This window comes from Oncorhynchus tshawytscha, linkage group LG08 (genome assembly GCF_018296145.1).
Source record: "Oncorhynchus tshawytscha isolate Ot180627B linkage group LG08, Otsh_v2.0, whole genome shotgun sequence".
Taxonomy (NCBI): domain Eukaryota; kingdom Metazoa; phylum Chordata; class Actinopteri; order Salmoniformes; family Salmonidae; genus Oncorhynchus; species Oncorhynchus tshawytscha.
The window spans coordinates 15030259-15174437 of record NC_056436.1 but is presented as its reverse complement, the minus strand read 5'-3'; the positions used below and the strand labels follow the sequence as shown (position 1 = coordinate 15174437).

The 144179-nt window shown below is 43.4% G+C and overlaps 2 protein-coding genes across 5 annotated transcripts; both read right to left on the bottom strand.

Annotated features, from left to right (window-relative positions):
• Nucleotides 1–33365: 33365 nt before the first annotated feature.
• Nucleotides 33366–84620, bottom strand: LOC112255783 (nesprin-3). Of its 4 annotated transcripts, none has more exons than XM_042325282.1 (19): nt 84452–84620; nt 81768–81931; nt 75646–75818; nt 73419–73557; nt 70573–70743; nt 68949–69104; nt 68234–68653; nt 66080–66216; nt 59282–59456; nt 57361–57543; nt 53414–53557; nt 52968–53102; nt 52355–52516; nt 50874–51046; nt 46702–48511; nt 46294–46452; nt 42950–43138; nt 41539–41583; nt 33366–34835 (listed from the first exon to the last, which is right to left on the bottom strand). In XM_042325282.1, exons 2-19 carry the CDS (start codon nt 81915–81917, stop codon nt 34647–34649), a joined length of 4710 nt encoding a protein of 1569 aa, XP_042181216.1. In that variant the 5' UTR covers nt 81918–81931; nt 84452–84620; the 3' UTR covers nt 33366–34646. The 4 variants fall into 4 exon arrangements, with proteins under 4 accessions (XP_042181216.1, XP_042181214.1, XP_042181215.1 ...); XM_042325280.1 differs by having other exon boundaries at nt 41539–41586; nt 84452–84619; XM_042325281.1 differs by lacking the exon at nt 84452–84620 and adding an exon at nt 83916–84019 and having other exon boundaries at nt 41539–41586.
• Nucleotides 84621–94191: 9571 nt separating this feature from the next.
• On the bottom strand, nt 94192–114171 carry LOC112257177 (gamma-aminobutyric acid receptor subunit rho-2-like). The gene is made up of 9 exons (XM_042326255.1): nt 113802–114171; nt 111939–112045; nt 99415–99482; nt 97775–97998; nt 96672–96754; nt 96184–96324; nt 95794–95946; nt 95262–95482; nt 94192–94953 (listed from the first exon to the last, which is right to left on the bottom strand). Exons 1-9 carry the CDS (start codon nt 113960–113962, stop codon nt 94603–94605), a joined length of 1509 nt encoding a protein of 502 aa, XP_042182189.1. The 5' UTR covers nt 113963–114171; the 3' UTR covers nt 94192–94602.
• Between the last annotated feature and the right edge of the window lie 30008 nt (nt 114172–144179).

Here is a 144179-nt window from a genome sequence, read left to right as displayed (position 1 = left end):
AAATGTATGACCATATTAGAGACATATATTTCCCTCAGATTACACAGATTCACAAAGAATTTGAAAACAAACCTGATTTTGATGAACTCCCATATATACTGGGTGAAATACCACAGTGTGCCATCACAGAAGCAAGGGGGAGAGCGAGAGAGGAACATAGCGAGAGGGACAGAGAGATAGAGAGAGAGAGAGATTACACAGATACACAAAGAATTCAAAAACAAACCCAATTTTGATAAACTTCCATATCTATTGGGTGAAATACCAAAGTGTGCCATCACAGCAGCAATATTTGCGACCTGTTGCCACAATAAAAGGGCAACCAGTGAAGAACACCATTGTAAATACAACCCATATCTATGTTTATTTATTTTCCCTTTGGTACTTAAACCATTTGCACATCGTTACAACACTGTACAGTACATATACATAATATGACATTTGAATGTTTTTATTCTTTTGGAACTTCTGTGAGTGTAATGTTTATTGTTAAAAATGTATATTTAGTTTATTATCTACTTCATTTGCTTTGGCAATGTTAACTGATGTTTCCCATGTCAATAAAGCCCCTTGAATTGAAGATTGAAGAGAGAGAGAGAGAGAGAGAGAGAGAGAGAGAGAGAGAGAGAGAGAGAGAGAGAGAGAGAGAGAGAGAGAGAGAGAGAGAGAGAGAGAGAGAGAGAGAGAGAGAGAGAGAGAGAGAGAGAGAGAGAGAGAGAGAGAGAGAGAGAGGGAGGGAGGGAGGGAGAGAGGAGAGAGAGAGAGAGAGAGAGAGAGAGAGGGGAGAGAATAAAGCCCCTTGAATTGAATTGATAGAGAGGGGGCAGGGTGAGAGCGAAAGAATGCAGAGAGAGGGAAAGGGTTTTATTTTTCAGAGACCCAGAGGCCTGACAGAACCAGCAGAACAGGTACCCCTCCTCACATACCTCATACTTCTTTCGCATTTAGAGGAAATGTCAAAGGCGCTGCATTTATTGTATCACTCACTCTTCATGGATATTATGCATATGTAACAGATGTATACATAACCAACCCTGTTACACATAGGCCTATAACGTGAGCAGTACACACACACACACACACACACACACACACACACACACACACACACACACACACACACACACACACACACACACACACACACACACACACACACACACAAACAACACACACACACACACACAAACAATCCAACATGTCTTGTCTATCTTATGCATTATCAGACCATTTATTAGATTGCACTAATAGGTGAATCACAGATGTTGTAGGTGATGGCTCAATCTAGCTACAGTCACAATCACTTGGCAGGCTATAGCAGCTACAGAGTGTCTGAAGTCTCATCTGTCTGGAGCTGTGTGTGTGTGTGTGTGTGTGTGTGTGTGTGTGTGTGTGTGTGTGTGTGTGTGTGTGTGTGTGTGTGTGTGTGTGTGTGTGTGTGTGTGTGTGTGTGTGTGTGTGTGTGTGTATCTATTGGGATGGACTCAGTTGATGAACTGTGAACTGTCCCCCGGAGACTGAGACAAAGCTCTCATTCTCAACACTCATTAAATCAATTATTTCCACTTTGCTGCCCAATTCTTGTTTATTCACTGTGCATAGCCTAGTTACTGCATTTCAGACTAGGCTACAGTGGGGCAGGCTACAGGACATGCTAGCGACTGCCTTGCTGGGAGAAACACTACGGGTGAACCTTCAGACGCAACATGGTTCTGAAGTGAAGCTGTAACAATGTCACATGCATCTTTGTAGCTGTAGAACTGTATAAGCAAACAGCTGTAAATTGTCAAGGAATTATTATTGTCTGGTCCCTCATTTGTTAAGACATTTGTGTTTCTTTACGTAATATGTCATTATTGTGCTGTATGTGTGTCTATAGTTTGTTCAACGTTGTGGTAGTGTTGTAAGTTGTGTTGTCTGAAACTTTGTTTCCCCTGCTGCTGTTGGAGCAGGTCTCTCTTGAAAAATGTATTTTATTTCAACGAGAAAAAACCTGCACAAATAAAAAATAAAATACAATTGAAAGTCCCATGTCTGTTACAAAAACAATGCACTGTATCCCTGTCATGGAGATGTATTTGGTGTAACCTGATGTAGCCTAGTAAGCCTTCAGATATACAATCTTCATCACCTATATCAAATGTTCCCTTTCCTTTTCAAATAGATCTACACGGTGCGAATTGATCACCGTTATATGACATGTTATGAGAGATAGATGAGATCGACCATTGATAACCGCGTTGTGCAAAAAGGCAAAACCCCAAAAAGTTCCTACTCGCTGCCGTCTGTGCATGTTACCTACATAATGTTTACTCCTTTATTTACAAAGCTGAAACTTATTCCGATAACGTTGATAATGGCTTCGATTAAATCCAACTAAAGTAGTTGACAGTAACACAAAGGGAAGGAACGCAGTGATTCCATTCTATTTCACATGGCAGCCCCTACCTAGCCCCACATACCTTGAAGATTCTGCACTCGGATGTCGCTGATCTGGCCGATAAATTCCTCCCGTTCGAACCAGTCCTTATACTCCCACTCGTGTCCAGCCATCAGGACAGTACCCTGGGGAAAGTTGCAGTCTGGACCTCAATAGAAAAACAAACAGACTAGACTAGGCTCCCTCTAGTCCCGTGTGATCTGAAGGCGATGGAGATGGCAGCCCAATGTGGCAGTCCTACTGTATCCCTCTTCTGCCCCGCTCTCTTTAGCTGGCTATTTGTGGAGGTCGCCGGACGGTGAGAGCGGTAGAATGGAAGTCTAATCTACCCGAATGCTCTCCGGTGGAGGAGATGGTTTCTGGCGGGGGAGCATTGTTTTCGCACAGTTTCTCCCTGGTGACGTAGAAAACCCCATAGCACTACTAGGGCGCAAAGCCCAGGACGGAAAATAATTCTGATGAGGGAAAATAATAGCACCTTGATAATATTCACGAGGTGGGCTGTTGTAGTTAACAGTACACGCCCACCATCCTGCACTGTAGAGACGACGAGAGAGGAGAGCCAGTCTCAGCTCAGAGAGAAATAGAAAGAGAGAGAAAGAGCGAGAAAACACTGATATGCTTCCAAGAATGTCCATGAATAGGACCATAGACCATTCCCGCTATAAACATAATTGCATTATGTTAGAATTGCACTGCACATTAATATGACTCCCCGCCCGAGATTACAAAAAACATAGGCTACTGTAACTTTACGGAAAAAAACACATGAATTTCACATGTGATCACATGTGAAGTGTTCCAAAAACACATGTTAATGCGATAACATGTAAAGAAATCAACACGTGATAACATGAAACTACACGTGAAAACATGTGGTCACATATGAAGTGTTCCAAAAAAACATTTTCACATGAATTCACGTGACATTTCTGGTGACATCATGTTATTTTCCACATGTGAAATCGTGTGTTTTTTTCCTTTAAAGGTAAATGTTACAAAACAACTGATGGTGAGGAATTCAACTCCAATCAGGGCCAGACTTAGTGATTTGGAGACCCCAGGCAGAGGCCAGTCTGAGGCACCCCCCGCCCGCCTCAAAAAAATGTGATTTATAGTAAACACATGGGATTTAACCTGTGTGGCTCAGTTGGTGGAGCATGGTGCTTGCAATGCCAAGGTTGTGGGTTTGATTCCCACGGGGGACTCATAAGAAAAAAGTATAAACTCACTGTGTGATATTAGATTGCTTCTTGTGTAAATATTTTCCGCCTGGATTTGAATGATTTGAACTAAGTTGCTCTGGATAAGAGCATAAATTTTAAAAATGTAATAGTGTATTACTTTTTAATGTGCCATGAACACAACCAGTCATTATGTTTTCATCGGATTGTCAAACAAATCACTTCAAAAGTAATAAGTCCAGCATCCGAACAGTGCACTTTGCACCCGCTAACTATCTCACTGGAGAAAGCACCAAAGCAAGCGAAACAGAGCCCCTCTGTCTTACTATATGTGGTCAATGTATCTGATGCTGTCTGGCCAAAAAGAGTATGACATGCCCTATTCTTTTTGGCCAGACAGCATCAGATGCATGGACAACACATACATGTCCTCTGCCTCTAGAGTCTAAGGACCAGGTCCTGGGTTTCTGCTAAGCTAACGTACAGAAAAGGATCATTTAGGTATTTGACTTGAAATTTTAGGACCCCTGTAAGTATAACAAATATATCCCTTTAAGTGGAAATGCCCTTCTCAATTCCATAAATTCTTAGGCCCGGTACCAGGTTACCTTCAAACGATTCTCGTGACACTTGTGGGGGTCGTAGAGCAACACAGAGAACACCATCATATTCGTGTGAGTCTCATCTTTCCATAGGGCTTGTGAGGACTTTACAGACGTTTTCAAGAGAAGACCATTTTTCGGGATGTCTCCTGGTCTGACAAACACAGCTGTAGCTACAGATATCTCTAGCTTAAACAGACAGATTATTATGAGGATGTTTCTATTATTTAATTATTCTGCCTCAAGCGGAGCATGGGGGGGCCTCAGCGGATATTATTTATTTATTTCATTTTTATGTCCAGCTCACGAGGCCCCTTCAGCTCAGTTGGTAGAGCATGGTGCTTGCAATGCTAGGGTTGTGCTAGAGTCCGATTTCCATGGGGAACCCATTTGTAAATGTATGTACTCACTAAGTCGCTTATGGCTAATGGTAAGTCTGGTCACATAAAGAGTTTAAGGACATTCTGAAATCTAAAAATAACACATTTTCTCCCCTTGAGGAAATGAAAGAGTCCACTACATTCAGTGGTCACCTGGATCAAAGACTCCTGACTCACCCTCTCCTACCATGGTCTCATTCCCAACTGGCAATCTATTTCCTGCATACTGCAGTACTTTTGACCAGGCCCCATAAGGCTCTGTTGAGATGTGATGCACTATATAGGGAATAGGGTGCCATTTGGGATGCTGATATGGCCTCTGTGGGTAGCTGACCCATACGAACAGACTCTTGTGTAGAGCTACTTCATTAGAATGGCTTTATGATGTGTGCTCTCCATGCCAGCGGATCTTATTTAAGGTACACACAGTTATTAAAGCCCTGGTAATTATTAGGTTTAACCAGGATTATGCAGTGTACTGTAAATCATGACATGTCTCGCCTCTAAGTCCAGTCCACAGGAACTCTTATAGGCCCACTTTTGCAAATAGAATGTAGATGGCTTACAGTCAATTTTCTCCAGTAGTTAACAACGATAAGAGCAAAAGAGAAAATAAAACCCAGGAAAGCCCTTCTTGAACTACTGATATGAACCTGAAGTATACTGTGAACCATGACACTTTCAAGACTCCTTCCTAACCCACAGTCCAAATGGTACACATACCACTAAGTGGTAACATTAGCACTTGTATTGGCAATTGCCTTCACCTGAATAATGCACAACCACCCCCTGGTAGTATAATGTTTTACAGTGTTTGTACCCTCTGAGTGAACAGTGAACAGCGTGCACCTGTTTAGAGTGGGTGTTGTCTTACAGTAAGGATGATTGTAAATACAATAAGTCAACCCATTACAATATATAAACCTTTAGGTCATTAAGGTACTGCATCATATTGCACAAAGATATACAGTAGCTCTCATCTAGCTCATCTGTCATCCACTCTGCAGGTAGATGCCAAGTAGTCTCTCCCCACAGCCTATAAGCGCCACCAGTCTGTTGAGACAGACTAATGCCAATCGCCTCTAGTTCCTTATACTTGGCAGTTAGTCCCTCAGCTCTGGGCCAGCTGGTGAATGCTAGCTTCTACCTGGCAGGTGGTTCTCTCACTCACACACCCACCCACCCACCCACCCACCCACCCACCCACACACACACACACACACACACACACACACACACACACACACACACACACACACACACACACACACACACACACACACACACACACACACACACACACACACACACACACACACACACACACACACACACACACACACACACACACACACACACACACCTGGCATGTGGTTCATCCATTTTAGATTAAAAACCCTTCCCTGGAGAGGAGCACAGCAGACTCCTGTTAACAACCGTCTCAGAGGCAGAGAGTTAATATGAGTCATGAGGCTGGGCATATTAATGATACTTTTATAGTAGCACTTTGGTTAGTTAAGTTAACAATTCATTACATAACCAAGTGCCCATAGTATTTATTTGAATCTCTTCTCTGTTCAAGTTTTTTTAAATGTAAATAATATGAGTAAGTCTACCTCTGATAAGCTTCCCAGTAAAGCATTAAAAACAATCAAGCAACACAGAAAAGTGCTAAAAAATAGCCCATATTAACATTTTTTATGATTTATTTATCCGTTATTTTACCAGGTAAGTTGACTGAGAACACGTTTTCATTTGCAGCAACAACCTGGGGAAGAGTTACAGGGGAGAGGAGGGGGATGAATGAGCCAATTGTAAACTGGGGATTATGAGGTGTCCATGATGGCTACACATGTAGCTTTAGAAACAAGGTCCATGAAGTCAATAGCTTGCTTGTAAAATATTAATTCTATTCTCTCTTCATTCATCTCTGAAACTCACTTATTTAATACCTTTGATGATACAGTGGTAGCAATACATGGTTATAATACCTACAGAAAAGACAGAAATGTCAACAGAGGTGGTGTTGTGGTCTATATTCAGAACCACATTCCTGTAAAGCCTAGAGACGATCTAATGTTAAATACTGTAATAGGGCTACAGGTTCATCTGCCTCACCTAAAGCCCATTTTTGTGGGAAGCTGCTATAGACCACCACGTGCTAACAGTCAGTGTCTGGATAATATGTGTGAAATGCTTGATAATGTATGTGATATCAACAGAGAAGTATATTTTCTGGGTGATTTAAATATCGACTGGCTGTCATCAAGCTGCCCACTCAGGAAAAAACGTCAAACTGTAACCAGTGCCTGTAACCTGGAACAGGTTGTCAGTCAACCTACTAGGGTAGTTACCAACAGCACATTAATTAAATCATCAACATGTATTGATCACATTTTCACTAATGCTTCAGATATTTGCTTTAAAGCAGTATCCAAATCCATAGGATCACAATATAATTGCCATATCTAGGAAAACCAAAGTTCCAAAGGCTGGGCCTAATATAGTGTATATGAGGTCATACAATAAGTTTTGTAGTGATTCATATGTTGATGATGTAAAGAATATTTGCTGGTCTGTGGTGTGTAATGAGGAGCAACCAGACACTGCTGGTCTGTGGTGTGTAATGAGGAGCAACCAGACACTGCTGGTCTGTGGTGTGTAATGAGGAGCAACCAGACACTGCAATTGATGCATTTATGAAACTACTTATTCCAGTTACTAATAAGCATGTATCCATTAAGAAAACGACTGTAAAAACTGTTAAATCCCCTTGGATTGATGAGGAAACTAAACATGTTATGGTTGAGAGGGATATTTTATTTATTTTTATTTAAGTAGGCAAGTCAGTTAAGAACAAATTCTTATTTTCAATGACGGCCTAGGAACAGTGGTTTAACTGCCTGTTCAGGGGCAGAACGACAGATTTGTACCTTGTCAGCTCCAACGCTCTAACCACTAGGCTACCCTGCCGCCCCATGAGATGAGGCAAAAGGTATGGCAATTAATTCTGGCAGCCCAAATGATTGGCAAACGTACTGCAAATTAAACAGTTATGTGACTAAACTAAATAAAAAGAAAAAGAAACTACACTATGAAACAAAGATAAATTATATAAAATATGGTCGTAAAAAGCTTTGGGGCACCTTAAATGAAATTTTTGGAAAAAAAGCCAACTCGGCTCCTTCATTTATTGAATCAGATGGCTGATTCATTACAAAGCCCACTGATATTACAAACTACTTTAATTACTTTTTCATTGGCAAGATAAGCAAACTTAGGGATGACATGCCAGCAACAAACGCTGACACTACACATCCAGGTATATCAGACCAAATTATGAAAGACAAGAATTGTACTTTTGAATTCAGTAAAGTCAGAGGTGAAAAAATGATTGTTGTCTATCAACAATGACAAGCCACCGGGGTCTGACATTCTGGATGGAAAATTACTGAGGATAATAGCAGACAATATTGTCACTCCTATTTGCCACATCTTCAATTTAAGCCTCCTAGAGAGCGTGTGCCCTCAGGCCTGGAGGGAAGCTAAAGTCATTCCGCTACCCAAGAATAGTAAAGCCCCCTTTACTGGCTCAAATAGCCGACCAATCAGCCTGTTACCAACCCTTAGTAAACTTCTGGAAAAAATTGTGTTTGACCAGATACAATGCTATTTCAGAGTAAACAAATTGACAACTGAATTTCAGCATGCTTATAGGGAAGGACACTCAACAAGCACAGCACTGAAACAAATGACTGATGATTGGCTGGGAGAAATGAATGATACAATGATTGTCGAGGCTGTCATGTTAGACTTCAGTGCAGCTTTTGACATTATCGATCATAGTCTGCTGCTGGAAAAACATATGTGTTATGGCTTTACACCCCCTGCTATAATGTGGATAAAGAGTTACTTGTCTAACAGAACACAGAGGGGGTTCTTTAACGGAAGCCTCTCCAATATAATCCAGTTAGAATCAGGAATTCCTCAGGGTAGCTAGGCCCCTTACTTTTTTAATTTTTTTTTTTTACTAATGACATGCCACTGACTTTGAGTAAAGCCAGAGTGTCTATGTATGCGGATGACTCAATGCTGTACACATCAGCTACTACAGCGACTGAAATGACTGCAACACTCAAAAAAGAGCTGCAGTTAGTTTCAGAGTGGGTGGCAAGGAATAAGTTAGCCCTAAATATTTCTAAAACTAAAAGCATTGAATTTGGAACAAAACACTCACTAAACCCTGAACCTCAACAAAATCCTGTAATAAATCAATGGAAATTGAGTAACCCTAGAGTAATTGGAGTAACCCTAGATTGTAAACTGTCATGGTCAAAACATACTGATTCAGCAGTAGCTAAAATGGGGAGAAGTCTGTCTATAATAAAGCGATGTTCTGCCTTCTTAACAACACTATCAGGCAGGTCCTATAGTCCCTAGTTTTGTCGCACCTTGACTACTGTTCAGTTGTGTGGACAGGTGCCACAAAAAAGGAAAAAGAAAATTGCAATTTGCTCAGAACAGGGCAGCACGGCTGGCACTTGGATGTACACAGAGAGCTAATATTAATAATATGCAGGTCAATCTCTCCTGGTTGAAAGTGGAGGAGTGATTGACTTCATCACTACTTTTATTTATGAGAGGTATTGACATGTTGAATGCACCGAGCTGTCTGTTTAAACGACTAGCACACAGCTCAGACACCCATGCATACCCCACAAGACATGCCACAAGAGGTCTCTTCACAGTCCCCAAGTCCAGAACAGACTATGGGAGGCACACAGTACTACATAGAGCCATGACTACATGGAACTCTATTCCACATCAAGTAACTCACGCAAGCAGTAAAATTAGATTTAAATAACAGATTAAAAACATCTTATAGAACAGCGGGGACTGTGAAGCAACACAAACATTGGCACAGACACATGCATACACACACACACACGATAACATACGCATGGATTTAGTACTGTAGATATCTGGTAGTGGTGGAGTAGGGACCTGAGGGCACACAGTATGTTGTGAAATCTGTGAATGTCTTGTAATGCTTTTAAAATTGTATAAACTGCCTTAATTTTGCTGGACCCCAGGAAGAGTAGCTGCTGCTTTGGCAGCATCTAATGGGGATCCATAATAAATACAAATACAAATGATATTAACAGGCAACCTTTGTCGGCTGTGGATATCCAATCCTGCTCCTCTTCTTCCAGGACTGAAGTCATGAAACCTTAGCTGTGGTGTGCTGTCTGGCCTCACAGTACTGTGCCGTGCTGTCTGGCCTCACAGTACTGTGCCGTGCTGTCTGGCCTCACAGTACTGTGCCGTGCTGTCTGGCCTCACAATACTGTGACGTGCTGTCTGGCCTCACAGTACTGTGCCGTGCTGTCTGGCCTCACAGTACTGTGCCGTGCTGTCTGGCCTCACAGTACTGTGCCGTGCTGTCTGGCCTCACAGTACTGTGCCGTGCTGTCTGGCCTCACAGTACTGTGCCGTGCTGTCTGGCCTCACAGTACTGTGCCGTGCTGTCTGGCCTCACAGTACTGTGACGTGCTGTCTGGCCTCACAGTACTGTGCCGTGCTGTGTCTGGTCTCACAGTACTGTGCCGTGCTGTCTGGCCTCACAGTACTGTGCCGTGCTGTCTGGCCTCACAGTACTGTGCCGTGCTGTCTGGCCTCACAGTACTGTGCCGTGCTGTCTGGCCTCACAGTACTGTGCCGTGCTGTCTGGCCTCACAGTACTGTGCCGTGCTGTCTGGCCTCACAGTACTGTGCCGTGCTGTCTGGTCTCACAGTACTGTGCTGAGTTTGAAAAGACAACTTGAGTGCGCAGGGAGCTTATAATCATGAGTTCGCCTTGACTGACAGCTCTTTGAAACACCTTTGTCAAGCAACTTGGATGCAGATAGCAGTGTTGCAGTAAAATCATCACAAGCAAATGTAGTGACACACAAAGCAACTCTAACAACATTGAAATTGTGTTTAGGATATGTACATCTCCCATTTGGCATGACTTTTGTTGACTTGACAACTGCGTCAGAGTTTTGAATGCCCCCATTTTGTTCCATGCTGGCCGAAGACCTAGCTAGCCAGTAACTAGCTAACACCAGACACAGATGAAGACCTAGCTAGCCAGTAACTAGACACAGATGAAGACCTAGCTAGCCAGTAACTAGACACAGATGAAGACCTAGCTAGCCAGTAACTAGACACAGATGAAGACCTAGCTAGCCAGTAACTAGACACAGATGAAGACCTAGCTAGCCAGTAACTAGCTAACACCAGACACAGATGAAGACCTAGCTAGCCAGTAACTAGACACAGATGAAGACCTAGCTAGCCAGTAACTAGACACAGATGAAGACCTAGCTAGCCAGTAACTAGCTAACACCAGACACAGATGAAGACCTAGCTAGCCAGTAACTAGACACAGATGAAGACCTAGCTAGCCAGTAACTAGACACAGATGAAGACCTAGCTAGCCAGTAACTAGCTAACACCAGACACAGATGAAGACCTAGCTAGCCAGTAACTAGACACAGATGAAGACCTAGCTAGCCAGTAACTAGACACAGATGAAGACCTAGCTAGCCAGTAACTAGACACAGATGAAGACCTAGCTAGCCAGTAACTAGACACAGATGAAGACCTAGCTAGCCAGTAACTAGCTAACACCAGACACAAATGAAGACCTAGCTAGCCAGTAACTAGACACAGATGAAAGGGGAAACAACAGTATCTTTGGCACAGATGAATAGGGTCAACTTTGAATGATATTTGTTGACACCCTACAGTCACATTTTGGCACCAGTAGAGTAGTTATCTAGCTATATAAACCACTCCCCTCTGCAAACACGCCTTCCACGATGTTGGTTGCAAGGCGGTACATATTTAAATTAGGTAAGAGAATATCATGTTACCACTGGTGTATTAAGGTGAGAGTTAAGGTGATGTCACCTTGTCCCCTTAATAATTCATCAAAGTGTTTGACATGGGGGAGGGGACCAGTAACTTTATGATCAAACTTGATCAATGTAGAAGCATCCGTCGTTTTTCATATTTTGGTCTTCATACTTTGATCTGGTTTCCTTCAAATATCATAACATTTCATGAAAAACATGATTTTGACTGTTCATGACTTTTAAGGCAGGGCATCAGCTGCTGCTGGTTCGAAGGAGGCACACAGAGAGGGCAGACAAGCAATCAGACAGATGCATAGAGAAGAGTTGAGAAGACAGACAGTGTAAAGGAAAGTGAGCAAGACAAATAGGACAACAAAGTCAAAAGCACAGAAACACATAGCAACCCAGACCTCAACTGTAGTATAGAATGTCTGGTAGAATGAAGCATCTGTCACATCTTCAGAGAACCCTATAGTCTGTCTCTCTATCTCTCTTTTATTAAGACAAAGAAGAGAAAGAGAGAGCATTTTTATTTTTCTCAGAGCTGTAGTTAAGAGAGCCTCTCTCTCTCAGGGTTTGCTCTGCAGAGCAGTATAGTAATCTGTATAAAGCGATGGGTCGTTGCTCCCCAGCCCACTCTGAGTACCATGCAGAGGCAGCTGTTATATAACACAACACAGAGATGAACGTTTTGGAGAAAGACAATTAATAAGTACTTTATTCAACCCTAAATCAACTCCATCACTTTGGATCCACATACATAGTGCTCTACAGGGCTTCATAATCCAGTACATAATCCCTTTAAATTGAACATAACATTTTCGTTGACACCATCTGGATGTTTACTCTACTAGAACATTCAAAACAAATTATTAGGACCGTCAGTTTAGGATTCGTGTTGATAAGAAAACATGCAGTGCATGATTAATATCTTATATTATGTGGAGAATTTTCACAACATTTTGCAGCAAATCATAGCAGAATAAGCACTCTGCTGTTAAATGAGTTTTAAATTGAAACTGGGTTAAAAGCACTGAGCCAGTGTTTATGTTCTGTGGCCTGAACTTGTGTCAACGTATCATGCTGCAGTTCTATCCACCCTGTGGGTACAAAGCCTTCTCTGTTGTTGCATTACACCAATGGACATTTATTCATTCATCACTGCTACAGTTGTTATGATATTGTTGTTTATTACCATTTTCATTATTTTATTTCATTTAGTACTGCATGTTGGAGCTCGGAGCCTATCATTTTCACGATACCCTGCAATCACACCTGCAACCCTGACTATTTAACACTCTGACCGTGATCAGTCTTGTAATTGGTGTTAGCCTTTTACTGCAGTGGGCTAAATCAGGGTCACACAGAGTGATTCTTGGTAGTCTTAAACAAATCTACTTTGAAACAAAAGTATACACCTCAGACACATGGTTGTGGACTTTAAAAAAAGAAGACACCTGTACCATGTCAGATATAGAATTAAAATGTATTCAATTTGGAGTTTCCATTCCAGAATTAGACTTTATATACATGACAGAAGACTGACATATAACAAAACCGTTTGACATAGAAACACCAGATTTTCTGCATAGTTTTTAATTATTAATATTAATTAATGAATTATGGAAAATATTAATATTATTCCACCCATGAGGCCACTAGGTACTTTGACTGCAGGAAACGGAATGTCAGGCATTCTACTGCTCAGTGGAACTCATTTCTGGAGCCTTAGATCCTATTCGAACTGTCAGAAGGAGAGAGAGAGAGAGTGAGAGAGACAGAGAGAGAGAGAGGAGGGTGAGAGAAATTGTCACCATGCTAGTGTATGATCGTAATCATCACACACAGGGGTTTGTGTTTAGATGCCCTTCTCATCATGAACTGATGCTTGAGGTTCTCCCTGTTGGTCTAGGGTCTCCCTGATGATTGAGGGTCTCTCTGTTGGCCGAGGGTCTCCCTGATGCTTGAGGGTCTCCCTGATGCTTGAGGGTCTCTCTGTTGGTCTAGGGTCTCCCTGATGCTTGAGGGTCTCTCTGTTGGTCTAGGGTCTCCCTGATGCTTGAGGTTCTCCCTGTTGGCCGAGGGTCTCCCTGATGCTTGAGGTTCTCCCTGTTGGTCTAGGGTCTCCCTGATGCTTGAGGGTCTCTCTGTTGGTCTAGGGTCTCCCTGATGCTTGAGGGTCTCTCTGTTGGCCGAGGGTCTCCCTGATGCTTGAGGGTCTCCTTGATGCTTAAGGGTCTCCTTGACGGTCCAGGGTCTCCCTGATGATTGAGGGTCTCCCTGATTCTTGAGGGTCTCCCTGACGCTTGAGGGTCTCACTGATGCTCAAGGGTCTCCCTGATTCTTGAGGGACTCCTTGACGCTCCAGGGGCTCCTTGATGCTCCAGGGTCTCCCTGATGAGTGAGGGTCTCCCTGATGCTTGAAGGTCTCCCTGATGCTTGAGGGTATCCCTGTTAGTCAAGGGTCTCCCTGATGCTTGAGGGTCTCCTTGTTGTTCCAGGGTCTCCCTGATATTTGAGGGTCTCCCTGATGCTTGACGGTCTCCTTGATGCTTGAGGGTCTCCTTGATGCTCCAGGGTCTCCTTGACGCTCCAGGATCTCCCTGATGCTTGAGGGGCTCCTTGATGCTTGAGGGGCTCCCTGATGCTTGAGGCTATCCCTGATGCTTGAAGGTCTCCTTGATGCTTGAGAGTCTCCCTGATGCTTGAGGGTCTTCTTGATGCTTGAGGGTCTTCTTGGTGCTTCAGGGTCTCCCTGACGCTTGAGGGTCTCTTTGATGCTTGAGGGTCTCCCTGATGCTTGAGGGTCTCCCTGATGCTTGAGGGTCTCCCGCTTTGGCAATTTGGTTATTAGCTTTATTCCATTAGTCTGATTTACCTGATGCAACATTTTCAAAGATTGCCATGGCACTGGTTCATTTTCTTCTAATATATTGCGTGGGTTAAGAATATTTTTACATAGTTGGAGCTGTGACACCTTCAAGATGACTTATTGTATCTTAGCTTGTCCCACGCGCAGGTGTATGTGGATAATGTTTGGTCTGAATAATCATAGTGTTGCCATGGAGAGCTGTGTGATCCTTGTTGTGCTGGCTGAGAAAGGGGCTGGTGGGCTGAGTACTGAAAGAAACTTAGCAGACGCTCTTATCCAGAACGGCTTACAATTAGTGCATTGATCTTAAGATAGCTAGGTGAGACAACTACATATCACAGTCATAGCAAATCCATCTTCCCTCAATAAAGTCAGTAAGTCAGTTAAGAACAAATTCTTATTTACAATGACTGCCTACCCAAATCCAAACCCGGACAATGCTGGGCCAATTGTGGGCTGCCCTATGGGACTACCAAACATGACCGGTTGTTTATACTGCCTGGAATCGAATCAGGGTCTGTGGTGATGTCTCTAGCACTGAGATGCAGTGCCTTAGACCTCAGTGCCACTCAGGAGCCAAAGCTAAATTAGTCCATCTATCTATCAGCAAGGGTTTGATGTTTCTGGACACAGATGAGAAGTGGTGGCAGCTCGTCTATAATTAAACTGTGTTAGTGTCTTCGTACCCAAATGGTACCCTATATAGTGTGCTTCTTTTGACCAGGACCCTCAAAAGTAGTGCACTATATGTATTTGGTATTTTATTAGCATCCCCACTAGCTATTGCAAAAGCAGCAGCTACTCTTCCTGGGGTCCACACAAAACATGAAACATGACATAATACAGAACGTTAATAGACATGAACAGCTGGGGTAAGGGTCTGTGTCAGAGCTGTGTGTAAGTTGACTATGCAAACAATTTGGGATTTTCAACACATTAATGTTTCTTATAAAAAGAAGAAGTGATGCAGTCAGTCTCTCCTCAACTCTTAGCCAAGAGAGACTGGCATAGTATTTATGTCAGCCCTCTGATTACAATGAAAAGCATGACTTGCCACTCTGTTCAGGGCCAGCTGCAGCTTAACTAGGTCTTTCCTTGCAGCACCTGACCACACAACTGGACAATAATCAAGATTAGATCAAACTAGGGCCTGCAGAACTTGCTTGTGTGGTGTCAAAAAAGCAGAGCATCTCTTTATTACAGATACTTGTTCAACAGCCACACCATTCATTACCAGATTCAGCTGAGGTCTAGAACTTAGGCAATGATTTGTACCGAATACAATGCTCTTAGTTTTAGAGATGGTCAGGACAAGTTTACTACTGACCACCCATTCCAAAACAGACTGCAACTCTTTGTTAAAGGTTTCAGTGACTTCATTAGCTGTGGTTGCTGATGCGTATTTGGTTGACTCATCAGCACATAAGGACACACATGTTTTGTTTAAAGCCAGTGGCAGGTCATTGGTAAAAATAGAAAATAGAGGGCCTAGAGAGCTGCCCTGCGGTACACCACACTTTACATGTTTGACATTAGAGAAGCTTCCATTAAAGAATACACTTTGAGTTCTATAAGATAGATAGCTCTGAATCCATGATATGGCAGAGGTTGAAAAGCCATAACACAGAAGTTTTTTCAACAACAAGTTATGGTCAATAATATCAAAGGCTACACTGAAATCAAAACAGTACAGCTCCCACAATCTTCTTAGTATCCATTTCTTTCAACCAATCATCAGTCATTTGTGTCAGTGCAGTACATGTTGAGTGCCCTTCTCTATAAGCATGCCGAAAGTCTATTGTTAATTTGTAAACAGAGAAATAGCATTGTATTTGGTCAAACACCATTTTTCCCAACAGTTTGGTAAGAGCTGGCAGCAAGCTGATAGGTCTGCTGTTAGAACCAGTAAAGGCCACTTTACCACTCTTGGGTAGCGGAATGACTTTGGCTTCCCTCCAGGCCTGAGGACAAAGTCTTTCCTCTAGACTCAGATTAAAGATATGACAGATAGGAGTGGTTATAGAGTCAGCTACCATCCTCAGTAGCTTTCCATCTAAGTTGTCAATGCCAGGAGGTTTGTCATTATTGATCGATAACAGTCATCTTTCCACCTCTCCCACACTGATTTGACAAAATTCAAACTTGCAATGGTTTTCTTTCATTATTTGTTTTTTTATGCATGAATACGAGGGCTCACTGTTCGTTGTTGGCATTTCCTGCCTAAGATTTCCCACTTTGCCAATGAAGTAATCATTAAAATAATTGGCAACATCAAATGGTTTTGTGATGAATAAGCCATCTGATTCAATAAAAGATGGAGTTGAATTTGTCTTTCTGCCCATCATTTGATTTAAAATTCTCCAAAGTTTATTTTCCATCATTCTTTATATCATTGATCTTGCCTTCATAATACAGTTTCTTCTTTTTGTTGAGTTTAGTCAAATCATTTCTCAATTTGCAGTAAGCCAGCCAGTCAAATGTGCAGCCAGAATTATTCACCACTAAAATTTCCTTATCTCTTTCAACCATACAATTTTTAAATTCCTCTTCAATCCATGGAGCCTTAACAGTTCTAACAGTCAGTTTCTTAACAGGTGCATGTTGATCAATAATTGGAAGAAGCAATTTCATAAATTCATAAAGTGCACCGTCTGGATGCTCCTCATTAATCACATCAGACCAACAAATATTTGTTAATATCATCCACATAAGAGTCACAGCAAGAGTCACAGCATCTTTTGTATAATCTCTTATACACTATTTTAGTCCCAGCTGTTGGAACTTTGGCTTTCCTGGATATAGCCACAATATTGTGATCACTGTATTGTGATCATTGTACTCCAATGGGTACAGATACAGCTTTAGAACAAAGTTCTACAGTATTCGTAAAAATGTGATCGATACAAGTGGATGATCTTGTTCCTGTAGTGTTTGTAAACACCCTGGTAGATTGATTAATAACCTGAACCAGATTACAGGCACTGGTTACAGACAGCTTGATGAAAACCAGTCAATATTCAGGTCCCCAAGAAAGTAGACCTCTCTGTTAACATCACATACACTATCAAGCATTCCACACATATTATTTAGATACTGACTGTTCACACTTGGTGGCCTATAGCAACACCCCAAAAGAAAAGGCGTTAGATGTGCCAAGTGAACCTGCTACCACAACACATCAATAACACAAGACATAAGATCTTTTCTAAAGCATTACAGAGATATGGGTCTGAATATATACAGCAACACCTCACCCATAAGCATTTATGTCTCTTCTATAGATGTTATATCTTACTGCTGTATCATCAAATGAATTATCTAAGTGAGTCTCAGAAATGGCTAATATAAGAATGTTGTCTGATGTTAGTTACTGATTACTGATTTCATGACCCTTATTTCTAAGGCTACATATATTAATATGGGCTATTTTCAGCCCTTTCCTGGGTAACTAATCAGAGATAGACATAATAGCGAAAAGAGCAGACAAAGCAATATCTTTTTTTTAATCAATTGGTGTGTGTGTAAGTGTGTTCTGCGGGGTTGAAGCTATGAACCCATAAGCTTGGCTCTCTCATCTCCCCCAGGCTTCTGGGAGGGTGGGTGGACAATGAACCTGTCATAGCAGATGTAAGCCAAGTCCCCACGCACTCTGGCAGCTTTCATGGGTGAGATCAGTTCTTTCCTCTTCTGGCGCACAGCTTCAGGATAGTCCTCATTGAAGAAGATAATCTTTCCTCTCAAGTTCTTGGCTTTTTCCAGAACAGCTACCTTGTCCTTGAACCTCAGGAACTTGACCACTGTCGGCCTGGGCCTGTCAACAGGCATGTGGTGGGTTTTCCAGTCCTGTGGGCGCACTCGACTTCAATCTTCCTGTGGTCCATCTTCAATTTCTCAGAGATCATTTCCCTTACTTTGTCCTCAGACTCCGTCCAGGTCTCATGTGGAGATTCTGTAATTCCGTCCACGACCATGTTGTCAGTGTCACTTAATTGTCACTTGATTGTCCCTTGAAATCCTTAGATCAGAGAAAGCCTGCAGGTCCTGATCTTTTGGATCCCTGCTTTTTAAATCTGGCAGCTGATTTAATAGCTGAACCACTTACATCTCTGTTCAATCTAACCCTGGAATGTAAGGAAATTCCAAAGATCTGGAAATCAGCATTTGTCCTACCACTTTTAAAAGGGGGATATCCAACTCTTTTAAATAATTATAGGCCAATCTCAAAGCTGTCACCCCTGGTGGAAATACTTGAAACCCTTGTAAGTGAACAGCTAAAAGAGTTTTTATTTACTAACTCTCTTTTATCAATGTACCAATCAGGCTTCAGGAAGAAGCATAGCACAATTACAGCAGCCATGAAAGTTTTAAATGATATCACTGAAGCCATTGACAAAAAACAGCACTGTGTCTCACTTTTTATTGATCTCTCTAAGGCTTTTGATACAGTTGATCATGCTATACTAAGGCAGAGATTGTTGAGTGTAGGTCTTTCAGAGCATGCAGTTGCATGGTTTGCTAACTATCTGTCTGATAGAACTCAGTGCACTCAATTTGATGGGCTTATGTCTGTTAAATTGTCTGTCTTGAATGGTGTGCCCCAAGGCTCTGTACTTTGTCCTCTCTTATTCACTATTTATATAAATTATTTAGACAAAAATGTCCAAAATGCACAACTTCATTTTTATGCTGATGATACTGTTATTTACTGTTGTGCCTCATCTCTTACAAAAGCTTTCCAGAACATGCAAACTGCTTTTTATACTGTTCAACATACTTTGTGTCAATTGAAGCTTATCCTCAATACTGAGAAAACTAATGGTGTTTTCTAATGCAAGAAATAGACCTCTGAACCTTTCACCTATTACTACCTGTCAGGGCAAGGAGATTGAGGTTGTAACCTCATATAAATACCTTGGAATTTTAATTGATGACGGCCTCTCTTTTAAATTGCATATTCAACAACTTACAAAAAAATTTAAGCTGAAATTGGGATTTTATTTTAGGAATAAGGCCTGTTTTTCTTTTGAAGCCAGAAGGAGGCTAGTATCAGCTACATTTATGCCTTTACTAGACTATGGGGATATTTTATATATGAATGCTTCCGCTCCGTGTTTGAGATCAATTGACAATTAGTTTTCTCAGTATTGAGGATAAGCTTCAATTGACACAAAGTATGTTGAACAGTATAAAAAGCAGTTTCAAATGTCCGAACTGAATTTGGTAGAAGGGCTTTTATGTACTGTGCGCCATTGTCTTGGAACACCTTACAAAATACTTTTAAACTGGAAGAACTTGTCCCGATTGGTGTTTTTAAATCACTGATGAAGGATTTTGAGGCTGATTCCCTGACCTGTCAATGTTTTTCATTTACTGTTTTATACTCTTGTGAATTTAATGGTTTTTACTAGATTACTTGTAGTTTTTCATGTTGTCTGTCTGTATTTTTTTTGTAATGTTGGCCAGGGCGCTCTTGAAAAATAGATTTTAATCTCAATGAGCCCTTCCTGGTTAAATAAAGGTTAAATAAAATAAAATAAAATGTATCTGATTTATCCATCATTGTTATCATGGATTCACATACAGAACTGATGTCCTCTCTCAATTTTTTATTTTATTTTTATTTATTTTACCTTTATTTAACCAGGTAGGCAAGTTGAGAACAAGTTCTCATTTACAATTGCGACCTGGCCAAGATAAAGCAAAGCAGTTCGACAGATACAACAACACAGAGTTACACATGGAGTAAAACAAACATACAGTCAATAATACAGTATAAACAAGTCTATATACAATGTGAGCAAATGCGGTGAGAAGGGAGGTAAAGGCAAAAAGGCCATGGTGGCAAAGTAAATACAATATAGCAAGTAAAACACTGGAATGGTAGTTTTGCAATGGAAGAATGTGCAAAGTAGAAATAAAAATAATGGGGTGCAAAGGAGCAAAATAAATAAATAAATTAAATACAGTTGGGAAAGAGGTAGTTGTTTGGGCTAAATTATAGGTGGGCTATGTACAGGTGCAGTAATCTGTGAGCTGCTCTGACAGTTGGTGCTTAAAGCTAGTGAGGGAGATAAGTGTTTCCAGTTTCAGAGATTTTTGTAGTTCGTTCCAGTCATTGGCAGCAGAGAACTGGAAGGAGAGGCGGCCAAAGAAAGAATTGGTTTTGGGGGTGACTAGAGAGATATACCTGCTGGAGCGTGTGTTACAGGTGGGAGATGCTATGGTGACCAGCGAGCTGAGATAAGGGGGGACTTTACCTAGCAGGGTCTTGTAGATGACATGGAGCCAGTGGGTTTGGCGACGAGTATGAAGCGAGGGCCAGCCAACGAGAGCGTACAGGTCGCAATGGTGGGTAGTATATGGGGCTTAATGACTTACAGATTGCTGTCAACTTGCCGTTCTCTGGTTTCAACTCATCGAGCTGACCCTGGAAGAACTGCAAACTGTTCAGATCCTGTACCGCTCTGGTCAGGTCATCCATTCTTTTATTAGTTGACTCCACCAGTATTTGGACAAAACACTTTAAGCTATTTTCTTGTTGTTGTAACAACTGCTTGTGGAACTAATTTTGTTTGTTTAAAAGATCCTTCATGTGTGATAGAGAGACACCACTGTCCTCAAAGGTACTCCCACTGGCTTTGGTCTTAGTCATGGTAGCTAGCAAAGTAGGTTATAGTAGTTGGTGAACCAGGCGAGGTAGTCATTTGAGAAACCAAGAATGTTGAGTCTGCTGATTAGGATGTGGTGATTGACAGAGTCTAAATCCTTGGCCAGGTCGATGAATCTCTTATTGATGGCGGTTATGATATCGTTTAGGACCTTGAGCGTGGCTGAGGTGCACCCATGACAGCTCGGAAACCAGATTGCATAGCGGAGAAGGTACGGTGGGATTCGAAATGGTCGGTGATCTGTTTGTTAACTTGGCTTTCGAAGAACTTAGAAAGGCAGGGTAGGATAGATATAGGTCTGTAGCAGTTCGGGTCTAGAGTGTCTCCCCCTTTGAAGAGGGGGATGACCGCGGCAGCTTTCCAATCTTTGGGGATCTCAGACGATACAAAAGAGAGGTTGAACAGGCTATTAATAGGGGTTGCGGTAATTTAGGCTGATAATTTTAGAAAGAGAGGGTCCAGATTGTCTAGCCCTTCTGATTTGTAGGGGGTCAAGATTTTGCAGCTCTTTCAGAACATCAGCTATCTGGATTTGGGTGATGGAAAAATGGGGAGGCTGGTGAAAGTTGCTGTGGGGGGTGCAGGGCTGTTGACCAGTGTAGGGGTGGCCAGGTGGAAAGTATGGCCAGCCGTAGGAAAATGCTTATTGAAATTCTCAATTATTGTGAATTTATCGGTGCCGACAGTGTTTCCTAGCCTCAGTGTAGTGGGCAGCTGGGAGGAGGTGCTCTTATTCTCCATGGACTTTACAGTGTCCCAGAACATTTTGGAGTTTGTGCTGCAGGATGCAAATTTCTGTGTGAAAAAGCTAGCTTTTGCTTTCCTAACTGCCTGTGTATATTGGTTCCTAACGTCCCTGAAAAGTTGCATATCGCGGGGTGCTAATGCCGTACGCCACAGGATGTTTTTGTGCTGGTCAAGGGCAGTCAGGTCTGGAGTGAACAACGGGACAAATCTGTTCCTGGTTCTACATTTTTTGAATGGGGCATGCTCATTTAAGATTGTGAGGAAAGCACTTTTAAAGAATAACCAGGCATTTTCTACTGACGGAATTAGGGACAGGATACCTGGGCCAGATTGATTAGAAAGGCCTGCTCGCTGAAGTGTTTTAAGGAGCGTTTGACAGTGGTGAGGGGTGGTCGTTTGATCGCTGACCATTACGTACGCAAGCAATGAGGCAGTGATCGCTGAGATCCTAGTTGAAGACAGCAGAGGTGTATTTGGAGGGCCGGTTGGTTAGGATGATATCGATGAGGTTGCCTGTGTTTACGGATTTGCGAGCCGTCCGTCACGCCGGCGCTGCCAGAATCGCCCTTCACTCCGGAGCTGCCGGAGTCTCCCGTCCGTCCGGTGCTGTCCATTCGGGAGCTAGGGGCTAGGGTCCCCAGTCCAAGGTCGGCGGCGAGGGTCGCCGTTTTTAAGAGGCCATGGAGGTGGATAAAGTGGCAGAGAAAAACTATGGTGAAGTGAGGTCCACGTCCCGCGCCAGAGCCGCCACCGCGGACAGACGCCCACCCAGACCCTCCCCTATAGGTTCAGGTTTTGCGGCCGGAGTCCGCACCTTTGGGGGGTGGGGGGAGGGGGGGTACTGTCACATTCTGTCCTTAGTTCCTTTGTTTTGTCTTTGTTTTAGTTTGGTCAGGGCGTGAGTTGGGGTGAGCCGTCTATGTTTGTTTTTCTATGTTGTATTTTGCGTTTGGCCTGGTATGGTTCTCAATCAGAGGCAGGTGTCGTTAGTTGTCTCTGATTGAGAATCATACCTAGGTAGCCTTTTCCCACCAGTGTTTCGTGGTGTTTATTTTCTGTTCTGTGTTTTGTATTTCACCGTTCAGGACTGTTTCGTTCTCGTTGTTTTTGTTTTGTGTTCATATAATTAATACAATATGGACACTTACCACGCTGCGCACTGGTCCTCCGATCCTTCTTACTACTCCTCCTCAGAAGAGGAGGACGAAAATAGTTACACATGCTGATAATATAAATATCAGGTAGAATGGCAGTCACTAGTTCAGGAAGAGTCAGTGTCACTTGTGACAAGCTCCCAAACGGAAACAAATAAAAAACTCCTCCCACCCATCCTCACACACACCCCCTGCCCCAACCCTCCACTCACTACCAGAGCTCAGCGTCCATCTCTTCGTCCATCTGTCGGCCTGATTGGCTAGATATGAAGCTTGGAGGTCAGAGGCAGGGCAGCCTTTTAACAAAACACACACTGTACATGCGTCAACCACACCGTGTGTGTCAGTACACAGACACTATCCTGGTCTACATACAGTCTTAAGGATAAGTCCAGCTGACACACACAGTCTCTAATATATTACAGCAGCTGGGGTAAAATACATGATAATAATACATTATGAATGGAGGTGTCAGGTGTTAAAACATCCTCTACCACTTCCACCCTGATTTGTTATTTTGACATAATTTCACCACCATAGAGACTTAGTTCTCTAGACCATTACTAGGTACCAGGTACTAGGAACCTGGGGTACTTGGTAAATCCATAGGTGGTACTTGAGAAGACTCATGAGACCATAGGTAAAATGCACATGAGGGATGTACTTCAGGGGTACTCGGGCAGAGCAAAAATCATTTGGTGGTACACTAACCTAAAAGGGTTGGGAACCACTACCCTAGACGTATTTCCCCTGTGTATTGTTCTACAGTCAGCAAGAGAGTGGAAGTTGCATTTAACAGAACTGGTAATGCCTGATGAGCACACAGAAGCATGATATGCGTGACATTAACTGATGATCTGTCTGGATTAGTAATCAACAGATGTGTGCGGATTAGGAATATACAGATGTGTGTGGATTAGGAATATACAGATGTGCCATCAAGTTGGGGACAAAAAATGGTGCATTATAGCACTAAAATAAGCACTGTATTGATCATGAAACACAAAAAAGACTATCTAACTTTAACTAACTGTATCTAACTGTATCTAACTGTAAATAACTGTAACCACATACCATAACCTACAGTATAATAGTCTGTATAATAGTCACATTTCGGTGACAGCATTTTACAACCACCTGTATTATCGAGCTCTCCTAAAATCTTTCCAGCCAATCAATGTAACTCCCCCTGAGACCATCGTCACAGCCCAATACAAATAACTCCAACCACACTGACTCATCTCTTCTCCTCATAACAACAGAGACATCCATTCTGTCCCTAAACTGTCAGACCACACTGACTCGTCTCTTCTCCTCACAACAACAGAGACATCCATTCTGTCCCTAAACTGTCAGACCACACTGACTCGTCTCCTCTCCTCACAACAACAGAGACATCCATTCTGTCCCTAAACTGTCAGACCACACTGACTCATCTCTTCTCCTCATAAAAACAAAGACATCCATTCTGTCCCTAAACTGCCAGACCACACTGACTCGTCTCTTCTCCTCGTAACAACAGAGACATCCATTCTGTCCCTAAACTGTCAGACCACACTGACTCGTCTCTTCTCCTCATAACAACAAAGACATCCATTCTGTCCCTAAACTGCCAGACCACACTGACTCGTCTCTTCTCCTCATAACAACAGAGACATCCATTCTGTCCCTAAACTGTCAGACCACACTGACTCGTCTCTTCTCCTCATAACAACAGAGACATCCATTCTGTCCCTAAACTGCCAGACCACACTGACTCGTCTCTTCTCCTCATAACAACAGAGACATCCATTCTGTCCCTAAACTGTCAGACCACACTGACTCGTCTCTTCTCCTCATAACAACAGAGACATCCATTCTGTCCCTAAACTGTCAGACCACACTGACTCGTCTCCTCTCCTCATAACAACAGAGACATCCATTCTGTCCCTAAACTGTCAGACCACACTGACTCGTCTCTTCTCCTCATAACAACAGAGACATCCATTCTGTCCCTAAACTGCCAGACCACACTGACTCGTCTCTTCTCCTCATAACAACAGAGACATCCATTCTGTCCCTAAACTGCCAGACCACACTGACTCGTCTCTTCTCCTCATAACAACAGAGACATCCATTCTGTCCCTAAACTGCCAGACCACACTGACTCGTCTCTTCTCCTCATAACAACAGAGACATCCATTCTGTCCCTAAACTGCCAGACCACACTGACTCGTCTCTTCTCCTCACAACAACAAAGACATCCATTCTGTCCCTAAACTGCCAGACCACACTGACTCGTCTCTTCTCCTCACAACAACAAAGACATCCATTCTGTCCCTAAACTGTCAGACCACACTGACTCGTCTCTTCTCCTCATAACAACAGAGACATCCATTCTGTCCCTAAACTGCCAGACCACACTGACTCGTCTCTTCTCCTCACAACAACAAAGACATCCATTCTGTCCCTAAACTGTCAGACCACACTGACTCGTCTCTTCTCCTCATAACAACAGAGACATCCATTCTGTCCCTAAACTGTCAGACCACACGGACTCGTCTCTTCTCCTCATAACAACAAAGACATCCATTCTGTCCCTAAACTGTCAGAAAAAACATTAGTTACATGTTCCTTTGGAATGTAAATAGATAAGGATCAGTTACATCATCACTGCTGAACTGAGATGACTGTATAAAAGGAGTAAAACATGTTCCTGTGGGTTATGGCCGCCACTCTTTGTAATAGTATGATTCCAAAGCCTACGTCATAGGACTGTATCCCAGCCCCACCGGCCTTCCATTCTAGATTTCCCCTCTTAAAATGGCCGCCGGGCGGTGACAGTGTTGTGAAAACAATACAATCGGAGAAAGAGCTGTAAATCTATTTGGACAGATTGATGCCAGGTCACATTCCATGACAAGCCTCTGTGTGTGTGTGTGTATATATATATATATATATATATATACATACACACACACACACACACACACACACACACACACACACACACACACACACACACACACACACACACACACACACACACACACACACACACACACACACACACACACACACACACACACACAGCCTGCGGGTCAGAGACAGGACACAGCCCTGGTCTATCACCTTCAAACTGAGGTTTGTTTTCCAAACGACTGTAGCCCAAAGATAGAGAGGTCTCAACCTTTTACAATTCAGGGTTTGTGCATATTCAATGATGCAATATCCACCACAGGCACCTTAAATGGGGAGGACGGGCTCATAGTCATGTCTGGAACAAAATAACGGAATGATATCGAACACATCAAACACATGGTTTCCATATGTTTGATGCCTTTCCATTCGAGAGAGAAGAGAGAGAGAGCGAGAGAGAAGAGGAGAAGAGAGAGGTAATTCCAATTTCCAAACCTAGACTAGCATAGCTATACAGGGTCATCATGTCTAGATTGACGAGGTTATCCCCAAGGGACACCTTGTGACAGCAACGCAGCAGCTGCCATGGCAACGCAGTGAAGGATTCAATATTTACAAGGGACAGAATGGATGTCTCTGCTGTTGTGAGGAGCAGAGACGAGCCCGTGTGGGTGGTGAGGTGTCAGTCAGCCAATCAAAGTACAAAATGGTGGTGGTCCGGTCAGCAGACAGCAGTAGCTGGAGAAAAGAGCCAGGTGCAGAGACAGGGCAGAGAGGGTAACTGAGAGGTGCTTGCAGCAGGCTAAGTGATCAGGGGACTATACTGTTACTGGAGTGGATCACCTTTAAGCTGAGAGAGAGCCCTGACTGACTGTGCAAGGACTACTGACGTTAAGATGTGTTATGACAGCCTATGACTGTCTTGGTCCTGGATTGTCAAAGGTTTGTCTTAGACACACAGTCATATAAATATAGACATACTGTGCATGTCGGTCCTTGATCGTTTTTAGCCACTATGTCGGTCTTCTCTGACCCTAACCAGGACAAGAGCTCTGTCACACCAACATGTCCTCTTGGGAATAATAAAGTAATCTCTCTCTCTTTATTGATCTCCAACATAGCCTCTCCCTAAAAACCAACGATCCCCTGCCTAGAATTCCTTTCTTCCCACCTGTCGGACAGACAGAAGTTTTCCAGCTCCAGTAATGTGATAAGAGACTGTTTACATTGGTGCTGCATCTCCCCTTCACTCCCTGAATATACACTCTCTCTTCTGTTCACTCTGCAGTCTAATGAGAATTGTCTGAATCTGGTTACTGTAATAAAATCAACAGCCTACTGTTCCGGCCGGCTGGCAGGCAAGCATGTAGCTAGCTAACTATCTCCGGTCATTTGTCCAGCCCCAGTGCATGATTCTCAAATGGTACACTATTCCCTACATAGTGCACTACTTTTGAACAGAGACCTAAATGGGGAATAGAGTTCCATTTGGGACGCAGATAGTGGAGCGACTGTCAACCGCTGAGCATTTGATTACATACTCTCTGTCCTTCTTTTGTTCTTTTCGTCCTGGTATTTACAACAGCACATAGCGGAGACATTCAGAAGCCACTGACCAAGATCACAGAGAAAAGATGCAATGAAATATGTGTTTAGTGATGTCGTTTCATTGATTCACAATGGGACGCAGTCATGCGTTTTAACAGTAACTGTGTCGGTATTTGTATTTTTTAAATATTTAACCTTTATTTAACTAGACAAGTCAGTTAAATAGGAACAAATTCTTATTTACAATGACTACCTACCCCAGCCAAACCCAGACGACGCTGGGCCAATTTTGGGAATCCGAATCATAGCCGGTTGTGAAACAGCCTGGATTTGAACCAGGGTGTCTGTAGTGTTACTTCAAGCACTGAGATGCAGTGCCTTCGACCGCTGTGCCACTCAGACGCCCCCGAGGATGGGCAAAAAGTAATGGCTGGAATGGAATAAATGGAACAATATCGAACACATCAGACACGTGGTTTCCATGTGGTTGACGCAATTCCATTCACTCCATTTCATTATGAGCCGTCCTCCCCTCAGAAGCCTGGTTTCCATATTCTCTAAGGGTTACATCTCATACAGGAGTAAGAAGTATTTCTACTAGAGATTTATTTCCAGGCCAGATTGTGTCTCAGTGGTGGAGCTGAGAAAAGCAGGGTTGTGTGTGAGCGAGGATGCAGTCTGCAGAGAGTAGGTGGATGGGTAGACACACACACACTAGAGATGTATAGTATTATGTAAGAGTTTGTTAACTGTTGTGTACGTGGGTAGGAGGGAAATACATTCAAAATCCCACGAGTACAAGCACATTCACAGGCACACAGAGATTTGAGCTCCAAATTGCTTGTTGTTTGGTATTTCCATATGCAGTGAATGGGTTGGTGGTGCACTGCACACCTAGAACAGAGAGGGGAGAAGAGAACTACACCAACTGGCCAACTACACCAAGAGGGACTTCCAGTTGAATGAATTAGGCCAAACAAAGGCTACCGCACAGACCAAAGTGTGCCACTGTCGCTATCAGCATTTGCCAGGTAGGGCAGAGTCCACAAACACACCCACACCTGAGTGTTTCACCTGAGTGCTTGTCATGCACAGGTTGAGCCCCAGACGTAAATATTGTTTGTCTGCCAGGAGGGTTTGTTTGTGTGTGTGTGTGTGTGTGTAGATTTTGGAGCTCATCTCTAACAAATCAGATGTTTTGGCAGGCAGCCATATGCATTCCTCAGATGAGACGAGCTGCTCTTGCTTTCGCTGGTGGCCTAATTCACAGCCAAATGAATCTACTGAGAACGTCATACTAGAGTTTCTGCGGAGTGTACGGTACCTCAGTATAGTAAAATAAACAAATAAGCACGGTACTGTAGGCCTGAATATCATAACACTGGCTTTAGTGAGGAAATGGTTCTCTTGTTAGTGTCAAATCTAACAATATCATACTGTCAACAATGAAATAAGAGAGAAATAATGTCAGAGAGATCTGGAGAAAGCTATGAGAGAGAGAGAGAGAGAGAGAGAGAGAGAGAGAGAGAGAGAGAGCGCAGGAGAGAGAAATATATATATATATATATATAGAGAGAGAGCAAAAGAGAGAGCAAAAGAGAGAGCGCAAGAGAGAGAAATATAGAGAGAGCAGGAGCTAATGGTTCATATTTGACTGTGAGGCTGTGTGTCAGGTTTTAGGTGTCAGTGTGACTGGTGTGTGTCAGGTTTTGGGTGTCAGTGTGACTGGTGTGTGTCAGGTTTTGGGTGTCAGTGTGACTGGTGTGTGTCAGGTTTTGGGTGTCAGTGTGACTGGTGTGTGTCAGGTTTTGGGTGTCAGTGTGACTGGTGTGTATCAGGTTTTGGGTGTCAGTGTGACTGGTGTGTTCACAGTGGTCCAGCCTATCAGACACGTTCAGACCTAACCCTCTTTTCATATCACAGGAAACTAGGTGGTGAAGCAATCATCCAAGATGGCGTAGCAGTCAGACGTCTTTGTCTTCGTCTTGTCCCATGTATATATATTTTTATATTTTTTTCTTCGCATATATTTTAAAAATATTTTCTTAACCTCAACATACTCTCCAGCAATCCGCCTCACCCAATGTGGTATGGATCTGCTATTTTCTTTACTTTTGAACCGGAACCCCCAACAGGGGCTTGCCAGCTAACTAGCTACTATCTAGTAGTCAGCTAGCCACTGCTAGAGGTCATCAGCTAACCTTTAGCCCAGACAACTCCTGCCAGTCTGCACAGAACAGGCTGCTACACTTAACACCTGGTAACTCTGGCATTTTACTCCTCATGTTAAACCAGTTAGTAATTTACCCCCAACAACAGTGGCTCAACAATAGAAATAGTATCACTAGAACGGACGTAGCCCCTAAGACCACTGCAGTTTGACTGCAATCATCATGATTGAACAAATATATAAATGCAACATGTACAGTGTTGGGCCCATGTTTCAGGAGCTGAAATAAAAGATCCCAGAAATGTTGCATATGCACAAATATCATATTTCTCTCAAATTTTGTGCACAAATGTATTTACATCCCTGTTAGTGAGGAGTATTTCTGTCTGTAATAAAGCCCTTTTGTAGGGGAAAAACTCATCCTGATTGGCTGTGTCTGGCTCCCCAGTGGGTCTGTGCCCTCCCAGGCCCACCAATGGCTGCGCTCCTGCTCAGTCATGTGAAATCCATAGATTACTGACTAATGAATTTATTTAAATTGACTGATTTCCTTACATGAACTGTAAAATATTTGAAATTGTTGCATGTTGCATTTATATTTTTGATCAGTAGGCTATAGGTTCAACAATGATTGACACTGTCAGGAGGCTATAGGTTCAACAATGATTGACACTGTCAGGATGCTATAGGTTCAACAATGATTGACACTGTCAGGAGGCTATAGGTTCAACAATGATTGACACTGTAATACACATCTGTCAAATATACACATTGCATATTTATTTCCAGTTTGAGTACAATACAAAAATATTGGTTAAATAAAAAGCTCTGTGTTGAAACATTAAGTATTTTGTTCATTTCAAAATATAGTAACAAAATAGAGTATAATATTTTAATGTTTTACAAAAGCTTTGAATCTTCATTCCTGCCGGCATGTGTGTTTAAAAGCCTTTCATTTTTGTAAAGCAGATTCTAATTTTCATAACACACTATTCCAATCTAAGATAATTCCATTTTGAATACATTTAGCAGAGCACTTAGTAAAGCTACTCCTGCCCATAACGCACTGCATAGGAATCTAATTAGGGGTTGCAAAATTCTAGTAACTTTCCAAATATTCCCAGATTTTCCAGAAATCCCAGTTGGTAGATTGCCGAATCCGTAAGGAATAAGCAAGAAATCCAGAATCCTCCAAGGATTTTTGGAGAATCTGGGAAGTTTGTAAATTACCGTAACCCTAAATCTGCTACGGTACATTATAATATTCCGACCTAGCCTGTTGCCAGTGTCTGCTTAGCTAACATTCCACTCCTTGAAGGCTACTCCGTGTCAAGGAGTGTAGCTATAAAGACTAGCAACCGGGCTAACTGTGACCTTCATCACCCACCATTATCCTTCTCCTATCCTTGATTCCCAGATCCTTTCAAGAGGAGCACTTCTTTAGGTTCAAGTGAAAGTCCACATGTATGACTACAGACATACAGTTCATGGCTGGTTAGGCATTTGAACCTGTGTCCATTGTAAAAGGGTGTATCTGATTCTTACTCAATATAGCAGTGCAAAAAGCAGAGTTGGCAGGTAGGCCCACTGTAGCCATTGCTACTCAAAATAATGCAGCATATTACCCCGTGGTATAAGTATGGTGATATTTTGTGCTATATATTGTATTTAAGTTTAACATTCATTTAAAAGCCTCCTAAGAGCTAAATATGTTGGATAAGTATATTGAAGAAGCGCATTGCATAAGTTGTTTATAGATAACAGTAGACTGGTATAAATATTCAGTTCAAATCCAGCATACACTCAACTGTAATACTATGTATGCCTTCAATGCAGTTTTGTACAAGTAGGGCCGGCATGCACTTTCCTTCTATTTTTCCTTAAGAATAAAGTTGTTCAGTCATTTAACGTTCACGATGACAGACGAAGACAGCCCTCTGAGACCTTCCCAGACAGAGAACAGACACAGATTATACTTCAACATTCTGAGACGAGACAGGCTTCAGTCGAACTAACACACGCTGTCCCCCACTCCCAACAAAAGCTAACTGTTCAAATGTAATCAAATTTAAAACATCGGCAAGCTATTTGTGGGTTATAACCTCGTAAAGACGTGTGTGATAAAAGACTAATAGAATAACTGGATTTGGTCTCCATTTCCCTAGCAAACCTTAGGTCAGTAAAACACACGTACAGGGACAAATAGAAAAGTGAATGAATGACAGAAGTCCACACTGGAGAGAGAGGGAGGAGAGAGGAGGAGAGAGAGGGAGGAGAGAGAGGGAGGAGAGAGAGGGGGGAGAGAGGGGAGAGAGAGAGGGGAGGAGAGAGGGGGAGGAGGAGAGAGAGGGAGGGGGGGAGGAGGAGATGGAGGGGGAGAGGGAGATGGTAGAAAGAGAGAGAGAGGAAGAAATAGAGGGGGAGAAAGAGGGGGGAGGAGGAGGGGGAGATGGTAGAAAGAGAGAGAGCTAGGAAGAAATAGAGGGGGAGAAAGAGGGGGAGGAGGGGGGGAGATGGTAGAAAGAGAGAGAGCGAGGAAGAAATAGAGGGGGAGAAAGAGGGGGAGATGGTAGAAAGAGAGAGAGCGAGGAAGAAATAGGGGGGAGAAAGAGGGGGAGATGGTAGAAAGAGAGAGAGCGAGGAAGAAATAGAGGGGGAGAAAGAGGGGGGAGGAGGGAGATGGTAGAAAGAGAGAGAGAGGAAGAAATAGAGGGGGAGAAAGAGGGGAGGAGGAGGAGGGAGATGGTAGAACGAGAGAGGAAGAAATAGAGGGGGAGAAAGAGGGGAGGAGGAGGAGGGAGATGGTAGAAAGAGAGAGAGCGAGGAAGAAAAAGAGGGGGAGAAAGAGGGGAGGAGGAGGGAGATGGTAGAAAGAGAGAGAGAGGAAGAAATAGAGGGGAGAAAGAGGGGGAGGAGGTGGGAGATGGTAGAAAGAGAGAGAGAGGAAGAAATAGGCGGGGAGAAAGGGGGAGGAGGTGGGAGATGGTAGAAAGAGAGAGTGAGGAAGAAATAGAGGGGGAGAAAGAGGGGGAGGAGGGGGGGGGAGATGGTAGAAAGAGAGAGAGCGAGGAAGAAATAGAGGGGGAGAAAGAGGGGGAGGAGGAGGGGGAGATGGTAGAAAGAGAGAGAGCGAGGAAGAAATAGAGGGGGAGAAAGAGGGGGAGATGGTAGAAAGAGAGAGAGCGAGGAAGAAATAGAGGGGGAGAAAGAGGGGGAGGGAGATGGTAGAAAGAGAGAGAGCGAGGAAGAAATAGAGGGGGAGAAAGAGGGGGGGAGGAGGGAGATGGTAGAAAGAGAGAGAGAGGAAGAAATAGAGGGGGAAAGAGGGGAGGAGGAGGAGGGAGATGGTAGAACGAGAGAGGAAGAAATAGAGGGGAGAAAGAGGGGAGGAGGAGGAGGGAGATGGTAGAAAGAGAGAGAGCGAGAAGAAAAAGAGTGGGAGAAAGAGGGGAGGAGGAGGGAGATGGTAGAAAGAGAGAGAGAGGAAGAAATAGAGGGGGAGAAAAGAGGGGGAGATAGAAACAGAGGGGGAGAGAGAGGGGAGACAGAAACAGAGGGGGAGAGAGAGGGGAGATAAAAAGAGAGCGCGAGCGAGCAACAGAGAACGAGAGGGGGAAAAGTCAAGGTTGAGAGGTTCATTGCGTCATTTTAAGAATCTGCTCAAAAAAGGCCCCTCTCCCATAACAGCGGCTATTTCCATCTTATAATCTGAGCCCTGCTGAACTTTACGTATAAAACCCAAAGTAAATTTGGCATCTAGAACACTCTGTGGTCCAAGAAAAAGTCAGGGGCCATAGTACAAGGCTTTATAATTGCTATATTCACCAAACGGTTTAACTGTGCCAAGGGATCATTACGAAAGTGTTCAAATATAGCATAGAACCTTGAGAAAGGGAAGCATATGGTTGAAACATGTCTACAGTACAGTAAAGTACAGTACAGTAAAGTAGGATGTATATTTGGACAGTCAGAAGTGGGACATCCTGTATACCATTACTGACTGACTTGCTTAATCATCATCGGTATGTGTTAGATTTGAGTTGACTCATGATAGAACAGATATTGTGTTTCGGTGGACATCCTGCATCTAGAATGTCAACTATTCCTGATCTTTGAAGCGCTAGGCTGTCATTAACTCAGTGCTACAATTGATAAGGGTAATCTGTGCAACAGGCATCATGTACAGGTTCAAAATAAAGCTTTAAAAACATCTTACACTCATCCAAGAAGAAAAAGCATTATGTTATTTATCAGGGTTAAAGGCAGTTTAAAAAAGCATTATGTTATTTGTCAGGGTTAAAGGCAGTTTAAAAAAGCATTATGTTATTTATCATGGTTAAAGGCAGTTTAAAAAAGCATTATGTTATTTATCAGGGTTAAAGGCAGTTTAAAAAAGCATTATGTTATTTATCAGGGTTAAAGGCAGTTTAAAAAAGCATTATGTTATTTATCAGGGTTAAAGGCAGTTTAAAAAAGCATTATGTTATTTATCAGGGTTAAAGGCAGTTTAAAAAAAGCATAATGTTATTTATCAGGGTTAAAGGCAGTTTAAAAAAGCATAATGTTATTTATCATGGTTAAAGGCAGTTTAAAAAAAGCATAATGTTATTTATCAGGGTTAAAGGCAGTTTAAAAAAGTGTTATCCACACCATTCTTTAAAATGGCAGCAAACCATGATAGGTATTTTTGGTATATGACAGATCACACTCAGTTATCTAAGACCATGTAAGCATCATTTCACCCCTTAAATAAAGGCAATAAAAATCCTCCTCCTTATCCCACATCACCTCCACTCACTACTCCAACATTATGCTAAGTGTTTGGTGGCCATTAGCTACTGTAGTAGTGTGAATAGGAGTGTGGAGTGCTGTTCTCTGTGAAGTGCTGCCAGCCTGTGTGATAGAGGAGCTGAATTGGCCTGACTGTGTGAGAACTGCTGAGGTCACCCACCCACACACTGACACCTACAGCAGAAACGCATTCACACACTGACACACACTCACTGACCCAAACTGACACACACGCACAGAATGGATTGAGGGTGAAGAGCAATGGTCTTCATAATCCTATATCTCCTTTCCTATGTGGGTGGAGGTCCGTGGTAACGGAGCATGATGTTGAAGGAGCGGGCGAAGTTGTTGGACAGAGAGCAGCTGGAGGCTTCGTCCATCCAGGGCAGGAAGAAGGCAAAGAGGAGCAGAGCCAACAGCAGGAGCCAGAGGGGCAGGGCCACCCGACACACACGGTACAGCAGGCCTGGAGTCTTCTCCTGCAGGGAGTCAATATAGAGACGTTACACACACACACCTGTGTATATATACACATGGAACACACACACATACACATGCACCTAGTCAAATACACTCCCAAACAACACTAGTGTGTATAAACAAACATATTTTAATTCACGTAATTCAACCCATATATTTTTGGGGGGAGTAAACAGCTGGGCTTGAGAAAGGAAAACAGACAGAGCAAAGACGGACCATTCATGGGATCAAAGTGATAGTCCCTTTTAAAGGAGTGTATACTGTGTCACGTCAACATGGGTCACACAGTAGGGTCACACAGTAGGGTCACACAGTAGGGTCACACAGTAGGGCCACACAGTAGAGTCACACAGTAGGGTCACACAGTAGGGTCACACAGTAGGGTCACACAGTAGGGCCACACAGTAGGGTCACACAGTAGGGTCACACAGTAGGGTCACACAGTAGGGTCACACAGTAGGGTCACACAGTAGGGTCACACAGTAGGGTCACACAGTAGGGTCACACAGTAGGGTCAGTGTTAGCTAGCTAGGTAAACATAGAAAAGGCTCACAGCCCCCTCAATATAATCAGGATTGTGAACACGCACACACGCACGCACACACACACACACACACACACACACATTGAGTGTTCTTCCAAGTGAAGCGAGAAAATCCTCACCCACTCACTCATGCTCACTATCTTAACAAGACAGCTCCATCAACAGCCAAGACTTTGTGTGAGTGACACACCAGTTTCTTTCATCTGTGTCTGCTGTTATTTTTACCTTATCAACAACCTGGGGGTAAACTTAGTTAGCTATCCTCGTTATTTTTACCTTATCAACAACCTGGGGGTAAACTTAGTTAGCTATCCTCGTTATTTTTACCTTATCAACAACCTGGGGGTAAACTTAGTTAGCTATCCTCGTTATTTTTAGCCAGCCATGCACCTGCTGTGTTCACAGATCACTGATAGAGACAGAGAGACAGAGTGAGAGACAGAGAGAGAGACCATAAAGCTGTGAACGATCTGAGAGACAAGGCAAGAAGGGCATTCTATGCCATCAAAAGGAACATAAATTTCAACATACCAATTAGGATTTGGCTAAAAATACTTGAATCAGTCATAGAGCCCATTGCCCTTTATGGTTGTGAGGTCTGGGGTCCGCTCACCAACCAAGACTTCACAAAATGGGAGAAACACCAAATTGAGACTCTGCACGCAGAATTCTGCAAAAATATCCTCTGTGTACAATGTAGAACACCAAATAATGAATGCAGAGCAGAATTAGGCCGAGACCCACTAATGATCAAAATCCAGAAAAGAGCCGTTAAATTCTATAACCACTGAAAAGGAGGCGATTCCCAAACCTTCCACAACAAAGCCATCACCTACAGAGAGATGAACCTGGAGAAGAGTCCCCTAAGCAAGCTGGTCCTGGGGCTCTGTTCACAAACACAAACACACCCTACAGAGCCCCAGGACAGCAGCACAATTAGACCCAACCAAATCATGAGAAAACAAAAAGATAATTACTTGACACATTGGAAAGAATTAATAAAAAAACAGAGCAAACTAGAATGCTATTTGGCCCTACACAGAGAGTACACAGCGGCAGAATACCTGACCACTGTGACTGACCCAAAATTAAGGAAAGCTTTGACTATGTACAGACTCAGTGAGCATAGCCTTGCTATTGAGAAAGGCCGCCATAGGCAGACATGGCTCTCAAGAAAAGACAGGCTATGTGCTCACGGCCCACAAACTGAGGTGGTAACTGAGCTGCACTTCCTAACCTCCTGCCCAATGTATGACCATATTAGAGAGACATATTTCCCTCAGATTACACAGATCCACAAAGAATTCGAAAACAAATCCAATTTTGAAAAACTCCCATATCTACTGGGTGAAATTCCACAGTGTGCCATCACAGCAGCAAGATTTGTGACCTGTTGCCACGAGAAAAGGGCAACCAGTGAAGAACACACACCATTGTAAATACAACCCATATTTATGCTTATTTATTTTATCTTGTGTCCTATACCATTTGTACATTGTTAAAACACTGTATATATATAATATGACATTTGTAATGTCTTTATTGTTTTGAAACTTCTGTATGTGTAATGTTTACTGTTAATTTTTATTGTTTATTTCACTTTATATATTCACTTTATATATTATCTACCTCACTTGCGTTGGCAATGTTAACACGTTTCCCATGCCAATAAAGCCCTTGAATTGAATTGAATTGAGAGACAGAGAGAGAGAGACAGAGCAAGAGAACAAGAGAGAGAGACAGAGAGAGAGACAGACAGAGAGACAGAGAGAGACTGAGAAAGAGACAGAGACAGAAAGAGACAGAGCGAGACAGAGACAGAGAGACAGAGAGAGACAGAGAAAGAGAAAGATAGAGACCGAAAGAGACAGAGAGAGACAGAGACAAAAATAGACAGAGAGACAGAGAGAGAGAGTAAAGAGAGAGACAAAAAGAGACAGAGAGACAGAGAGAGAGAGTAAAGAGAGAGACAGAGACAGAGACAGAAAGAGAAAGAGACAGAGAGAGAGTAAAGAGAGAGACAGAGAGAGAGTAAAGAGAGACAGAGAGAGTAAAGAGAGAGACAGAGAGAGAGTAAAGAGAGACAGAGAGAGAGTAAAGAGAGAGACAGAGAGAGAGTAAAGAGAGACAGAGAGAGAGTAAAGAGAGAGACAGAGAGAGAGTAAAGAGAGACAGAGAGAAAGTAAAGAGAGAGACAGAGAGAAAGTAAAGAGAGAGACAGAGAGAGAGAGAGAGAGACAGAGAGACAGAGAGACAGAGAGACAGAGTAAAGAGAGAGACAGAGAGATTAAAGAGAGAGACAGAGAGAGAGTAAAGAGAGAGACAGCGAGAGAGTAAAGAGAGAGACAGAGAGAGTAAAGAGAGAGACAGAGAGAGAGTAAAGAGAGAGACAGAGAGAGAGTAAAGAGAGACAGAGAGTAAAGAGAGAGACAGAGAGAGAGACAGAGACAGAGTAAAGAGAGACAGAGAGAGTAGAGAGAGACAGAGAGAGAGTAAAGAGAGACAGAGAGACAGAGACAGAGTAAAGAGAGAGACAGAGAGAGATTAAAGAGAGAGACAGAGAGAGAGTAAAGAGAGAGACAGCGAGAGAGTAGAGACAGAGAGAGTAAAGAGAGAGACAGAGAGAGAGTAAAGAGAGAGACAGAGAGAGACAGAGACAGAGTAAAGAGAGACAGAGAGAGTAGAGAGAGACAGAGAGAGAGTAAAGAGAGACAGAGAGAGTAAAGAGAGAGACAGAGAGAGAGACAGAGAGAGAGAGAGACAGAGAGAGACAGAGAGTAAAGAGAGAGAGTAAAGAGAGAGACAGAGACAGAGAGAGAGACAGAAAGAGACAGAGAAAGAGTAAAGAATGCATCAATCTAGCAGTAAAAAACATCAATAATATATTCAGGCAAATGGCAAAAGAAGCACAACTGAAATTGATTTTAAAAAACTAACAAAAAAGACCACTGGTTTGATGCAGATTGTAAAATTATAAGGAAAACCACTTGCATACAAAAGTGGTGAATTACGCCTTAATTACTGTGAGACTTTAAAACCCTATAAACGTACACTCAGAAACAAAAAAAGCACAGTACAACAGCAAGCAGCTGACAATAATTGAGGAGTCCATAAACACAAACAACTTCTGTTTCAAAATTGGAAACCCCCCCCCAAAAAAATCTAGAGGAATTAGCGATACAAAATGGTGACATATGGACAGACCAGTTTAAAACACTCTACAACACTGTTCAAATTGACACATACGCAGAACAATGTCAAATTCATGAGAAGGTGAATGGATTAGAAAAAGTTATAGAGGACAATGGAAATCCATTGGACTCCCCAATTACTGACCAGGAGCTCTATAAGAAACTTCAGGCCCTCAAATTTAAAAAGCATGTGGACCTGATGGCATCCTAAATGAGATGCTCAAACTCACTAGTGCAAAATGTCAATTGGCTATATTAAAACTGTTTAATTTGATCCTGAGTGTAGGTTATTTCCCTGACATCTGGAATCAAGGACTCATAACCCCCCCAATCTTTAAGAACAAAGACTAATTTGACCCTGACAATTCCAGAGGCATTTGTGTGAACAGTAACCCAGGGAAGATTTTCTGTAGTATTATAAATGTAAGAGTTCTAAACTTCCTTAATAAGCACAATGTCTTGAGTAAAATCCTAATTGGATGTATACAAAAACATCACATGACCGATCACATTTACACCCTAATAGACATGTCCACCAAAATAATACCAACATGTATGCTTGGCAAGAAAATAACCCTGGCGGGGCCTTCGCCAGGGTTGCAATCTGGGCCCTGCATTCTTCAATATTTACATCAATGAATTGGCCACAATTCTAGAACAATCCTCAGCCCCTGGTGTTAGTCTCCACAATTCAGAGGTTAAATGCCTGATTTTCACAGATGACCTCTACATGCTGTCACCCACAGCACATGGCCTATACAGCAGAGCCTGGACCTGCTAGAGCAGTACTGCCAGACCTGGGCCCTGGAAGTAAACCCCAAAAAGACTAAAATAATGATTTTCCAGAGAAGATCCAGATCTCAGGGAATAAGACCAAAGTTCTCAATTGGTACAAAATATATAGAGTACTGCACAGACTACTATTATTTAGGTTTAAAAATAAGCTTAACTGGACACCTTAATAAAGCAGGAAATGAACTGAGAGAAAAAGCCGGCAGGGCATTCTACGCCAATAAAAGACAAATTCAAATTCAAATAAGTAAATATTAAAATTTGGCTAAAACTAATTGAATATGTCATTGAACCAATTGCACTTCATGGCAGCGAGGTGTGGGGTCCACTTGCAAAACAAGATTTCACCCAATGGGACAAACACCCAATTGAAACATTGCATGCAGTTCTGTAAGATTCTCCTACATGTCCAGAGGAAAACTACAAACAATACATGCAGGGCAGAATTATGCCAATATCCACTAATAATACAAACTAAAAATAGAGCAATTAAGTTTCGGAAACATCTAAAATACAGTGACCCCCTCTCATATCATTACCAAGCCCTGCAATGCCAAGAGCTGAGCAAAGAAAAGAGTCCCCTCATCCAGCTGGTCCTGGAGCTGAGTTCACAAACCTGTTCTCCTAACACACTGAAGCCTCAGGACCAGAACATCCAATCAATCAGAATAAAACAAATTACAACACAGTCAAAACTACATTCCTTATTGGGAAACACAAGCACAAGCACAAAGCACAATGCAGTGCAACCTGCCCCTAAATGGACAGTACACCATGGCTAACTATTTGACCATGGTTACTGACAATACCTTAGAAAAACCTTGACAAAGTACAGGCTCAGTGAGAACAGCCTTGCCATTGAGAAGGGTAGACACAGGAGAACCTAGCTCCCTGTAGAGGAAAGGCTGCACAACCACAGCACCAGAGCAGAACCCAAGACAGAGCTGCATTTCCTGGCAACATTTTAAAATATAAATCAATTAGAGAGTTTCATTTCCCCAAACCTGAAACCCAAAATGTAATTTAAGGTGCCCCAAAGCTTTTTTACTATCATTCATTATATAATTAATCTTTGTTTCGTAGTGTAGTTTATTTTTATTTAGTTTAGTCACATGATTTGTTAATTAGCAGTACGTTTGCCAATCGGTTGGGCTGCCAGACTTAATTTCCATACCTTTAGCCTCATCCTTCTCAACCATAACATGTTTAGTTTCCTCATCAATCCAAGGGGATTTAACAGTTTTTACAGTCGTTTTCTTAATGGATACGTGCTTATTAGTAACTGGAATAAGTTGTTTCATAAATTCATCAAGTGCATCATCTGGTTGCTCCTCATTACACACCACAGACCAGCAGTGTCTGGTTGCTCCTCATTGCACACCACAGACCAGCAGTGTCTGGTTGCTCCTCATTACACACCACAGACCAGCAGTGTCTGGTTGCTCCTCATTACACACCACAGACCAGCAGTGTCTGGTTGCTCCTCATTGCACACCACAGACCAGCAGTGTCTGGTTGCTCCTCATTACACACCACAGACCAGCAGAGTCTGGTTGCTCCTCATTACACACCACAGACCAGCAGTGTCTGGTTGCTCCTCATTACACACCACAGACCAGCAAATATTCTTTACATCATCAACATATGAATCACTACAAAACCTATTGTATGACCTCTTATACACTATATTAGGCCCAGCCTTTGGAACTTTGGTTTTCCTAGATATGGCTATTATATTGTGATCACTTACATCCTATGGATTTGGATACTTCTTTAAAGCAAATATCTGAAGCATTAGTGAAAATGTGATCAATACATGTTGATGATTTAATTAATGTGCTGTTGGTAACTACCCTAGTAGGATGACTGACAACCTGATCCAGGTTGCAGGCACTGGTTACAGTTTGACGTTTTTTCCTGAGTGGGCAGCTTGATGACAGCCAGTCGATATTTAAATCACCCAGAAAATATACTTCTCTGTTGATATCACATACATTATCAAGCATTTCACACATATTATCCAGACACTGACTGTAGAGATATTTGCATTCCTCAGGCTGCAGCTGAGACCACAGGACCAGCCCAGGCCACACATTTTTTCCAGTTTGAACTACACTGAATATGAAAGAAAAGTTTGACCAAGACAAAATCATTGAGAGCGATTGTTAACTGTACCTTAGCTGTCCTGGTGTGTTCCTCTCGGCCAGCAGCACCAGCACCCTGCTGGAAATAAATCAAGAAAACATACAGGTCAATATACTGCATGTGCCTTACACAGAACAGTGCAGCCAGACCATTACCCAACGTTGATGATACACTGCTACCTTCTGGAAGACCAGGGAGGGGAATGGGGGGGAGAGGGGGTAGAATAATAGAATACACAAAGTGCAATTTCTAAATTTGGTTGTATATCAGCAGTCACTCATTTAGCCCATGTCAGCCAAAACCATTTAGATTGTTAAGTTAGTCTGGCGGCCAGCTATCTGTAGTAGGAATGGTTGAATTACAAACCGGGGTGGGAACCATTGATCATCAGTTATCATATTAAAACCTGCAAACATTTAACTCCATCCTATGGCAAAATGTGTAGAATTGCAGCAAAATAGCTGTAAAACGTCAAATTTTTCTCTCCAACTCCATAGCAAAATGGGTAAAATTGCAGGAAACAAACTTTAAAATGTACTTTCCCCCCCTCTTCAATGCCACTATAATGGAAGATGGGGGGTATGGATGTGGGTATGTAGAGCCACCCCTCATGATAAATGTTGTTGTTTTGTGGCCCCCAAAACATCAAAGTTGCCCATCCCTGTGGTAGACCAATGTATCATCTCTTTATTATAGGATATTATAGGATACTCTTTAACGCCCTCTGCTGGATGTACATTTTACACAGCACCCTATTCCTGAAATATTGCACTACTTTTGTCCAGAGCTACAGTTATATTCATGGCTTGTTTCATCACAATATTGTTTTGAACGTTCGTTCTGGACTGATGCCTATCTGAGCATTCTACACAATGCATAATCAATGAGTGCTGATGAAGATTTCATCAAAAGTGCATTACAAGAGCTTGGAAATACAATGCCCTTCAAAAGGGAGGCAAATAATTAGTAGCAAAACCTTGTGTCATCATTTTGATGTCGCCAGGTTGACTTTAGATGCAGTATAACGTTAACTACGATTGAGGGGAGGACACTGGCTTTTAGCTAGCTACCGTTAGCATTGCTGGCTATTTTGCAAAACTTTGCTAGCTAAAGACAACATTTTCATTTGTCTAAAGTAAATTTGACAACATGATAATGCTGGCAAAGTTGTTTCCTACTAAACATTTGACTACTTTAGCAACGTAATCATATTTCCAGGCAGTCGTTAGCCTCCGTCCAGAATGACTGGGCTTATCACGACTTCAGAGCACCTCTATCACACCACTGGTAGAGGGCAGCTTGAGAACGTTCATAACAATGGCATGACCGAGTGACAGAGGTACAACCTATGAATAGGTCCTAGTCAAAAATAGGGCACTATAAAAAGGGAATAGGTTGCCATTTTAGAGGCACAATACAGTATTTGCACAGTACTGTTTACCTTGACATTCAAATGGGCCTTGAGGTCTCCTACATCCTTCAGTTTGGACTTGTAGAGCATCCAGCGATAACGTATCTCCTCCATGCCCACATCCTCAGCCCCACGGTCAGCCCTGGCCCCGGCTACAGCCCAAGCCATCAGTAGTAGCTGGAACTGCTCCTGACCCCAGTCTACACTGGACCGCAAGGTCTGTCGGAGTGAGGAGAGGGAGGGGTGAGAGAGGGAGGGGTGAGAGAGGAAGAAGAAAGAGAGAGGGGGAAGAGACAGAGGGAGGGATAGAACGAGAGAGGAAGAGAGAGACAGAGGGAGGGATAGAATGAGAGCGGAAGAGAGGGAGGGGGAAGAAAGAGAGAGGGAGAGAGGGAGGGAGGGGAATAGACAGAGAGGGAGGGATAGAACGAGAGAGGAAGAGAGAGAGGGGGAAGAAAGAGAGAGGGAGAGAGAGAGGAAGGGACAGAAAGAGAGAGGGGAGAGAGAGAGGGAGGGATAGAATGAGAGAGGAAGAGAGAGAGGGGGAAGAAAGAGAGGGAGAGAGAGAGAGAGAGAGGAAGGGACAGAAAGAGAGAGGGGGAGAGAGAGAGGGAGGGATAGAACGAGAGGAAGAGAGAGAGGGGGAAAGAAAGAGGGGGGAAGAGAGGGGGAGAGAGAGAAGGAAGAAAGAGAGAGACGAGGGAGAGAGAAGGAAGAACAGAAAGAGAGAGAGGAAGAGAGAGGGCGAGAGAGAGAGAGAAGGGACAGAAAGAGAGGAGGAAGAAGAGAGAGGGGGAAAGGACAGAAAGAGAGAGGAAGAGAGAGAGGGGGAAGAGAGAGAGGGGGAGAGAGGGGGAGGGACAGAAAGAGAGAGGAAGAGAGAGAGGGGGAAGAGAGAGAGGGGGAGAGAGGGGGAGGGACAGAAAGAGAGAGGAAGAGAGAGAGGGGGAAGAGAGAGAGAGAGGGACAGGAAAGAGAGAGGAAGAGAGAGAGGGGGAAAGAGAGAGAGAGGGACAGAGAGAGAGAGAGGAAGAGAGAGAGGGGGAAGAGAGAGAGAGAGGGACAGAAAGAGAGAGGAAGAGAGAGAGGGGGAAGAGAGAGAGGAAGGGACAGAAAGAGAGAGGAGAGAGAGGGGGGGAGAGAGGGGGAGGGACAGAAAGAGAGAGGAAGAGAGAGAGGGGAAGAGAGAGAGAGGGAGGGAGAGAAAGAGAGAGGAAGAGAGAGGGGGAAGAGAGAGAGAGGGACAGAAAGAGAGAGGAAGAGAGAGGGGAGAGAGACAGAGGGAGAGACAGAAAAAGAGAGGAGAAGAAGAGAGAGGGACAGGGGGGAGAGAGAGGGGGGAGACAGAGGGACAGAAAAGAGAGGAAGAGAGTTAGGGGGAGACAGAGAGGGGGAGAGTTAGGGGGATAGAGAGAGGGAGGGACAGAAAGAGAGAGGAAGAGAGAGAGGGGGAAGAGAGAAGGGGAGAGAACAACAGGGGGACAGAGAACTGTTGCATGTGGCTGAGGGATAAGCAGGGGAATTGCTGCATCATGTAATAACAATAAGCAATGTGTCAGTGAGTAATGTCTACAGAGGATCTTTGCACAGGAGAATTCAGGCCGCAGTAAATCCTGAAGCAATAATCCTTCATATCTACTGAAACACACACACAGTATATCCCCAATCAAACATCTCCAATCCCCCGTCTGCCTTGAATCAATGTCCACTGTCTGCTGACTGAATTTGAAGCGTTCTCTGTGCTCCCATACTGACAGATACATCGTGACCACTAACATGGCCTGCTAGTGTCCCAAATGACACCCTATTCCCTTTATAGTGCACTATATTTGACCACAGCCCTATTTCAAAAGTAGTGCACTAAATAGAGAATAGGGTGCCATTTTGGTTGTGATGTAACCTGTCTGACTGTCAGGCAGCTTGTAGTTGGGATGCAACCTGTCTGACTGTCAGGCAGCTTGTGGTTGGGATGTAACCTGTCTGACTGTCAGGCAGCTTGTGGTTGGGATGTAACCTGTCTGACTGTCAGGCAGCTTGTGGTTGGGATGTAACCTGTCTGACTGTCAGGCAGCTTGTGGTTGGGATGTAACCTGTCTGACTGTCAGGCAGCTTGTGGTTCAGGGATGTAACCTGTCTGACTGTCAGGCAGCTTGTGATTGGGATGTAACCTGTCTGACTGTCAGGCAGCTTGTGGTTGGGATGTAACCTGTCTGACTGTCAGGCAGCTTGTGGTTGGGATGTAACCTGTCTGACTGTCAGGCAGCTTGTGGTTGGGATGTAACCTGTCTGACTGTCAGGCAGCTTGTGGTTGGGATGTAACCTGTCTGACTGTCAGGCAGCTTGTGATTGTGATGTAACCTGTCTGACTGTCAGGCAGCTTGTGGTTGGGATGTAACCTGTCTGACTGTCAGGCAGCTTGTGGTTGGGATGTAACCTGTCTGACTGTCAGGCAGCTTGTGGTTGGCATGTAACCTGTCTGACTGTCAGGCAGCTTGTGGTTGGGATGTAACCTGTCTGACTGTCAGGCAGCTTGTGGTTGTGATGTAACCTGTCTGACTGTCAGGCAGCTTGTGGTTGTGATGTAACCTGTCTGACTGTCAGGCAGCTTGTGATTGTGATGTAACCTGTCTGACTGTCAGGCAGCTTGTGGTTGGGATGTAACCTGTCTGACTGTCAGGCAGCTTGTGATTGTGATGTAACCTGTCTGACTGTCAGGCAGCTTGTGATTGTGATGTAACCTGTCTGACTGTCAGGCAGCTGTGTAACCTGTCTGACTGTCAGGCAGCTTGTGGTTGTGATGTAACCTGTCTGACTGTCAGGCAGCTTGTGGTTGTGATGTAACCTGTCTGACTGTCAGGCAGCCCTGTCTGACTGTCAGGCAGCTTGTGGTTGGGATGTAACCTGTCTGACTGTCAGGCAGCTTGTGGTTGGTGGTCTGACTGTCAGGATGTATGTAACCTGTCTGACTGTCAGGCAGCTTGTGGTTGGGATGTAACCTGTCTGACTGTCAGGCAGCTTGTGGTTGGGATGTAACCTGTCTGACTGTCAGGCAGCTTGTGATTGTGATGTAACTGTCTGTCAATTCAGCTGCCAAAAGTTATTTTAGTCTTCTAGAGGAAGGTCAGAAGGTTTGTGAATTTGTCAGGGCCTCGCTGTAAGGTATTTTATACCATCCTAGGGTTTTGTTTGGTGCACTCTGAACATAATGTCCTCCAGATGAAATACACGTTTTATGAAGTTATCATGTAGCATGCACATTACTAACCATAAGACACAGACCTAGAGTAACTTATCATTTTTGTGTAAATAAAAACAGGAATGGAATACTGGAAATGCAATAGTGTTAATTTCTGAGAAGAAACATCAGCACCAACCATGAGTGTGTTCTGCCTGATCTTGAGTTCTTTGGTGCTCAGCAGTCCCTCTGTGCTCAGAATCCCTGAGAGTGTATCGTTCTCCTTCTGTAGCCAGGCCTCAAACTCCCTCCTCCTGTCCTCATAGTCCCCTGCACTCAGGGATGCCCCAACATCTGCCTGAAGGACCCCAACAACAACATGATCAGCAACAACATCAACTTACTGTAGTAAATATATGTATAAAAAAAAAATCAGCTAGCTAACTTTCTTAATATTTCAGTTTATAACGGCAGTTGAATATGGGTTACAGTGTATTGAGAGACAAGTCAATTATAGCATGTCAACTTGAAGTTTACATCTTCCTTTATGAACTAGAAAATGTGATTATTATGATTGGAGGTAAAAGAATGGGTGGAGAAACCAGACCGTGGTGTGGTGACTTGAGCCCTGTAGCCTTCCAGAGGGTTTTCTAGCAGAGCCTTGCTGGAATGACAGAGTGAGACCATCCATGCCTGAATCCTCCATCCTGGTCTTGATAGGCGGGAAAAAGCCTCTGTGTCGCAGATGTCCCCCTTCACTGTGGTCTCTCATTCCACCTGTTCCCTTGTCGTAGTTACCTCTGCTGCCGTGCTCTAACCCAGAGCCTGACTCTAACCCCACATCTAACTCCATGGCCAGGGATTCAGCCATTCCTCTGGACCTCTGCCCATCCACCCACTCCTCTGTCTGCCCACTACGGCTGGACTCAGACACATCTACTACCACCACCCCGCTAACCCTGGAGCCAGAGTCCCCCACCACCCCGCTAACCCTGGAGCCAGAGTCCCCCACTACCCTGCTAACCCTGGAGCCAGAGTCCCCCACTACTCCACTAACCCTGGAGCCAGAGTCCCCTACTACCCCGCTAACCCTGGAGCCAGAGTCCCCCACCACCCCGCTAACCCTGGAGCCAGAGTCCCCCACTACTCCACTAACCCTGGAGCCAGAGTCCCCTACTACCCCGCTAACCCTGGAGCCAGAGTCCCCCACCACCCCGCTAACCCTGGAGCCAGAGTCCCCCACCACCCCGCTAACCCTGGAGCCAGAGTCCCCCACTACCCCACTAACCCTGGAGCCAGAGTCCCACACCACCCCGCTAACCCTGGAGCCAGAGTCCCCCACCACCCCGCTAACCCTGGAGCCAGAGTCCCCCACTACCCCGCTAACCCTGGAGCCAGAGTCCCCCACCACCCCGCTAACCCTGGAGCCAGAGTCCCCCACTACCCCACTAACCCTGGAGCCAGAGTCCCCCACTACCCCACTAACCCTGGAGCCAGAGTCCACCACTACCCCGCTAACCCTGGAGCCAGAGTCCCCCACCATCCCGCTAACCCTGGAGCCAGAGTCCCCCACCACCCCACTAACCCTGGAGCCAGAGTCCCCCACTACCCCGCTAACCCTGGAGCCAGAGTCCCCCACTACCCCGCTAACCCTGGAGCCAGAGTCCCCCACCACCCCGCTAACCCTGGAGCCAGAGTCCCCCACCACCCCGCTAACCCTGGAGCCAGAGTCCCCCACTACCCTGCTAACCCTGGAGCCAGAGTCCACCACCACCAATCCTCCTCCACCATGGGTGCTTCTGCCCCCTGTGTGGCCTGATGTCATCCCTGTGGTTCCCTCCTCTCCCCTCTGACCGTACCCCCCTCTCCAAACGATGGAGGAGTCCACCTCCTCTACACCCAGGCTGTGCTCACCGCCACCCCTCTCCTTCTCCCTTTCCCTGTCCCTGTCCCCACTCCCACCGCCCTGTCCCCGTCTCTGACTGCCTGCCAAGGTTAACGTCATAGGACTCAGTTGTTGACCAAGAGTCTGTCGATCCCTGCCCTGTCTCTCCCTATGTTCAGAGAGATCCATAACCTCCATACTGCCCTCAAACGCTCCCTCGACCCAAATACCCTCTTCCGCTCCAAAACTCTCCCCTCCTTCCCCTCGCTCCAACCTTCCTCCTAACCCTGTTCTTCCCCCTCTCCCAACCCCTACTCCAGAGGTCTGAGAGAGCCAGACCCCATGGCCCTCTCCTGAGGATCTCTCTGGAGCACCCTCCCTACTGCTGCTGGAGCCACTACCCTTGATCATGTCTCCTCCCTCCCCAGGAAAGAGCTCCCTGCCTGGGCCTGGCCTCTCCCCAGCCTGGCCTCTCACCCTCTCCCTCTGGGTGTCTAAGTCAGGGTCCTCAGAGCTGTGCCCATTCAGCAGCCTGGAGATCGGAACAACAGACAGTCAGTACTGAAGGCATCTCTTAAGATTGTGCAATTGGCCGCATTAAATACTTTTCACCCAGATGCAGGGACAGCATATGTAATATAATTACTTTTATGTAGAAGGGTTTTGGAGATAAATGTGCACAAGCCATAAGAGATTGTCGAGGACCTCAACTGAAATCCACTAAACTACAGATGTAGTAGTAGGACTAGTAGTAGTAGTAGTAATAGTAGGAGTAGGACTACTAGTAGTAGTAGTAGTAGTAGTAGTAGTAGGACTAGTAGTAGTAGTAGTAGGACTAGTAGTAGTAGTAGTAGGACTAGTAGTAGCAGTAGTAATAGTAGGACTAGTAGTAGTAGGACTAGTAGTATTAGTAGTAGTAGTAGTAGTAGTAGCAGTAGGACTAGTAGTAGTAGGACTAGTAGTAGCAGTAGGACTAGTAGTAGTAGGACTAGTAGTATTAGTAGTAGTAGTAGGACTAGTAGTAGTAGGACTAGTAGTAGTAGGACTAGTAGTATTAGTAGTAGTAGTATAACTAATAGTAGTAGTAGTAATAGTAGTAGGACTAGTAGTAGTAGTAGGACTAGTAGTATTAGTATTAGTAGTACCTACACGTACGCTACGGTCACAAGACGCAGGCTCCATTTTTATGGAACGGTCTGCCTACCCATGTCAGAGACGCAAACTCGGTCTCAACCTTTAAGTCTTTACTGAAGACTCATCTCTTCAGTGGGTCATATGATTGAGTGTAGTCTGGCCCAGGAGTGGGAAGGTGAACGGAAAGGCTCTGGAGCAACGAACCGCCCTTGCTGTCTCTGCCTGGCCGGTTCCCCTCTTTCCACTGGGATTCTCTGCCTCTAACCCTATTACAGGGGCTGAGTCACTGGCTTACTGGGGCTCTCTCATGCCGTCCCTGGAAGGGGTGCGTCACCTGAGTGGGTTGATTCACTGATGTGGTCATCCTGTCTGGGTTGGCGCCCCCCTTGGGTTGTGCCATGGCAGAGATCTTTGTGGGCTATACTCAGCCTTGTCTCAGGATGGTAAGTTGGTGGTTGAAGATATCCCTCTAGTGGTGTGGGGGCTGTGCTTTGGCAAAGTGGGTGGGGTTATATCCTTCCTGTTTGGCCCTGTCCGGGGTGTCCTCGGATGGGGCCACAGTGTCTCCTGACCCCTCCTGTCTCAGCCTCCAGTGTTTATGCTGCAGTAGTTTATGTGTCGGGGGGCTAGGGTCAGTTTGTTATATCTGGAGTACCTCTCCTGTCCTATTCGGTGTCCTGTGTGAATCTAAGTGTGCGTTCTCTAATTCTCACTTTCTTTCTCTCTCTCTCGGAGGACCTGAGCCCTAGGACCATGCCCCAGGACTACCTGACATGATGACTCCTTGCTGTCCCCAGTCCACCTGGCCATGCTGCTGCTCCAGTTTCAACTGTTCTGCCTTATTATTATTCGACCATGCCGGTCATTTATGAACATTTGAACATCTTGGCCATGTTCTGTTAAAATCTCCACCCGGCACAGCCAGAAGAGGACTGGCCACCCCACATAGCCTGGTTCCTCTCTAGGTTTCTTCCTAGGTTTTGGCCTTTCTAGGGAGTTTTTCCTAGCCACCATGCTTCTACACATGCATTGCTTGCTGTTTGGGGTTTTAGGCTGGGTTTCTGTACAGCACTTTGAGATATCAGCTGATGTACGAAGGGCTATATAAATAAAATAAATTTGAATTTGAATTTAGTAGTAGTAGTAGGACTAGTAGTAGTAGTAGTAGTAATAATAGGACTAGTAGTAGTAGTAGTAGTAGTAGTAGGAGGACTAGTAGTAGTAGTAATAGTAGTAGTAGTAGTAGTAGTAGTAGTAGTAGTAGTAGTAGGACTAGTAGTAGTAGGACTAGTAGTAGTAGGACTAGTAGTAGTAGGACTAGTAGTAGTAGGACTAGTAGTAGTAGTAGTAGTAGTAGTAGTAGGACTAGTAGTTAGTAGTAGTAGTAGTAGTAGTAGTAGTAGTAGGAGTAGTAGGACTAGTAGGACTAGTAGTAGTAGTACTAGGAGTAGTAGTAGTAGTAGTAGTAGTCGTAGTAATAGTAGTAGGAGTAGTAGGACTAGTAGTAGTAGTAGGACTAGTAGGAGTAGTAGTATGAGTAGTAGTAGTAGTAGTAGTAGTATTAGTAGTAGTAGTAGTAGTGGTGCTAGATTACTTCTCCCTTAGAGACCCTATCATTCACTAGAGTGGCAGATGTCATAGACCTGCATAGCTATAGAATGTGATAATGGCAGTCATCTTGGTCAGGAATAAATAACCCTTCTTGTGTTCTATATCTTATTCTATGAGTTTTGCATCCAGCCCGAATTAGTGTGGTGTACCTGAAGAGGTTGAGGCTGAGGTCATGGAGGGCCATCCAGGACTCCCTCAGGTGCTTCATGTCCCTGAGGATGTGCACCCGGCCCTCCACAGAGGTCCTCTCCAGCACCCCCTGGCCCTGAACCTCTGTCTGGTGCAGCTGCAGTTCCTTCTCTGGGAACTCACCTAGTGCCCTCTACAGAGTCGGAGGAAGAATAACAGGACAGGACGGGACTTAGGCTATGGCCACATAGAGACTTATGAAAACATATGAAAACAGCAACATATTCATCAGTGTCCGTTTTTTCAAACAAGTTGCACCAAACCAGTGTCTACATGTGAAAACAGCCAGTTTCTATGATCTGTGGTTAAAAATATATTTTTTAAAAAGCTTCTCTGACATCACAGGGTAGGATTAACAGTAACAAAACAGTGCATTTTCAAAACATGTAACAAGTTTCTAGCCAGAGGGGCATTTCTTGCTCCCCACGTCACCGCGAATCTCGTAGGTCTTTGAAAATCACTGTTAAAATGTTTTCACTTTTGATGATGTCATCGGGTAGAACTTTTTATCTTTATAGGTCTCCAAAGCACTCTCATCTTTTTATTTAACATTAATTTAACTAGGCAAGTTAGTTAAGAACAAATTCTTATTTACAATGGACGGCCTACAACAGCCAAACCCAGACGACGCTGGGGCAATTGTGCACTACTCTATGGACTCCCAATCAAAGCCGGTTGTGATACAGCCTGGATTTGAACCAAGGTGTCTGTAGTGACACCACAACCACTGAGATGCAGTGCCTTAGACCGCTGCGCCACTCGGGAGCCCAATCCTTGGCTCGCTCGTCTATTCAGTACACTGCAGCTAGCAACTGGAACGAACTGCAACAAACACTCAAACTGGACAGTTTTATCTCTTCATTTAAAGACTCAATCATGGACACTAACTGACAGTTGTGGCTGCTTTGTGTGATGTATTGTTGTCTCTACCTTCTTGCCCTTTGTACTGTTCTCTGTGCCCAACAATATTTGTATCCTGTTTTGTGCTGCTGCCATGCTGTGTTGTCATGTGTCGCTACCATGCTGTGTTGTTGTCTACGTTTCTCTTTATGTAGTGTTGTGTTGTTGTCGTGATGTGTGTTTTGTCCTATATTTTTATTACATTTATATACATTTGAATCCCAGCCCCCGCAGGAGGCTTATTGCCTTTTGGTAAGCCATCATTGTAAATAAAAATTTGTTCTTAACTGACTTGCCTAGTTAAAAATAAAAAATAAAAAAAATATATACAAAACATAACAATTTGCCGTTTTCACATATGTTGACATTGGTATTGTGCCGGAGATACTGAAAATGAAGTTGAAAAGTGGTGGCGTTGCCCTTTAAGATAACAGACCAGTACCTCAGTCTTGTGCTGTCTGTTGTCCCATCAACATACTATCCTAGACATAACATACCATACGATACAAGAACATAACAGATAAATGTGGAAAGTCAGTACCTCAGCCTCTTGCTGTCTGTTGTCCAGGCTCCACTCCCCAGTAGAACTGCGGTAGGACTCCAGCTTCTGCCTCATAATCATCAACCACTTCTCCACGTTTAGCAGGCTCACGTGGAAACTCTCGTGCCCCCCGATGCTCTCCTCACTCTCCTTCACCTTTACCTGACACAGAGAGAGACACATCCAAACATGAATGCACAAATACATGTGCCTGATTAACACTATAGTGCCAACCCTAATAGTACTGTTGACTGGGATATTTTCTTTTCACATTGTCCTTCCCAGCACGTTTCCAGAAACCATAATGATGCGTAACCCCAGAAAGCCTGGAGGCAGCGTAGCCTAGTGGTTAGAGCGTTGGACTAGTAACCGAAAGGTTGCAAGATCAAATCCCCGAGCTGACAAGGTACAAATCTGTCGCTCTGCCCCCTGTTCCTAGGCCATCATTGAAAATAGGCATTTGTTCTTAACTGACTTGCCTGGTTAAGTAAAAGGAAAATACATTTAACAAAAGCCCAGCTTGGCTCAGTAGCATGAAAAGGGTCTTTGTTAACCTTTTTCAGAACCTGTGAAGAAAGAATGGAGTTGCCGTCTCTCTCAGAGCCCTTCTTACCCTGACGGACTTGTAAAGGATTCTCCAGTCCCCGTAAAGCCTCTCAAACTGTGTCCTGTTAGCAGAGCTAGACGACACCAGAGTCTCCAGAGCTGTGATGTGGGCCTCACAGTCCTCCAAGTCCTTCTTGATCACCTGAGAGAGAGGACACAAGCAGTAGCTTATTAATAGTAAAACAAATGATCAATGCTTTATAAATGCTTTGCTTATATATGTATATGCTTCTCCTAGTACACACTGGAACTGGCTAGAGGAAACCAGTTTGAGAGACACAGGTGTAGATTACTGTGAGCACAGAATTAAATAGAACACTAGAATGGGTTTTGGTAACAAAACAGCCATCTTGGTCAGGAAAATGTTCATTCTAGAACCTGATCATATGTGGTAATATATTGTATGAAACAATGAACTTCATCATAGGATCTCCATGGCAGTGAGTGACCCACCCGTTGCTGGTCTGACTGGCTCTTCTTGGCCAGTATGTCTGGCTGGAGGCTGTCTGCTGAGGTCAGTCTCTCTCTCAGCAGGGTCAGCTTGTTCCTGATTGACTTGCAGGCGTCCCCAAAGTCCTTTGTCCTTGAGATCAAACCCTAAAAGAAAGGACATATCAGAAATTAGGGGTTGCATGTAAAATGGCACCCCAATAATGCACTACATTCAACCAGAGCCCTATTTATTTATTTATTTCACCTTTATTTAACCAGGTCGGCAAGTTGAGAACAAGTTCTCATTTACAATTGCGACCTGCCCAAGATAAAGCAAAGCAGTTCGACACATACAACAACACAGAGTTACACATGGAGTAAAACAAACATACAGTCAATAATACAGTATAAACAAGTCTATATACAATGTGAGCAAATGAGGTGAGATAAGGGAGGTAAAAGGCAAAAAAGGCCATGGTGGCGAAGTATACACAATACAGCAAGTAAAACACTGGAATGGTTGATTTGCAGTGGAAGAATGTGCAAAGTAGCGATAGAAATAATGGGGTGCAAAGGAGCAAAATAAATAAATAAATACAGTAGGGAAAGAGGTAGTTGTTTGGGCTAAATTATAGATGGGCTAAGTACAGTAGAGGTCGACCGATTATGATTTTTCAACGCCGATACCGATACCAATTATTGGAGGACCAAAAAAGCCGATACCGATTAAATCGGACAATTCTTTTGTTGTTGTAATAATGACAATTACAACAAACTGAATGAACACTTATTTTAACTTAATATAATACATCAATAAAATCAATTTAGCCTCAAGTAAATAATGAAACATGTTCAATTTGGTTTAAATAATGCAAAAACAAAGTGTTGGAGAAGAAAGTAAAAGTGCAATATGTGCTATGTAAGAAAGCTAACGTTTCAGTTCCTTGCTCAGAACATGAGAACATATGAAAGCTGGTGGTTCCTTTTAACATGAGTCTTCAATATTCCCAGGTAAGAAGTTTTAGGTTGTAGTTATTATAGGAATTATAGGACTATTTCCCTCTATACCATTTGTATTTCATTAACCTTTGACTATTAGATGTTCTTATAGGCCCTTTAGTATTGCCAGTGTAACAGTATAGCTTCCGTCCCTCTCCTCGCTCCTCCCTGGGCTCGAACCAGCAACACAACGACAACAGCCACCATCGAAGCAGCGTTACCCATGCAGAGCAAGGGGAACAACTACTAGAAGGCTCAGAGCGAGTGACGTTTGAAACGCTATTAGCGCGCGCTAACTAGCTAGCCATTTCACTTCGGTTACACCAGCCTCATCTCGGGAGTTGATAGGCTTGAAGTCATAAACAGCGCAATGCTTGACGCACAAAAGTGCTGTTTGAATGAATGTTTACACGCCTGCTTCTGCCTACCACCGCTCAGTCAGATGCTTGTATGCTCAGTCAGATTATATGCAACGCAGGACACGCTAGATAATACCTAGTAATATCATCAACCATGTGTAGTTAACTAGTGATTATGATTGATTGTTTTTTATAAGATAAGTTTAACGCTAGCTAGCAACTTACCTTGGCTTACTGCATTCGCGGAACAGGCAGTCTCCTTGTGGAGTGCAACGAGAGAGAGAAAGGTCGTTATTGCGTTGGACTAGTTAACTGTAAGGTTGCAAGATGGATCCCCCGAGCTGACAAGGTGAAAATCTGTCATTCTGCCCCTGAACGAGGCAGTTAAACCACCGTTCCTAGGCCGTCATTGAAAATAAGAATGTGTTCTTAACTGACTTGCCAAGTTAAATAAAGGTATAAAAACAAAATGTATTTATTTTTTATTTATTTTTAAATCGGCAAATAGGCGCCCAAAAATACCGATTTCCGATTGTTATGAAAACGGCCCTAATTAATCGGCCATTCCGATTAATCGGTCGACCTCTAATGTACAGGTGCAGGAATCTGTGAGCTGCTCTGACAGCTGGTGCTTAAAGCTAGTGAGGGAGATAAGTGTTTCCAGTTTCAGAGATTTTTGTAGTTCGTTCCAGTCATTGGCAGCAGAGAACTGGAAGGAGAGGCGGCCAAAGGAAGAATTGGTTTTGGGGGTGACCAGAGAGATATACCTGCTGGAGCGCGTGCTACAGTTGAGTGCTGCTATGGTGACCAGCGAGCTGAGATAAGGGGGGACTTGGCTTTCGAAGAACTTAGAAAGGCAGGGTAGGGTAGATATAGGTCTGTAGCAGTTTGTAGCAGTTTGGGTCAAGAGTGTCCCCCCCTTTGAAGAGGGGGATGACCGCAGCTGCTTTCCAATCTTTGGTAATCTCAGACGACACAAAAGAGAGGTTGAACAGGCTAGTAATAGGGGTGGCAACAATTTCGGCAGATAGTTTTAGAAAGAAAGGGTCCAGATTGTCTAGCCCGGCTGATATGAAGGGGTCCAGATTTTGCGGCACTTTCAGAACATCAGCTGACTGGATTTGGGAGAAGGAGAAATGGGGAAGGCTTGGGCGAGTTGCTGTGGGGGGGTGCAGCGCTGTTGACCGGGGTAGGGGTAGCCAGGTGGAAAGCATGGCCAGCTGTAGAAAAATGCTTATTGAAATTCTCAATTATAGTGGATTTATCGGTGGTGACAGTATTTCCTATCTTCAGTGCAGTGGGCAGCTGGGAGGAGGTGTTCTTATTCTCCATGGACTTTACAGTGTCCCAGAACTTTTTTGAGTTTGTTTTGCAGGAAGTAAATTTCTGCTTGAAGAAGCTAGCCTTGGCTTTTCAAACTGCCTGTGTGTATTGGTTTCTAGCTTCCCTGAAAAGTTGCATATCATGGGGGCTGTTCGATGCGAATGCAGAACGCCACAGGATGTTTTTATGTTGGTTAAGGGCAGTCAGGTCTGGAGAGAACCAAGGGCTATATCTGTTCCTGGTTCTAAATTTCTTGAATGGGGCATGCTTAGTTAAGATGGTGAAGAAGGCATTTAAAAAAAAACAGGCATCCTCTACTGACGGGATGAGGTCAATGTCCTTTCAGGATACCCCGGCCAGGTCGATTAGAAAGGCCTGCTCGCTGAAGTGTTTCAGGGAGCGTTTGACAGTGATGAGTGGAGGTCGTTTGACCGCTGACCCATTACGGATGCAGGCAATGAAGCAGTGATCGCTGAGATCTTGTTTGAAAACAGCAGAGGTGTATTTAGAGGGCAAGTTGGTTAGGATGATATCTATGAGGGTGCCCGTGTTTACGGCTTTGGGGTGGTACCTGGTAGGTTCATTGATAATTTGTGTGAGATTGAGGGCATCAAGCTTAGATTGTAGGATGGCTGGGGTGTTAAGCATGTTCCAGTTTAGGTCGCCTAGCAGCACGAGTTCTGAAGATAGATGGGGGGCAATCAGTTCACCAATGGTGTCCAGAGCACAGCTGGGGGCAGAGGGTGGTCTATAGCAGGTGGCAACGGTGAGAGAGATGGATTTTTAAAAGTAGAAGTTCAAATTGTTTGGGTACAGACCTGGATAGTAGGACAGAAATCTGCAGGCTCTCTGCAGTAGATTGCAACACCGCCCCCTTTGGCCGTTCTATCTTGTCTGAAAATGTGGTAGTTAGGGACGAAAATTTCAGAATTTTTGGTGGTCTTCCTAAGCCAGGATTCAGACACAGCTAGAACATCCGGGTTGGCAGAGTGTGCTAAAGCAGTGAATAAAGCAAACTTAGGGAGGAGGCTTCAATGTTAACATGCATGAAACCAAGGCTATTACGGTTACAGAAGTCATCAAAAGAGAGCGCCTGGGGAATAGGAGTGGAGCTAGGCACTGCAGGGGCCTGGATTCACCTCTACATCACCAGAGGAACAGAGGAGGAGAAGGATAAGGGTACGGCTAAAAGCTATGAGAATTGGTCTATGACAAACACACACACACACACACACACACACACACACACACACACACACACACACACACACACACCACACCACACACCTGCAGTCTTGCTTTCCTCTGCAGCAGCTGGTTGTGCAGTAACTCCCTTTTCCTCACGGTGTCATTGAGCGCTGTCATTAGACTCTCTGCGCTGTCTGAGCCGAACACTGAACACAGCAGATCTCTCTTCAACAGCATCAAACGCAACTGCTCCTGCAGCTGCAGACTGTGCTTCAGCAACCTCTGTAGGGGGAATGAGCGAAATAGGGAAAGACAGTGAGGGGAAGAAAAAAAATATATATATATATATATATATATATATATATATATAGGCAGGGGATAAATCAAGAAAAGTGTAAGTGTGTAGATGGAAGACAGTAAAAGTGGGATATTGAAAGGGGAAGGAGAGAAAAAAGGGGGAGATACAAAGAAAAATAACGTTTTAAGAGGGAACACACCATAGATGAAAGCTATGTGTAGTAGAAATATGTGCCTCTAGTAGATAGGTCACACATTTCTTGGTGTGAAAGTACAGCAAGCATATCTTCTTTTTCACAGATCAGGGATTGATTGAGCTCCCTGACCTTTGCTGTCATTACTCGCATATCTGGAGGGGAGTTTATATTAGGAGGAAGTCATTTTCTGATGGAGAAGGCTAGGACGCGTGTGAAAGAAAAAATTACATACCTGATTTGGTGGATATTAATAGTAAACTATTATATATTTAACTTAAGAGTAAGACTGGCCTGCTAATGCTGAGTTTTTTGGTGTCCCTCTAGCTTCCTGCAGCTAGTCTGGGCGTCGAGGACATGGGTTTTACTAGAGATAGCTTGAAGCTGACAATTGATTCAAGTCTTGGTGATTAAAAAAAACAAACAGACACATTCCAGTCTATCAATAGTGGTGCATGTGAGACATATGTCTCTGGTCTAACTGGGCATTCTATAGATGAGATGTGTGTGTGTCCCCGAGATAGAGATAGCCTGGAGGAATAGAACAAACATTCCATTGCTGGTTCTCATTCTTGCATCTGGGAAACATCTGGAAAATTAGCATGGAGGAGTAGAACACCCCCCCCCGTGCACAGGAACGACAGGATGAACCCAGGTTGGGTTGTGGTGCTCAATCTGCACGGGGAGGGGGAGGGGGCCATGGTTGAAGCAGTTTTAGGTTTAGGTTTTGTATATAACGACCCGGTATTCTCTGTATGATTAAGACTCTCAGTCTGACAGTCAAGACTGTTGGGTTGACAGTTTCATTATTGCAATAATTCATCGATATTAAATAAAGATGATTGTTTGAAGAAATTACCAAGTCTCTCTCAGTAATGGATTTCCACGACATGTGTCCCAAACTGCACCCTGGTCAAAAATAGTGCACCAAATAGAGAATACGGTGCTATTTGGGACGCATTCTAAGCCAATCTCTGTCCAGTTCCAGTACTGTATGTAGGGCTGATTACATTTCCCTAGCTGGCCTAATTAAGGTACCATGAATACTGAAGACCTGCTTTTCTCTTTTCATTATCATCTCCAGGCCTTAAGACCACAGTTACTACTGAGATTCAGACATTAATGTCCTCCCTTATGAACACAATCCTGGTTTAGCGGTTTGATTGACGGGAGAGACTCTTACTGTAAATATGAGTTGAACCTTTGCTCTATGCATTTTACTTTACTGTATTAAAATTATTTTGTTGTTTGTTTACGTCCTGCTACATCCTTTTTAAAGATGGGATCCGCATTAGGGCCACTGTCTGTCCATGCACCTCTGTTATTGTTTTTACTTTGTGAATGAAAGGTGAGGTGCATCCAGCAGTGTGTAAAACATAACTGCTGTACATCTTCTGCTGTTCAACAGTTTGTTGTTGTAATATCCTAAACGGACATGGCAGTTTCACCATTAAGAATTGGAGTTTTAAGCCTGGTGGAATAATAGTTGATTAAAATCAATAGCAGTCTGCAGTCTGTGCTGTTCCTACCTGGATGTTCTGCACCAGCATGGCGACGTGTGAGAACTCAGACACTTCAGCAGAAGACTCCAGCACTTGAGAGACAACCTGACTCCACTGAGAGAATCCATGCAGAGGGTCCTGCAGCACTTGTCTCAGCCCCAACTCTGACTCCACACATAGCTTCATAGCACGACACTTCACACTACACGGGGACAAAGGAAATGAGCATAAGACCGGTTAGATATGGTGCTTTTCATGCAAAGACCAAGATTGCTGAAGAGATTTTTTTTAAATATTGTCTTTCACACTGAGTCAGAGGAAAAACTCAGCTTGTACATAATTTTTTTTAGATATGTAACTTTACATGAATTAAAGAAATATGTACTAGTGTTGGGGGGTAAGCAGATTTTCATACCGTGCTATACGGTATTACAGGCAGTGAACACAAGGGGCGCTACAAAAAGAAAGAAGCTATATACAAACAATTTTGTTTTTACGCACAAAACTAATTTAGGCAGCAAGGATCTTGATCCAGGAGCTAGCCACTCCAGATTCATAGTTGGACCCGAGCTGGAGATCATTTATATCTTACATGATTAACTTATAGCAGTGGTGTAGCACACACTCCCTGAGCATTAGGGTATTGAACATCATCCCATCCGTATTTCAAAAATACCCCTGTATACGGTGTTGGGTTGTACTTTTAAATACTTGCTACACCAGAAGTGAATGGTTACATGTATGAGGAATGTACAGTACCAGTCAAAAGTTTGGACACACCTACTCATTCAAGGCTCTTTCTTTATTTTACTATTTTCTAATAATAGAGAACATATCAAAACTATGACATAACACATGGAATCATGTAGTACCCAAAAAAGTGGTAAACAAATCTAAACATATTTTATATTTGAGATTCTTCAAAGTAGCCACCCTTTGCCTTGACGACAGCTTTGCAAACTCTTGGCATTCTCTCAGCCAGCTTCATGAGGTAGTCACCTGGAATGCATTTCAAATCACTGGGGTGCCTTGTAAAAAGTTAATTTGTGGAATTTCTTTCCTTCTTAATGAGTTTGAGTCAATCAGTTGTGTTGTGACAAGGTAGGGGATAGCTCTATTTGGCAAAAGATCAAGTCCATATTATGGCAAGAACAGCTCAAATAAGCAAAGAGAAACGACAGTCCATCATTACTTTAAGACATGAAGGTCAGTAAATCTGGGAAATTTGTGCAGTCTCAAAAAATATCAAGCTCTATGATGAAACTGGCTCTCATGAGGACCGCCACAGGAAAGGAAGACCCAGAGTTACCTCTGCTGCAGAGGATAAGTTCATTAGAGTTACCAGCCTCAGAAAATGCAGCAAAAATAAATGCTTCAGAGTTCAAGTAACAGACACATCTCAACATCAACTGTTCAGAGGAGACTGTGTGAATCAGGCCTTCATGGTTGAATTGCTGCAAAGAAACCACTACTAAAAATGGCACCGGAAGAAATGGCAGCAGTTTTATGGGCGCCCAACCAATTGTGGTATTATGTGGGGGTTTTTCACGTTATTTGTAACTTATTTTATACATAATGTTTCTGCAACCGTATCTTACGGCAAAAAAAGAGCTTCTGGATATCAGGACAGCGATCACTCACCTCGGATTAGACAAAGAGCTTCTAGATATCAGGACAGCGATCACTCACCTCAGATTAGACAAAGAGCTTCTGGATATCAGGACAGCGATCACTCACCTCGGATTAGACAAAGAGCTTCTAGATATCAGGACAGCGATCACTCACCTTGGATTAGACAAAGAGCTTCTGGATATCAGGACAGCGATCACTCACCTTGGATTAGACAAAGAGCTTCTGGATATCAGGACAGCGATCACTCACCTCGGATTAGACAAAGAGCTTCTGGATATCAGGACAGCGATCACTCACCTCGGATTAGACAAAGAGCTTCTAGATATCAGGACAGCGATCACTCACCTCGGATTAGACAAAGAGCTTCTGGATATCAGGACAGCGATCACTCACCTTGGATTAGACAAAGAGCTTCTAGATATCAGGACAGCGATCACTCACCTCGGATTAGACAAAGAGCTTCTGGATATCAGGACAGCGATCACTCACCTCGGATTAGACAAAGAGCTTCTGGATATCAGGACAGCGATCACTCACCTTGGATTAGACAAAGAGCTTCTGAATATCAGGACAGCGATCACTCACCTCGGATTAGACAAAGAGCTTCTGGATATCAGGACAGCGATCACTCACCTCGGATTAGACAAAGAGCTTCTGGATATCAGGACAGCGATCACTCACCTTGGATTAGACAAAGAGCTTCTGAATATCAGGACAGCGATCACTCACCTCGGATTAAACTAAGATTTTTTTCGCACAAGACATTCTTCAAACACCCGGCAGGGCTGAGATCACCGTTATTTGCAAGAGGAAGCGACACAGGTACAGAGGACAAGAACCGGATGCCTGGTCAAGACCCGGAAAAGGCGAGTGTGAAAGCTGCCGTTACCGTCAATACTACTCGCCAACGTGCAATCATTGGACAATAAACTAGACGAGGTACGATCACGAATATCCTACCAACGAGACATCAAAAACTGAAATATCTTATGTTTCACGGAATCGTGGCTGAATGACGACATGGATAGATACACGCTGCACCAGCAAGATAGAGCAGCACACTCCAGTAAGACGAGGGGGGGCGGACTGTGCATATTTGTAAACAACAGCTGGTGCAGGAAATCTAAGGAAGTCTCTAGATTTTGAAGTAGAGTATATTGTGATAAATTGCAGGCCACACTACTTGCCTAGAGAGTTCTCAGCTATACTTTTCATGGCTGTTTATTTACCACCACAGACAGATGCTGGCACTAAGGCCGCACTCAGTCAGCTGTATAAGGAAATAAGCAAACAGGAAACCAATAACCCAGAGGTGGCGCTCCTAGTGGCCGGACACTTTAATGCAGGGAAACGTAAATCAGTTCTACCAAATTTCCATCAACATGTTAAATGTGCATCCAGAGGGAAAATAATTCTAGATCACCTGTACTCCACAGACAGAGACGCGTACAAAGCTCTCCCTCGCCCTCCATTTGGTAAATCCGACCACAACTCTATCCTCCTGATTCCTGCTTACAAGCAAAAATGAAAGCAGGAAGCACCACTCAGTCTATAAAAAAGTGGTCAGATGAAGCAGATACAAGACTGTTTTGCTATCACAGACTGGAACATGTTCCGGGATTCTTCTGATGGCATTGAGGAGTACGTCACATCAGTCACTGGCTTTATCAATAAGTCCATCGAAGACGTCGTCCCCACAGTGACTGTACGTACATACCCCAACCAGAAGCCATGGATTACAAGCAACATTTGCACTGAGCTGAAGGGTAGAGCTACCGCTTTCAAGGTGTGGGACTCTAACCCGGAAGCTTACAAGAAATCCTGCTATGCCCTGCGATGAACCATCAAACAGGCAAAGCGTCAATACAGGGCTAAGATTGAATCATACTATACTGGCTCTGATGCTCGTCAGAGGGCTTGCAAACTATTACAGACTACAAAGGGAAGCACAGCCGCGAGCTGCCCAGTGACACAAGCCTACCAGATGAGCTAAATCACTTCTATGCTCGCTTCGAGGCAAGCAACACTGAGGCATGCATGAGAGCATCAGCTGTTCTGGACGACTATGTGATCACACACTCCGTAGCCGACGTGAGTAAGACCTTTAAACAGGTCAAAATAGACAAGGCTGCGGGCCCAGACGGATTACCAGGACGTGTGCTCCAGGCATGTGCTGACCAACTGACAGGTGTCTTCACTGACATTTTCAACATGTCCCTGATTAAGTCTGTAATACCAACATGTTTCAAGCAGACCACCATAGTCCCTGTGCCCAAGAACACAAAGGCAACCTGCCTAAATGACTACAGACCCGTAGCACACACGTCCATAGCCATGAAGTGCTTTCAAAGGTTGGTAATGGCTCACATCAACACCATTATCCCAGAAACCCTAGACCCACTCCAATTTCCATACCGCCCAAACAGATTCCCAGATAATGCAATCTCTATTGCACTCTACACTGCCCTTTCCCACCTGGACAAAAGGAACACTTATGTGAGAATGCTATTAATTGACGACAGCTCAGCGTTCAACACCATCGTACCCTCAAAGTTCATCACTAAGCTAAGGATCCTGGGACTAAACACCTCCCTCTGCAACTGGATCCTGGACTGCCTGACAGGCCGCACCCAGGTTGTGAGGGTAGGTAGCAACACATTGGCCACGCTGATCCTCAACACTTGAGCTCCCCAGGGGTGCGTGCTCAGTCCCCTCCTGTACTCCCCGTTCACCCACGACTGCATGGCAGGCATGACTCCAACACCATCATTAAGTTTGCAGACGACACAACAGTGGTAGGCCTGATCACCGACAATGACGAGACAGCCTATAGGGAGGAAGTCAGAGACCTGGCTGGGTGGTGCCAGAATAACAACCTATCCCTCAACGTAACCAAGACTAAGGAGATTATTGGTGGACTACAGGAAAAGGAGGACTGAGCACGCCCCCTTTCTCATCGACGGGGCTGTAGTGGAGCAGGTTGAGAGCTTCAAGTTCCTTGGTGTCCACATCAACAACAAACAAGAATGGTCCAAACACACCAAGACAGTTGTGAAGAGGGCACGACAAAGCCTATTCCTCAGGAAACTAAAAATATTTGGCATGGGTCCTGAGATCCTCAAAAGGTTCTACAGAAGCAACATCGAGAGCATCACTGCCTGGTTGCATCACTGCCTGGTACGGCAATTGCTTGGCCTCTGACCGCAAGGCACTACAGAGGGTAGTGCGTACGGCCCAGTACATCACTGGCTTCCTGCCATCCAGAACCTCTATACCAGGCGGTGTCAGAGAAAGGCCCTAAAAATTGTCAAAGACCCCAGCCACCCATTCATAGACTGTTCTCTCTACTACCGCATGGCAAGCAGTACTGGAGTGCCAAGTCTAGGACAAAAAGGCTTCTCAACAGTTTTTACCCCCAAGCTATAAGACTCCCGAACAGGTAATCAAATGGCGACCCGGACTATTTGCATTGTGTGCCTCCCCCCAACCCCTCTTTTTACGCAGCTGCTGCTATTCTCTGTTTATCATATATGCATAGTCACTTTAACTATACATTCATGTACATACTACCTCAATTTGGCCGACCAACCAGTGCTCCCGCACAGTGGCTAACCGGGCTATCTGCATTGTGTCCCACCCACCAACCCTCTTTTACGCTACTGCTACTCTCTGTTCATCATACATGCATAGTCACTTTAACCATATCTACATGTACATACTACCTCAATCAGCCTGACTAACCGGTGTATGTATGTAGCCTCGCTACTTTTATAGCCTCGCTACTGTATATAGCCTGTCTTTTTACTGTTGTTTTTATATTTTATCTTACCTATTGTTCACCTAATACCTTTTTTTGCACTATTGGTTAGAGCCTGTAAGTCAACATTTCACTGTGAGGTGAAACTGTTGTATTCAGCACACGTGACAAATAAACTTTGATTTGATTTAAAGGACACCAATAAGAAGAAGAGACTTGCTTGGGCCAAGAAACACAAGCAATAGACATTAGACCGGTGGAAATTTGTCTGATGAGTCCAAATTTGAGATTTTGGGTTCCAACTGCCGTGTCTTTGTGAGACGCAGAGTAGGTGAACGGATGATCTCCACATGTTATGCCCTTTATTAGACCACAAAGAGGTGTTAGGATTCCTAACCGTCACATTAGTTACGACAAGTTAGAGCATGAAAAGGCATTGAACCTGATATCCTATGGAAGAATAGACAGTTGGCTTATGTAAATTCTGCTGAACCATCCCTCTGAAGGTGAATGTCAATAGTCTGAAAAAACATCTTCCTCTCCCTGTTCCTTGTCCTTCACTGAATAGAAATCACTGAACAAGAGAGAGTGAGAGCAAATGTGGCAGATGCCACCTGTCCAACTCTCTCACATTAGTTAATATGAAGTATCTTAGAGTATGGATAATGATGCATTCCCGTTATAGTTCACTACCCTTTAAAAAATGTTTCATTTAATTTGTCCTTTTTCACCCCAACTTCGTGGTATCCAATTGGTAGTTAGTCTTGTCCCATCGCTGCAACTCCCGTATGGACTTTGGAGAGGCGAAGGTCAAGAGTCATGCTCCGAAACACAACAAAGCCAAGCTGCACTGCTTCTTGACACAATACCCGCTTAACCCGGAAGCCAGCCGCACCAATGTGTCGGAGGAAACACGGTACACCTGGCGATCGTGTTGGCGTGCATTGCGCCTGGCCCGCCACAGGAGTTGCTAGAGCGCGATGGGACAAGAACATCCCTACTGGCCAAACCCACCCCTAACCCGGACATTGCTGGGCCACCCCATGGGTCTCCCGGTCGCAGTCAGCTGCGATAAAGCCTGGACTTGAACCCTGAATTTCTAGTGGCACAGCTAGGAGTGCGGTGCAGTGCCTTAGACCACTGCGCCACTCGGGAGGCGTAGTTCACTACCTTTTACCAGGGCCGATAAGGCTCTGGTCAAAATTAAGGCTGGGAATTGCCAGGGACCTCACGATACGTTATTATCACGATACTTGGAGAACAAGATATAGGATGACCAGCGCTAGCTAACACTACCTAGCAAAAAATATGCATTTTTTATTTACAGATCGATACTTGGAGTCAAAGTATCGATCCCCCCCCCATTACTAGTCAAAAGTAGTGTACTAAATAGGGAATAGGGTTGCATTTGGGACCAATCCTACATGTCAACTCACCTCTGCTGTTCCTTCACCACAGCCAGGACGTCGTCAGAGAGATGCTGGGAATCTTGGGAAAAGCGGAAGAGTTCTTTAAGCTGGGCCTTAAGGCGCTCCACCTGGGATTCCTCTGCCAATAAAGTATTCCGGATGTTCTGAGCGGAGGAATACCAACAGAGAGAAATAAGGAAAAATACACATCACAGTGCATATTACCTTTTTGAGCCCTGGTCAAAAGCATTACAAAGGGGATAGGAAACCATTTGGGACATATCCAGAAACGAGGCTAGACCACCTGGCAGCTCATTCTCTACACCCAAACAATCACACACCAACATCAACAACCAAATTGGCATGAACACCATCTTGAGTTTGAGTTCATTTTTTTTTTTTTTTTACAGGGACAGTGCACATTAATCAACGTTTCAGTAAAAGTGCCAGTTTTAGCCAGATGGTTCATTTTCAACCACAGTCTCGGGGCAGGTTATTAAAAACCATTACATTAACAATACAGACAAACAATGAGCAGTGAAAACATAGGACAAGCAACATGTAGCAAGCAGACAGAGCAATAGCACATCAACTAAACAAAATCAATAAAAGCAACACATAAATACATAAATGCAATACATAAAAAAGTGTTTACACACCTCATAACATGGAAAGCGGCAAAACACAGCTAGGGATTATGTTCACAAGTCTGATTGGCCTATAGCCATGTCTTAATGTTTTTTGTGAAGGTGTGATAGGTGGTGCAGCTGTGTGTGTCTGATGTCAGTGTATTCCAGACATGGGAAGTTCTCACAGAGAAAGCAGATTGACGAAAGGTGCTTTTCCTTGAATACAAGACATGCGTCAGTGTATTGCACAAGATTTTCCCAACTCAGGAACTCGTGATTTCTGAGGATGTAACAGTGTTGATGGATATTGAGCTTTCAATCAAGCACGTTGAGAGCCTGTTTGTAGACAGACTGAATGTTGTACAGCGAGCTTGGGCCCTACTAGTCAAGCAGTATAATAAGTGGGGGAATATCATAGCATTGAAGTACAGTTTTGCTACCTCTGTAGTCAAACAATTTCATATGAATCGGAAATTAGCTAGGTTGAATTTGGTTATTTGAGTTCCCCTTTTCAACTGCTTAAAAAAAAAAGAGGTTGGAATCAAGTATGATGCCAAGGTACTTAACATGGAATACCACCTGGAGCTTCTCCCCTGACACACAGACATCTGGCTCAGTAACATCAGTTACACACACAGACATCTGGCTCAGTAGCATCAGTTACACACAGACATCTGGCTCAGTAGCATCAGTTAAACACAGACATCTGGCTCAGTAGCATCAGTTAAACACAGACAACTGGCTCAGTAGCATCAGTTAAACACAGACATCTGGCTCAGTAGCATCAGTTAAACACAGACATCTGGCTCAGTAGCATCAGTTAAACACAGACATCTGGCTCAGTAGCATCAGTTAAACACAGACATCTGGCTCAGTAGCATCAGTTACACACAGACATCTGGCTCAGTAGCATCAGTTAAACACAGACATCTGGCTCAAAAATGTTTGCTTTTTGGTCTTAATTTAAGGTTTATCAGTTTGGTTAAGGTTAAGGTTAGGGTTAAGTCTAAAATCAGATTTTATGACATTGTGGCTGTGCCAGCTAGTGAACACTGCAGAGCTGCCTCCAGAACAAGATTCATGATGAAAAACACTAACCTACTGAACAAACAGGACAGGTGTAAGCAATGTACTGAAAGCCCATGGAGGCACTTCCTTTCATCTGTCACGATTATTCAAATCAGTGAGGATGAAGTACAATAGATAACAAAAAGAAGCTACTTTAAACTATTGATACACATAGACTGTTGGAACCTGCCCTACCACACCTTCCCACAACATGTATGTTTTTACTGTAAGGTTACAATACCAGCCCACAATCATTATCTTCTCTCTCTCATTTCCACCGCACCTCTCCCAGGCATTCAGTCAGAGGGCAATTCCTGCCAGGTAATAATAGTTAGAGCAACCACCCATGCAGTGTCAGACCCTTGTTGTAGCTCGTAACTAAAGCTGAAAACCATAGGGTTGAGGAGTGAAAGTAGCATAGAGAACTGTCAGAGAGAGAGAGAGATTATACAGGAAGTAATAGAGAGAGTAAGCCCAAACCCACCATGTATTTCCTCCACTGCCCAACCATCTGTTCCTCAATCCTGTCTCCCTCCCTGGCTGTTTCCAGGTCTCTGGTCCTGTCTCCCTCCCTGGCTGTCTCCAGATCTCCGGTCCTGTCTCCCTCCCTGGCTGTCTCCAGGTCTCTGGTCAGTCTGTGGAGCAGGCCCCGGAGCTGCCCGATGTCCTCCCCTAGACGCTGGCAGCGGCTCTGGTACTGGCTCCGAGACTCCAGGCTGATCTTCAGGCTCTCTCCGGCCTCACACAGGCTCTGTCTCAGCCTCTGCCAGTCCAGACGCAGCTCCTCTGCTTCCTCCACCACCACATCTGCCCCCCCGGGGGACGTGTTGGCCCGCACTGCCTCCGCCATGACCTCAATGTGCTGCAGCGTCCTCTCCTCACTGGCCACGTTGTCATCCAGGGTCTGACAGAGGAGAGAGGGTTAGGCTATGTCCTGATTCTCTACCCTACTGAAACTTTATCATATTCTTTCAAATCCATGACACAAAACTAAGGAAATTACAAGGAAATGTTCTTAGCATGGTATGTGTCCCTCCCAGCAGAATCAAATCAAGTCAAATCAAATCTCATTTAAAATGCAAGTCATGTGAATAGGGTGTACTTCTCTCACCTGTTCCTCCCAGAAGTCATGTGACTAGGGTGTACTTCTCTCACCTGTCCCTCCCAGAAGTCATGTGACTAGGGTGTAATTCTCTCACCTGTAGGGCTAGGAGTTTGTTCTCGGCTGTGTCCTCTGTCTCAGTGAGGGTGTTGAGCTCCTTAGTCTTGGACACCAGCCAGGCCTGGAACTTCAGGACGTCTCTCTGGTACATCTGGTGCTCTTCAGCCATCTTCTGCAGCACCGACAGCCTCTCCTGTTGACATGAAAATCTGGGATTAGTACATGTATTTTTTCACTTAAAAATGTGTGATATAGCCATTGATTGTTTCTTTTCAAATCCCAGATTGCCCCTTTAAAAGCCAAGTAACCTTTATAAAAAAAAACATTTAAACAAAAAAAACTGATTCAGTGTTTACTATTTTACGAGGATCCCCATTAGCTACTGCTGAAGCAGCAGTTAGTCTTCCTGGGGTCCACGATGCTCTATGATAATAACGGAACCAGAGAAAGAGCTAATAAAAGGAAAGGAACCCATATCAATATGGAGCAGATACATGCAAATTGCTTTGAATAAAGAAACCTCATTGGTGTTCTGGAGAATAGTAGAATAGCATCTTATTCAGAATAACATTTTATTTAACTTAGATTAGAACTAGCTGGTCCAGCTTCTTTCTAAGTGTAGGGGAAGAAATGTGCTCTATTAATAAGCAACAACTTCAATATGAAAGAGAACATCAATCATTACAATGACATTCCCCCTTGGACCAAACACACGGCTCTGCCACGAGCTAAAGGATGTTCAAATGGGCCAGGAGCACCGAAAGACCCTTTGAAAAGAGAGACAGACAGAGGAGAGGACTATGGTCAGGCTCCATCCTGTCAGATGTTTCAAAGAGCAATAAAACGCAGATAGAAACAGGAATGGCATTGTCTTGATAGTGTGAAGAAGAGAACAAAGGAACTATACAACAAAAGAAAGCTTAGCACAATTTGAAGAGTATTTACCAACAACATTCAGAGACACAGACGTAACTCTAGAAGAGTACAGTAATGTAGAGTGCAGAGTACAGTAATGTAGAGTGCAGAGTACAGTAATGTAGAGTGCAGAGTACAGTAACGTAGAGTGCAGAGTACAGTAATGTAGAGTGCAGAGTACAGTAACCCAGAGTGCAGAGTACAGTAACCCAGAGTGCAGAGTACAGTAACCCAGAATGCAGAGTACAGTAATTTAGAGTGCAGAGTACAGTAACCCAGAGTGCAGAGTACAGTAACGTAGAGTGCAGAGTACAGTAACGTAGAGTGCAGAGTACAGTAACGTAGAGTGCAGAGTACAGTAACGTAGAGTGCAGAATACAGTAACGTAGAGTGCAGAGTACAGTAGAGTGCAGAGTACAGTAATGTAGAGTGCAGAGTACAGTAACGTAGAGTGCAGAGTACAGTAATGTAGAAGTTACTGTACTCTGTAACCGTCAGCCTGTCTGTCTGCCTGCGATTGAAACGGCAACATGGTTTCAATCATTACATTATGTTTGCTATATAGTCTACCCTGACAGTAATCGTGGGGTACACATTATCTCCCTAAGGTCTATACAGGAATGCTAGCCTGGGTTTTGTGCAGAGAAATCGAGGGGATAGGTGGAAAGACTTTGAATGAGAGTCATCAGAAAGCCTCCCTTATACTACACACACACACACACACACACACACAAACACACACGCACATCAGCCTTGTCCCGTATGCTGTTATAGACCAGCTGGAGTCTCTCCTGTGCTTCCTGGTCCACACTGGGATCCTGGATGCGGTTGTTCAGCGCTGCAGCCTCGTCCACCAGCCTCTCCAGCAACAGTGCCTGGTTCTGGACGTCACTCAGCAGGACGCGCTGGTTGTCTACCTGGAACACACACACACAAACATACCACACACACGTTAGATTACATTACATTACATTTGGGTGGCTTTTGAATTGTTTATCAATAATACAACATAATACAAGTCCTTTCTACTGCAAAAAGTTATGTTTATGCATTATTTAACGTCTTTGGGCTGGGGGCAGTATTAAGTAGCTTGGATGAATAAGGTGCCCAGAGTAAACTGTCTGCTACTCAGGCCCAGTTGCTAATATATGCATATTATTAGTAGATTTGGATAGAAAACACTCTGACGTTTCTAAAACTGTTTGAATGATGTCTGTGAGTATAACAGAACTCATATGGCAGGCAAAAACCTGAGAAAAAAAATCAAAAATCTGAGGTTTGTAGTTTTTCAACTCTTGGCCTATTGAATACACAGTGTCTATGGGGTCAAATTGCACTTCCCAATGTTTCCACTAGATGTCAACAGTCTTTAGAACCTTGTTTGATGCTTCTACTGTGAAGGAGGGGCGAATGACAGGGGAATGAGTCAGAGGTCTGCCAGAGAGCCACGAGCTGGACACGCGCGTTCACGTGAGAGTTAGCTTGAGTTCCATTGCATTTCTACAGAAAAAGGAATTCTCTGGTTGGAACATTATTGAAGATTTATGTTAAAAACATCCTAAAGATTGATTATATACATCGTTTTACATGTTTCTACGGTCTGTAACGGAACTTTTTGACTTTGTCTGCTCCTAGTGATCGCGCGTCATGAATTTGGATTACTGGGCTAAACGCGCAAACAAAAAGGAGGTATTTGGACATAAATGATGGACATTATCGAACAAAACAAACATTTATTGTGGAACTGGGATTCCTGGGAGTGCATTTTGATGAAGATCATCAAAGGTAAGTGAATATTTATAAGGCTATTTCTGACTTCTGTTGACGACACAACTTGGCGGATATCTGTTTGGGTTGTTTTGGTCTCTGAGCGCCGTACTCAGATTATAGCATGGTGTGCTTTTTCCGTAAAGTTTTTTAAAAATCTGACACAGCGGCTGCATTATTTATTTTATTTCACCTTTATTTAAAGGGCTTGGGGTAAGCACATTGGCTTGTCCCAGTAGTTATGTGTAGAGTCGTAGTGACATGTTTCGGGGATTTAGAGATACACTACATGACCAAAAGTATGTGGACACCTGCGTGGTGAACATCTCATTCCAAAATCATGGGTATTAATATGGAGTTGGTCCCCCCTTTGCTGCTATAACAGCCTCCACTCTTCTGGGAAGGCTTTCCACTAAATATTGGAACATTGCTGCAGGGACTTGCTTCCATTCAGCCACAAGAGCATTAGTGAGGTTGGGCACTGATGTTGAGTCCTGGCTCACAGTTGGCATACCAATTCATCCCAATGGTGTTTGGTGGGGTTGAGGTCAGGGCAGGCCAGTCAAGTTCTTCCACACCGATCTCGACAAACTATTTCTGTATGGACCAAGTTTTGTGCATGGGGGCATTGTCAAGCTGAAACAGGAAAGGGTCTTCCCCCAAACTGTTGACACAAAGTTGGAAGCACAGAATCATCTAGAATGTCACTGTATGCTGTAACGGTAAGATTTCCCTTCACTGTAACTAAGGGGCCCAGCCTGAACCACTGAGCTCTTTAGTAAGGCCATTCTAATGCTAATGTTTGTCTATGGGGATTGCATGGCGTTGTGCTCGATTTTATTCACCAGTCAGCAACAGGTGTGGCTGAAAGAGCCAAATCCACTGATTTGAAGGGGTGTCCACATACTTCTGCATATATAGTGTATCTATTATTTTGAGTGCAATAAAGTAAACAAAGGCATTTCATCTACTGTATAGATCAGGTTTAGAGCAATACAAACACATTAGGATAATAAAATATATATTTTTTACTAGTATAACGTCTGTCCCTCAGTTTTATGTCATTGGTGTTACCACCTTGAAAATTACAAAGATATACAAGGACCTTGAGAATTCTCTCCAGTGACAAACTGTTATCGGGGTAGGGGTCTATATTAAAGAAAATTATTAGCTAGTCACACATTTGAGGATTCCGTTGATCATTTGGTGTGTTGAAATCCAAATTGTCACTTGGTGTTAGTCAATTTAAATGAAGGGAAATAACATTGTGAGCAAAATGATTAATCAAATCACTTTAGTATATTAAAGGATTGATGACCTTAGATTTGAGCCTTTCTTGCCTCCATTTCAGATAATCCTCATTTACCAAAAATGTCTCTATTTTCTACTATTACTGGTGGCACAATGTTATCTTAAATGGTACAAATGATTTAAAGTAATTAAGCTACCATATCAGTTGATTTAGAATAGGAAGATGTACCCAAATACAATTAAATAAATGGAAATGTAGAAAAATGAAGTTCATTATTTCCAAAATGTCACCGTAATTGAAGAACCATTGGATACCATTTCCAGCTGCAACTTGGTGCATCAATCAGCAAGCTAGCTCTTCTATAGGTTCAATAGGCAGCATTAGTTGGTTCAATTGATGTGGCTAGGGTTTTCAACTAGGAACTCAAAGATGTCTTCCTACAAGAAGTAGGAATCTAACAGCCTATGAACACAGTTCAAACTAGGCTACTGAAATGGTACCGGTAGTATAACCTCTCTTCCCCTGGCTAAACGTCACTATTGTTGACACCCAACACCTGGTGTGTTTGCTCACCTGCCACAATTTCTCCTTCACCCCCAGCTGCAGCTCCACCTCCGGCTCCAGACTGCGACACACGCTGACCAGCCACATCTCAAACTCCTCATAGGCCTTCAGGTACTCACTCCAGTGCAGCCACACCCACTCTATACGGCTGAGGAAAGAGGAGATGGAATGGTAGGTAAGACTTTATAATCATGAACAAGCATTTATAAACTTTTTTTTTTTTACTATTATCAATAATGATTTAATTATGAAAAATTTAAGCATTTATGAAGGCATATTCAAGGTGAGAAACAATAGACCTCAGAAACTGATATGTGTAGCTATATGGGTTAAAAATATATTTTTAAAAAACAAGGGCTTCTGCTGTGACTATGTAATTAAACAAATACAGTGCCTTGCAAAAGTATTCGGCCCCCTTGAACTTTGCGACCTTTTGCCACATTTCAGGCTTCAAACATAAAGATATAAAACTGTATTTTTTTGTGAAGAATCAACAACAAGTGGGACACAATCATGAAGTGGAATGACATTTATTGGATATTTCAAACTTTTTTAACAAATCAAAAACTGAAACAGCCCCCAGTTAATACTTTGTAGCGCCACCTTTTGCTGTGATTACAGCTGTAAGTCGCTTGGGGTATGTCTCTATCAGTTTTGCACATCGAGAGACTGAAATTTTTTCCCATTCCTCCTTGCAAAACAGCTCGAGCTCAGTGAGGTTGGATGGAGAGCATTTGTGAACAGCAGTTTTCAGTTCTTTCCACAGATTCTCGATTGGATTCAGGTCTGGACTTTGACTTGGCCATTCTAACACCTGGATATGTTTATTTTTGAACCATTCCATTGTAGATTTTGCTTTATGTTTTGGATCATTGTCTTGTTGGAAGACAAATCCCCATCCCAGTCTCAGGTCTTTTGCAGACTCCATCAGGTTTTCTTCCAGAATGGTCCTGTATTTGGCTCCATCCATCTTCCCATCAATTTTAACCATCTTCCCTGTCCCTGCTGAAGAAAAGCAGGCCCAAACCATGATGCTGCCACCACCATGTTTGACAGTGGGGATGGTGTGGTCAGGGTGATGAGCTGTGTTGCTTTTACGTCAAACATAACGTTTTGCATTGTTGCCAAAAAGTTCAATTTTGGTTTCATCTGACCAGAGCACCTTCTTCCACATGTTTGGTGTGTCTCCCAGGTGGCTTGTGGCAAACTTTAAATGACACTTTTTATGGATATCTTTAAGAAATGGCTTTCTTCTTGCCATTCTTCCATAAAGGCCAGATTTGTGCAATATACGACTGATTGTTGTCCTATGGACAGAGTCTCCCACCTCAGCTGTAGATCTCTGCAGTTCATCCAGAGTGATCATGGGCCTCTTGGCTGCATCTCTGATCAGTCTTCTCCTTGTATGAGCTGAAAGTTTAGAGGGACGGCCAGGTCTTGGTAGATTTGCAGTGGTCTGATACTCCTTCCATTTCAATATTATCGCTTGCACAGTGCTCCTTGGGATGTTTAAAGCTTGGGAAATCTTTTTGTATCCAAATCCAGCTTTAAACTTCTTCACAACAGTATCTCGGACCTGCCTGGTGTGTTCCTTGTTCTTCATGATGCTCTCTGCGCTTTTAACGGACCTCTGAGACTATCACAGTGCAGGTGCATTTATACGGAGACTTGATTACACACAGGTGGATTGTATTTATCATCATTAGTCATTTAGGTCAACATTGGATCATTCAGAGATCCTCACTGAACTTCTGGAGAGAGTTTGCTGCACTGAAAGTAAAGGGGCTGAATAATTTTGCACGCCCAATTTTTCAGTTTTTGATTTGTTAAAAAAGTTTGAAATATCCAATAAATGTCGTTCCACTTCATGATTGTGTCCCACTTGTTGTTGATTCTTCACAAAAAAATACAGTTTTATATCTTTATGTTTGAAGCCTGAAATGTGGCAAAAGGTCGCAAAGTTCAAGGGGGCCGAATACTTTTGCAAGGCACTGTATGTGTAAACTACTGGAAGTAATATATTCACTCATGCCTGTCCATGTGTTGCTAACCTATCCTGGTGTTTACATACGGACCACTCTCTTTCTAAAAGAGAAAGGATGCTTAATACTAATTGTGGTTTCTTTTTAAAGAAACATTATAGCAATTAACCTGCCATTTTCAGCTCTCATAGAAGGTCATAGGGGTCATGGAGGGGCCATGGAGGCGTTTATGGAGGAGTCATGAGTTAGCATACCTGTGGCAGTGGATGATGTAGGTGCAGGTCTCCTCCCATAATGCTTTGAGTTCTTTGAGTCTGGCATGGGTGATGTTCCTCGTCTCCTGGTTACCGTTCTGCAGTAAGACCTCTGCAGCCACAAGCACCTTGTCAAACTTCAAATGACCCTCGTGCTCCGACTGGTGGATTTTCTGACCACCAATAACACACAAGAGAGGCTTGATGAGATCATGAATTTTGTGATGACAGACAATAATGTGATCAAGCATATAGAAGCTTCCCTTGAGGGAAACAAACCTGAGAGGATGGTGGAAGCAACAAAACGAAAAATGAGAGTTGGAATTAGACTAATGTAGTGGCCGGCTCTGGATTCCCATACCAAGGTTCTACTGTATTACAGGGTTTCAAGTTGAGTGGCCAGTTGAGGACAGCCATAACCACAGCCATGCTGGAAAGGACAATGTGAAAGATGTATCCGAGCCTGACAGTATGGTTCAGGCTGGCTCAATAGTGGGAAACAGGTATTTGACCCTCGGTGAAGACATCAAAACTATTAAATAACACATATGGAATCATGTAGTACCCCAAAAAAGTGTTTAACAAATTAAAATATATTCTATATTTGAGATTCTTCAAAGTAGCCACCCTTTGCCATGATGACAGCTTTGTACACTTTTGGCATTCTCTCAACCAGCTTCATGAGGTAGTCACCAAGAAGGCATTTCAATTAAAAGGAGTGCCTTGTTAAAAGTTCATTTGTGGAATTTCTTTCCTTAATGCATTTGAGCCAATCAGTTGTGTTGTGACAAGGTAGGGGTGGTATACAGAAGATAGCCCTATTTGGTAAAAGAGCAAGTCTGTATTTTGGCAAGAACAGCTCAAAAAAGCAAAGAGAAACGACAGTCCATCATTACTTTAAGACATGAAGGTCAGTCAATCTTCTTCAAGTGCAGTCACAAAAACCATCAAGCGCTACGATGAAACTGGCTCTAATGAGGACCGCCACAGGAAAGGAAGACCCAGAGTTACCTCTGCTGCAGAGGATAAGTTCATTAGAGTTACCAGCCTCAGAAATGGCAGCCCAAATAAATGCTAGGTATCCCCCTTTCCCTTTACAGAGTTCAAGTAACAGACACATCTCAACATCAACTGTTCAGAATAGACTGCGTGAATCAGGCCTTCATGGTCGAATTGTTGCAAAGAAACAACTACTGAAGGACAACAATAATAAGAAGAGACTTGCTTGGGCTAAGAAACACGAGCAATGGACATTAGACCGGTGGAAATCTGTTCTTTGGTCTGATAAGTTTGAGATTTTTGGTTCCAACCGCTGTGTCTTTGTGAGATGCAGAGAAGGTGAATGGATGATCTCCGCATGTGTGATTCCCACCGTGAAGCATGGAGGAGGAGGTGTAATGGTGCTTTGCTGGTGACACTGTTGGGTGATTTATTTAGAATTCAAGGCACACTTAACCAGCGTGGCTACCACAGCGTTCTGCAGTGATATGCCATCCCATCTGGTTTGTGCTTAGTGGAACTATAATTTATTTTTCAACTGGACATTGACCTGAAACACACCTCCAGGCTGTGTAAGGCCTATTTGAACAAGTAGGAGAGTGATGGAGTGCTGCATCAGCTTACTTGGCCTCCACAATTACCCGACCTCAACACAATTGAGATAGGTTGGGATGAGTTGGACAGCAGAGTGAAGGAAAAGCAGCAAACAAGTGCTCAGCATGTGGGAACTTCTTCAAGACTGTTGGAAAGGCATTCCTACCTTTTATAACGGAATTTGAATGTTTGGTCTCTCTCTGTCAAAGAGGAATAGGCGAAGCATGAATGTGTTGGCTACATGAAGAAATATTTAATGTAGCCAAAGATAATAGGGTTCCCTAGGAAACACTGACCATCAGATTGGTTCTTGTCACAATAACTCCTCCCTGGCAATTTCATTCATTGTTATGTCAAACACCACTGAATTCAAAGTGCTCACTAATATTTATATTCTAACTATAGAATTAGAATGAATTTGCTATTTACAAGTTCACTCAAGTGTTTCGATCTAAATCAAAATTGCAACATTTGGTTAAAAAATGCCCATATTGTGCTACGTGGCAGAGTGAAAATGTTATCAAATGAGTGGAGGAAATGCAGAAATTGATGGAAATGCAGGAAATTTGTTTTGGTTGAAGTTGACCTGAACAGTATAAAACAAACAAAATGGAGAAAGCACCATTGAAATCACTTAGAATGTATGTCTTGCCACTGTAGGGTCACTCACTGCTAGTTAGAAATGGTATTATTCAAAAACATAAAACACCATTCAAAAATTAAATAAATGCTGTGATACATTTTGGCCATATCGCCCAGCCCTAGTAGTTAGTGTCAGTAATTACTAGTGTCAGTAGTTAGTTATGGTGAGACCCAACCCTGTCTCTCTGTGCTTGTGTCAGTAGTTACTGTCAGTAGCTAGTTAGGGTTGTGTCTCACCCTGTCTCTCTGAGCCTGTGTCAGTAGTTAGTTAGGGATGGGTCTTACTCTAACTACTGACACAGACTCAGAGAGACAGTGGGACCCAACCCTAACTAACTAATGACACTAACTACTACTGACACTAACTACTGTCACAGGCTCAGAGAGACAGGGTTTGGTCTCACTGGCTCTCTGAGTCTGTCTGTAGTTAGAGTCAGTCGTTAGTTACTTAGTTGGTGAGACCCAACCCTAACTAACTACTAATAGGCTCAGAGAGACAGTGAGACCCAACCCTAACTAACTACTGATAGGCTCAGAGAGAAAGGGTGAGACCCAACCCTAAATAACTACTGACACAGGCTCAGAGAGACAGTGAGACCCAACCCTAACTAACTACTGATAGGCTCAGAGAGACAGTGAGACCCAACCCTAACTAATTACTGACAGGCTCAGAGAGAAAGGGTGAGACCCAACCCTAAATAACTACTGACACAGGCTCAGAGAGACAGTGAGACCCAACCCTAACTAAGTACTGACAGGCTCAGAGAGACAGTGAGACCCAACCCTAACTAAGTACTGACAGGCTCAGAGAGACAGTGAGACCCAACCCTAACTAAGTGCTGACAGGCTCAGAGAGACAGTGAGACCCAACCCTAACTAAGTACTGACAGGCTCAGAGAGACAGTGAGACCCAACCCTAACTAAATACTGACAGGCTCAGAGAGACAGTGAGACCCAACCCTAACTAAGTACTGACACAGGCTCAGAGAGACAGTGAGATCCAACCCTAACTAACTACTGACACAGGCTCAGAGAGACAGTGAGACCCAACCCTAACTAACTACTGACACAGGCTCAGAGAGACAGTGAGACCCAACCCTAACTAACTACTGACACAGGCTCAGAGAGACAGTGAGACCCAACCCTAACTAAGTGCTGACAGGCTCAGAGAGACAGTGAGACCCAACCCTAACTAAGTACTGACAGGCTCAGAGAGACAGTGAGACCCAACCCTAACTAAGTACTTACAGGCTCAGAGAAACAGTGAGACCCAACCCTAACTAACTACTGACACAGGCTCAGAGAGACAGTGAGATCCAACCCTAACTAACTACTGACACAGGCTCAGAGAGACAGTGAGACCCAACCCTAACTAACTACTGACACAGGCTCAGAGAGACAGTGAGACCCAACCCTAACTAACTACTGACACAGGCTCAGAGAGACAGTGAGACCCAAACCCTAACTAACTACTGATAGGCTCAGAGAGAAAGGGTGAGACCCAACCCTAAATAACTACTGACACAGGCTCAGAGAGACAGTGAGACCCAACCCTAACTAACTACTGATAGGCTCAGAGAGACAGTGAGACCCAACCCTAACTAATTACTGACAGGCTCAGAGAGAAAGGGTGAGACCCAACCCTAAATAACTACTGACACAGGCTCAGAGAGACAGTGAGACCCAACCCTAACTAAGTACTGACAGGCTCAGAGAGACAGTGAGACCCAACCCTAACTAAGTACTGACAGGCTCAGAGAGACAGTGAGACCCAACCCTAACTAAGTGCTGACAGGCTCAGAGAGACAGTGAGACCCAACCCTAACTAAGTACTGACAGGCTCAGAGAGACAGTGAGACCCAACCCTAACTAAATACTGACAGGCTCAGAGAGACAGTGAGACCCAACCCTAACTAAGTACTGACACAGGCTCAGAGAGACAGTGAGATCCAACCCTAACTAACTACTGACACAGGCTCAGAGAGACAGTGAGACCCAACCCTAACTAACTACTGACACAGGCTCAGAGAGACAGTGAGACCCAACCCTAACTAACTACTGACACAGGCTCAGAGAGACAGTGAGACCCAACCCTAACTAAGTGCTGACAGGCTCAGAGAGACAGTGAGACCCAACCCTAACTAAGTACTGACAGGCTCAGAGAGACAGTGAGACCCAACCCTAACTAAGTACTTACAGGCTCAGAGAAACAGTGAGACCCAACCCTAACTAACTACTGACACAGGCTCAGAGAGACAGTGAGATCCAACCCTAACTAACTACTGACACAGGCTCAGAGAGACAGTGAGACCCAACCCTAACTAACTACTGACACAGGCTCAGAGAGACAGTGAGACCCAACCCTAACTAACTACTGACACAGGCTCAGAGAGACAGTGAGACCCAAACCCTAACTAACTACTGACACAGGCTCAGAGAGACAGTGAGACCCAACCCTAACTAAGTGCTGACAGGCTCAGAGAGACAGTGAGACCCAACCCTAACTAAGTACTGACAGGCTCAGAGAGACAGTGAGACCCAACCCTAACTAAGTACTGACAGGCTCAGAGAAACAGTGAGACCCAACCCTAACTAAGTACTGACAGGCTCAGAGAAACAGTGAGACCCAACCCTAACTAAGTACTGACAGGCTCAGAGAAACAGTGAGACCCAACCCTAACTAAGTACTGACAGGCTCGGAGAGACAGTGAGACCCAACCCTAACTAAGTACTGACAGGCTCAGAGAAACAGTGAGACCCAACCCTAACTAAGTACTGACAGGCTCAGAGAAACAGTGAGACCCAACCCTAACTAAGTACTGACAGGCTCAGAGAAACAGTGAGACCCAACCCTAACTAAGTACTGACAGGCTCAGAGAGACAGTGAGACCCAACCCTAACTAAGTACTGACAGGCTCAGAGAGACAGTGAGACCCAACCCTAACTAAGTACTGACAGGCTCAGAGAGACAGTGAGACCCAACCCTAACTAAGTACTGACAGGCTCAGAGAAACAGTGAGACCCAACCCTAACTAAGTACTGACAGGCTCAGAGAGACAGTGAGACCCAACCCTAACTAAGTACTGACAGGCTCAGAGAGACAGTGAGACCCAACCCTAACTAAGTACTAACAGGCTCAGAGAGACAGTGAGACCCAACCCTAACTAAGTACTTACAGGCTCAGAGAGACAGTGAGACACAACCCTAACTAAGTACTGACAGGCTCAGAGAGACAGGGTGAGACCCAACTCTGTCTCTCTGAGCCTGTGTCAGTAGTAGTTAGTAGTGTCAGGAGTAGTTAGTAGTGTCAGGAGTAGTTAGTAGTGTCAGTAGTAGTTAGTAGTGTCAGGAGTAGTTAGTAGTGTCAGGAGTAGTTAGTAGTGTCAGGAGTAGTTAGTAGTGTCAGGAGTAGTTAGTAGTGTCAGGAGTGGTTAGTAGTGTCAGGAGTGGTTAGTAGTGTCAGTGGTTGGTTGTGTCAGTGGTTGGTTGTGTCAGTGGTTGGTTGTATCAGTGGTTAGTAGTGTCAGTGGTTGGTTGTGTCAGTGGTTGGTTGTGTCAGTGGTTGGTTGTGTCAGTGGTTGGTTGTGTCAGTAGTTGGTTGTGTCAGTGGTTGGTTGTGTCAGTGGTTGGTTGTGTCAGTGGTTAGTAGTGTCAGTGGTTGGTTGTGTCAGTGGTTGGTTGTGTCAGTGGTTGGTTGTGTCAGTGGTTGGTTGTGTCAGTGGTTGGTTGTGTCAGTGGTTGGTTGTGTCAGTGGTTGGTTGTATCAGTGGTTAGTAGTGTCAGTGGTTGGTTGTGTCAGTGGTTGGTTGTGTCAGTGGTTGGTTGTGTCAGTGGTTGGTTGTGTCAGTGGTTGGTTGTGTCAGTAGTTGTTTAGGGTTGGGTCTCACCTCTGTCTCTCTGAGTCTGGCCTCCAGGGCGGCCCGGGGACCCTGGGTGTTGTCGTTGAGCCGGAGCCGCTCCTGGACGGCCTTCATCCAGGACATAGCTGCCTCCAGGCTCTCCCTAAACAGGATCTCCTGCTGCTCCTGATGAGTCATCTGGACACACCAGCCTGTGGAGGAGAGGAGAGACATTTAAACAGGCATTTGAAAAACAACAACAGCCACCCCGCCACGTGTTTTGGTAAAAAGCTGAATAATGGGGCTAAAGAAATGTAACCACTCTCAAATTCTGCCTGTGGTGAAGTACAGAGAATATATGTATTCAAAAGGAAGCATGTGTGTGTGTGTGTGTGTGTGTGTGTGTGTGTGTGTGTGTGTGTGTGTGTGTGTGTGTGTGTGTGTGTGTGTGTGTGTGTGTGTGTGTGCAGAGTCCATTAGAAACAGAAAGATTTTGTCAGATAATCAACTGGAGACCACCAACAACACAGAAGTATAGAAGTGATACTGCTGCATGTATTTTTTTCCTCATGTTGCAACCAACTGGCTCACAGCTGTAAATTATGGATGTTCAGAATAGGTATCAGTCAAAAGTTTGGACACACCTACTCATTCAAGGGTCTTTCTTTATTTTTACTACTTCTACATTGTAAAATAATAGTGAAGACATCAAAACTATGAAATAACACATATGGAATCATGTAGTAACCAATAAAGTGTTAAATCAAAATATATTTTATATTTGAGATTCTTCAAAGTAGCCACCGTTCGCCTTGATGACAGCTTTGCACACTCTTGGCATTCTCTCAACCAGCTTCATGAGGTAGTCACCAAGAAGGCATAACAATTAACAGGTGTGCCTTGTTAAAAGTTCATTTGTGGAATTTCATTCCCTCTTAACGCATTTGAGCCACTCAGTTGTGCTGTGACAAGGTAGGGGTGGTATACAGACAGAAGATAGCTCTATTTGGTAAAATACCAAGTCCATATTATGGCAAGAACAGCTCAAATTAGCAAAGAGAAATGACAGACTTGGTCATTTACCAAATAGGGCTGTCTTATGTATACCACCCCTACCTTGTCACAACACAACTGATTGGCTCATTAAAAATAAAATAAATTCCACAAATCAACACTTAACAAGGAACACCTGTTAACTGAAATGTATTCCAGGTGACTATGCATTCCAGGTGACGACCTCATGAAGCTGGTTGAGACAATGCCAAGAGTGTGCAAAGCTGTCATCAAGGCAAAGGGTGGCTACTTTGAAGAATATCCAATATAAAATATATTTAGATTTGTTTAACACTTTTTTGGTTACTACATGATTGTATATGTGTTATTTCATTGTTTTTATGTCTTCATTACTTTTCTACAACGTGGAAAATAGTACAAATAAAGAAAAACCCTTGAATGAGTTAGGTGTGTCCAAACTTTTGACTGGTGCTGTAGATACTTGAGTAAATCTACACAACATCACTAGCTAGATCTAGGCCTACTTTTCGGCTCCACGGTTTCTTCAGAGAAGACATAGCATTACTATACTTGGGAGGATCGCTCACACAGCCTACAGAACACACCTGGTCTGATCAAAGAACACACCACAAAATAAATCATTGAAGGGTGTAATCAACATACTTCCGTCAGTGCTGCACTGTTGAATCCGGCTATGAAGGAATGAGGGTGGTGCATTAAAGCATACCTATGACCAATTAGCATACTGTGGAATGTGAACTTAAAATCTACCTACCCCACCCAACAATGACGTTGTCGTGTAATGAGGTGTTATCAATGTATTTGACATGATGGTCTGTATGATTGAAAAAGACAGTACTTTCAATGTTTATACTACTCTCCCAAGGTAAGAATATATAATAAAATAATAGAATAGAATGCATTGTAGGCCTAGTCATGACAATACAATGTTAGGAAGGAAGGAATGGCGGTTTGAAGGGCACCGCAGGGAAGACACAAAATCGGGCAGAATGAGGAATTTTCCTGCATGACTCATTTTCCCCCACCACAAAATTCCCCATAATAAGCCCCAAGTTCCTCTGTCTACAGGGAATCTTCTAATATTCTCTATGAATGCCGAATAACATACAAAACCATACAATAGTAATTCATGCGATATTTTAATGGATGAACTAAACTTACCGATGTCCCAAAACCAAGAATAATCAAGTCTAATAGACAAACATAAAAAGTGTATTTTGAGAGTTTACAAGTAGGCTGCGCCCCTCCCCTCCTCGCGACATCTACTGTCTGACAGCTCGCGCTTCGCAAACGTAAATAAGCTCGCGACACGACTTCTTCAAGGCTCCATTGTATCAATCTCAGACGGCGTTATAAATATGTATTGACTGAGACAAGCTGCATTGGACCGAAGAAGTCCAAATAACTTTTATGGAAATAGTAGAATAACGACTGAAGCAGAAATCTATTTCGGGACATTTGTAAACCTTTATAGCTATAACCAAAGAGGTTTGAAATTAAAACGTTTGATATTGGGATATAACCTATATAGGGATATACATACTATTCCTAGGCTAGGCCTACTGTAGTCGGACAAAGTGATCTTGTAACGATGGAGTCCATCATTTGTCATGCTCTTTTCTGTACAAATATCCATAACACAAACTGCCCAACGATAACCGAAATAATAGTCGATATGAAATGAAGAACCGACTTACCGATACCTGTGCATCTGGTGAAAGTAGCAACTAGCGTGCCTGAACACAAATGAGCTGATATGTACTGTAAACTTATAGCATACGCAGGAAGTACAGGCAGAGGCCTCTAGTATAGCTGCATTGGCTGGCCGAACAGATTTAGCCCGAGGAGAGCAGCAAATCCGCAACTGATAATCGTGGGGCGTGAGCGTCCTACGTCAACAATTCAAACTGAAAGGCGTGCCCTGGAGAGTAGACATACTGGGCGCGTTCCTCTGCCCAGACGTTGTTGACGCCTGACAGATTTTACAAAGCCTGGAGAGGTATTTTACGTATCAGCTAACCATATGTTATAGCAATCTGACAGTCAATAATGTAGCACGCAACCATTGGTTTATGCGTCATAGGGGAACGCGAATGCGACCAGTGTGTGTGTGCGTGTGGCCTACTGTAAATCGTGTGATGAGTCGGTGTATAGTCTCTGAACAGTTGGAATTATTGCTTACACAATTGTAATTTGAAAATAATTTCAAACAGCAACATTTAGCATGAAACAGGTGTAATCAATATTTTATTACCACCAAATTATACAATAAATCCATGATTTTATTTTCATCATCACAATATCCACATGGAGTGATGCAGGAAAATATATTCCTTTACCGACTCCTCTATTCAAAATGGAATGGCAAAAGTAGTGTATAGCTTGTTAAGGTATGAAGGCTGACGGCATAGGACACCTCAGAAGTTTTGAAATTCCACACCTTCATTCCACTAACCTTCATGAAGTGCCACAGTGGCACAAAATAACATTTGTTTTTAGATGTATATACATTGTAGGCCTACATTATTTTGTACAATGGCATGTAATCCATACAATGTGACCATATTATATTATGTGAGGTATCAGAAAAAAAGAAAATGCATATCTATACATGATTTCTCAGCTTTACTTAATACATTAGTTTACGCATGAGCTTATAACTGAAGATGTTTCCCGTTTGAAATGCTCTACGTTGTTGTTGTGCTTTAAGAACTACACAGCTGTTTTAGCACCTCTGAGAAAGACCTTACCTGAACCACAAACCATTATTATATACTATATTACATACATTTCACATACTTACAGTACCAGTCAAAGGTTTAGACACACCTAAACATAAGGGTTTTTCATTATTTTTACTATTTTCTATATAGTAGAGTAACACATATGGAACAATTTAGTAACCAAAAAAGTGTTAAACAAATCAAAATATATTTTATATTTGAGATTCTTCAAAGTAGCCATCCTTTGCCTTGATGACAGCTTTGCACACTCTTGACCTTCTCTCAACCAGCTTAATGAGGTAGTCACCTGGAATGCATAACAATTAACAGGTGTGCCTTGTTAAAGTTAAAGTCAGGTCTTACCAGCGTGCTTTCCCGTCTTCCTTTTTCTGATGTTCTATTTCCTAGTTTTCCCGGTTCTGACTATTCTGCCTGCCCTGACCCGAGTCTGCCTGCCGTCCTGTAACTGCCTGACTTTGACCTAATTATGAACCTCTGCCTGCCCTGACCCCGAGCCTGCCTGCCGTCCTGTACCTGCCTGACTCAGACCTGATCACGAACCCCTGCCTGTCCTCGACCTGCCCTTTGCCTGCCCCATGTTTACAATAAATCATCTGGGAACTGTACTATCTGTCTCCTGTGTCTGCATCTGGGCCATATCCTGAGTCGTGATAGTACGAACTGGACATGACTGACCCAGCAGACTCAGACCAATTCCACAATGCTGTCTCCCAGCAAGGAGCCGCCATTGGAAGACACGAGGAGTTACTGCAATGCCTTATGGAGGGACTCCATGGCAGAACGCCATGACTAGACGTGAGCAATTCTGCATATTCCCTACTAGGCAGCAGGCCACACCAGTAATCCCAGACTCAGCAACCCCTCCAACAACGGCGTTTCTTCCCAGCCTACCCCAGTGACCTGAGAACCCCGCTCACATCCTCCGGAGCGCTACGCTGGAGAATCTGGAACCTGCCGTACCTCATAACCTAGCGTACCTCATAACGCTGGTGTCCGGGAGGGAGGAGGAGTTTGTGGCGGAAGTACGGAAGGTGTTTGATTCTCCGTTGTCCGGGAGAGAAGCTGCTCGTAAGTTGCTCCAGCTACGTCAAGACTCCTATAGTGTGGCAGACTACGCAGTGGATTTTCGCGCGTTGGTGGTTGAGAGTGCCTGAAATCCGGAAGCATTGTTCGACATGTTCCTTCACGGATTATCAGAGGTGATCAAAGATGAGCTCACAGCCTGGAAGCTGCCCATGGACCTTGTCTCCCTCATAGCCTTGACCATCTGGATCATTGGGCGGCTACGAGAACGTAGGAGGGAGAGGGAATCTGTGCCCAGTCACTCTTGCTCGCCCTCGAATCCCGGAGACCCCCGAAGTCTACATGTCCGAGTGAACCCAATGTCACCCGAGTTCTCTCGTGAATCACAGAGGGCTGCCAACTAGCCTCCTTCGGAGCCCATGCAACTGGGCTGGGCTAAATTGTCTCCGGCTGAGTGCATACACAGACTTAACACCCAGAGTTGTCTATATTGTGGAGCTACGGGACATTTCTTAGCTACCTGCCCATTAAAAACCCACGCTCATCAAGTAGGTACGAGTACGCTGGTGAGCCGTACGGTGTGTTTCCCATCCTCCATTGCTCGTACATCTCTCCATGCTACCCTGTTGTGGGGTGACCAGTCCAAATCTAACTGGGTTTTCATTGACTCTTGGGGCCGACAAGAGCTTTTTAGACGCTACCCTGGTGTTGGAGCTGGGAATCCCCACACAACCCCTCTCCATTCCCATGGACGTCAGAGCGTTGGAAGGGCACTATTGGCAGAGTCGCCCACATTACATTTCCCATTAACCAGAGAGTGTCGGAAAATCACAGTAAAAGTGTGCAGTTCCTGCCCATTGAATCCCCTCATGCACCCGTGGTTTTGGGATTCTCCTGGCTCCAGAGGCACAATCCTCTGATCGACTGGTTCTATCGTGGTTTGAGCCCGTTTTGCCATGCACATTGCCTGAAGTCGGCACTGCCTGCCCCGGGTAGTCTTCCTGTGGCTTGGGAGAAGTCCTGAACCTCTCCATCATTCCTGCGGAATACCAGGACCTCCAGGTGGTTTTCAGCAAGGCCCATGCCACCTCTCCTCTTCCGCATCGGCCATATGACTGCGCCATCGACCTTCTACTGGGTACTATACCTCCTCGCGGGCGACTTTATTCCCTGTCGGGTCCGGAGACCAACGCAACAGAAAGGTATATTGAGGACTCTCTCACTGCTGGGTTTATGCGTCCCTCTTCCTCCCCCGGTGGCGCAGGGTTCTTCTTTGTGGAGAAGAAGGACAAGACCCTGCATCCGTGTATCGACTACCGGGGTCTCAATGACATTAAGGTGGTAAGGGTAGGTAACAACACATCTGTCACACTGATCCTCAACACAGGGGCCCCTCAGGGGAGCGTGCTCAGTCCCCTCCTGTACTCCCTGTTCACTCATGACTGAACGGCCAGACACGACTCCAACACCATCGTTAAGTTTGCCGATGACACAACAGTGGTAGGCCAGATCACAGACAATGACAAGACAGCCTATAGGGAGGAGGTCAGAGACCTGACTGTGTGGTGCCAGGATAACAACATCTACCTTAACGTGATCAAGACAAAGGAGGTGATTGTGAACTACAGGAAAAAGAGAGGGCACGACAAAACCTATTCCTCCTCAGGAGACTGAAGAGATTTGGCATGGATCCTCAGATCCTCAAAAGTTCTACAGCTGCACCATCGAGAGCATCCTGCCTAGTTGCATCATTGCCTGGTATGGCAACTGCTCGGCCTCAGACTGCAAGGCACTACAGAGGGTCGTGTGTATGGCCCAGTACATCACTGGGGCCAAGCTTCCTGCCATCCAGGACCTCTATACCAGGCGGTGTCAGAGGGAGGCCCTAAAAATTGTCAAAGACTCCAGCCACCCTAGTCATAGACTGTTCTCTCTGCTACCACACGGCAAGCCAAGTCTAGGTCCAAGAGGCTTCTAAACAGCTTCTACCCCCAAGCCAAAAGACTCCTGAATATCTAATCAAATGGCTACCCAGACTATTTGCATTGCCCCCCCTTTTACACCGCTTGCCATGTGTTATCATCTATGCATAGTCACTTTAATAACTCTACCTACATGTACATATTACCTCAAATACCTCGACAAACCGGTGCCCCCGCACATTGCCTCTGTACCGGTACCTCCCTGTATATAGTCTCACTATTGTTATTTTACTGCTGCTCTTTAATTACTTGTTACTTTATTTCTTATTCTTATTCATATTTTTTAACTGGATTGTTGGTTAGGGGCTCGTAAGTAAGCATTTCACTGTAAGGTCTACACCTGTTGTATACGGCGCATGTGTCTAATACAATTTGATTTGATCTGATTTGGATACGGGAAGGGAATGAGTGGAAAACTGCTTTTAACACGGCTAGTGGGCACTACGAGAACCTGGTGATGCCTTTCGGACTGACCAACGTTCCCGCAGTGTTCCAGGCCCTGGTCATTATGTGCTCCGAGACATGTTGAACCGATTTGTGTTTTTTTCCCCTGTACGACCTCATCTATTTCCGGACAGCTCAAGAGCACATCCTCCATGTCCGACAGGTCCTCTAGCGTCTCCTGGAGAAGCAGCTGTCCATGAAGGTCGGAGAAGTGTGAGTTCCATCGCATCACCATCTCGTTCCTAGGAATCGCTGCAGGGAGTGTTCAGATGGAACCTGACTAGTTGAGAGCGGTGGTGGTTTGGCCTTAACCCACACCCAGAGTGCAACTGCAGCCTTTCCTGGGGTTTGCCAATTACTATCGTTGTTTCATTTGGGGTTACAGCACCCTTGCTTCCCCCCCTCTCTGCACTCATCTCCCCCAAGGTGCCGTTCATATGGTCTCAAGCAGCTGACCGGGCATTCTCTGACCTCAAGCAGCGATTCCCTACAGCCCCCATCTTAATCCATCCGGACCCGTCCCGTCAGTTTGTGGTGGAGGTCGACACCTCGGACGTTTGAGTGGGGGCTGTCCTCTCCCAACGCTCTGCTCAGGATCAGAAGCTGCATCCCTGCACCTTCCTTTCCCATCGCCTTAACCTAGCCGAGAGGAACTACGACGTGGGAAATCGAGAATTACTTGCTGTCAAGATGGCGTTGGAGGAGTGGAGGAACTGGTTAGAACGGGCAGAACAGCCATTTTTGATGTGGATGGACCATATGAACCTGGAATATCTCCGCAATGCCAATTGTCTCAACTCCAGGCAGGCTAACCGAGTGTTCCCAGCTAACCGAGTGTTTGTCCCGGGCCCGTGCTCCTGTTCTGGAATGGGTACATTCCTTGAGACTCACCTGTCATCCTGGCTCCCGTCGGACCAAGGACTGACAACGGTTTTGGTGGCCCACCATGGTTCCTGATGTCTCTGCATTCATTGCCACCTGTAATGTGTGTGCCTAGAACAAGACTCTGCGGCAAGCTCCGGCTGGCCTCCTTCAACCACTTCCTGTCCTTTACTGCCCCTGGTCCCATATATCCTTGGACTTCGTCACAGGCCTCTCGCCGGCTGATGGCAACACCACCATCCTTCCATTTTATTCTCCTTCCAAAGTTGCCCTCAGCTAAGGAGACGGCCCAGCTCATGGTGCAGCCCGTCTTCCAGATTCATGGACTGCTGGTCGACATGATCTCAGATCGCGGTCCCCAGTTCTCGTGCCAGTTCTGGAAGGAGTTCTGCACCCTTATTGGGTCATCAGCCAGCCTGTCCTCTGGTTTTCATACCCAGTCCAACGGCCAGTCGGAGAGAGCCAATCGGGACCTGGAGACGACTCTTGGCTGCCTCGTCTCCACTAATCCTACCACCTGTCCCGCAAACTGTCCCCCCTATTTTATCAGCCCTTACCCATCTCCAAGATCCTTAGCCCCTCTGCTGTTCATCTTCCTTTGCCCCATACACTCCGTATACATCCCACTTTTCATGTGTCCAGAATTAAACCTATATCTCACAACCCTATGTCTCCTGTTTCCTAGTTTTCCCGGTTCTGACTATTCTGCCTGCCCTGACCCCGAGCCTGCCTGCCATCCTGTACCTGCCTGACTCTGATCTAATTACGAACCTCTGCCTGACCTGACCCCGAGCCTGCCTGCCATCCTGTACCTGCCTGGCTCTAACCTAATTACAAACCTCTGCCTGCCCTGACCCCGAGCCTGCCTGCTGTCCTGTACCTGCCTGACTCAGACCTGATCACGAACCCCTGCTGGTCCTCGACCTGCCCTTTGCCTGCCCCATGTTTACAATAAATAATCTGAGAACTGTACTATCTGCCTCCTGTGTCTGCATATGGGTCATATCCTGAGTTGTGATAGTAAGGGCTATTTGACCAAGAAGGAGAGTGATGTAGTGCTGCATCAGATGAGCTGGCCTCCACAATCACCCGACCTCAACCCAATTGAGATTGTTTGGGATGAGTTGGACCGCAGAGTGAAGGCAGCCAACAAGTGCTCAGCATACAGTATGTGAGAACTCCTTCAAGTCTGTTGGAAAAGCATTCCAGGTGACTACCTCATGAAGTTGGTTGAGACAATGCTAAGCTGTCATCAAGGCAAAGGGTGGCTACTTTGAAGAGTCTAAAATCTAAAATATATTTTGATTTGTTTAACACTTTTTTGATTACTACATGATTCCATATGTGTTATTTCATAGTTTTGATGTCTTCACTATTTTTCTACAACATAGAACATAGTAAACATAAAGAAAAACCCTTGAATGAGTAGGTGTGTCCAAACTTTTGACTTGTGCTGTATGTAGCAGACGCTCTAATCCAGAGCAATTTACTGTACAGTCATCGTGTGTGTCCCTAATGGCATCATGTTCTCTATATACTGCCGTGCACTACATTTGACATTACTATTATACTCCACCACCAGGCTGAACTGGTACTTGGTCAAATAGACCTGAATGCAAAGTTAACAACATTGTAGACATACTGTACATTTGTACAAAAGACTTCTGTGGACAAAATAGTTTTTAAACAACCGCTGATACGTACTTGCAGAGCAGTCAATCACGCTGTGGAATACATTAAGAGGAATTCACAAAAGCTAGAGTGGGATGATGAAGAACATCTCTCTCTCTCTCTCTCTCATGCTTTTCTCTTGTCATCTGTGCCAAATATCCACATAGAACTCAGTCTCTGTCTCTCAGATGCTCGCCACCTCTTTCATCCTTCGTGAGTGAGTCACACTTACCGTAATATACATAGTAAGCACAGACCCATATATACTGAACAAAAATATAAATGCAACATGTAAAGTGTTGGTCCCATGTTTCATGAGCGGAAATAAAAGATCCCAGAAGTATTCCATATGCAAAAATATCATCCCTGTTTGTGAGCATTTATCCTTTGCCAAGATAATTCATCCACCTGACAGGCAAAACAAGAAGTTGATTAAACAGCATGACACTTACATAGGTGCACCTTGTGCTGGGGACTATAAAAGGCCACTCTAAAATGTGCAGTTGTCACACAACACAATACCACAGATGTCTCAAGTTTTGAGGGACCGTTCAATTGTCATGCTGACTGCAAGAATGTCCAGAGCTGTTGCCAGATAAATTAATGTTAATTTCTCTACCAGAAGCCGCCTCCACTGTCGTTCTAGAGAATTTGGCAGTACATCCAACTTGCCTCACAAACACAGACCACGTGTAACCACGCCAGCCCAAGACCTCCACATCCAACTTCTTCATCTGAGACCAGCCACCCAGGCAGCTGATGGGACTGAGGAATATTTCTATCTGAAATAAAGCCCTTTTGTGGAGAAAAACTCATTCTGATTGGCTGGGCCTGGCTCCCCAGTGGGTGTGCCTATGCCCTCCCAGGCCCACCCATGGCTGTGCCCCTGCCCAGTCATGTGAAATCCATAGATTAGGATATAAGAAATTAATTTCAATTGGTTGATTTCTGTAACTCAGTAAAATTATTGAAATTGTTGCATGTTGCATTTATATATATTTTTCAGTATAGATCAGTCTCATATAGGCCAGTGCCGCAGTCAAAAGTCCATCCTAAATATTAGCCATTAGTACCAAATGTCCATGTAAACACCAACTGCAGCCTCTCTTGTCCTTGATGAGTGTGTTAAACACATTCATTTGATGAACATAGGATGCATCCCAAATGGCACCCTATTTCCTAGATAGTGCACTACAATTGACCAGGGCCAATACTGCGCCTAAACATTAGACCCTACGCTCCTAAACAGTAGATCCTACGCTCCTATACAGTAGATCCTACGCTCCTAAACATTAGACCCTACGCTCCTAAACATTAGACCCTACGCTCCTAAACATTAGACCCTACGCTCCTAAACATTAGACCCTACGCTCCTAAACAGTAGACCCTACGCTCCTAAACATTAGACCCTACGCTCCTAAACAGTAGATCCTACGCTCCTAAACATTAGACCCTACGCTCCTAAACTGTAGATCCTACGCTCCTAAACAGTAGACCCTACGCTCCTAAACAGTAGACCCTACGCTCCTAAACATTAGACCCTACGCTCCTAAACATTAGACCCTACGCTCCTAAACATTAGACCCTACGCTCCTAAACATTAGACCCTACGCTCCTAAACAGTAGACCCTACGCTCCTAAACAGTAGACCCTACGCTCCTAAACAGTAGATCCTACGCTCCTAAACAGTAGATCCTACGCTCCTAAACAGTAGATCCTACGCTCCTAAACAGTAGATCCTACGCTCCTAAACAGTAGATCCTACGCTCCTAAACAGTAGACCCTACGCTCCTAAACATTAAACCCTACGCTCCTAAACAGTAGATCCTACGCTCCTAAACAGTAGATCCTACGCTCCTAAACAGTAGACCCTACGCTCCTAAACAGTAGATCCTACGCTCCTAAACATTAGACCCTACGCTCCTAAACATTAGACCCTACGCTCCTAAACATTAGACCCTACGCTCCTAAACAGTAGATCCTACGCTCCTAAACAGTAGATCCTACGCTCCTAAACATTAGATCCTACGCTCCTAAACATTAGATCCTACGCTCCTAAGCAGTAGATCCTACGCTCCTAAACAGTAGATCCTACGCTCCTAAACATTAGATCCTACGCTCCTAAACATTAGATCCTACGCTCCTAAACAGTAGATCCTACGCTCCTAAACAGTAGACCCTACGCTCCTAAACATTAGACCCTACGCTCCTAAACAGTAGATCCTACGCTCCTAAACAGTAGACCTACGCTCCTAAACATTAAACCCTACGCTCCTAAACATTAGACCCTACGCTCCTAAACAGTAGATCCTACGCTCCTAAACATTAAACCCTATGTTCTCCTAAACATTAGACCCTACGCTCCTAAACAGTAGACCCTACGCTCCTAAACAGTAGACCCTACGCTCCTAAACAGTAGATCCTACGCTCCTAAACAGTAGATCCTACGCTCCTAAACAGTAGACCCTACGCTCCTAAACAGTAGACCCTACGCTCCTAAACAGTAGACCCTACGCTCCTAAACATTAGACCCTACGCTCCTAAACAGTAGATCCTACGCTCCTAAACAGTAGATCCTACGCTCCTAAACAGTAGACCCTCGCTCCTAAACATTAGACCCTACGCTCCTAAACATTAGATCCTACGCTCCTAAACAGTAGATCCTACGCTCCTAAACAGTAGACCTACGCTCCTAAACAGTAGATCCTACGCTCCTAAACATTAGATCCTACGCTCCTAAACAGTAGATCCTACGCTCCTAAACAGTAGATCCTACGCTCCTAAACAGTAGATCCTACGCTCCTAAACAGTAGATCCTACGCTCCTAAACAGTAGATCCTACGCTCCTAAACAGTAGATCCTACGCTCCTAAACATTAGATCCTACGCTCCTAAACATTAGACCCTACGCTCCTATACAGTAGATCCTACGCTATTAAACAGTAGATCCTACGCTCCTAAACATTAGATCCTACGCTCCTAAACATTAGACCCTACGCTCCTATACAGTAGATCCTACGCTATTAAACAGTAGACCCTACGCTCCTAAACAGTAGATCCTACGCTCCTAAACATTAGACCCTACGCTCCTAAACATTAGACCCTACGCTCCTAAACAGTATGAACACCAGTAGATTATGTTGAATAGGATATAGGAGCCAGGGAATAACATCCTGGAGTACTTGTCGATGGTGTGTGTATTCTGTATAATATTGAGGGCCCTGATGCCTTTCTTCTTGGTTGTCGTTGACTCGCTGCTGGCAGACAGGTGGACCACTGTGTGTTCTCCAGGAGGCTGCTTCTCAGTCATCATGTCGCGGGGCATATCCATGTCCTCCTCGGGCCCCATAGTTCCTGAGGTGTAGCCGGCCAGGCTGTTAGTGTCCGCCTCGCTGTAGGTCCCGTCTAATAGCATGGTCCTGGTCTGGGACATGCCACAGGTGCAGGGCAGCGACTGCAGGTCAGGAGAGAAGGTGAGAAAGACAGAGGTTGTGCCAGGGAAAATGGAACTAAACTAACTTGAGATGCAAGCCTGTAATTTGAACTTTTGAATTCATGTCAATGAGAGATTTGACCAAAAATGAATGTGTTGGCATACGTTAGATTTGGCCATAGAAGAGACAAGGAAGTATAACGCGTCAGAAGTGTTTGTTAATCCAACCAAACTGCATGAAATGAAGAGCAAACTGTATTCTCAAGAGATCTTGCGATTTTGTCTTGGAAAAAGGAGTACTGTACAGTACTGTGGTAGCATTTTATTACCTGTGACCTGGCCCTTTCCCTCATCTCGTCTCTCATCTTGCGTTCCCTGCGGTCCTGTGCAGTGGACAGGTAGTTGACAGCAGCGTACTCCAGGACAGACAGGAAGACAAACACGAAGCTGACCCACAGGTAGATGTCCACTGCTTTGATGTAGGATACTCTGGGCATGGAGGCGTTGACTCCAGTGATGATGGTGGACATGGTGAGCACTGTAGTGATACCTGCACGGAACAGGAGAAGGAAATAACAAGAGTTCAAGACTGCTCTCTTCTGTATTCTTTTCCAAGAAGACAGTCAGACCCTGTCGAAGAATCAAACTATCTTTAAATATGTTTACTTTCATCATCCACCAGCACTTTAAAAAGGTCTGACAGAGATGGCTTTATTGTTCCAACCTCTGAAATACACTGTAATAACTGAAAAACTACAGAAAGCCTGACATCTGGCAATGAGGGGATTAAGCAGCACTAGATACAGCATTAACTGTACCACTTCTGAATATTGATCTTCCATAGTAGCGCTAGCATCTTACCCAGGGAGACACGAGCTGGGACGGCCCTGCGGTCGATCCAGAAGGACACCCAAGACAGCATAACCATGAGGGTAGCCGGGAAGTAGGTCTGAAGCAGGAAGAAGAAGATGTGTCTCCGCAGGGTGAAGTTGATGTACAGACGGTTGTACCAGCCTGTACATGAGGAGGAACACAATGGATAGGTATGGATCAATAATAATATCACTGGTAGGGTTGAAAAATGCTGGTAACTTTCCAAAAATTCCCAGGTTTTTCAGAAATTTTGGTTGAAGGATTCCAGGTTTTCTGCTTATTCCAACCAAGGATTTCTGGAAAACCAGAGAATTTTTGCAAAGTTACCAGATTTTTTCTGGGAATGTGTGATTCTCACATGGCTATGGTGATTATTACCAGTACTGCTGTAGAAGGCCAGCCGAGATGTGGTGTGGAACTTCTGGATGAGGAACTGAGACAAGGAGATACGGTCATCCGTACTCAAGGACTCATCCCCACTCTTCCAGTACAGCATCAGGTCCTCATCCGTATATGCATCTGGGGGGCACAACCAACGTTAGAGATAAAAGTGGTGCCTGTGTGGGCCAGTGGTAACAACCCCAGCAGGAAACGCACATGTACTGTATAAACCTGAGTTCTGAGTTCAATCCCTGCCTTTCTGACGTCCCCCACTGGTTTCTGACGTCCCCCACTAACCCTAACCCTACTCTTTGCCTGTCTACTCATCTAATTATTCAAAGCTTAAAAACATTTAGATATTCTCAATAATACTGTTCTGTTTGTGTATACTGTAGACAAAAAAAAATACTAAATAGTATGCCCTGACATATTTTCTAAAGGTCAATGAAGATTTTCAGTGAAACTCTGAAAGTTAGCCTACTCACAGCTCTCTAGCTCCAGGGAGCAGGACTGGGTGTCCAAAGGGAAGCGGCTGAAGTCCATGTTACAGGCTGCTGTCACTGTCACCCTGTACAGTAAGGACAACACAGATCCATGATGTGACATCGACAACTTTACGATTCCTCCATGAGCCTTACAACACATAACATTACGTTCTTGTAGATATTATAGGCTCTTTTTTGCCTTCTGAAATAAATAAATAGCATCAAAGAACTTGGAAAATGTCATTTTTTGGAGTGCGGTCTCGCTACACTGAATCACATGTTCACAACACCAAATACATTTGGTCCATGATGTTGTCCTTACTGTTCCACACACACCAATTCAAAACTTCAACACTGACTATAACTGTATGTAGTAGACGATGTGAAAAAACAGGGCCACTGTCATGAATAACAATGAGCATGTTCTCAAGCCATTGAAACACAATTTGTGCATATATTGTCTGGTGAATGACTTTGAGCAGCATAAAAGACCAAACTATCTGGCATGAAACAACAACTTAGTAGTACCTTCACATTTTGGCCTAGTTTTCAAAAGCAGATAAAAAAATAAATAAAAAAACATCACCAGCCAGAAGCACATTTCTAATTTTAACTAACAACAGGAGCAAAATGCAAATGTATCTTCTTGTCTAGGTGTCAACATACCTACATCCTGCACAGAAGCATGTTATGTTTAGTATAAAAAGTTAGGATACTATTAATATTCCAAACTGAATACATTTAAAATTCTTAAGTCAACAGCTAAGTACATCATTCCAAGTATTGACAATATGAGCAGTCAATCACTTTGGAGCAGCGTGTGTAGGTTTTTGTTTCAGCCCAACACTAGCACCAGTCAATTTAGAAAGTTAATTGAAATCTGAATTGATCCCAACCCTGCATGACAAAGAATGACCTGCACAATGTCCCCAGTAAGGTTGCAAAAATGCCTAGATTTTCCAGAAATCCTGTTTGGAGGATTCTGGATTTCCTGCTACCTCTGATTCTGGGAATCTTCCAAACAGGATTTCTTGAAAACAAGGGAATTTTGGAAAAGTGACTGGAATTTTGCAACCCTAGTCCCCAAAGCATCCCAGCTCCACCTCAGGCTGTACAGAACGTGTCCGTCGGGAAAGACCCTGAGCATGATGTTGACTGTGGTGGTGTCGTGGATGAAGGATCTCTTGGAGTGGACGAAGAACACATCGGGCACCCAGATCTTCTTGACCAGACGCCCGTCAAATGTCATGCTCTTATTGGTGGAGCTGGTGAAGGACAGACGCTCGTCCTTCCAATAGTGTCTCAGGTACAGGGTCATGGTGAAGTCCTATTGGAGGAGAGGAGGGGAAGGGTTTAATGTCTAACTAACGTGTGGATGACCGGAAAATGGAAACAGGACAGTAACTATACCCAGTGAATCATCATACTCTAGGATAGTAACTACACACAGTGAATCATCATACTCTAGGATAGTAACTATACCCAGTGAATCATCATACTCTAGGATAGTAACTATACCCAGTGAATCATCATACTCTAGGATAGTAACTATGCCCAGTGAATCATCATACTCTAGGATAGTAACTATGCCCAGTGAATCATCATACTCTAGGATAGTAACTACACCCAGTGAATCATCATACTCTAGGATAGTAACTACACCCAGTGAATCATCATACTCTAGGATAGTAACTACACCAGTGAATCATCATACTCTAGGATAGTAACTATGTCCAGTGAATCATCATACTCTAGGATAGTAACTATGTCCAGTGAATCATCATACTCTAGGATAGTAACTATGCTCAGTGAATCATCATACTCAAGCATAGTAACTACGCTACTGAGGACATTTGGGGTTGAGTTATCCAATGAGTGAATTATACCCAGAAAATAAAGCTATGAATTTGCAAAAAGTACTATATTATATAAATGCAAGTCTTAAACCCAGCTGTCAGAGCTTACAGAACTTTGGGTTCAAATCCTGTTGGGGCTGAAATTAAGTGTAGGCTGAAAGTCAACGGACAGAGCAGATAAGTCTAGATCAGTGTCTTTGATTTCTCTGCAACCTCTCACACCTCTGGGGTTGAGCTCTACTACAAAGAAACTGAAACCTCCTCCTTCTCCTCCTCCTCCTCCACTTATGCCTCCTCCTCCTCCCCTCCTACTACCCCATCTCCTCCTCCTCCACTTATGCCTCCTCCTACCCTTCCTCCTTCTCCTTCTCCCCCTCCCCTTACGTCTTCTCCTCCACTTACACCTCCTTCTCTGGTCCCCTCCTCCCCACCTCCACCCCCTCCTACTACCCCTCCTCCTCCTCCTCCACTTACGCCTCCTCCTCTGCCTCCTCTTACTCCTCCTCCCATTACGCCTTCTCCTCCTCCACTTACACCTCTTCCTCCACACCTCCACCCTCTCCTACTACCCCTCCTCCTCCTCTTCCTCTCACCCCCTCTTTCAGCCCACTCTCATTATATAATAATAGCAACAGTTGGGAGTACCCATCATTATGATGCCCATCTGCATGGTCAATAACGACTATCAATATGTTACAGTCTGTTAGATCTCAAGGGATTTAGCTAGCACAAAAATACTCCAACAAACCGTGTCAATTTGGATACAGGAAATAATGACTTAAATGTTAATGATGTGGTGATTTTACTCTCACATAATTTCCACAATGCAGAGTTGAAGCTGTTGCGTCATAACTTCAGAGTACAGAAATTGGGTAGCTTCAACCTACCATGTCTACTTCTGAGATGCTATCCAGGCTCTCCACCTGTACGTCCACTCCGACTGGGATAGCAGGGCCTGGGAAACAAAAAGAAAGAAAACACAGAAAAAATGATTTGAACAAACTACAGCATATTAATATACAGCATACAGAAACACGTATGAAGACTATGGGACAAAAAGTGTTGGTTTTAACAATGAACAAGCGTTTTGATCCACTTCCAATGTTCTCCAAGTTGCTATATTTCCTCTTCTCTTTAGTTAGCTCCTCAATTCATGCGCCTTGGTTTTGGAGCGAGGCAGCGTCTGTGTTCATTTTGCTCTAAACAAACTAAAGTATGCCAGTATCAGGTGGCTCATAGACTGCGACACCTAGTTACAGCTTCTGTACCGTATTTAAAGTATCAGGTGGCTCATAGACGGTGACACCTAGTTACAGCGGATGTACCGTATTTAAAGTATCAGGTGGCTCATAGACGGTGACACCTAGTTACAGCTTCTGTACCGTATTTAAAGTATCAGGTGGCTCATAGACGGTGACACCTAGTTACAGCTTCTGTACCGTATTTAAAGTATCAGGTGGCTCATAGACGGTGACACCTAGTTACAGCTTCTGTACCGTATTTAAAGTATCAGGTGGCTCATAGACGGTGACACCTAGTTACAGCTTCTGTACCGTATTTAAAGTATCAGGTGGCTCATAGACGGTGACACCTAGTTACAGCTTCTGTACCGTATTTAAAGTATCAGGTGGCTCATAGACGGTGACACCTAGTTACAGCTTCTGTACCGTATTTAAAGTATCAGGTGGCTCATAGACGGTGACACCTAGTTACAGCGGATGTACCGTATTTAAAGTATCAGGTGGCTCATAGACGGTGACACCTAGTTACAGCGGATGTACCGTATTTAAAGTATCAGGTGGCTCATAGACGGTGACACCTAGTTACAGCGGATGTACCGTATTTAAAGTATCAGGTGGCTCATAGACGGTGACACCTAGTTACAGCGGATGTACCGTATTTAAAGTATCAGGTGGCTCATAGACGGTGACACCTAGTTACAGCGGATGTACCGTATTTCCTTACAGGCAAATAAGTCAATGATTCAGCTTTGAACTTTACAGCGAAATTGTTGCTCGGCAATGACTCACTCGTCAAAACCTGACTCAAGTCTAGTACTGTAGACTTAAAGGGAGCGGAAACGATAGGGTTTAGAACCAATTCAGCAGTTCGGGGGCAGAGGAGCAAAGAATCAAGCCCACATTACGCAACTGAACTCTGACAACAAAAACTAGGCCAAGTTCTGGAAAAGCCTCTGTCTTCTCTGCCTTTCCATGTAATAACTGGACTTGCAGTATCCCTGTTACGCCCACAGGGGCCACCAGTAAGTACATTTTAAATCTGTGTAATTCAAAGGAGGACCATACGAGACCCACAGGGCCATATTCAATATTCATCAATGTTGCACTTCCACCTAAGACTTACCCCACACCAGCTTGTCGCCAGTGTTTAATGATAATGTGAGCTCTAGTATTATGGTGTTTCTATCAGGAGTGTGACACTAAAGACTTGTGGCAAGCAGAATGCTCTGTAAGTAAGTGTTAAAGTTCACAGTTAGCCATTGTTATGTAAATACAATCTGAAAAGTATCAATGGCTCTAAATCAGAGCAGGTCCGTTGGAGCCGTGGCCCAGTGAGACATGGGGTGCTCGCCCGCATAGATGGAAGCAGAAAAGTCTGAGCCTTTTGGGTAGAACAATGGGGTAAAATCTCAGATGGAAACTCGGCACAAGCGTCTCAGAGTAGGAGTGGTGATCTAGGATCAGTTTTGTTTTTTATATATATATTTTTAAAAATGAATGGACTGGGGGGTGCTAATCCTAGATCAGCACTCCTACTCTGAGACGCTTTAGAAATACGAGCCCAGTATGAAGAACATAGGTTACAGCACACAGTGAATGACATCTGGACTCACTTCTCTGACCCGATGCAACACGGTACGTTTCAGACAACCTATGACCTCCTGAAAATGAGTATAATATTAATCAGACCACTTCACATTGCCAGGCTGGTGCAGTATGTATAACACATGCTGTCACGCAGCAGCAAATAGTCTCCTGCATACCTCTATGTCATACACTTTATGTATCAATACAGTCTGTAATCTGATGAGATTAGAGGAGACGATAAATGCCAGATTAGAGTCAGTGCCTTCCAAAGCCATTGAGACAGCAGCAGAGGAGGGGTCTTTATGGCACTTTGGGATTACTAAAATGATAAAGGAATTATCACTGTCTGCATCTGAAATAGCATCATATTCCCTTTATAGTGTTTTGACCACAGCCATTGGAATAGGTTGACATTTGGGATCTAAACATACACTGTCTGTGAGAGGCAGAGGGGCACAAGCCCTAAATATTATCTGGATAGAATAGCATCTAATGATGTATGGAGACAGATTCACTGCAGCGAAGACATCATTACAGAAAATACAAATTACAGCTGACATTTCAGAAGAGGTTGTAAATGTGGATTTGCCTGCCAGCTGCTTTTAGATTTTATGTGGTTCAAAATCACTTAATGAGGAACGTATTCCAAGTTCTTAATGAGGAACGTATTCCAAGTGTTTTGCTTCTGAATCCGTCTTCTTCATCAATCAGGGTATATGGGCTGAGAAAGAGTGTCCCAAATGGCACCCTATTCCCTTTATAGTGCACTACTTTTGACCAGGGCTCATAGGACTCTGGTCAAAAGTAGTGTACTATTTAGGGAATAGGGTGCCATTTGGGAATTGCAGAGATGTGCCTCTCTTTCCCCTAATAAGATGCATGGTTATTAGCTTGTCTGTGGAAGCAATTATAGAACAAACCAGCTTTGCCACTACATGCGATATGATGTACATGATGCAACTTCCTATTTGTGTTTGCATCACTGGGTGAAATAAAGGCTTTCGTTAATTGGGATAACTAGCACAGACAATACTGTAACTAACCTAAGTGCTACATCCTCACTCTAAATGACATCTATTAACATCATGTGGACACATAACTATAGCCAGAGGAAAGATCTAGAACTGGAGTTGCATGGTTGTTTCACTCTGCCATAGATAGTACTGTATATTATGCAGCAACACATCCTACAACCTGTTGGTTATTTGTTTACATGTATGTACATATCTCTCCTGGGGAATCTGTGATTGGGTTAGACCCACATTCATATGACTCTGTGTTGGGTAAACCATGCTGGTACAATGTTGGAATAAACCCCCCCACTCCCCACTAGGCAAACTTTTTCATTTCCCTATGGTTTTTAACTCAGTGTGTGTGTGCGTGTGTGTATATCAGGCTTATGGATATCAGATAATCCCCCCCCCACACACACACACAGTTAGCCAATCTGCATCCTTTCACTCTGACCTTGGTTCGATTTGCCTTAAATTTGTCCCAGTTCTGACATTTGGACTAAAAGAGACCCAGGAGATCAATAGTTTCTGACTGTTTCTGCATAGTAGTCATCAATACAATGTTCTCTTTTTACAACTTGAGATAAATACATTAACAGCATGGTGATGGCTGGTACATTGAATATCTATTTCAAAACAAACATGCTGATTTAGAGTTACAGTATGTAAAAAATGATGCTAATACCATGACTTGACTGGGATGTGTGGGATTTCAAAATGTCAAAAGTTTAAAAGGATTTGAACACTCCATTTCATTTTTGTTTAGAGTTACATTATAATAAAACTCTATAGTCAAATGTATTTATTTTATTAATCTTTATGCATTACTTTACTATAAATAATAATTGCAAAAAGGGGTAATTTTAAGGAGAGTGTTACCATTCCCCTTTAAGTATGTATGGAGCCTTAGTTGAAAAAGCAAAAGCACTCCTTTGGTAGTGAAAGTTAAAAACATTTACTGTGTTGGTGACATCTCAACTCATTGAACTAAGTGGCGACTGTAATAGTGCAGCAGTCTAGACACTCTTATCAGGAGTATTACACTGTTTACACCAGGGCTCTACATTGTGTACAGACAGAAGTTGTCTGGAGTCAATTTGCATTAAAGGATGATATGAATGATTTAATAGTAGGCCTATGAATTAATGAAAAACTCATAATATTGACACTCCAACTCCACATCAGAGACGTGGCAGCATATTGCACATAAAATGTCTTTAAAGGACATAAACTGAGGGTAAAAAGACCTCCTGGAGTGACTAAATAAAAAATGCACTGATGCAAACCCCATGCACTTCTGTCCAAGGACCTCATGTTGCCATCTTTTAGTGCTTTGTGGAACAAAGTTTGGGTGAAATAGGCCTACAGACATGGGGTCTCACTTGAAAAAAAGAAAACATTTGCAAACTGGTAATGTCTTGAGGCTACATCACATTCGGTACTATATTCCTAAGCAGTGCACTATGTAGAAAATAAGATGCCATTTGGAATTCAGAAAAAGTCTCAATTTAAATATATTTATCACCCCAACAATGTTGTTCAGTAAGATGATGTCACTACTAGTGTTATGTATGTTACAGTAATACTTAGTACAACTCAGTACTGTCCGTACTGTAAATCTCAGTACTACTCAGTACTGGCCGTACTGTAAATCTCAGTACTACTCATTACTGTCCGTACTGTAAATCTCAGTACTACTCATTACTGTCCGTACTGTAAATCTCAGTACTACTCATTACTGTCCGTACTGTAAATCTCAGTACTACTCATTACTGTCCGTACTGTAAATCTCAGGACTACTCATTACTGTCCGTACTGTAAATCTCTGTACTACTCATTACTGTCCGTACTGTAAATCTCAGTACTACTCATTACTGTCCGTACTGTAAATCTCAGTACTACTCATTACTGTCCGTACTGTAAATCTCAGTACTACTCATTACTGTCCGTACTGTAAATCTCAGTACTACTCAGTACTGTCCGTACTGTAAATCTCAGTACTACTCAGTACTGTCCGTACTGTAAATCTCAGTACTACTCAGTACTGTCCGTACTGTAAATCTCAGTACTACTCAGTACTGTCCGTACTGTAAATCTCAGTACTACTCAGTACTTTTAACTGTGTCCTTTAAACTGAGCTAGGCTTGCAGCCCATTTCGTCTGTTTGTTGGGAAAGAGAGTTATGGATGGTAAACAGCTGTCGGCACAAGTCCCTGGTGCATCATGTGCTAATCCACGCGGTCAGCAGGAGAAACCCCTGCCATCTTAATCTGGTCATGATCGTTAGCATTTCCGGCAAGAGCTGGATTTACGAATGGGCACGAAGTGCATGTGCCCCGGGGCTCCGACCTAAATATATATATATATAATTTTTTGGGTTGAGGGCCATCTGTAAGTCTCAATTCTAGACATGACAAAATGTGCAGAATTGCAGGAAATTAGCTTTGAATCTGCAAAATGTTCTCTTAGCCTCATAACAAAATTTGTAGAATGGGATGATAAACTGCACATTTTTCCCTCTGCCCCAAATCCAGCCATGTTTCCGGCTAGGCTAAGCTAAACTAAGGCTAGCAGCTAGCTACAGCGGGCAATACCAATCTAGATGCTATGGGTAGGCTAGGCTAAGGCGTCAGCATGCTTCAGTTCGGCTGGTGCTCGCATACTTCCCTAAAAGACATTTCCTTGAAGAATTAGAAAAAAGCGGCAATGGTACAGTTTGTCCATCTTGAGACGCCATAGACAGAATAGTCTGAATGAATCTAAAATAACTCAAGGAGATCTTAGTCGCTCAATTTGACATCTAACTAAGAGGTTTAGCAGGTGGTGGATGGGTTAATAAAAAATAAATACTACTAATAATAATAATGTTTGGTGCAGTATTTCTCAATGAAATACTGAAAACAAGTAATCTTTCGTTGAATGACAACCAAGACTATTTTAAAGAATGTTTACCAATCACCGACGAAGAGGCATAGACTTCGGCTACAGACTTCAGCTACTGACTTTGGCTTGCCTTGAGAAAAAAATGTGTGTGCCCGAACAGCCCCCCCCCAAAAAAACTTACCGAAGTATAAAATGAACAAAAATGTCACAAAATGTAATCATAATATATGCACAAACTCTTCTGAACTATTTCAGCTGGGAAGCATGCGAACGCCTTAAGGCTATAGCAGCCACTGCAGAGCTATTTTACTGGACAGTTTTATCTAAATTTCTTCCTTCAAAGACTCAATCATGGACACTCTTACTGACAGTTGTGGCTGCTTTGCGTGATGTATTGTTGTCTCTACCTTCTTGCCCTTTGTGCTGTTGTCTGTGCCCAACAATGTTTGCACCATGTTTTGTACTGCTACCGTGTTGTGCTGCTACCATATTATTGTCATGTTGTGTCGCTACCATGCTGTGTTGTCATGTGTTGCTGCCATGCTATGTTGTTGTCTTAGGAACCTCAGGAGTTGAAGTCATAAACAGCGCTGTGACTCAAGCATTGCTAAGAGCTGCTGGCAAACACAGTGACGTTTGAATGAATGTTTACGAGCCTGCTGCTGCCTAACACCGCTCAGTCAGACTGCTCTATCAAATATCAAATTATATACTTAATTATAATATAATTATAATTATAATAATATTGATTGTTTTTTATAAGGTAAGTTTAATGCTAGCTAGCAACTTTCCTTGGCTCCTTGCTGCACTCGCGTAACAGGTGGTCAGCCTGCCACACATTTTCCTCGTGGAATGCAATGTAATCGGCGTCCAAAATGCTGATTACCAATTGTTATGAAAACTTGAAATCGGCCCTAATTAATCGGCCATGCCGGTTGACCTCTAACACACAGACGTACAGACGGACGGACAGACACAAAAACACAAATACACACACACATAAAACAGTACACACATACACGGGAGAGCACGCCACTTTGGTGGTTCAGGATTATGTTAGCGACCACTGCTGTTCATGACACTTCTGAGTTGGCAGATTCATGAATGTCACAGCAGAGCATAGCCGTATTCCAGCCATAGTGTACACAGTGGCACAGTGGCAAAAGTGTTTACAATGTGTTGGCCTCTCCTCTTCTCTCCTCTCCATTCCTCTCCTCTTCTCTCTCTCCCTTCCTCTCCTCTTCTCTCTCTTCCTCTCCTCTCAAATTCCTTCCTCTCCTCTCATCTCCCTTCCTCTCCTCTTCTCTCTCTCTCCTCTCCCTTCCTCTCCACTCCCTTCCTCTCCTCTCCTCTTCTCTCCTCTCATCTTCCTTCCTCTCCTCTCATCTCCCTTCCTCTTCTCTTCTCTCTCTCTCCTCTCCCTTCCTCTCCTCTCCTCTTCTCATCTTCCTTACTCTCCCTTCCTCTTCTCTTCTCTCCCTTCCTCTCCTCACCACTCCTCGGCTGTGAGAGGGAACTTCACTGTGTGATTTATTGTGGTGGTTAAAGAGTAGAGTGAACCTCACTGTTGACCTTGTGGACTGAGATAAATCCTTAATTCCACTAAACCAGCACATTTCTGAAAAGCATGCATACTGTGGCTTCACTTAACATCCAGTACCCATTATCATGTGAATGGTGCACAGTGCTCTCTCTCTCTCTACATGCATCACATGATACCAGACTACTCCCCTATTCATGGATAAGCAAGATTAATGCATTAATGCACTCTTTTACCCAGGATTAATAGCAATGAATCCATCCTACCAATGCACTAGATTAGACCTTTTCACTTTTGTCGGATGAAACACCTGAAATGTCAAACTATATGACTATACAGTCTAAGGGTAGAAGGGCAACAGTTTCATAATGTAAGCCTAATAACTGTATGGGTCCCAAGACATGCACACATTAGCCTTAAACTTCCTACAGCCTTTTAAAATGCAAGGAGAGGGGCTAAAATAGGCCAAGCATGTACAGGGAAAATCTCCTTTACTGGGCCATTTGCATGCAGAAAGTTACAAACCACTAGATCCTCTGTACTAGTCCTGTGTAACTCCACAGGCGTGTGTCTCTTCAAGGAGAGGAGAGGAGAGGAGAGGAGAGGAGAGGAGAGGAGAGGAGAGGAGAGGAGAGGAGAGGAGAGGAGAGGAGAGGAGAGGAGAGGAGAGGAGAGGAGAGGAGAGGAGAGGAGAGGAGAGGAGAGGAGGAGGAGGATACTGTTACTGTTTGAGCCTGGGTGAGTTTCCATATGTATCCTTGTGTGTGTGTGTGTGTGTGTGTGTGTGTGTGTGTGTGTGTGTGTGTGTGTGTGTGTGTGTGTGTGTGTGTGTGTGTGTGTGTGTGTGTGTGTGTGTGTGTGTGTGTGTGTGTGTGTGTCTGTGTGTGTGTGTGTGTGTGTGTGTGTGTGTGTGTGTGTGTGTGTGTGTGTGTGTGTGTGTGTGTGTGTGTGTGTGTGTGTGTGTGTCTGTGACCCCCTGCTGATCGATGTGCCACACATTCGTTCCCCTGCAGTAATGATCCCTGTCACAGTCGAGGAGAGGAGACAAGCCCTTCTACACCCCCCAAAACAGAAACTTTCATCAGATCGGCTCCAAACAAGAAACAAGTTGAGAAGATAACATCAAAAGGAAAGAAGACTTGCGCATGCTCTTTCTTTCTGTCCTCTCTTTTCTCTCGTTTTCAAATGCAGCATCTCCAAACATCGTTAAAAAAGCTGTCTTTGTCACAAAGAAAACAATCCTAAAGTTTGGGGTGGTAGATTTCTCGGCTGCGACGAACGAAGCAAACTTTTATGTGCATCAACACAAAGACTAGCCCTGAGCAACAGTCTCATCTGAACCCATCCAATAATACAAGTCTACTGCTTAGATTTCAAAGACTCAAAGCACTAAGAAATACTCTCTAAATTCACTTACAGTTTGAGCAGGAAATCCATGAAGCATCTCATGAACTGTTCTCAACACGCTACTGCACAAAGAACACGAGGAGTCAAGTTTGTAGGCTATAACAAGCTAAAGTTTACAGTATGTGCCAACTTAGTAGACAGCTTGAAAAATTCCTTTTCAGATGCTTTAGAGTGGGGTAGCTGGATGTCAGAAATGTAATTATTCGGAGGTAACCGAAAAAGAGGCTTAAAACCATAGAATTAAAATAGAGTAGAATAGGATAGAATCAGTGCACCCGTTATGGCATCATTGACTTGAATGGGAATGTCCGCTCTACTTACTCTAAATCTATGCTTAAAACTCAGGTCCAAGACAGCAAATCTAATTGATTACGCAACTACTGTATAATTATATTTATGGCAAAGTATTTATAGGTTCCAGACAGTAAGAACCTAACTTTGTGCTTTGCTTTTCTAACAAGCAGGAGAAGTTGCAGGTCCATTAGGATATTCTGAGTCAGTAACTTGGCATATACAGTTGAAGTCGGAAGTTTAAATACACTTAGGTTGGAGTCAATAAAACTCGTTTTTCAACCACTCCACAAATTTCTTGTTAACAAACTATAGTTTTGGCAATTCGGTTAGGACATCTACTGTGTGCATGACACAAGTAATTTTTCCAACAATTGTTTACAAACAGATTATTTCACTTATAATTCACTGTATCACAATTCCAGTGGGTCAGAAGTTTACATACAATAAGTTGACTGTGCTTTTAAACAGCTTAGAAAATTCCAGTTAATTATGTCATGACTTTAGAAGCTTCTGATAGGCTAATTAACATCATTTGAGTCAATTGGAGGTGTACCTGTGGATGTATTTCAAGGCCTACCTTCAAACTCAATCCCTCTTTGCTTGACATCATGGGAAAATCAAAATAAATCAGCCAAGACCTCAGAAAAAAAATTGTAGACCTCCATAAATCTGGTTCATTCTTGGGCGTTTCCAAATGCCTGAAGGTACCACGTTCATCTGTACAAACAATAGTACGCAAGTATAAACACCTTGGGACCACTCAGCCGTCATACCGCTCAGGACGGAGACGCGTTCTGTCTCCTAGAGATTAACGTACTTTGGTGCGAAAAGTGCAAATCAATCTCAGAACAACAGCAATGGACCTTGTGAAGATGCTGGAGGAAACAAGTACAAAAGTATCTATATCCACAGTAAAACAAGTCCTATATCGACATAACCTGAAAGGACGCTCAGCAAGGAAGAAGCCACTGCTCCAAAACTGCCATTAAAAAGCCAGACAATGGTTTGCAACTGCACATGGAGACAAAGATCATACTTTTTTGGAGAAATATCCTCTGGTCTGATGAGACAAAAATAGAACTGTTTAGCCATAATGACCATTGTTATGTTTGGAGGAAAAAGGGGGAGGCTTGCAAGCTGAAAAACACCATCCCAACCGTGAAGCATAGGGGTGGCAGCATCATGTTGTGGGGGTGCTTTGCTGCAGGAGGGACTGGTGCACTTCACAAAATAGATGGCATCATGAGAAGGGAAATTACGTGGATATATTGAAGCAACATCTCAAGACATCAGTCAGGAAGTTTAAGCTTGGTCACAAATGGGTCTTCCAAATGGACAATGACCCCAAGCATACTTCCAAAGTAGTGGAAAAATGGCTTAAGGACAACAAAGTCAAGGTATTGGAGTGGCCATCACAAAGGCCTGACCTCAATCCTATAGAACATTTGTGAGCAGAACTGAAAAAGCGTGTGCGAGCAAGGAGGCCTACAAACCTGACTCAGTTACACCAGCTCTGTCAGGAGGAATGGGCCAAAATTCACCCAACGTATTGTGGGAAGCTTCTGGAAGGCTACCCAAAATGTTTTACCCAAGTTAATCAATTTAATGGCAATGCTACCAAATACTAATTGAGTGTATGTAAACTTCTGACCCACTGGGAATGTGATGAAAGAAATAAAAGCTGAAAGAAATCATTTTCTCTACTATTATTCTGACATTTCACATTCTTAAAATAAAGTGGTGATCCTAACTGACGCAAGACAGGGAATTTTTACTCTGATTAAATGTCAGGAATTGTGAAAAACTGAGTTTAAATGTATTTGGCTAAGGTGTATGTAAACTTCCGACTTCAACTATATAAGGCGATTAGAAGTACCAGACGGGCTCATTTTTCTAACTTGATCACTAATAATCTGAATAATTTGACAATTGTCTTCTTGACCATTGATGGCCTGATAAATCCTAACCCCACAAACCTATGTGAACTTTCCTCCACATCTAAATGTGATGAGTTTGCAGCATATTTCAGAGATAAATAACCAACAATAGGCTGGGTGTCAGTCAAGCAAGACCTGATGAGAAGTTTGATGACGTGTGCCCTAACCTACCACGCAAAGGCACTATGAATTTATTTTCCCTGGTTGACACAGACATGTTCAAGATATTGATAGCACAACTTAATAAGCCTTCTACCTGCCTTCTTGATCCAATCCGCACCACCTTCTTCAAAACAGTTTTTAATTTAATATCTGAAGAAGTGTTAATCACTTCCTGTTCACAGGCAACTTCCTACCTGCACTGAAACCTGCCATGAAACCCCTTTTGAATAAAAGTCATCTAGATTCTTCAGCTCTTAGCAATTTTGGGCCAATCTCCAACCTTCCATTCTTAAACTGTATCTTTGGAAAGTTCCAATCTGGTTTTCGGGCCCACCACAGCCCAGATACAGCCTTAATTAAAGTGGTAAACGATCTTAAAGCCAACACAGATGCCAAACATTTCTCTGTCCTTGTACTCTTGGATTGAAGGTGATGCATTCGACACTGTTGACCATGATGTCCTTGACAGACTGGAGAGGTGGGTTGCACTCTCCGGTAGAGTTCTAAATTGGTTTAGGATCTATTTAACCAATCTAGTTTTTAAATCAACCCACGATTGTGCACCCCAATACATGTCAGACATGCTTTTAAGTTATGTACCCAGTAGGTCCCTCAGGTCCTCTGGCACTGGCCTTTTAACTCTCCCAAAGCCTCGGACCAAGAGGCATGGAGAGGCAGCCTTTAGTTACTATACCCCCAGCCTCTGGAGTAGCCTTCCAAGAGATCCTGAGCAGGGTAAAATGGTGGATAATTGTTTTTTTTAAATCTTGAAACACCGTTTTAGCTTTGCTTTTCCTTAGTGTGCTTTTTAATCGTTCAGTTGTTATTGTTATTCTTTAGTTTTTTATCCTCTTATGTTTGTTTTGTGGTAAATATTTCATTGTTATTTTTTATTTTTTTCCCCTGCAAAGATCATTTTGTTGCATTCCATGTCTGAAATGTGCTGTATAAATACATTTTTATTTTATGTAATTGGAGGATAAGAATTGAGCACATTCTCTCCCTTTACTGTAGGTGTGTAATTCACCTGTCATGCTGGAGAGTACTCTGAATGAACTAACAGCTAAACCATTGAAATCAGTAACTGGCATACGTGGCATCACCATTTCACATTCAGCAGATGTTATTATCCAGAGTGACTTGGAGTGAGTGCATTCAACTAAGGTAATAATACTATGAATGGGAAATACTATGAATGGGAAATCTAACAGCAGTTCCTGCATGTTGTGTTTTACATGACATCTTACATACAAATGGGGTCCCCCAAAACCATCCAATAAGAGCGTATCTGGCCTCTTCGGCCAGTGTGTGTGTATGCGTGTGCGTGTACGTGTAAGTGATCCCTACCTCCAAATGCCGGCCTCATGGTGAAATCATGATCATCTACTTTCAGAAGCTGCTCTGTCTTCAGCTTGCGATTCTTGGTCACATCTGGAGGTTTCTTTGTCAAGGAACTGGGAGATGACAAAACAAGACAACACCATATTAATGAATGATGAGTTGATAACTGGTGGAATGATTTACACAAAGGATATTCTAAATGAGCGTTATTGCGAAAGCCATTAGGAATCTGAATGTGTCTGTGTCCTAAACGGGACCCTTTTCCCTAGTGTACTACTTATGAGCATAATGCAATTAGGGCTCTGGTCGTGCACAAAAGTAGTGCACTATATAGGGAATAGGGTGCTATTTGGGAAGCCTTTGACTCCATTAAATGCACTGGTTACAAATGTGCCTATTCTTGTAAAGGGCTCCCTTGCCAAAGAGACCTTGGTCTCTATGGGAACAATAGAACTACAATAGAACTGCCTAAATAAAGGTTAAATAAAAAATGTAAATATCAAGCACAATCAAAGCTGAATGGGAAATGTTGCTTTTCAATGATAACCAGGGCCAACTCTAGCTTTTTGGGGCCCTAAGTGAGACATGTTAGTTCCCCCCCCCTCCCCCCTATTGATGGTGGAGAGAACATTTTTTATTTTAGAGTTATTTTCCTGCAATTCTACACATTTTGCCATCGGGTGTAGAGAAAATGTTCCAGTTTTAAAGCAAGTTTTCTGAAGTTCTACACATTTTGCCATGGGGCGGAGAGAAAATGTGGCAATTTTATTTATTTTTGGGGTGGAGATCATTTATTTCAGTTTTTCAAATTAATTTGAAAGCAAATTTCCTGCTATTCTACACGTTTGGCCATTACTGACTTCATGTGGTATTGGAAGCTCATAGTTCCCAGTGGGAAATTGCACTTGAACGACCCTCCAAATGTGAAACTCCGAGAAAATGATGTTCCTGGAGTAGCTAAGCTGTGATGTTTAACTACCGACCTTTCACCTTTTCAATCAAAAGATGATTACAAATCATTTTTAGACCATTAGAACTTGTCAATATGGAGAATATAGTTAGTTTGACCATATGTCAATGTTAAGCAAGCTAGCTAACGTTTTATTAGCAATGTGAGCTAGCTTATCAAGCTTCCCAGTGCTTATGTTCTTTATGCCTGGAGCTGGCCCTGATGATAACAGTAACATGTTATCTGCAGCCCGCTCCCATCTTTGACAGATAGACAAAACGTGCCTGAGAGACGTGGTCGTGCTTTGATCGTACTGGAGGCACTGGCAGCCAGCTGCTAACCTGTCATTGATGAGTAGGAACAACAAGTACCTATAGGTTCTACCCTGGCTGTCTAGTGTAAAACTTGAAACGACCACCTTCTGTCTGGGTCATGATGCATTTGTACTGCTTTCTGTCACTCTTTAACCTCATCCTCAGGCTCAATTGCTACCAGATAGAGATCTTTCTCATATATCCCTTATAATGACTGTAGTTATTGAATATTTTTTCCATGTCCAATTCTGTCTGCAGTGCACAATGAATGATTAGGCTATATTAACACTGCATTTTGATTGTCTGCGTGGATCATCACAATCACTATGTTTATAATCATCATCTTCGTCGCAATGATCATCAACATCTTATTTTTCTACTTCATCATCATCAACGTGTATCATGATGTTCCAATCTACTGCATCAAGAAAGAGTGATATCAAGTTTTGTGAAATTCAACCTTTGATGAAGAAGAATATTGTGTACCCCTCAGATGACCAGACATCATAGCAATGAACCATGTTGACAGACAGACATGGAACAGATCTTGAACCATTGCGCACCAAAAACCCACACCTGGGTGATCAATATTCGGGTACCACTTACGGGCCATGCTTTGTGGTCTCTGGTCCAAGCTTTGCCGTCTCCACGGTTTCCGTCCATCTCCGTACTCGGTGTCCAAGCCTACGGCATTCCCCGGTAACGACCAAACAGAAGAGTAAAAACAGCGGTTTAGTCAGATAAGGCATCGTGCCACGGACAAGCATAAAATTCCACAAGTGATTCCAAAAGCCCGTTCAGTCCATGACTTGTCCTACAGGTATACGGCTTTGAATACCAACGCATCTTCTCGCTCACGGACAACCAAGCGTTCTGACAGGCATTGCAAAAGGGTTTGATGATGTGTAGGTTGTGTATAAATACGGCTGCTTGGGAATCTATACTCCGAAAGATTTCCTCCGATTGTCATTGGTTAGCAACTGCACAGTTGTTTCGATGCGCGCAGCAGTCGGTCGCAACCACACTGTTGGTCATTGTAGCAGACGCAGACTCACAGCAAGCACACATGCAGGCATGGAGCACCGCGTCTACACTACTGGCATGTTAAACATGCTTGATGAAACCATGTATGAGTATGTAGTGTAACCTCAAAATAACACCAAAGTAGCCTAGAGCACAGAGGAGGCGCAGAGATTGTCCTACGACTAATCCAGCCTGGTCTCATAGACTAGATGAAAGATAGTAAATCTAATTCCGGGATAGACAAATTAGTATGCTATCAAGTCAAATGTATTGGTCATATACACTTGTTTAGCAGATGTTATTGCGGGAGCAGTGAAATGCTTGTAAGTGAAGTATATGAAATTTGGTATGGCTACATAAGAAAGAAGGTTACTTATGCCAAAAGGAAAGAAGGGTGGTTGGTTAGGGTGGATGGGTAGGCGTATAATATGAATGTCTAGCAGGTGTTCTAGTGTTCAAATCTCATCACAGACAACTTTAGCAACTTTTCAACTGCTTACTACTTTTAGCTACTTAGCATGTTAGCTAACCCAAACCTTAACCCTTAATTAACCTAAACCCCTACCCTAGCTAACATTAGCGCTAGACAGCTGGCCACAAATTGAAATTCATAACATATCATACGAAATGAAAGATGAACATCCACAAATGAATACATTCCATATGGAAGGTAACATATCATACGAAATGGTGGAGGCTGGTGGAAGGAGCTATAGGAGGACGGGCTCATTGAAATGTCTGGAAAGGAATTAATGGAATGGAGTCAAACATGTGGTTTCCATATGTTTGATACTGTTCCATTCATCCATTCCAGCCTTTACAATGAGCCCATCATCCTATAGCTCCCCCAACCAGCCTTCCCTCAGTGTCTCGGATTTAAATACAGAATAATACGAATGTTCCGAGACCATGTTGCAGCTACTAATCTTGTTCTGATGAGGTTTTGAGTGGAGATGAGATGCTGAGGGTGTGAGTAGTAAACAGTAGTTTGTAGGCTATATTATAGGGCTAGATGGAGCCGACTTTGAGATAAACTTCTTGCGCAATAAAGTTAAGATAGACTGCAATTGTACTTAGAAGAAAAACATAATAATTATGTATCACTTGTTGCAAACTGACAAAGTTCAAAGTTGCCCTCTGCAACGGTTAGCCCCTTAGTAGCCTATTCTCTCTATGATTCTTCCTTCCTCTCGAGATAAGGGCCACTCCCAGGGGAGTCCTGGGCTCCATGATGGGACCTGGCTCTCAGATCTGCAGGGGGGTTAGAGGTGCTGGGGGGTTTGAGGCACCAGAGTCCCTGGGGCACCTCTTGTCCCAGCCGCGGCGCAGCGTGGAGCAGCAGCAACATCAGCAGCAGCAGCAGATGGTGCGGCTCTTTTTTTAATGCGGTTTTGTCGTCGCCCACTCAGCTCCCAGTCTACTGCAGACCCTGAAATGCAGCTTATCCGGGATTTCAGTGCAATTCTCCCCGCCATGTACGCCCGGAGATCTCCCACTGTCATCCGAAGCAAGCCATTGCGCTGGACTCACGCCAACCTTGCTATAGGCTGCTGCACTGCTGGTTCCCAGTTATGTAATGTGAAAGTTAGTCTGCATGGCCTTTCCATATTAAAAAGGATGAATTCATTCTGTTTATTTGTCTGGATTGCCACTCTATTCCTCAAACACAGTTAATGCTCTATCAATATTTATAGAAATACAAAATTATAAATTGAATTGGTCAAAGCAAACAGATTAACATACATTAAGCATTGATTTGATGTTTGATTTAATTGAAGAGATAAGTGTGCCTCCTAAATGCCATCCTATTCCAAATGGAACCCCATTCCCTATACAGTGCACTACTTTTGACCTGAATCCTATGTGCCCTGGTCAAAAGTTGTGCACTACATAGGGAATAGGGTGTTATTTTGGACACAAATTTACTATTGTTTATGCTATTACAGGTGACATTAATCCATCTCTGTGTGAGTTCTAACAGGAAATGCTCTAGGCTTGACCTTTAGCTCGATGTGAGTGTCTCTTAGCAAAGCTTCCCACTGGCCCCAACGCCAATTCAAAGTTTATCCCACGTTGGTTCAACAAAATTTCATTGAAATGACGTGGAAACAACGTTGATTCAACCAGTGTGTGCCCAGTGGCTGGCATGTCTCAATGCTCTTATATGAGGCTTATTAGAACTCAAACATGAAAGGGCTGGATAGGATATTATTTCGATTTCTCTTATGTGGAAAAGGTGATGTGGTCATGTCAAGGAAGCTAGTGAGGACTTTTGAGGCTCAAGCCCAATCACATGTCATCCCCAAGCCCCAGACACATCTTCATGGCCCCTTTGACAACCTGAGGATAGTAACACTATAAACAATACAAAAAAAAACTTTCATCTAGCTGTCAAACTAGCCACAATTACTCTAAATGGGATTGCAGGTGTTTGTACGCCAATCCAATGGTTTTTTATCTTTTTTGCAGCTTTATTGACTTTGAATTGGGCTCCCGAGTGGCGCAGCGGTCTACGGCACTGCATCTCAGTGTTATAGGCGTCACTACAGACCCTGGTTCGATTCCAGGCTGAATCACAACCGGCCATGATTGGGAGTCCCATAGTGCGGCACACAATTGTCCCAGCGTCGTCTGGGTTTGGCCGGGGTAGGCTGTCATTGTAAATAAGAATTTGTTCTTAACTGACTTGCCTAGTCAAATAAAGGTTAAAAAAAGGACTGTCTCTATAAAGTCCCTTAGATATGCTTGGCTGGACTTTACACTCCAGTAGCAGAGGTCCTCAGATGCTCCTCATGGTTTAACCATACACTCTACACCACAGGGAATAGCATGTAACCTCCAACAGCCACACGAACAGCGGTATTGTACAAGTCATAATGCAATATCACTGAACAAGGGATAAAACCAGCCAGATGAGCATCAGTTCAGTACGGCTTGGTTCATCTTTCCTGTCCTTACATATTTCCTCTATTGTGGAAATAAACGCCTTACACAACACATTTATATTTGTTGTGTGATATCCAGTCGCATGCCTAATGAGCTTAGTTCACCTGTCGTACACCATCAGAACCCAAAAATATAAGCTTTTTTTTACTCCAATGTTAGTAAACAATGAAATTGATCTCATGGATGGTCAGTCCTTGCATAGCTCTGTCTATGAATTAGAGAGTGGTTACTTTCCACCAACCCCATCCTTCAGCTGTTTAACAAATCCCCCTTTGTTATTGTTTGAACTGCAGATGGTCGCTTTAAGCTTGATAAAGATGAAAGGCCAAGGTTCAATCTAATATCAGATTTCAAAAGACTGTGTTGCTGTGCTGTTAAGCTAGGGGTGCCCTGGTGCATCTCACACACACACACACACACACACACACACACACACACACACACACACACACACACACACACACACACACACACACACACACACACACACACCCCCCGGTGTGACCGAATGGTTTCAAACCCCATACAAGGGTTGCATCCCCAATAGTACAGTAAACTAATCCTGGCCCAAACAATGACAGAGTAAACAACAATTACATAATTACATAATGGTACATACTAGCCACTAACTAGGGATGCCCCCTAAAGAACTGGAATTATTTCCATGACAGATTTAGCAATAGTGCCATCCAGCTGCATGGGTCATTGACACAGAGCTACTAGCTGTGATCTGGTGTTAAATCACTACTCCCCCGGCCGGGGCATTACAGCTGGAGTTGGAGCAGCGTTTTGGCACAGGACGCTGTAAACCTGGGCCATACTCAGCAGGGATTAGCATTTACTATGTTGCAGAGGAAAAAGGAATGGAATCATAGTCATACAATAGACTGGTTCAGATCCATTTATGCTACCTTGCCAACTCCTTGTCACTCATTGTCACACCAAACATGACGATTCTATAATGAGTTATAGAGAGTAGAAACAGACTGGAATCCATGCAGGTCATAAAACTCTAGCAGGATGAGGAGTTATAGAGAGTAGAAACAGACTGGTATTCTCTTGTGAAATGGACACTTGAGAACTTCTGAATGTTTAATGCATTTCTATATCTACCTAAAACATTCTGAACATTGTGCCCTCATTTGTTTTCCATGTACAGTTATTCGCCCTGCATTTCTCTATCTTTCTGCACCTGGGACTTTCCCAGGTATTTCCAAGGGTCTCCTTGACAATTAATATGTCATTGTTTGTACTATGGTGATATTGTCACTGAAGAACTCCATTTATCTGCAATGGGGGCTTCTTTACTGATTATTTCCAAGGGTGCCCATGACAAAATAATATTTTATTGAAGCCTGTTTGGTTTGAATGCCCCCTGCAATTCCAGGAAATCAGCATTTATATTCATCTTCAAGATAGATGTGTGAAATTCAATATCTGCTGCTGTGAAGAAATGATGATGATGAAAGGATGCACTTCCATTCCACTATAACCAGACCCCTGGACATATCTCTTCACAAACGCTCTTGATGTTCTATCACAATCATTCCACAGTCAAGACACTCACTGGGTTATAGTGGATGTGTACTGTGTGTGCAGTATGCACAGTCAAGACACTCACTGGGTTATAGTGGATGTGTACTGTGTGTGCAGTATGCACAGTCAAGACACTCACTGGGTTATAGTGGATGTGTACTGTGTGTGCAGTATCCACAGTCAAGACACTCACTGGGTTATAGTGGATGTGTACTGTGTGTGCAGTATCCACAGTCAAGACACTCACTGGGTTATAGTGGATGTGTACTGTGTGTGCAGTATCCGGGCGTCAGAAGAGGTGAAGACTGGAGGATATAAGACATTCAGGGGCGTCATGCATCCCAAAGCAGTCTGTTTCTATCCTGGTGGTTCTTTTTTCAAAGAAACTAAATATGCTTCTCTGCATCTCTGCAAAAAATCTGGGTAAAAGATTGAAAGGAATATGAGTCATATTCAGTACATTTAGTTATTGCTTGCTTTGTAAAGTCTATCAACCTTGCCAGCAGGCATGCCAGCTAAGATAGTTAGACAAGCTAGCTACTCAAACTTGATTGATAGACTGAAATGGCTTCTTGGTAGCTACTTACGAAGTTGGGAGATTGGGAACCTATCTGGGCTAGCGAAAGCTAACTTCATAACATGTCTAGGTGGCTAGTGGTGTTTCAGAAAAACAATATATATATAAAATATATTTTTTTAACAGAACAAATCTGAGGGGACACGTGCCCCATGATATCTCTGTATCTAATAGATTACCTGAGAACTATACTCATACATAGTTAAAGAGATTGATTGGTCATAAGCACTTCCATAAAATTGTAAGATATTGTATGAATTGAAGTTGGTAGCATATTAAGCAAACTGGATGACGTTATACACAATTGTGCACAATTTTCAGGGACCCGTTTTGGCTCGTGAGCCCTACTTTCAAAACTACTGTCTGAAGTTATACAAAACCTTTATAACGCATCTTTAATGAAGCTCAGTCTTCCTGTTGACTGACAGAAAGAGTGGGTGTCTGTAGTAAAAGTCTTGCTGAAGATTTGTTCAAGACAGAGGACACTATTTCACCTGAGCCAAACCCTAATCGGGGACAGCTTGTTGGCTGAATGCCCAAAATACTGTCGACCTGAGCCCTTTATTGCAATAGAAGGCTCAGCTGTCCCCTATCAATCTCTCCCCTTTGTGCAAACCTATCTTAGATGTTATCAGCTAGTTGGTACCCACAAAGCAAATTCTGAATCAAAGCAGAATATTAAATGTAAATACAATTTCCAGTCTCTTATAATGACGACTTGCTCTTATAGTTTACTTGAAGTTTACTTAAATTTTTCTTTAATCATTTTCATTATTGCAGTGAAATGTTCCTTAAAATAATACTATTTATAAGAACAATAATAGATTGGATCTCTATCTCTCTCTCTCACAAAGGAAAAAACACATTCGTTGACACACGATATACTACTATTGTGTGACATCATTGGTAATAATGATAATAAATGCAGACGTGTGCATTCCAAATGGCATCCTGTTGCCTATACTGGGGTTCATACACATTTTGACAGATGACTTCTCCATGATGTTTAACCCTATTTCTATGACCAATCATTAGCGGCGTCTCTGTGTTCATATAAAGAAGTCAGCGTAATGTGGTATCAACACTGGGATGCTGCTCTCTAATCCCATGTACCATGTCCTGTCGTTGTGCAAGGCACTTAACCACCCACAAGGTAGAATATCTATTAGGCAACTGTATAAAACACGTGGTAAAACCTGGAGAGATACAGTGGGGCAAAAAAGTATTTAGTCAGCCACCAACTGTGCAAGTTCTCCCACTTAAAAAGATGAGAGAGGACTGTGATTTTCATCACAGGTACACTTCAACTATGACAAAATGAGAAAAAAAATCCAGAAAATCACATTGTAGCATTTTTAATGAATTTATTTGCAAATTATGGTGGAAAATAAGTATTTGGTCACCTACAAACAATCAAGATAGACCTGTAACTTCTTCTTTAAGAGGCTCCTCTGTCCTCCACTCGTTACCTGTATTAATGGCACCTGTTTGAACTTGATCTGTGGTTAAGGGCAACTCCAGTTCTACCTACTCCATATATAATACACCAGCCCCAGTGGAGGCTATAGGAACATGGAGTCCAACGTGGTTTCCATGTGTTTGATACTGTTCCATTAATTCCATTCCAGCCATTACAATGAGCCCGTCCTTCTATAGCTCCTCCCACCAGCCTTTTCTGACTAACCCCCTACTTTATATAATATATGCCCTATCGGCCCTGAATAAAAGTAGTGCACTATATAGGGAATAGGGGGTCATTTGTGACGCACTCGAGTAGGGGTACATCCCAATGGGCCCTGGTGGTCAAAAGTATTGCACTATATAGGGAAAAGGGTGCCATATGAGACGCATCTTCTAACCCACTCAGCATAGTGTAGTGTGTAGGTGGTGACCTTGGTAGTGTCACAGAGAGGGCCGAAGCACTCACTCAGGGAGCAGAACCACTTGGTTGAGTTATGTGTAAACACAGCTGCCCTCTGATAGACACCCAAAGTCAAACTGGTTTACCGTGGTTCCTCGGAGTCATAAAGCAGGAACCAGTGCTCACAGGTCATTAGTGCAGGCTGTCTGTCAGTCTGCCCTGGGCCCTGTCAACGGGCTTGGGGCAACACAGGAGTGTGTGATGTAATCCACAGTATGCAAAGATACATAACTGAAGAAAACAAGTACATGTGTGGATAATGACAGAACGATTGAACAGAAATTCATTTACACAAATATATTTTTATATTAGCATTATTGATCTGGGTAGATTATTGAGAACATATTATTTTACAATAAAGACCTGGCAAAAACATACATAAATTAGGCATAATGTAGTAGTTATCTCAGCTCTGTTGTGGACAGGTGTATAAAATACACCTGTCCACAACCTCAAACAGTCACACTCCAAACTCCACTATGGCCAAGACCAAAGAGCTGTCAAAGGACACCAGAAACAAAATTGTAGACCTGCACCAGGCTGGGAAGACTGAATCTGCAATAGGTTAGCAGCTTGGTTTGAAGAAATCAACTGTGGGAGCAATTATTAGGAAATGGAAGACATACAAGACCACTGATAATCTCCCTCGATCTGGGGCTCCACGCAAGATCTCACCTCGTGGGGTGAAAATTATCACAAGAACGGTGAGCAAAAATCCCAGAACCACACGGGGGGACCTAGTGAATGACCTACAGAGAGCTGGGACCAAAGTAACAAAGCCTACCATCAGTAACACACTACGCTGCCAAGGACTCAAATCCTGCAGTGCCAGACGTGTCCCCCTGCTTAAGCCAGTACATGTCCAGGCCCGTCTGAAGTTTGCTAGAGAGCATTTGGATGATCCAGAAGAAGATGGGGAGAATGTCATATGGTCAGATGAAACCTAAATATAACTTTTTGGGGACCCTTACCGCGGGCCCCGAATAGGAGGGAGACTCTGGTGGCGCCGGACAGGGGGAGACTCTGGCGGCTCCGGACAGGGGGAGACTCTGGCGGCTCCGGAGTGAAGGGCGGCTCCGGAGTGACGGGCAGCTCTGGCGCCTCTGGACTGACGGGCGGCTCTGGCAGCTCCGGACTGACGGGCAGCTCTGACGCCTCTGGACTGACGGGCGGCTCTGGCAGCTCCGGACTGACGGGCGGCTCTGGCAGCTCCGGACTGACGGGCGGCTCTGGCAGCTCCGGACTGACGGGCGGCTCTGACGCCTCTGGACTGACGGGCGGCTCTGGCAGCTCCGGACTGACGGGCAGTTCTGGCAGCTCCGGACTGACGGGCGGCTCTGGCAGCTCCGGACTGACGGGCGGCTCTGGCAGCTCCGGACTGACGAGCGGCTTTGGCAGCTCCGGACAGATGGTCGGCTCTGGCAGCTCCGGACAGACGGGCGGCTCTGGCAACTCCGGACAGACGGGCGGCTCTGGCAACTCCGGACAGACGGGCGGCTCTGGCAGTTCCGAACAGACGGGAGAACCTGGAGGGAGGAGACGGAGAGACAGCCTGGTGCGTGGGGCGGCGACAGGACCCACCAGGCTGGGGAGACCTACAGGAGGCCTGGTGCATGGAGGAGGCACCGGATGGACCGGGCTGTGGGGGAGCACTGGAGCTCTGGTGCACAGCCTTGGCACCACTCCTCCAGGCTGGATGACCACTTTAGCCCGGACCCTCCAGAGGGCAGGCACAGGTTGAACCGAGCTGTGGGGGAGCACTGGAGATCTGGTGCATACCACTCGCACCTCTCCCTAAGGCTCAATATCCACATTTGCCCGGCACGGGCTGAGCGCAGGCATAGGGTGAACTGCGCCCTCCCAGTGCCCCGGGAACACAGCATGTAGAGCCGGCACAGAATACCCTGGGCCCGAAACGGCGTACCGGAGACCAAACACACTGAGCTGGCACAATACGCCCTGGCTGGATGCCCACTCTCGCATGGCACTTGCGGGGGGCTGGCCTATAGCGCTCCGGGCTATGAGCGCGTACTGGCGACACTGATCAGCCACCGCTCAGCTTTAGCCGCCTCCAGTTCTTCTTTGGGGCGGCGATATTCCCCAGCCTGTGCCCAGGGTCCCTTGCCGTCCAATATCTCCTCCCAAGTCCAGGAGTCCTGAACCCTCGGCTCCCTGTTACCACGCTGCTTGGTCTGTTTGTGGTGGGTAGTTCTGTAACGATCGTTGTCCTCCTCGGAAGAGGAATAGGAAGGATCAGACCAAAACGCAGCGTGGTAAGTGTCCATGTTAATTTTAATAAATAAACTGAACACGGCAATAACCAAAAAACAACAAAGAGGTGAAGACACACAAAACAGAAAACAACTACCCACAAATACAAGTGGGAACAGGCTACCTAAGTATGGTTTTCAATCAGAGACAACGATAGACAGCTGCCTCTGATTGGGAACCATACCAGGCCAAACACAGAAATACAAAACATAGAACAAAAACATAGAATGCCAACCCCTACTCACGCCCTGACCAAACCAAAAATAGAGACATAAAAATGGAACTAAGGTCAGGATGTGACAGGTCCACCACCCAAAGGACATCCAGCCAACTTGACACAACTGTGGGAAGCATTGGAGTCAACATGGGCCAGCATCCCTGTGGAATGCTTTCGACACCTTGTAGAGTCCATCCCCTGAAGAATTGAGAATGTTCTGAGGGTGAAAGGAAAGGGTGCAACTCAATATTAGGAAGGTGTCCTTCATTTTTTGTACACTCAGTTTATATTAAAGTACAAATGGCTTTGGTAGGCTACAAATGTTTTTATTAAGCTGAAGCAAGACCACAAATTTTCTTCAGGAAATGTACCTTTTCTAATTTAGTCATGTTTATCTTAGCTACCTTGGAAGTGTTTGCAGGCTGACTAGCATCAATTCATTTGCAATCCCCATACATTGGATTCTCAAATCAACTGGAAGTATCTACAAAACACGTTTTGAAGCCAGATAATCCAAAAGAAAGGCCAAATCTAATATATTTTCCTAAAATTAAGATGTGTTTAAATGAATCAACTTTGTATGTCCTTTTTAAATGAATCAACTTTGTGTATATATATATATATATATATATATACACACACACACACATATACATATATACATAGATATATAAACACTACCGTTCAAAAGTTTAGGGTCACTTAGAAATGTTCTTGTTTTTGAAAGAAAATGAATTAGCCTTTTAAAATGAAAACCTTGGATTAGCTAACACAATTGGAACACAGGCGTGATGGTTGCTGATAATGGGCCTCTGTACGCCTATGTAGATATTCCATAACCAATCTGCCGTTTCCAACTACAATAGTCATTAACAACATTGTTATTTAATGTACAAAAAAATGTGCTTTTCTTTAAAAAACAAAGACATTTCTAGGTGTCCCCAAACTTTTGAACAGTAGTGTATATATATTACTGTACATATAGTATATTTTGTTTTATTGGTTCAAGTCTCTATTGAAACATGTTTATTCTGAGATGAGACTAACCAGAATAAAAAAAGGTTAAATCAATCAAATATTGCATTGTCGAAACCCACTCAGGAAACCCTCTCTCTCTCTCTGTGTGTAGAGCACCCTACAGAGCTCCCCACTGTGTGTGTGACAGCTAGCTATGCCTTAGAAACAGCCTGATCTACACTGACAGTCTCTGAAACACAACCTGCTAGGTACACACACGGACACGCAGACACACACGGAGACACACACAAACACACACACACACGGGGACACACACACACACACCTCCCAACCAGCAGCTGGCTACAAAGCAAAGCGCTCTCCATTTTTCTGCAACGATATAATACGTTTCAGACCGCAAACAGTTTCTGTGTATGTGTGTGTGTGTGTCTTGCTCAACTCCTATGCTGTAACAATTAGTGATGGGTGAGTGAGTGAGTGAGTGAGTGAGTGACAGGGTTGTGCTCCAGCCGGGTAGAGGCTTTTGGCCCTGTGCTGCGTGGTGGATTACAATTCAAAACATGAAATTGTCTTATGTAATACATAGTAGTGCAGACGATAACACACTGCTGACGACCAGCCATGGAGCAGCTGTTACGCAATCCATGTTTGACCTTGCCAAACACACGCACACGTACGCACGCACACACACACACACACATGGGAAGCGCACACACACATGGGAAGCGCACACACACATGGGAAGCGCACACACACATGGGAAGCGCACACACACACACACACACATGGGAAGCGCACACACACACAAACATGGGAAGCGCACACACACATGGGAAGCGCACACACACATGGGAAGCGCACACACACACACACACATGGGAAGCGCACACACACACACACATGGGAAGCGCACACACACATGGGAAGCGCACACACACACGACGTGGAAACATGTTGTGCATGCATACATTTTTTTGGAATGGTTTGTGATTAGGGTAACATTGAGATTCATCAACATAAACACATTTTTTGGAATGGTTTGTGATTAGGGTAACATTGAGATTCATCAACATAAACACATTTTTTGGAATGGTTTGTGATTAGGGTAACATTGAGATTCATCAACATAAACACATTTTTTGGAATGGTTTGTGATTAGGGTAACATTGAGATTCATCAACATAAACACATTTTTTGGAATGGTTTGTGATTAGGGTAACATTGAGATTCATCAACATAAACACATTTTTTGGAATGGTTTGTGATTAGGGTAACATTGAGATTCATCAACATAAACACATTTTTGTTGACAAATACAAAAAATGTATTACATTTTGAAACAAATAAAATGTTTCAGTAAATGAGTAATAAAATAATAAGTAATAAAATGATGAGTAAAAAGAAACAGGCTTCACGATCAAACTGCTTCCAAAGTCAAGTCAACAAGCTGCAGGTAGAACATTTTAGAATGGTGAAAATGATAGCATTGATGCCTTGACAGAACAACTGTAAGACACCACATTTGAGATAGAAACCTTTGATTGTAATTGCTAGTAATTTATATTTGGTGTTCCATTTAAAAAACGATGACAATATACAGTATATATACAATATACAGTACCTACAGTATAACCAATATACAGTACATATACAATATACAGTACATATACAGTACCTATATACAATATACAGTACATATACAGTACATATATACAATATATAGTACAAATGCAATATACAGTACACATTTGCAATATATATTACATATACAGTATACAGTACATATACAATATACAGTACAGTAAGCTCTGTCAGGTTGGATGGGGAGCGTTGCTGCACAGCTATTTTCAGGTCTCTCCAGAGATGTTCGATTGTCCGGGCTCTGGTTGGGCCACTCAAGAACATTCAGAGACTTGTCTCGAAGACACTCCTGCATCTTGGCTGTGTGCTGAAGGTCATTGTCCTGTTGGAAGGTAAACCTTCAACCCAGTCTGAGGTCCTGAGCACTCTGGAGAAGCTTTTCATCAAGGATCTCTCTATACTTTGTTCCGTTCATCTTTCCCTTGATCCTGACTAGTCTCCCAGTCCCTGTCACTGATAAACATCCCCACAGCATGATACTGACACCACCATGCTTCACCGTAGGAATGGTGCCAGGTTTCCTTCAGACGTGACGCTTGGCATTCAGGCCAAAGACTTCAATCTTGGTTTCATCAGACCAGAGAATCTTGTTTCTCATTGTCTGAGAGTCTTTAGGTGCCTTTTGGCAAACTCCAAGTGGGTTGTCATGTGCCTTTTACTGAGGAGTGGCGTCTGGTCAGTCTACCATAAAGGCCTGATTGGTGGAGTGCTGACGAGATGGTTGTCCTTCTGGAAGGTTTCCCATCTCCACAGAGGAACTCTGGAGCTCTGTCAGAGTGATCGATTTTATAAGCATCGGGTTCTTGGTCACCTCCTTGATCAAGGCCCTTCTCACCAGATTGCTCTGTTTGGCCGAGCGGCCAGCTCTAGGAAGAGTCTTGGTGGTTCCAATTTTCATCCATTAAAGAAAGATGGAGGCCACTGTGTTCTTGGGGACCTTCAATGCTGCAGAATTGTTTTGTACCCTTCCCCAGATCTGTGCCTCGATACAATCCTGTCTCGGAGCTCTACAGACAATTGCTACGACCTCATGGTTTGATTTTGTGGCTTGTTTTTCCCTTAGTTATTACGAAACTGTAAAATGTTAGCTTCCTTATTATCAACATACAGCTCAACTGTAACACATTTATTCATTTAAAATATGCAATGATATGATTGGGGCACAGATAGAGATTTCCCTTGCCAGGTCTTGTGATTAAGAATGTCTTCTGGCCCCCTAGTTACAGTGGTGGAAAAAGTAAAAGGTAAAGATACCTTAATAGAAAATGGCGCAAGTAAAAGTGAAAGTCACCAGTAAAATACTACTTGAATAAAAGTCTTAAAGTATTTGGTTTTAAATATGCTTAAGTATCAAGAGTGAAAGTAAAAGTATAAATAATTTCAAAATCCTTATATTAGGCAAACCAGACAGATAGCCAGGGGGACACTCCAACATTCAGACATAATTTACAAACTAAGCATTTTTGTTTAGTGAGTCCTCCAGGCAGTAGGGATGACGAGGCATGTTCTCTTGGTAAGTATTTGAATTGGACCATTTTCCTGTCAAAATGTAACGAGTACTTTTGGGTGTAAGTGAAAGTGTATGGAGTAAAAAGTACATTATTTTCTTTAGGAATGATGTGAAGTAAAAGTTGTCAAAAATATAAATAGTGAAGTAAAGTACAGATACCCCAAAATATGACTTAAGTAAAAATACTTTAAAGTACTTCTTAAGTACTTTATACCACTGCCTAGTTATTGGCTATAGATAGGTTATGACTGAAATTCAACCTCAAATTATTGTTGTGCACAGTTGTGTACACTTGCTAGGGTTTACAAATTCTGGAAACTGAAATTGCCAGGTTTTCCAGGCATCTTGATTGGTGGATTTCCTGATTTCCTGCTTATTCCCTCCTGATTCCAGGAATCTTCCAACCAGGATTTATGGAAAGTTACCATACTTTTACCACCTTTACACTTGCTCTTTGAGCCCAGAAGTAGAGAGGCACAAGTCTGCTCACATACCACCTACAAGTTACTGTATTAAAGATGGATGGTTGACATGTGAGGACACCAATGGGGCGGCATTCAGTGCGGGTTGCTGAGAACATCATTGGGTGTTCTCAGCCAGTTTGCTCCACCTCCTCTGACTAAGGAGCTTTCTGTTTTCCTGCATCTTCGCTTGTACATCAAACACCTCCTGAAAAGCGTTCTTGAAACAGAGGAAGTTGCAGTCTATAAGCCCTGTGGGAGACAGACGGGTAACACTTAAAGGGGGTATACATAAGGCGTTCATAACCCTTTTATGAAACCATTCACAACACCTTTATGAGTGTCATAGTCTTTTTCATAACATTTATAACACATGTATTCAGCATCATTCATGAGGAGTCTTCCAAATAAAAGTCCATTCGATGAGATCTTTGTTGTATCCACTGAAGATAGGATGAGATCATTATTCAGACGGTACGAGCAGTTACCAAAGCCAGCCATTATCATGTGAATATTGGAAATTCATTTAATTCCAATTATGAGCTAAAATACCCTAAAGAATCAGACAACTTAATTTCATAACTTAAATCTCGTGTCTTATTTACGCTTGTTAGCTTAACATTGAAAATAAAGGTTGAATTTATGTGCCAAATTATCAAAGCTATATCTAATTATTTCGATAGCGTTGCTCTGAATGTGCATATTTGACTATTGCCGTGAGAATTGAACGTCTTTTATGTCCCTGAATTTGAAGAGAAGCTAAATGTACCATTGTTGAGTGGTATTTGTCTAGAGAGTTGAAATTCTCAAAACACATAATGAAGACTTAAATATTATTTTACAACTGAAGGGAACATATTGCAGATGAAATGCATGCTTTGAAGACAATTTTTACATCCATTCTTATTGAGTTTTGGAGGGTAAAAGTTATTCGAAACTGCAGGTGAAAACAAAGCATGACGCGACCTTCAATAATACCTTGTGTATGATTTAACCTGGTGTAATACCACTGATGTTAATGAATACATTCAACATAATAATAATAATATATATTTTTTTAAATTGAAATTGTGTGACTCATTGACAAACTGTTTGCCAGATGTACAAAGCTTCCATGCTTTTGTTCTGCTGACAACATTTATTACAGCTTTGTTTGTCCATCAAAGAGACAATGGAGGGGGAAAGCAAAGCTGTCAATGCCAATGCAAATGTTAACATGTGATACATCAAAAAAGTTGAAGGCCATACTGTTGAATAGAATACACACAATACGATGATAGTACTTTGCTCCCATAGTTTGGGTGCCATACATCCACATGTAGTGTACCAAGAGAACACACCTATGAATGCCTATTAACTTGAAAGGAATGTATTTCAAAGAAATCCTTTTCTATTGTCACAAGGGGTGTGTCAGCTGTCTCCTAGCAGAGGAGCTGTCACAGACAGCCAAGGCTCAATCTAACCAGCGGGGAGGAATTCACAAGTTCACAACTTGAAAGAAAGCTTAGAGCCTTTGATCAGGGGTGCCAAGGTAACCATACTCTACTCATTATGAGAAAGAGAGAGAGAGATTCAAATATATACACCGTAATGTCTTTATTATTCTGGAATTTCTGTAAGTGTAATGTTTACTGTTAATTTGTATTGTTTATTTCACTTTTGTATATTATCTACTTCACTTGCTTTGGCAATGTTAACATATGTTTCCCATGCCAAGAAAGAGAGAGTTGGGGGAGTGAGCGAGGGAGATAGAGAGAGACACAGGGGGACAAACACCTACCTGTAAGTGACAGCATTCCCTCCCCCATATGCCCCCTAGACACAACTACGACACCATAATTAACAAAAACAGGTCACAACTCCTACAGCTCTGTCGCAAGTTGGGTATGTACATCAGTCAATGGTAGGCTTCGTGGTGACTCCTACGGTAGGTACACCCAGGGTTGGGAAGTAACGGATTAGATGTTATCAGTTAGATGTAAGGGATTACAACAAACGGTAACTATAACTCAGATCACAGATTCAGAAATGATGTTTGTGAGAAATGTTTGTGTTTTCAATAACATTCAAATCAGCATTGACAATGTTTAAGTTTGTTTCACTTGAGTGAGTCTGACCACAAGTCAGAGACCACTATGATGACACACCAGATGTGTTTGATGGATCGCGGGAAAAGAGCAGGAATAGGTTTTTGCAGGCTACAGTCCAAGCTACAGTACGTCTTCCAATGGTGCGACTGTTGTCGGCATCCAAAGATGATCCAACTTGAATAAACACCTGGAGGTAAGGATGACGGCTGTGGTGTAGTCTCCGAAGACACCGATATCACTTATTATTACTTATTTATATATAAATAGCGCATTGACGTGAATCACACTGCTGCTCTCTCATTTAGCTATTTACGCCTTACGGATTGTGGTTGTTGTGGATGGCTGTTCACAAATCTAAATGTGTATTTGAACACAATAATGGTTGAATTTAAGCTGCCTATCAATCATTGTTTTTGAAACCAGTGGACAGCCAGTGAAAATTTGCTCTTGCAACAGCTGCACAGTGTGGATCCAAGCCTATGGAATAATTTTTTTATTTTTATTGCTCAATCTAATTCATGTTGAAACAAAAAAATCCATGGGCCTAATGGAACCATGCTCAAACACACACACTTTCCATAGACTTAATTAAAGGGGCAATCTTTAGCTGCTACATCCATTTTTGGACTTCTAAATATATATATCCATTGATTCCTGAAGAATATAACTTATAAATGCCTCATGAGCTAAGTTCAACTGTCACACTCCATGAGAACCCAAAATATAAGCTTGTTTTTCTCTAATGTTTGTAAACATTGTAAATGTAAACAAACAAGGTATAGCGTCATAACACGGTTAAAACAGTCATTTTGATATCATGGATGGTCAGTCCTTGCATCCATAGCTCTGCCTATTAATCTGAGAGTGGTTACATTTCTCAAGGCCCATCCCTCAGCTTTTTTACCAAAACAGAGAAGGGGCTTCCATTTTTTTACTTTTTTTACCTTGTCAGCTCGGGGATTCGATTGCAACCTTTCGGTTACTTGTCCAACGCTCTAACCACAAGGCTACCTGCCGCCCCATTTTGTTATTGTTTCATCTGTGGATTTGCACTTTAAACAGCTGCATATTATCAAGATATCAAAGTGTCACCAACAAGAAGGTAAACAAGGGGCCTATAGAAAATGCAGCATATGTCATTCAATACGAAAGAGAGATTGAACAGACTGGTAATAGGGGTTGCAACAATGCCGGCGGATCATTTTAGAAAGAGAGGGTCCAGATTGTCTAGCACAGCTGATTTGTACGGGTCCAGGTTTTGCAGCTCTTTCAGAACATCAGCTATCTGGATTTGGGTGAAGGAAAAGCTGGGGAGGCTTGGGCAAGTAGCTGCGGGGGGTGCGGAGCTGTTGGCCGGGGTTGGGGTAGCCAGGAGGAAAGCATGGCCAGCTGTAGAGAAATGCTTATTGACATTTTTGATTATCATGGATTTATCGGTGGGGACCATGTTACCTAGCCTCAGTGCAGTGGGCCGCTGGGAGGAGGTGCTCTTGTTCTCCATGGGCTTTACAGTGTCCCAGAACTTTTTGGAGTTAGAGCTACAGGATGCAAATTTCTGTTTTTATAAGCTAGCCTTTGCTTTCCTGACTGACTGCGTGTATTGGTTCCTGACCTCCCTGAACAGTTTCATATCGCGGGGGATATTCTATGCTATTGCAGTCTGCCAAAGGCTGTTTTTGTGCTGGTCAAAAGTACTCAGGTCTGGAGTGAACCAAGGGCTATATCTGTTCTTAGTTCTATGTGTTTTGAAAGGGGCATGCTTGTTTAATATGGTGAGGAAATTACTTTTAAAGAACGACCAGGCATCCTCGACTGACGGGATGAGGTCAATATCCTTCCAGGATACCCGGGCCAGGTCGATTAGAAAAGCCTGCTGGCAGAAGTGTTTTAGGGAGCGTTTGACAGTGATGAGGGGTGGTCGTTTGACCGTGGACCCATTACGGACGCAGGCTGTGACGCAGTGATCACTGAGATCCTGGTTGAAGACAGCAGAGGTGTATTTAGAGGGCAGGTTGGTCAGGAATATCTATGAGGGTGCCCATGTTTACGGATTTAGAGTTGTACCTGGTAGGTTCATTGATAAATTGTGTGAGATTGAGAGCATCTAACTTAGATTGTAGGAAGGCCAGAGTGTTAAGCATATCCCAGTTTAGGTCACCTAACAGTACAAACTCTGAAGGGAAAGAGGACAGATAATAAAATGATAAAATTTCTGGGGGTGGTAGAATAGATTCCAGGCATAATGTTCAGACAAGGGTATGGTAGGATGTGAGTACAGTGGAGGTAAATCTAGGCGTTGAGTGACGAGGAGAGAGGTTTCGTCGCTGGAAGAAATTAAATTTAACCCAATTTAACCCAACCCCCCTGAATCCGAGAGGTGCGGGGGGCTGCCATAATTGACATCCACGTCTTCACCGCACAGGGTTAACTGCCTTGCTCAAGGGCAGAACAACAGATTTTTACCTTGTCAGCTCAGGGATTCAATCCAGCAACCTTTCGGTTACTGGCCCAACACTCTAACCACAAGGCTACCTACTAGCCCTGATATCAACGAAACCAAGTTGTTGTTCGTTTTAATAATGCATTCTGTTTGTGTTTTTACATTTCCGACCGAGGAACTGTAGGAGTATTTCCATTCAATTAATATTCAATAGTTAATACCTTTAAAAAAATAAAAAATACAACTTTTTATTTATTATTCTGTTCAATATATAAGTATAAGTATATTTCCTGTTCTTCTCTATGTTTTATTCTCTGTTGTCCCTCTGGAGACATTTTCACAGACTCATTGTCATATCAAGTATTATAATACAATAAGAACCACAAAAATCTACTCTTTAAACATGTTTATAACTTCTGAAAGTGGGTCATTGTTGTTCGTTAGGAGAGATGATTATTTTCAGTATGGGCATCTCCAGGTAGGTGTTTGTTCCCCTGTGTGTGTGTGTGTCTCTCTACCCCCTCCCCCTTGCCAAAGCAAGTGAAACAGATAAACAACAGTGAAATAAACAATACAAAATTAACAGTAAACATTACACTCACAAAAGTTTAAAAAAATAATAAAGGCATTTCAAATATCATATATAACACATTATGTCTATATACAGTGTTGTAATTATGTGCAAATAGTACAGAAAGGAAAATAAATAAACATATAGGTTGTATTTACAATGGTGTTTCTTCTTCACTGTTTGCCCTTTTCTTGTGGCAACAGGTCACAAATCTTGCTGCTGTGATGGCACACTGTGGTATTTCAACCAATAGAAACGTGAGTTTATCAAAATTGAATTAGTTTTTTGAATTCTTTTTGGGTCTATGTAATCTGAGGGAAATAGACTACCGTTCAAAAGTTTTGGGTCACTTACAAATATCCTTGTTTTTGAAAGAAAAGCACATTTTTTTGTACATTAAAATAAACTAAAATTGATTAGAAATACAATGTAGACATTGTTAATATTGTAAATGACTATTGCAGCTTGAAACGGCTGATTTTTAATGGAATATCTATACAGGCTTACAGAGGCCCATTATCAGCAACTTTTGAACGGTAGTGAATGTGTCTCTTATATGATAATACATTTGGCAGGAGGTTAGGAATTGCAGCTCAGTTTCCACCTAATTTTGTGGGCAGTGAGCACATAGCTTGTCTTCTCTTGAGAGCCAGGTCTGCCTTCTGCAAGCCTTTCTCAATAGCAAGGCTATGCTCACTGAGTCTGTACATAGTCAAAGATTTCCTTAATTCTGGGCCAGTCACAGTGGTCAGGTGTTCTGTCACTGTGTACTCTCTGTTCAGGGCAAAATAGCTTTCTAGTTTGCTCAGTTTAATTAGTAGATTCTTTCCAATGTGTCAAGTAATTCTGTTTCGTCTCGTTAACCAAAGAACAACCAGCAAAGACAGTAGCCACCCACACGTTGTTGAATACAATAGTTGCATTTTGTTTGGTTCTAAATAAACAGAGTAAAAACTCAAAGACGATTAGTAAAGCTCAAACCAAGTTTATTCACTCACTGGGTCACACAGCTGCATAAGGCAAAGACATGTTCCAACCAGCACGAGCATATACTGTATACCCCACTTTAGATGGAGTCTCCTCCCTTTCTCTGAACATCACATCTTTATTGCTGGGCAAGTGATGTGTGTAATAAACTGTTCATTCTCCCTTAATGTGACCTGACCTGGGCCCCCATTCCTCACCAATCCACAGCCCCCCACCCTTATCAGTGACCATAACCATGTGATGGCCTTTCCCTTACTCAGTAACATTCCAAGCCGCTGGCTCATATTCAACCTTAATTGACCCCACCACATACATTCCTCCAACAGATAACCATTCACTTCTGGTGTAGCAAGTATTTCAAATTACAACCCAAACCCTTCCATAGGATACCTGATGTCTAACAATAACATGTTCTGACAAAATGTAAACATTCTGCATTCCCCTCTCTCCCTCAGTACCATGAACAAGGATATTTCATATTTCAAGTTTAGAAGTACATTTTAATTTTTTAAAAGTATTTTTTGGGGAGGAAGGCACTACATGTATGCCTAAACTCATTTAGGTCATTCATCGCATCTTTTCCAGAGCAACTGAAAATAAGTGCAACCACATATCACCATCATTGTACAGTAAAACCTAGACAAAAATAGACAGTATCGGTGTAATCAGTGCGAACAAAAAGAACAATTAAGGCATCCATCTTGATTTATCCACTGAGAAAGTAATGTACATACTGTAGCATCAGCAGTTATGGCCCAATTGATGTACGGATACAAATACTGTATATTCCCCCATGCATTAAAACAATGAAATACATTTCTACCTTTGTGATCCCTGCCCGCAACATATACAGATGCTGGATCAAATGGTAATAATCCAAATGAACATAAACAAACTTAACCCCTCGTGAGCTCTAGGAGGAAATGCATTGACATAATCTACAAGTTAAGAATAGCTTCTCACTGCATGTCACTGAGGGGATACAACAAGTAGTTATGATTTGTGAAAAGAGCAAAAATATAACCTCAATCAAGAAAGACCCTTTCAAAGAATGGCCGACTTCAATGACTGATATGTGGATGTTTCCACTACTAGTTGAATGCACTGGCTATTAGTCGCTCTGGATAAGAGCATCTGTTAAATGACTAAAATGTCAAATGTAATTACGAAGAAGCGGACATTCAATGTGGTGGCCAGGGGACATTTCAGTGCCATCTGAGCAGCAAGCCAAATGATTAGCATGCCAAGTTGCACACTATACCAGAGAGCTTCATTAACTAAATGAGGTGAAAAATTCTCCATTTGCTAAAACCTCTAATTAATTTTAATAACCCAGCTGCATCCCAAATAGCACTACGCAGACACGGTAGAGAAAGCAAGACGTCCCACTCCCTCATTTTTTCTGATCAGGGCGAGGCTATTCCGGTCTACTTATTGGCTCCGCCCTACTGAGGGGGCGCCCCAGAGCGAAACATCTCACTGGCAATTTTTTTCTGGTCAGACAGGGTGGGTGTGGCGAGCGGGGAGGGACAATAAGTAGACCAGAGCCAGCAGTTCCCTCTTTCTCGTGAACATGCCAGATATTATGGAGGAACATTGGACTCGTGCGGAAAAGCATGCTCACACGAGAGAGGAAATGTCTACTTACACGGACAGGAACATTGAATATTCTTTACAATGGTAAACGGCTTGAGTGAACTATCTTAATTTATCCACCATCTTTGGCACCCATTCCATACATAGTCTAGACTATGAAGGAGATAGAGCACCATTTGGGAAGCAGACCCTGATAATGATGTCCAACCTCATGTTAGTAATCCCAGTATTTGGGGGAGAGCTCAATCAACTGGTCCAATGAAACCTTGAGAGCTCCTCACTCGATTTGCATAATCACTCAAACACAATTACCTACTTACAAGAGAAAACACACACACACACACACACACACACACACACACACACACACACACACACACACACACACACACACACACACTAGAAAATAAAGTATCCTAAAGCCTGCACAGTGTGCCAGTCTGATATAGCGTCAGAGCTCATCTCATCTAGAGTGTAGTTGCCCTGAGGCGTAAACACAGTCAACAGCCTTCCTTAGCTCAGCCCTCCTAAGGCCTAGTGTTGCATATCTCCATCCTCTTCCATTCTGACCCACAGTGCCCAGGGACAGGCCTACATCCCCAGCAGCAGCCTCTCTGCCAGGGCACAGCAGTCCAACAGCAGACCTGGGTAATATTGGGGCAACCCAGAGGGGGCTGACGTTACCACATGGCTTGTTTACTATCATCCTCTCATGGCTACGAGGAAGGGTCTGCTATGTCAGCCTGACGGCCAGGACAGGGCGAGTCAGGACAGGGCAGGGCAAGACAGACCATGGCAGGGTATGGCAGAGCAGGACAGGACACATGTTTACATGTATTGTCATGGGTCTTGTCCTGAAGGCAGAACTGAGCGATTTCCCCTTTTATTTTTATTTTTTAATTTTTTATTTCACCTTTATTTAACCAGGTAGGCAAGTTGAGAACAAGTTCTCATTTACAATTACGACCTGGCCAAGATAAAGCAAAGCAGTTCGACACATACAACAACACAGTGTTACACATGGAGTAAAACAAACATACAGTCAATAATACAGTAGAAAAATTAGTCTATATACAATGTGAGCAAATTAGGTGAGATAAGGGAGGTAAAGGCAGAAAAAGGCCATGGTGGCGAAGTAAATACAATATAAAATAAAATAAAAAATAAACACTGGAATAGTAGATTTGCAGTGGAAGTATGTGCAAAGTAGAGATAGAAATAATGGGGTGCAAAGGAGCAAAATAAATAAATAAATACAGTAGGGGGAGAGGTAGTTGTTTGGGCTAAATTATAGATGGGTACAAGTGCAGTATGTACAAGTGCAGTAATCTGTGAGCTGCTCTGACAGCTGGTGCTTAAAGCTAGTGAGGGGGATAAGTGTTTCCAGTTTCAGAGATTTTTGTAGTTCGTTCCAGTCATTGGAAGCAGAGAACTGGAAGGCGAGGCGGCCAAAGTAAGAATTGGTTTTGGGGGTGACCAGAGAGATATACCTGCTGGAGCGCGTGCTACAGGTGGGTGCTGCTATGGTGACCAGCGAGGTGAGATAAGGGGGGACTTTACCTAGCAGGGTCTTGTAGATGACCTGGAGCCAGTGGGTTTGGCGACGAGTATGAAGCGAGGGCCAGCCAACGAGAGCGTACAGGTTGCAGTGGTGGGTAGTATATGGGGCTTTGGTGACAAAACGGACGGCACTGTGATAGACTGCATCCAATTTATTGAGTAGAGTATTGGAGGCTATTTTGTAAATGACGTCGCCGAAGTCGAGGATCGGTAGGATGGTCAGTTTTACAAGGGTATGTTTGGCAGCATGAGTGAAGGAGGCTATGTTGCGAAATAGGAAGCCAATTCTAGATTTAACTTTGGATTGGAGATGTTTGATGTGAGTCTGGAAGGAGAGTTTACAGTCTATCCAGACACCTAGGTATTTGTAGTTGTCCACATATTCTAAGTCAGAACCGTCCAGAGTAGTGATGCTGGACGGGCGGGCAGGTGCAGGCAGCGATCAGTTGAAGAGCATGCATTTAGTTTTACTTGTATTTAAGAGCAATTGGAGGCCACAGAAGGAGAGTTGTATTGCATTGAAGCTCGTCTGGAGGGTTGTTAACACAGAGTCCAAAGAAGGGCCAGAAGTATACAGAATGGTGTCGTCTGTGTAGAGGTGGATCAGAGACTCACCAGCAACAAGAGCGACATCATTGATATATACAGAGAAGAGAGTCGGACCAAGAATTGAACCCTGTGGCACCCCCCCATAGAGACTGCCAGAGGCCCGGACAACAGGCCCTCCGATTTGACACACTGAACTCTATCAGAGAAGTAGTTGTTGAACCAGGCGAGGCAATCATTTGAGAAACCAAGGCTATCAAGTCTGCCGATGAGAATGTGGTGATTGACAGAGTCGAAAGCCTTGGCCAGGTCAATGAATACGGCTGCACAGTATTGTTTCTTATCGATGGTGGTTAAGATATCTATTAGGACCTTGAGCGTGGCTGAGGTGCACCCATGACCAGCTCTGAAACCAGATTGCATAGCGGAGAAGGTATGGTGGGATTCGAAATGGTCAGTAATCTGTTTGTTGTCTTGGCTTTCGAAGACCTTAGAAAGGTTATATGTCTGTAGCAGTTTGGGTCAAGAGTGTCACCCCCCTTTGAAGAGAGGGATGACTGCAGCTGCTTTCCAATCTTTGGGAATCTCAGAAGACATGAAAGAGAGGTTGAACAGGCTAGTAATAGGGGTTGCAATAATTTCGGCAGATCATTTTAGAAAGAGAGGGTCCAGATTGTCTAGCCCGGCTGAATTGTAGGGGCCCAGATTTTGCAGCTCTTTCAGAACATCAGCTAACTGGATTTGGGAGAAGGAGAAATGGGGAAGGCTTGGGCGAGTTGCTGTGGGGGCTACAGTGCTGTTGACCGAGGTAGGGGTAGCCAGGTGGAAAGCATGGCCAGCCGTAGAAAAATGCTTATTGAAATTCTCAATTATAGTGGATTTATCGGTAGTGACAGTGTTTCCTACCCTCAGTGCAGTGGGCAGCTGGGAGGAGGTGTTCTTATTCTCCAAGGACTTTACAGTGTCCCAGAACTTTTTTGAGTTTGTGTTGCAGGAAGCACATTTCTGCTTGAAAAAGCTAGCCTTGGCTTTTCTAACTGCCTGTGTATATTGGTTTCTAACTTCCCTGAAAAGTTGCATATCACAGGGGGCTGTTTGATGCTAATGCAGAACGCCATAGGATGTTTTTGTGTTGGTTAAGGGAGGTCAGGTCTGGAGAGAACCAGGAGCTATACCTGTTCCTGGTTCTAAATGTCTTGAATGGGGCATGCTTATTTAAGATGGTGAGGAAGGCATTTAAATAAAAAAAAACAGGCATCCTCTACTGACGGGATGAGGTCAATGTCCTTTCAGGATACCCCGGCCAGGTCGATTAGAAAGGCCTGCTCGCTGAAGTGTTTCAGGGAGCGTTTGACAGTGATGAGTGGAGGTCGTTTGACCGCTGACCCATTACGGATGCAGGCAATGAGGCAGTGATCGCTGAGATCTTGGTTGAAAACAGCAGAGGTGTATTTAGAGGGCAAGTTGGTTAGGATGATATCTATGAGGGTGCCCGTGTTTACGGCTTTGGGGTGGTACCTGGTAGGTTCATTGATCATTTGTGTGAGATTGAGGGCATCAAGCTTAGATTGTAGGATAGCTGGGGTGTTAATAATGTTCCAGTTTAGTTTAGATAGGCGGTGGTGGAAAAAGTATCCAATTATCATTCTTGGGTAAAAGTAAAGATAACTTAATTGAGAACAACAAGTAAAAGTCACCCAGTAAAATTCTACTTGAGAAAAAGTCGAAAAGAATTTGGTTTAAAATATACTTAAATATCAAAAGTAAATGTTATTACTCATATATACTTAAGTATCAAACGTAAAAGTAAAAGTGTAAATCATTTTAAATTTCTTATATTAAGCTAACCAGATGGCACAATTTTCTTATTTTACGGATAGCCAGAGGCACACACCAACATTCCAACATAATTTACAAATGAAGCATGTGTGTTTAGTGAGTCAGACAGATTTAAAAAAATGTCAAATGTAACATTTATTTAACTATGAAAGTCAGTTAAGAACAAATTGTCGTTTACAATGACAGCCTACCGGGGAACAGTGGGTTAACTGCCTTGTTCAAGGGCAGAACGGCAGATTTACCTTGTCAAAGGCAGTAGGAATGAACAGGGATGTTCTGTTGATAAGTGTATGAATTAGAGCACTTTCCTGCCCTGCTAAGCATTGAAAAAGTAATGAGTACTTTTGAGTGTCAAGGAAAATGTATGGAGTAAAAAGTACATTATTTTCTTTATGAATGTAGTGTAATAAAAGGAAAAGTAGTAAAAAAATATAAATAGTAAAGTAAATTACAACTACTAAGTATACAGTTGAAGTCGGAAGTTTACATACACTTAGGTTGGAGTCATTAACATTTGTTTTTCAACCACTCCACAAATTTCTTGTAAACAAACTATAGTTTAGATAAGACGGTTAAGACATCTACTTTGTGCATGACAAGTCATTTTTCCAACAATTGTTTACAGACAGATTATTTCACTTATAATTCACTGTATCACAATTTCAGTGGGTCAGAAGTTTACATACAATAAGTTGACTGTGCCTTTAAACAGCTTGGAAAATTCCTGAAAATATGTCATGGCTTTAGAAGCTTTTGATAGGCTAATTGACATCATTTGAGTCAATTGGAGGTGTACCCGTGGATGTAGTTCAAGGCCTACCTTCAAACTCAATCCCTCTTTGCTTGACATCATCATCAAACCAGAAACCTTTAAATATATAAATGTAAACATTTGTTACGGTTTTCTTCCGTCGAAAGAGAGTCGGACCAAAATGCAGCGTGGTTAATTCGATACATCTTTAATGATGAAGAAACACAAATACATTTAATTTTTTTACATTTTACCTTTATTTTACTAGGCAGGTCAGTTAAGAACAAATTCTTATTTTCAATGACGGCCTAGGAACAGTGGGTTAACTGCCTGTTCAGGGGCAGAACGACAGATTTTGTACCTTGTCAGCTCGGGGATTTGAACTTGCAACCTTTCGGTTACTAGTCCAATGCTCTAACCACTAGGCTACCCTACAAAAACAATAAACGTAACGTGAAAACCGAAACAGCCTAAACTGGTGCAAACTAAGACAGAGACAGGAACAATCATCCACCAAACACTCAAAGAATATGGCTGCCTAAATATGGTTCCCAATCAGAGACAACGAGAATCACCTGCCTCTGATTGAGAACCGCCTCAGGCAACCATAGACTTTGCTAGAAAACCCCACTAAGCCACAAGCCCAAAACCTACGAAAAAACCCCATACATAAACACAACACAAAATAAACCCATGTCACACCCTGGCCTGACCAAATAAATAAAGAAAACACAAAATACTAAGTCCAGGGCGTGACAACATTATTCTTAAACCATTTAAATATATATTTTTTAGATTGAGTATTTATTGGGCTATTATGTTTGTACTATATTATGTATGTTTGTAATAGTGTGTTATATGTGAAAATGTGTTCATATTATAAATTGTATTTTAATATTTAAGGACTCTTAGAAGATTAGTCCAAATGGGGACTAAAAGAGATCCGAATCAAATCATATCAAATCATGGGAAAATCAAAAGAAATCAGCCCCCCAAAAAATGGTAGACCTCCACAAGTTTGGTTCATCCTTGGGAGCAATTTCCAAACACCTGAAGGTACCGCGTTCACCTGTACAAACAATAGTGCGCAAGTGTAAACACCATGGGACCACGCAGCCGTCATATCGCTCAGGAAAGAGACTCATTCTGTCTCCTAGAGAACTGTCAAGAGGAATGAACCAAAATTCACCCAACTTATTGTGGGAAGCTTGTGGAAGGCTACCTGAAACGTTTGACCCAAGTTAACAATTTAAAGGCAATGCAACTAATTGAGTGTATGTAAACTTCTGACCCACTGGGAATGTGATGAAAGAAATAAAAGCTGAAATATATCATTCTTGCTCCTATTATTCTGACATTTCACATTCTTAAAATAAATTGGTGATCCTAACTGACCTAAGACAGGGAATTGTTACTAGGATTAAATATCAGGAATTGTGAAAAACTGAGTTTAAATGTATTTGGCTAAGGTGTATGTAAACTTCTGACTTTTTGTCAGAATTGTCTATATTGTAAAAATGCATGAAAACTAAAATTAGTTTTTGGGTCTTAATTTAAGGTTAGGGTTAGGCATTAGGGTTAGCAGTGTGGTTAATGGTTAGGGTTAAGGTTTAAAAAAAGATTGTATGACTTTATGGCTGTGCCAGCTAGTGACCACTCTGCAGAGCTGCCTCCAGAACAAGATTCATGCAGGCAGGACAGGACAGAGGGGTAGACTGAGGTGAGGCTAGGCCTAGTTCTCTCTCTCTGTGTGTGTGTGTGTGTGTGTGTGTGTGTGTGTGTGTGTGTGTGTGTGTGTGTGCGCGCGCGCTTGTGTGTTTAGGGCCAGGGTAAAGACTGTGAGGAAGAACAAAAGAAAGGGTTGATCACCTGCTGTTTTGGTGTTGAAGCCTTGTGAGAATTTGTCAGTGAGTGGGTCACGTGCCTCTGCATCTGTTCTATTGGCCAGACTATCCTACCAACTGGACATTAAAAACTGTAATTTCGTATGTTTCACCGAGTCGTGGCTGAACGACAACATGGAGAATATACAGTTGGCTGGGTTTTCCATACAGGACAAAACAGTTACGTCCGGTAAGACGAGGGGTGGTGATCCGGTAAGACGAGGGGTGGTGATCCGGTAAGACGAAGGGTGGTGATCCGGTAAGACGAGGGGTGGTGATCCGGTAAGACGAGGGGTGGTGATCCGGCAAGACGAAGGGTGGTGATCCGGTAAGACGAGGGGTGGTGATCCGGTAAGACGAGGGGTGGTGATCCGGCAAGACGAAGGGGTGGTGATCCGGCAAGACGAGGGGTGGTGATCCGGTAAGACGAGGGGTGGTGATCCGGTAAGACGAGGGGTGGTGATCCGGTAAGACGAGGGGTGGTGATCCGGTAAGACGAAGGGTGGTGATCCGGTAAGACGAGGGGTGGTGATCCGGTAAGGCGAGGGGTGGTGATCCCGTAAGGCAAGGGTGGTGATCCCGTAAGACGAGGGGTGGCGATCCGGTAAGACGAAGGGTGGTGATCCGGTAAGACGAGGGGTGGTGATCCGGTAAGACGAGGGGTGGTGATCCGGTAAGACGAGGGGTGGTGATCCCGTAAGACGAGGGGTGGTGATCCGGTAAGACGAAGGGTGGTGATCCCGTAAGACGAAGGGTGGTGATCCCGTAAGACGAGGGGTGGTGGTGTGTGTTTATTTGTCAATAACAGCTGGTGCGCAATGCCTAATATTAAGGAAGACTCAAGATATTCCTCACCTGAGGTAGAGCACCTCATGAGTACCCATCACTATCTACCAAGAGAGTTTTCATGTATTTTTTCGTAGCAGTCTATTTACCACCACAAACCAATCCTGGCACTAAGACCACACTCAACGAGCTGTATAAGGCCATAAGCAAACAAGAAAATGCTCATCCAGAAGCTGCGCTCCTAGTGGCCGGAGACTTTAATGCAGGCAAACTTAAATATGTTTTACCTAATTTGTACCAGTATGTCACATGTGCAAACAGAGGGGAAAAAACTCTAGACCATCTTTACTCCACACACACAGATGCATACAAAGCTCTCCCTTGCCCTCCATTTGGAAAATCGGACCATAATTTTATCCTCTTGATTCCTGCTTATTATCAAAAACTAAAGCAAGAAGTACCAGTGACTCACCCAATACAGAAATGATCAGATGACGCGGATGCTAAGCTACAGGAGTGTTTTGCTAACACAGACTGGAATATGTTCAGGGATTCATCCAATGGCATTGAGGAGTACACCACTTCAGTCACCGGCTTCATCAATAAGTGCATCAGCGACATTGTCCCCACAGTGACCATACGTACATATTACAACCAGAAGCCATGGATTATAGGCAACATCCGCACTGAGCTAAAGTCTAGAGCTACCACTTTCACGGAGCAGGACACTAATCCTGAAGATTATAAGAAATCCCGCAATGCCCTCCGACAAACTATCAAACAGGCAAAGCGTCAATACAGGACTAAGATTGAATCCTACTACACCGGCTCTGATGCTCGTCGGATGTGGCAGG

Coding starts and splice junctions, on each gene's coding strand:
- LOC112255783 (XM_042325280.1), bottom strand. CDS start 81,917: ATGACTCATCAGGAGCAGCAGGAGATCCTGTTTAGGGAGAGCCTGGAG. Junction 68,654..68,948: donor ACAAACTCCTAGCCCTACAG/GTGAGAGAATTA, acceptor CTCCTCTGTCAG/ACCCTGGATGACAACGTGGC. Junction 59,457..66,079: donor GTGGTGAAGGAACAGCAGAG/GTGAGTTGACAT, acceptor GTCCCCGTGTAG/TGTGAAGTGTCGTGCTATGA.
- LOC112257177 (XM_042326255.1), bottom strand. CDS start 113,962: ATGCTTGTCCGTGGCACGATGCCTTATCTGACTAAACCGCTGTTTTTA. Junction 97,999..99,414: donor GCATCTCAGAAGTAGACATG/GTAGGTTGAAGC, acceptor CTCCTCCAATAG/GACTTCACCATGACCCTGTA. Junction 94,954..95,261: donor GGGAAAGGGCCAGGTCACAG/GTAATAAAATGC, acceptor CCTGACCTGCAG/TCGCTGCCCTGCACCTGTGG.